The 115275-nt window shown below is 47.6% G+C and overlaps 11 protein-coding genes; 6 read left to right on the forward strand and 5 right to left on the reverse strand.

Moving 5' to 3' along the window:
- The first annotated feature begins 22045 nt into the window (after positions 1-22045).
- GSTUM_00003993001 (uncharacterized protein) lies at positions 22046-24341 on the forward strand. XM_002835157.2 has 4 exons: positions 22046-23250; positions 23333-23394; positions 23456-23532; positions 23592-24341. Exons 1-4 carry the CDS (start codon positions 23025-23027, stop codon positions 24316-24318), a joined length of 1092 nt encoding a protein of 363 aa, XP_002835203.1. The 5' UTR covers positions 22046-23024; the 3' UTR covers positions 24319-24341.
- Positions 24342-24607: 266 nt separating this feature from the next.
- Positions 24608-25927, reverse strand: GSTUM_00003995001 (uncharacterized protein; the record flags this gene model as incomplete). XM_002835158.2 has 1 exon in its annotated part: positions 24608-25927. The coding sequence occupies one exon, from the start codon at positions 25925-25927 to the stop codon at positions 25715-25717; it is 213 nt and encodes a 70-aa protein (XP_002835204.1). The 3' UTR covers positions 24608-25714.
- A 13466-nt stretch (positions 25928-39393) lies between these two features.
- Positions 39394-42670, reverse strand: GSTUM_00003996001 (uncharacterized protein). XM_002835159.2 has 7 exons: positions 42519-42670; positions 42369-42398; positions 41842-42284; positions 41137-41748; positions 40720-41061; positions 39982-40663; positions 39394-39928 (listed from the first exon to the last, which is right to left on the reverse strand). Exons 3-7 carry the CDS (start codon positions 42203-42205, stop codon positions 39793-39795), a joined length of 2136 nt encoding a protein of 711 aa, XP_002835205.1. The 5' UTR covers positions 42206-42284; positions 42369-42398; positions 42519-42670; the 3' UTR covers positions 39394-39792.
- A 6748-nt stretch (positions 42671-49418) lies between these two features.
- On the reverse strand, positions 49419-50423 carry GSTUM_00003997001 (uncharacterized protein). XM_002835160.2 has 2 exons: positions 49806-50423; positions 49419-49727 (listed from the first exon to the last, which is right to left on the reverse strand). Exons 1-2 carry the CDS (start codon positions 50156-50158, stop codon positions 49511-49513), a joined length of 570 nt encoding a protein of 189 aa, XP_002835206.1. The 5' UTR covers positions 50159-50423; the 3' UTR covers positions 49419-49510.
- Positions 50424-51651: 1228 nt separating this feature from the next.
- GSTUM_00003998001 (uncharacterized protein) lies at positions 51652-56235 on the reverse strand (the record flags this gene model as incomplete). Its single annotated transcript, XM_002835161.1, has 1 exon — positions 51652-56235. The coding sequence occupies one exon, from the start codon at positions 56233-56235 to the stop codon at positions 51652-51654; it is 4584 nt and encodes a 1527-aa protein (XP_002835207.1).
- Positions 56236-65278: 9043 nt separating this feature from the next.
- GSTUM_00003999001 (uncharacterized protein) lies at positions 65279-67647 on the forward strand. XM_002835162.2 has 8 exons: positions 65279-65386; positions 65496-65696; positions 65748-66027; positions 66110-66231; positions 66293-66390; positions 66457-66844; positions 66940-67189; positions 67259-67647. The coding sequence occupies exons 2-8, from the start codon at positions 65583-65585 to the stop codon at positions 67441-67443; spliced, it is 1437 nt and encodes a 478-aa protein (XP_002835208.1). The 5' UTR covers positions 65279-65386; positions 65496-65582; the 3' UTR covers positions 67444-67647.
- A 5153-nt stretch (positions 67648-72800) lies between these two features.
- GSTUM_00004000001 (uncharacterized protein) lies at positions 72801-73794 on the forward strand (the record flags this gene model as incomplete). Its single annotated transcript, XM_002835163.1, has 4 exons — positions 72801-73083; positions 73381-73491; positions 73551-73669; positions 73738-73794. 4 exons carry the CDS (start codon positions 72801-72803, stop codon positions 73792-73794), a joined length of 570 nt encoding a protein of 189 aa, XP_002835209.1.
- Positions 73795-76378: 2584 nt separating this feature from the next.
- GSTUM_00004001001 (uncharacterized protein) lies at positions 76379-79125 on the forward strand (the record flags this gene model as incomplete). The annotated part of the gene is made up of 9 exons (XM_002835164.1): positions 76379-76634; positions 76808-76980; positions 77141-77253; positions 77335-77622; positions 77814-77941; positions 78017-78208; positions 78433-78578; positions 78754-78870; positions 79075-79125. The coding sequence occupies 9 exons, from the start codon at positions 76379-76381 to the stop codon at positions 79123-79125; spliced, it is 1464 nt and encodes a 487-aa protein (XP_002835210.1).
- Positions 79126-87435: 8310 nt separating this feature from the next.
- Positions 87436-88601, forward strand: GSTUM_00004002001 (uncharacterized protein; the record flags this gene model as incomplete). XM_002835165.2 has 1 exon in its annotated part: positions 87436-88601. One exon carries the CDS (start codon positions 87436-87438, stop codon positions 88261-88263), a length of 828 nt encoding a protein of 275 aa, XP_002835211.1. The 3' UTR covers positions 88264-88601.
- Positions 88602-96376: 7775 nt separating this feature from the next.
- GSTUM_00004003001 (uncharacterized protein) lies at positions 96377-99676 on the reverse strand (the record flags this gene model as incomplete). XM_002835166.2 has 2 exons in its annotated part: positions 96377-98356; positions 98409-99676. 2 exons carry the CDS (start codon positions 99674-99676, stop codon positions 97882-97884), a joined length of 1743 nt encoding a protein of 580 aa, XP_002835212.1. The 3' UTR covers positions 96377-97881.
- A 10886-nt stretch (positions 99677-110562) lies between these two features.
- GSTUM_00004005001 (uncharacterized protein) lies at positions 110563-112129 on the forward strand. XM_002835167.2 has 4 exons: positions 110563-110764; positions 110923-111144; positions 111251-111616; positions 111702-112129. The coding sequence occupies exons 2-4, from the start codon at positions 110924-110926 to the stop codon at positions 111991-111993; spliced, it is 879 nt and encodes a 292-aa protein (XP_002835213.1). The 5' UTR covers positions 110563-110764; position 110923; the 3' UTR covers positions 111994-112129.
- The last annotated feature ends 3146 nt before the right edge of the window (positions 112130-115275 follow it).

Consider the following 115275-nt stretch of genomic DNA (forward strand, 5'->3'; position numbering starts at 1 on the left):
CCAAGCGTAATGGGTCCTATAACCCATACAGTGACAGTACCTATGGACATTGACAGCCATAGGGAAACGGCAACTTTTCAAGTAGCAGATCTCAAGAACCATGAGATAGTTCTAGGGATGCTATTGTTACAAAAACATAACTTGATGATCGATTGGAAAGAGAATATGATGACCTTCACCAGTGAACTGTGTGTGACATGATATCTCAACAGTCCTCCAGTGGTCTACTCGATACCAATACGAGAAGTGAAAGAAGAAACTTTGCATGCAAAGTTCGTCGAAATGCGAAAAGATAAGAGAGTCCGGATATAAAAGCTAGACCAAGGAGCAAAAGTGCCTACCAAGGGTTCCAAAGGAGCAGCAGGATACAACCTGTATGTCAATAAAGAAACCAAGATATCTGCCAATGGGCAGGCAATGATAGTAACAGGAATAGCCATCGGACCACCAGAAGGCACCTATAGGTGGATAGTAACCCGCAGTGGTCTAGCAGTTAAACATCGACTCATGATCATGGCGGGGGTGATCGACACCGACTATACAGGTGAAATCAAGGTAGTCTTGGCCAACCTGGCTCAAGAGGACTATGAAGTCCAGAAAGGCGATTGAATCGCACCGTTGATCATCAAAAAAATCAACAAAGAGGATTTTTATAATGTAGATCAACTGGAAGAAACCACAAGGGGAGACAAGGGATTTAGAAGCACAGACCAAAACCAGGCTGATACAACAAAAGGAATTGAGATCAAGGAGATCACAGTACAAGTCTTTGGACGGTACTATTGAAGAGGAGATACAACAGGAATTCTGAAATGGACATACGAAGATGAAAAAGCGATCCTAGTGAAAATCAACATCAGCACGGAACTAGCAATCCAAGACAAGAAATACTAAAGCAAAAAAGGATGGAAGGAATTGATTCCAAAAGAATATCATCAATTCACGAATCTATTCCAAGAAGAGGAAGCTACGGGACTACCACTCTGAAGACAAGGAATCGACTATGAGATTCAGCTGGACAAAGACGAGAAAACGGGAAAACCAAAAGAGATTCTCTACAAGAAGTTATACCCACTAGGAGAAGCGGAGCTCGAAGAACTTAGAAAGTATATTGAGCAAAACCTAAAGCAAGGATGGATCAGAGACTCCTTCGCATCTGGACGATCTCTAATACTATTTGTCAAAAAGAAAGATGGAAAGATGAGACTCTGTGTAGACTACAGAGCCCTCAATTCGGTTATCAAGAAAGATCGATATCCACTACCTTTAATTGGAGAAGCACTGGATAGACTTTGATCAGCAAAATACTTCTCCAAGCTGGACATCAAGAATGCATATCACAATATACGCATCAAAGCAGGAGACGAATGGAAGACAATATTCACCTCAAGATACGGAATATTCGAATACTTGTTACTTGGTTATGCCCTTCGGGCTAACTAATACACCGGCTTCATTCCAAAGATAGATCAAAAAGGTACTCAACAAGTACCTCGACATATGTGGCATCCTATACTTGGACGATGTACTCATCTACGCAGAAAACATGCAACAATATCAGAAGAATATCAGCAATATCATGACTGCAATACAAGGATCAGGAATGAAGATCAAACTAATGAAATGGGAATTCCATAAAGAAGAAACCGAATACCTCAGATTTATTATCAATCGGAGCAGGGTCAAGGTCGACTCAGTTAAAACAACAGAAATATGGGATTGGGCCAAACCAAACAACAAAACGGATGTTTAATGCTTTATGGGATTCTGTAACTTTTATTGAAGATTCATAGAAGGGTTTAGCAGGCTTGCAAAACCAATCTATAACCTAACCAAGAAAGACAAGAAAGGGGAATGGAGAGAAACAGAACAAAAAGCATATGATGCCATCTGGACACATCTGACATCAGCACCAATACTGATACACTTTGACCTAAACCGAAGGACAATGATTGAAATGGATGTCTCGAAGTATGTATGTTCAGGCATACTATTGCAACAATGCGAAGATGGAAAATGGAGGCTAGTATCTTACAGATCCAAGACAATAACCCCCGCAGAATGCAACTATGACGTTGCAAACAAAGAACTATTGGCAATAGTTTAAGTATTAAAGGAATGGAGGAGATACATTCTGAACAACGACCATCCAGTCTGAGTTCTAACTGACTACAAGAATCTGGTCCTGTTCATGACTACGAAAAAATTAAATGACCACCAGATAAGGTGGATGGAACACCTCAGCAAATACAACTTCAAAATTGAATACCGACTAGGCAAAGAGAGGGGAAAGCCAAATGCTCTCACAAGGATTTTGAGCGACAAACCACTAACAAAAGAAGACAAAAGGATCAAACAAAAAACACGAATACTATTACCAAAGACCTACTTTAAGGCAATGGAGGTTATCCAACTCACATCAACGGAAGAAAAGGAAATGGAGAAGGTAAACGAAGGAGACAAAACGGTTCAGGTAATAAGAGAAGCATTGAAGGAAGGAAAAAAGGAGATGAAAGGAATTGCTCTAAGTTTATGCCAATGGGAGGATAGAAATATGGGGTACTATGGAAAAGAATGGATTCCTGAAGAAGGAAAGATAAGAACAGACATCATATAACAACATCACGATATCTGAACGGAAGGATACTGAGGAACAGCGAAAACCACAGAATTCATCACGAGGTCATTCTATTGGCCAGGACTGCGTGAAGATGTCAAAAGATATGTCAAGAATTGCGACATATGCTAAAGGACAAAAATGGCTAAACACGTACCATATGGATTACTGAAATCGAACAAAGTTCCCACATGACTATGGGAAACAATCACTATGGATTTCATCACGGACCTACCATTATCAGAAAATTGCAATAGCATCCTGGTTGTAGTGGATCGTCTGACCAAAATAAGTCATTTCATTCCGGTCAGAAAAAATATAGACACGAGGGATTTTATAAAAAGATTCTTCCGAGAAGTCTTCTGACTTCATAGTCTCCCAAAGAATATCATTACCGACTGAGGAACATTGTTCACATCAGGACTGTGGAAAAAAGTAACTGGAGAAATGAGAATACAAAACAGGCTGAGTACAACATTTCACCCACAAATAAATGGACAAATGGAATGGGTAAACACAATACTCAAACAATATTTAAGGGCCTACCTTAATTACCAACAAGATGATTGTTACAAACTGCTATCAATAGCAGAATTCGCATACAACAATAGTAAACAAGAAACAATTGGCACGACATCCTTCTTTGTGAATTACGGACAACATCCACAAGGTTAGGCCACATATTATATGATTAATGTATAATACTGGATAAAACAGACATGGGAAAACTACATGAGACATTATAATACAAAATGAGTCAAGCACAACAATGGCAAAAAGAACAATACAATAAACACCGAAGACCAGATTCAAACATACAACCAGGAGATATGGTATGCCTAATACCACGCAATATCTATACCACGCGACCATCAAAGAAATTGGACTACAAGAAAATTGGGCCATTCAAGATACTGGAAAGAGTGGGCAACCGAGCTTATAAACTCGACCTTTCTTCTTCAATGCGAATACACAATACATTCCACATCTCACTACTCGAATTACATAACGACAATAAGTTTCCCTTTCAAACAATTATTCCTGCTTCTCCAATTGAACTCAACGGAGAACCACAATACGAACTCAATGAGATAGTCGATTCTAGCTTCTTCTACAGAAATCTACAATACCGAGCCAAGTGGACCAGTTACTTACCAGAACACGATAAAACTTAGTACTCTGCACACAACTTTGAACACACACAAGATACCATCTCAACCTTCCACCAGCAATACCTAGGCAAGCCCGGCTCAGGTAATGATCACATTCAACCAAGACAAAGGCGAGGGAAAGGCTCCTGCACCATTGCAACTATACGAGGGCTAGGGCGATAGCCCCCACCAAACTCTACCAACCAGCTCCAAATACTCATTCATGGGACTGACCGATGAAAAACTCAGAGAAAGGGAAAAACAAGTACAGCATAACGCCATGTCATGGACAGTATGCTGCGATGATGGATGTCCCACACACTATGGGGACAAGGAAGGCTCGGAGTAGTTCTCGACAGAATACAAAAAGCATGGTCCTCACCCAGACTATGCCCTAAAGCACTGGAAATAGTGCTTCAACAACACGTGCAAGATGCACAGGATGAAGAAAATCACTGCAGGATACAACTCTCAGAAGGATGGAACAAAGAAAGAGTTAGACGGAAAGGACACTACGATATAGCAGAGGACTAGGCCCTCAAAGATGAGGCCCAGGGAGGGGGGAGCCCAAAATTCATCTATGGAAATGGAACCAGATACCAGAAGCCTGCACAGGTATATCAGAGGACTCCGAGAACAACTTGGCCAGGCCGAGGCCACAATCACGGCAAACGAAAAATCGATCACAGAGTTAAGACAACTAAACGACAGTTAATGGCGCACAATCGAGATAGTGAACCTTACCTTGGAAATAGTGAGGATAAGATGACAGGAAGTGGATGACAAGTTCAATAGGCTTCAGAGGTCCATGCTTTCGGTAGGACGGGAACTATTGAAACTTGGGAATAAAGTCTAATAGGACTCAGGCTTAGGGGGAGAGGAGCTAATGTCATGAACGTGGCTTGGCATGGAAAAGGTTTTCACATGACTCATGATTATGAGTCATAGGTATGTTATTATTTCATGCATATGACTCATTTGGGTTATATGACTTATTATGTATTGATTGGTTATGTTTAGCACATGATTTGATTATGAGTCATGAGACATGCGCTTGGCGAGTATGCCTTATGAGTGTGCCTTGTGGGTATGCCTTACGCATATGATTTATGTTTTGCACATGACCTCATTATGAGGTCATGGGTTTCATGCATATGACTCAGTCGAGTCATATAACTTGTTTATTGCATTATGATTGGTTTATGAGTTTTCACACATGACCTTGCTATGAGGTCATGGGTTTTGAGCATGTGACTACTTTGGTCACATGACTAGTTTGTTATGATTTGGTTTTGCACATATGACCACTTTGGGTCACATGACTATGGGTGGGAAGAATACTATATAAGGAGGCTGATACGGCCGAGGAGGATAGGTTCTTCACACTTTGTTCTAAGTACTTTTCCTTGTCCTTGGTTTCGCTTTGCTCCGAGCATTTCTTTCGCACCCACGATGGGTCCTGATGCCTTGGATTCTGGAGGAGATATCTGAGTTTGCTTAGTAGTTCCTGGGGTCTTTGGTGTTGAGGTCTGTTAGCGTTGCGTGGCGGATTACTTGTTTGCCTCTCGTTTTGTTGCTTGCTAGTTATCTCAGGATGCTGGCACTTCAAGTACTTCATCACAGTCGCTTACGAGCCCTTTTCGGTAAAATGTCTTCAGCTTCCTGTCTATCATCTACTCGCACGTTTCGCATTTGATTGGTGAGGATGGAACATTGTGTTTGGGGGGATCACCTGTGTCATTCTTTGGACCAGGTCATGTTCTTGTTGGGTTTTAATGGAGTCCTTAGTTCTCATGATACAAAACGCCTACGGGTTCGCTTGATGACCGTCCTGTGTCTTTAACTCATCGTACCAGCCGCATTATTCCTCAGGTGGCATGGTGGTACCCACCCTTCCCCTCCCCGTCACGTTTTTTCATTTCTATGATTGGAATCTTACAATGTTATTTATCACCTTTCCCTTGGAGTTTTCATCCTTGCAGCATTTACGGTGGTTCAGTCAGATGTCTTCTCCTCACTTCAGTGGGGATGGCTTTAACCCTGAAAACACTTACCCCCTGGTGTGGTTATTATTGCTACCTGGGGTGGTGTGGAATGATTGGCTGCCAGGCACTCACGTTGTCTGTGCGTTTGGGTAGTTCGGTTGCAGATTGTGGTTGGTGGCTTCACCCATTGCAAGTGGGGCCTACCTTATGTTGGTCTACTCCAGTTCGTACACCCTCCCCCTTCATGTCGCGTTAGTTAGGAATGCCTCTTGCCCATTGTTCGCTCTGTGCTTGTCGTCAGACCTGTGGGACTGGCTTTAGCTGGCTCTGCTTACTCTTTTCCGGCTCAGTTGGACTTCAGTTCGGTTGGGTTGGATGGTATAGCTGTTGCTGGTGCCTTTGGGTATTAGTGCTTCCTCCTTTGTAGCTCCCGGCTGTGGCTGGTGGGTCCCCCTCAGCTGCAAGAGGCTGGGGGTTGGGTCTCTGCTAGTATGGCCAAGACCAGTGGTTGCCTGGTGGGACTAGGTATCAGCTATCCTGTGGCTATTGGATGGTTGATCTGTCTGAGGAGCTGGAGGGCTAGACGGGCTCTGTGACGTCTGGTGTATGTGGCTTAGAGGGGGACTGATTGAGGAGAGAGAGGCACCTACGAGCACTGGTCAGGCCTGCGTCAGGTTGGACGAGGTCTAATTAAGTGTTTCCAGTCCAGCTTGGGCTGTTGGGTGAAGCTGCTGAGTGCTGTAAAGCTCCCCAATGGACCGGCTGGTTGATGGCCACCTGTGCAGATAGTGGATTGCGACCACCTGGTTGGACTTGTTTGGGTCTTGTCTGTTGGGTTTTGTGGAGTTTGTTTGGTTTCTTTGGTTTGGCTATGGGTTTGGTGGGAAGAGGCATGGTACCATGGATGGAAGATAGGCCCCATTGACCTTTTTTGGTCTGTTACTACCTCTATGTATTTCTTTTGTATGTTGTTTTAGTTGGGGGACAGGAAGTGGATACAGGTCCTCCTCACCGGTATGCTCTTCGGAGGCAACCGGCAAAGTGGGTTCATAGGGTCGACAGTCTGGCATGCTGGTGCAAGAGGTTGATATGTGGGTTGTCTTCTCCCTGCTATTGTGTCACCTGTAGGATTAGTTTGTGTTTTGTTGGTTTTCTAGTATGGTGGTGTTAGGAATACCAGAACCCGATACCTAGGAACCACCCTAAGTAGAGTAATCCCACTCAGAATCGGAATCTCTGGTCTCCAACACCCCCCTCCAGCTCCCTTACGGGGCCCGCACGTCATCATATATATCAATCTCAGTTGCGTCCTGTGACTATATTACCACAAAATTGAAGGTGTTAGAATAACACCATATACGTCATCGCTAGTCTGTCCAACCGGATCCCGTTTGCAGGATATATGAGAGGGGACATTCGACTAGGCCTGGGAAGTGGAATAGAGTAATTCCGTCAACTACTCAGAGAGTTACTTGGCTTCAAAGACATGACACCTTTGGAATGGGCCGTAAGTAACGGGACGATTTCGCACAAAGAGATGGTATCAAATGGTAAAGGATCTCTACTAGAGACCAATACAATTACATATACCAGAAGAGTCTAGAACTCCAAAAGACACTACCAAAGAAGCCAACAAACTTCACGGAATGTTGCAACTGGGTTTCAGAACATGTCGTAGCCATGGGGTGATTCTCAATACTACAATGGTTACTGAAACCTACTACCCAGAGAGCAACCATGGGTTGCCGACCGAGGGATTAATTACCAGTCTAGTGGAGTGGCTTCCTGCGAGTTAATAGGAAGTCATCCAAAGAAAATCTATTGGTTGGGTATAGAGTTACAAAGGATCGGAGTCAAATAACCTACAATGGTTGTAATCACGACCACCTTTGCAGATATAGCCATGGATAAGACTGATCATTTTATCAATGGCGAAGACAATTGGAGCCAACTCAGTTCGACTTAAGAACTAGGCCATAAGTCTAAAGACTGCTAATCGGGATATTACTATTGGGGACAGTACATTTCCTAAGAAGAAATATTGTAATTACCGAAGAGGGTGTGATGGTTTTCAGAGTCCACAGATGTTTGCACCTTGGAAGAAAACTCGACGTCACGAATTACGATTGAAGAAAGTACATAGTTGTATGATAAATAGATGTAGTCCGCGAACACTCAGACACGGAATATAAATATCAAAGTGTCTCCTAAGCTTTAGACATCATTAAGCAACGGAGAAGAGACCTTAACAATATAATATTGTTTTTACGATTCTACCCTACTTTACCTACTTTACTTCACTCCTAGTAGTCATAAATGAAACGAGCCAAGTCCGAGCCTTCCTAGACAATCTCTGTCTATAAAAACGAATCTCGATTGGCCTAGACAATCTTGAAGTCTATCAAGTTGTCTCCGCCTAATAGGTGGAGATTTTGCGGGATGGTTTTCAGACTGGGTGGTAGTGATTTTATGTTTGATGGATGAGGAACCTAGTCAGGTTGGTCTTTGGCTCAGCTTCGGCTACACTTAGTACTAGTTGGCTTCATACCAGAGGGGCTACAGACTTGTACCGGGGTGGGTGCTGGGTTGTTTGATGGTCTTGTAACTAGTTCTCGTGCGGGCATGACTCTGAGATGGCAGGTGTGAGGCTATAGACTTAGTTAGCCTAGCATTAGTAGTATACCAGTTAGCGGTTTCCCTGTGCCGGCGGGGACTCATCAAATGCCGGTATTAGCGGTACGAGTTTAAATCAAATTAGATTGAATTCTAAGTACTTTTCCTACTTATTACTTTAACAAATATAAAACACCTTTACAATCTTTACTGTTAAGTCGAGAAAAGCTCTTCATGAAAGAAGAGTTAGAGAAAGCTTATGATAGGCATTCCTGATAGAAGACAAAGGTCTTATACTATCAGTAATACAGGCAGAGGCATAGTGCTATTATAAGATAAAGGAAAGAAGAAGAAGAAGAAGAGAAGTATCATTCCCCGTCGCCAAGAACTAACTATTTGAGGAGGGATTATTACAATAAGTCATATGATACTAAGTGGTCACACGCATGAAACCCATGACCTCATAATGAGGTTATGTGCGAAACATAAATCATATGTACAAGACATACCTGCAAGGCATACTTAGAAGATATACTCGCCAGGCGTATATCTCATGACTCGTAATCGAGTCATGTGTGAAATATAATAAATAATAACATAACAGGTCATATGACCTAAATAAATTATTTGCGCGAAGCAATAACATACCTATAACTCATAATCATGAGTCATTTGAAAACCTTTTCCATGCCAAGCCATATTCGTGATAATATTCTGCATCTGAGTGTTTGCGGACTATATTTCTTGTATCTAAATTATGTATCTCTTTAACTATAACTTGCAATGTCGGGCATTCTCCTGAAGTATGAATACTAGGAGACTCTGAAAACTATTACACTCTCTTCAGTAATTACTATTTTGCCAATTGGGAACTTTGATGCTCCCAATAGTAATTATTCAATCTTCAAAGTTATTAGACTTATGGCCTAGTTCTCAAGTTGAACTGAGCTAACTCCAATTGTCTCCTCTATTAATAAAATGATAAGTTTCATCTCCTGTCTGCAGGAGTAGTCATTGGTGCAATCCTCCTAGGTCACTGATTTTAATTCTCCTTAACTTCTAATCAAATTGACAGATATCTTCTGGATAACTTCCTACTAATTCGCAGGAAGTCATTCTACTGGATTGGTAGATAATCCCTCAGTCAGCAACTTTTGGTTGTTTTAGGTAACAGGGTTCTCATAATTGTTTGGTATTAGGGTTAATTCCCGCAGCCACGATGCCTTTCTAGACCTAGTTGTAACATTCTGCTAAGTCTATTAGCTTATTTGGTAGTGTCCCTCAGAGTTCTAGACACTTCTAATTATCATAGGATGGATGAGAATGTGTTGGCTCTTCATAGAGATCCTCTAACATTCAATATCACATTTTTGTATAAAACCGTCCCGTTACATATGGCACATGCCAAAGATATTCAATTCTTGAAGCCTAGTAACTCTCTGAATAGTTGACGGATTTACTGTTCTACTTCCCAGATTTAGCTGAAGGTTCCCTCTCATATATCCTGGGAACGGGATTCAGTCAGATGGACAGTAGTGATATATATAGTATTATTCTAACACCTTCAATTCTGTGGCATTATAGTCACAGGATGCAACTAAAATAGATATGTATAATGATGTGCAGGCCCCATAGGAGGCCAGCAGGGGGTGTTGGAGACCAGAAATTCCAATTCTGAGTGGGGTTACCCTACTTAGGGTGGTTCCTAGATATTGGATCCAGGTACTCCTAACATCTATAAAGACTTGGAAGAGATCAGAAATATGCTAGAAAATCAAGAGGTCACCCAGAGGCCAATGCTCTAGTATGTAGATTTAACATTTCAATTGTTTCCAGATGGTCTAGACATGTTAACATCTCTCATAATTACCACAGAGTGGTATATCTCACCAATGGTCTTTATGGTCACTAGTAGTAATCTGTATAATTTCTCATATGTTTTTGGATTACTGCAGATGTGATATTAACTATAAAGTCCACAATTCGCCTTGGTATTGCTACTATGAACCCAGCGATTAATCTCTGCTATTATGTGCAAATCCTCATCACTTTTGTCCTTCAGCTTGTTTCTTCAGATTTTACTAATAAATCTGTTTCTGACACAGTTATAATAGATGAGCATGGTGGCCTGCTGTTGTATCTCCCCACTCAGCTCATTATTTGTTGCTTGAATGGATACAACTCCAATTCCAGAAGCACTGCAGCTCGGTTGCAGATGTGTGGACCATAATCATTTAATATGAAAGTGTTCCCTTCTTTCTCCGTAATCACGAATTCCTCCTCCTCGATAGCTGTTTGCAATTTGGACCTCTCATCTGCCTCCATCCCATCCTCATCTCTAATTCCACTCCAGTTAATACATAGGCTTGGCATTTCAGACCACCTTTAATTGCTTCGGAAATGATCTCCTGGTCTTGTGCCATTCTCGTCTCCAATCTCGTGATCAAATATACCTGTATTCTGATCATATCGAGTCCTCTTGCCTCACCTTCAGTGCACAGCTCGCCAGCCTCCCTAGACCTCCACTCCTCCCAAGAGTTTGCCACAGCTCACAGCAAAACAAGACTTGGATACAGTACTCGGGTGCCGGTAGTCCCATACTTTGGGCTATTCGGTCGGACCTAGGGAGGCCAAATTGATATGATAATGTGGTATGCGGTGCAAAAGGGGGGGGTTAGTGCGGCATAATTGATTCAAGCCTTTTTTCCCTCCTCTCAGCTAATAATGTCTTTGTTGTTAGCGGTAGATGGGTGAGTGGGTGAGTTTGGTTGGTTAGGGTTTAGGGATTTTGAGAGGGTTAGGTATGTGTGAAAGAAAGAAACTTTAGTGGGTATCATGCGTACGGTGGTAAAGTATCATACCGGTATGAAGTTTGCGGGCGTATTTGTCCTTTGGACAGTACAGTCGAACCTGGCTGCTCCTTATGAAAGAAATGCTGTGAATTTGGGTTTTTTTTTTTTACCGCAGGACGTTGCCTGTTGTGGGATATGCTCATGGTTCATATACTATATACAGAACAACATCGTAAAGTTATACGAACTGCCTGATCATCCCAGTGCGACCGCGTCCCGGATCACTCGTCACACCGTACCGTACGGGTTCTTTGGTTTTTGGTCGTACGGGTGCGACTGTTGCACCTGTAGGGTGTGTGTGGTGGTCCGGTGGGGGGTGAATGGATTTGTGTTTGTAAGCTCTGGGACATTCTCTTCCTTCGAGGGGGAGTGGAAGCGTCATGGTGTTGTGGCGATGTATCATATCTATTGTCGTGGAACATGGTGGGTGTAGAGATATCATATCTACGGGGGTTCCTTCAAAAGGTGCGTTTGTCTTGCAAGTGACTTCCCGGAAAAATGGTCTTTGACCTATCTCTGCGCATTACCGGCGCTCACCCTTGAACCACCTTCTCCCCCCCCCATACCTCCCCATCAGGAACAAAAATGGACTCGAACCGGCTCGGCTTGAGATGTGCGCCAGGTGGTTGAAGGCGCCAGGTCTCGGAAAGACCTGAACGGGGGATAAATTATCGGGCACATAGAATGGGAAAAACCTCTCCTATAGCTGGTCGATGGATCTAAGGTTTTTTGCGATTGGTGGATTGCCCTTTATTTGTTGGATTCCATATAGGAGATACCATGCTCTAGGAATCCGGACAGGGTGACAGGTTGTTGCTTTCATATCCTATACCTGCAAGCCAGGATATTAGTGTTCCATGCCCGCTGCCATTAGGAACCGGGCGTCTGGTTCAGTTTGCTTTGTTCTATGTCATTAGGTAGAGGGCGTTGGGTTGGTTTGTTTTCACCATAGCGACTCCTTGTTCAAGGCGATTGTTTGTGTGCAGGACCATGATGGATTGTTTGTGTGCCACCCTAGGGTTTCTGCTGAGCTCCTGTCATTCCTGGAACAACTCCATTCATTCCATTGGTTCATTGTGGTTTATGGAGGTCCGTTTGATTTCTAGGGATGTTCACGGAGATATAATGTCATGGTCTGTCTAGCTACCTTAGTGGGGAAAGGGTTTCCCTGAATATCGGGAGAAAAATCTAATAGCCGTGGCTTATGTGTGACGACCTGGGATAGGGGATTCACGATTATGATAGGAGAGGCACAACAGGGAAACTTACCCAAGTAGCCAGGCTAGGCTCTGCCGGATTGCCCAAGCCCGCCAGGTCCTGGGGAGACCACGGTATGGGCTCGCGGATATCGGGAAGGACTGCATACGGAGATGCACTGTACAATTCCCAAGGACGTGCAACCGGCCCCCTTCCACGAGCGAGAATACTTCGTCGGCGCGCTTTCACCGTTCAGACATGGTGGACTAGGAGATCTTGGAGGTACAGCCTGGGTTCTCCGGATCGACTTACATATCAACACCTGGACGTTCCGGTCGAAAAATGGTCCACACAGTTTACTCCCTAACATCCCTAACATCTCCGGTAGACTAGGCATCTAGCCTTATAACGGGTCTTGCACTCCGCCTGCTCTTGGGTGGGCTGTTTGAATTTTCTGTCCGCCTACGAAGGCTGAGATAGATCATGCTATCAGCAATTTGGTGGGAACACAAAAGTTGTAAAGGTAATGCGAGCGATGGGGAATGATGGAAGTTGGAACAAAGGAGAAAAACGCGGCGCGAAATTTATCATTTCCTCCTTGGCACACTGGCTAAACTATATTATGACAGGATTTAAAGCAGCAGGGTTTTCAAGTCTTCTGGAATTTTTTATTGAATATCGTTGAAGGGATTTGGGTATCGCTTTTGATTGGATCTGGTATGGAAATTTCCCCTTAACGATTCTCCCCCATCGTTTATAATTACATTTCATCACCAACGTGCTCGGTTTCGGCTGAAAAATTATAAGGGGGGCAGCCCGATCAACCTCCATTCCCATAAAAAAACAATGCCAGCATACGGACGGTAACCTCCACAATGTTTTCGCCCTTCTTCTATCTATGGAGGGAACCAGCGGCGTCAGAACAAACCCTCCGTCATGCATTGGGGAAAAAGAATGAAGCAGAGAGTGATTGTGGTGAACGCACCTCCGGGTTTTTCCCCTTTACATACAATTGCATTGGTAAGGAACCCCCAAATAATCTGCGATCTGCTTGAGCCTTTCCTCAATCGAGGCGGAGCCCAGAAGGGTGGGGAGTTTTAAATGTGTCGCGGCAATTTTGCACCGAAAAGCTAAGCATTGTGAGCCCTTGCCGTGCCATCTCTAGCAATGGACCTACAATTCATTTGCAAAAGCTCCCCTTTGGTCGATGGCAAGGGAGGATTTTGCACCAATATTCCGGGGGGATACCTAAGAGGGTCCCATCTGCCAATGAAACTATTATGCAATCTGACCGAGCTTATTGAATTGAATTGGTCGAGTCTGTCTCTGTGATTTAACTTGGACTATCCTAATCGAATCAAGGGATTTGAAGGTGAAATAATAAAAACGAACGGTTGGCGTACTCTTTGCGAATTTTCTGCATCTCCTCCTGAAGTTGGCGCTGCTCTTTCTGTATCTGCTGGAGGAGTTCTTTTTGTTCCTGAATTGATTGGCTTTGCTTAATTCTCATCCAAAAAAAAAACGCCGTGGGTTAGGTCCGAATACATTTGGAATAATATCCGCCTCATTTGCTAGCTCCTGAAAAGCGTTCGCTAGAGCTTGAAGGTTCTGAGCCATATTTTTGGCCTTTGGCTGTGGCTTGTGGTCTTTTGGCATCTCGGGATCTGATGGTCTTTGGAGACTCTCGCTTGACCGCTCGTCAGCAGTGTCCTCATCGGTTCCATGGCGTGTGCGGTTGCTGAACATGATGTCCCTCCCCTTCACTTACCTGTAGCTATTGACTGGATTTGGTCTGCACTGTGTCTCCCTTTGGGTCGCGATGTTGAGTATTCTACCCCGTATCCTCAACTTGATAGAGGGAGCGGGGGTGTTTATATTCAAGTGGGAGGGTTTTTTAATTCAACAGAGCTGTCTCGGAGTCCTAAAGGCCAGCATGGTTGAGTGTCCGATCTTCCCCAAGCATTCAAATCTAGCCATTTTACACACCACCGCTACCGTGCAGAGGGAATCTGAATTATGGAGAACGGGAAGGGATTCGCGGTAAAGGTATTTTTTGTGAAGGTTAAATTAATCGAGAAACTGGCCGTCTTCGGAAGCTACCCTAATTCTCGCCTGATGTGCCCCCCGGAACGGATAGCGGGTATACGTGCAAGCGGGAACACCAAGGCATTCTGGTACTTGGGAGTCGCATCGCTTCGGGCCTTGCCGCCTTCAGGCTCCCGGCACTCTGACGACATGTGAAAAAAAATCCGGAGAAAATAAGAATATCCATATCTATAGCCTAGAAGCTGGTTCAAATGCTTCCTTGACCCAAAGTTAATGGCCATAGCCCTGCGGTAATTTGAGAGCTCCATGTTGTTGAGTGCATTGCCCATCATGCCCTCCGCGCTGTTCCCGGAATAACGGCGGGCGATATCGGTATGCCTGAATATTGTTCCGGCCCTGGAGATATAGGGGCGATAACTGACTATCAGAAGTCCAAGCCCACCAGCAAGCCAGATTGCTATGACGTCGTCACCCCTTATCTACTTAACTCCTTATCCCTATGGAGCTTGCAAAATGGGTGCGGTTTATGATAATAGATAAACTTGCCAACCCGAATATTTTTCACTGGAGCATGAGGGCACCTCAAGGATCGCTGCGTTGCACGATTGCCAGTTGCGATGGTGAGCTGCTGATTGCCCGACCCCTGCGCAACTACGGGAACGTACGACTCGGTGCCAAGGGTGAGAGTGGTAAGATAGCGTTTGATATGGCAGCGCAATGGAAGGGCGAAGAGGAGGCCAAGCTTACTCTGGGAGAGAGATCTCACCGGGGGTGTTGGGAATCATAGCAGTTGGTTCCGTTTTCGTAGGAGGAGTTTGGAGAATGGGCGTGAGGGGGGATATGGCGAGTGATGAGCTATGATGTCTGTTTCGGACTGAGGGGGGAGGAGCTCCGGATGGGGTGTCCGGCACCTGCCTGAAGCTCTTTGCCTAAATTTTTAGTGGACTTTTTGTCCTCGCTTTTTTTCTTTCTGCCTTTAGCTTGGGGGTGGGCTGTATGGGTAGAAGAGTTTCTGGACTGTTTTCTGAAGCGTATGACATCGTGGGGGAGTTAGGGGTAGGTTTGGCTTGTTGGATGATATCGTACGTGAACGCGGGATCGACGGATAATCGGGGCCAGCATGATTTGGTCTGGGGAAAGGCCAAACGGATAATAGTTGAACATCCAGCCCTAAAAAAAATGCCATCGGTTTGAAAATCTAGCCATAAAACAACAAGAATAAACTCCAGGCCGGGCAGGGGAAAAGGTCGAATGGAGCAAGCCGAAATGGAACTTAAAAAGAGTGCCCGAATCGAACCGCCAGGCTGCCATCTCCCACATCATCTATCCATGCCGTCGACCCACTCCTATTACACCCAACACGCCTTCGAGCAAATTCCCCCTACGATACCTCGCCAACCTTCCCGAAAACACCTCATGACTCACACAACCAATAACCGAAACCGCAACACCGGGACCTCCTCCAACTCCAGTTGTATGATAGCAATATCCCGCCAAGTATCATAGATAAAAAAAGAAAAAGAAAAAAAAACCCCTCTTCCAAAAAAAAGGGGGGGGATACGAGGAGATCGAGAGCTAGCACATCATTACCGGTGAGAAAATTACCCAAGAAATGTTACCTGGGGCTATCTATTATACCCTCCCGATAATGCGAGTATTCGTTCTGAGGCGGAGGAATTAATCCCCGAGATGTGCCCCGAAGGGGAAAAAAGAGAAGTGCTATTGTTATTTCTGAAAAAAGTGTTGACGGGATGAGCGGAGTATTTTGGGAAAAGGTCCCGCCCATTTCCTTGACGGGTGCAGTATCATAGTTACTTGCTGACACCGTGAGTGAGAGGGAAACGAGAATACAAGTCTTTAGGTGAAGGCCTAGCCGGTAAAGCCGTTTCCAAACCAACGTGCGCAGTATATATCCATAGAATCGACGGAAATTCTAGGTCTTTGCTATACCAGCCTAAGACATGGCTCAATACCCGCCTTTGTCCTGGACTGATGGGGGGTTTTTTTTTCCTTCCTTTTTCAACTATTGCAGGGATTTTCAAGGATCATACATATCATACCATTCTCCAACTGTTTTTTTTTGCCCTGCCCGTTTCTTGTTTCTTGTTGAGTAATTGGTGTGCGGCGGATTATTGTCCACGGTAATATGGGCTCAGCGAAGGCCATTTTGGAAATATGATATCTCGTAGTGCGGGTCTTGATGGGCTTTCGTGTTTACTCTCAACGATATCTTGTCTACTCGGGGCCTACCATTGATGACCTGTCTTGGTCAGGAGAGCTCAGTTCGAAAATCCCACAGAGTGTTCCCACCCCCCTTGACCGGAGGGGTATCATACTCAAGGTATGGGGGATTATTTTTAGGTATGATGTGATATCCCGGAGTGGGGGAGTTGATTCGGCCATGGTATCATATCGTACAGCCAATGCCTCCTCAGGTATACATAATTCTATGGAAACGACGGAAACTCTCAACCAAGTATATAACTAAAGTCCTGATTATTATTATTATTATTTTTCTTTAAAAAAACGGAGAAGTTATCATAGTTCAATTCGGCGATCATAAGAGATCACTCGTAATAAAGTTTACCCCCCTTTCTTTCTTTCCATCATACTGCAACTCACGCTCCTAAGGATGAAGGAGCTGGCGTTTCAACCCATCTCATTTCCTAAACCTTTGTACTTTGTCGGTCTCATGCCTATCCGCATGATGAAAACCCCCGCTATACGAGGGTCCGCGAGGTGTGAACTCGAACACTGGCGCTGATACCCCGTACCATAACCGCGAATAAAGCTTCTCGAAATAGCTCCCGGGGGCATCCTACTCGTATCCTGTCTAACCGGACAACACACACAGACACATCTGGGAACTCAAACGTGGAGACTTATTCTAACCAATATCACCACCACCACCACCACCACCACCCTCCAACAATAATAAACCTTCCACAGGTATACACCCCCCCAATCACCCCCCCCTTATAGCAATTTACACACACACACACACACCTTCCAGGTATCATATATAACCACAAACGTTACACAAACCCCCCGCACCGACGGAGGATTATCATGGGGTGGCAATACTTTTAGCCAATCTTCTTTCCTACCCCCTTTTTTAAAATTAATATCTCTGAAGCAAACGCACTTACCGGTATTAGCTGCGGATGGTTAGAAGTGGGGGGGGGGTGAAAGCCTGCGTGTGGCTCGCTGGTTCGGAGACTATTGGAGTGGAACGTTGCGAGTGAGAGGTTGCAGATCGTGGGGGGGGGTGGGGACTGGTAGGGTTAGGATACCAGAGTATCGTATCGTATCGTACACGATTGAGGATGAGGATATTATGGAGGGAGGGAGGGTGGCGGTTGGGTCTGATAGAATGTGAATGCATAATCCCGGGCATTTTTAAGCGGGCTATGATACCTTACGATACCCATCATCAACACCCTTCAGTGGAACAACCCCCCCCCCGGTTCGAGCAGAAAAGGCCTCACCCCTGCTAGACTTCACAATACAACCGCCAACTCGTGACGATCCCATGATCCCGAAAAATATGATAGAAACTATCAGGATAGCCACTTCGACTCTCGACGTATCGTATCGGGTTCTGACTACGTGTTATCCAACCCATACCTGCGGTTGTAATTCGCACTCCAGCATGAGTGCCCAATCCTGGAAGAGAAGCCGTTCCGGGATAATTAAAGCCTTCCATCATACCCACCATACATCTAGTTCTAAATTCTATGAACCAACCACTTTGTCCTTCCTGCGAGAGCTGAAAGTTGCGCATGCTTAGCTTAATCTTGCCTCGTCATACTAACTAACTAACTAATGGCCCCACGCCAGCTGTCGGAATGGCCAATATATGCCGAGCTTCGTCCCCCCCCCCTTCCTGGATGATCGTATATAACGCGTGGTCGAACATGACTTATTTATTACCGATCGCAGAAGAAAGAAAGAGAAAAAAGGGGGTGAGGAAGGGGAACACCCGGTGTAAAAGCTTTTTGCCATTTGCCGAAAGGGGTAGTTTTACTAACACGACTAACCACCCGGGTCAAACAACAATTCCTCGCCGGAAACGCTTTCTCTGAGAAATCACGTGCCGAATTTAAGCGAGTGATATCCCGTGCAACGCTCCTGAAAAGGATAAAAGAGACTTTCTTGCATGACGTTATAACAGTTTATTATCATTATCTCGGGAGCCGAATAAAGCCCGATTAACATTAGTCTAAAAATCTACCGCAATTAAAAAAGAAAAACCAAGTCTAGTGAAGAAAAAGAAAAAAAGAAGAAAAAATTAGATATATACAATCCCCTCTCGTAACCATCCTTTCTTCCGACAGCCTGCTTGTCGTCCCTTCGCCCTTTCGCTATATCCCTCAGGATCGCATGGACCAAACACTCCGCAGGAGTGTGATTGTGGTGGAGAATGGTGGAGGTGTAAAGATTCCCAGAAGCTCATGGTAAGGCGTTTTCAGCCTTGGCGGAGGTATTCCGAATCGTCAACCTTGCTGGATTCGTCCGCTATGGGGTATGTCTCATTGTGTGTGAGGCGCGATCTGGCATTGGTTTGCTGTTGTAGGAGGTGTCTGTTATGCGTGTTGGTATGGAGGCGGCCAGGAGAGAGAGAGGTTGGGGGGGGGAAGGGTGTTATGTATGTACACGGCGCTATTTGGAGGAGGCGAGTTTTTGGTGTGAGCAACTGAAACAGCCAGGGATTCGTCAGTTCAGTATATGAGGTGGTGAAATCCCAGGGCAAGGAGTATATACTTGAGCAGGGAGTGTAAAATATTGCTCTAATTATAATTACGATATTATCCGTCCGTCCAGCGGGGGTTTTCCTTCTCCGGTATGTATATACTCGGTGTGTGTGTATGTGGAGATGTCGAAAATCTAGTTGCCGTGATGGAAGAGGAGAGTTGAGAGTTGGGAGTTGAGATTAAGACTTTTTGAGGGGAGATTGTCGTTTCGAATATAAACAATACCGGGGCAAAAAAAAAAAAAAAAAAAAAAAAGACCTTTTGAAACGGGTATAGCTAATATACCCATTTCTCGGTCCTTTAATAACCAGTAGCGAGGTGACGGACATATTACGCCCCGAGCATAAGCCTACCGTAACTCGAATCAGATTAGACCATAACTTTTGCGTTTTTTGTCGTGTGGGGTAGCGGCAGGGTCCAATGGGGAAGGAAGGATCCCACACATACCGTCTAAACCCACGCTGTGGATCGAAGCCATCATCATTTCTTGTTATTCTTGCTGCTAGTCCCCTCCCCACCTCCACCTCCACCACCACCACCACCACCACCACCACCACTACTACTATTGCTACCACCTTCCGCATAATCATCATCTAAGGTTAAATCGCACACGGAGAATTAGTATTAGTTATGTATGGTAACCAGATGCAAGCTTTTTTTTTTTCATTCGGGACGGTCAAACCATTTATCCACTCAACCCAGCTCTCCTTCATCTCCGCTGCTCTATCACCCGCATCCTGCACTGATGCAGACTCTGATATGCATGCAATGTTCTGCGACATCCAACTCTTCATCACTTCGAGACTAGAGTCGTCCGTGCTATTATTTGGGGTGGTCATAACGTCGGTGATGGTGATAATGTAATCCTTGAATCCTCTCTTTTTGTCGAACAATGAATGTATATGTGTATATATATATTATAGTGCACTTCGAAACACCACACGCATATATATATATTATCAGAAAAAACGAAATATGGTAAAATATAATGATAACGGACACGGGAACGAAAGAGAAAAAATGGACTCCAAAATGGAAGATAACTCGAAACCGTTTTAACCACTTTTCAAATCCCTTACAATGACTCTAACTCCCCCCCCCCCGGAAAGACGAGACAAACGAACTGACCTCTAGACTCAATGCCGCGGTACAGGACAGCTGTCATAACACACAGCTTACGTATAGCAATTAAACTCGGAAGCTAAAGAGAACAAGGCGGAGGGCCTCCGTCGGAGAAATACATGTCCCGGGGCTGGTAGACGCTATTTTTCTTTTCCGCGTTCCGTCCTCAACTATTCTCGGCCAGTGCAACACTGTTTTTTATTTTTTCTTCTTTTCTTTTCTTCTTTCCCTTTCTGCCTTTCCTTTCTTTTCCCTCTCAGCAAGGCTTCTTTGGGATGGCAATAAATAGTGCACAAGTATATCTATAATAGTGGTTGGGTTGGGTAAGGCTTGAAAAAGGAGGGCTTGGGCCGCGTTCTGGGACCCAAGTGGGAATAGTGTTTGATGGATCAGATTAGATTTAAGGATTTAAGCTCTTTTGACGGGGGAGAGAGTGACGGACGTGTGACGTGTTGGCGCATTATCACGGTGGGGGTTGGTTGAACCAGTTGGGATGGGAAGGGAAGGTACCGGTAGGAGAAGGATGAGGAGGATGAGGGGTTTCGCCGTGAAAGGGTGGATCGGGGACTCACGGGATGTTCTAGAAGCCTACCGATATGATAATCGTTGCTACCATGATTGATAAAAAAGTAACGCAAAAGTGATGGAAAGTGTAGAAGGGGGGGCTGCTCCATTTCTGCGTGACAAGGGCAAACAAGGTGGTAATCACGCTCGAACGAGGCTTTCCGGTTGGCGAGAGAGAGAGAATGGAAGAATAAGACTTTACGGGAATTCTCCTGACAAACGATGGCAAATAATACGAGGTGGACAAGAGATCCTCTTCGTCATCGGCTGCGCGTCTGGATATCGGCGACGCCGATGGAAATCGTACGAGTCTTGGCAGGGCGTTCCCCTCGCTTCCTTTTTTCCCATCGCCGGCCGGTATCGTGGTCCTGCTCAAAGCTCAATCGCGATTGATATCTTACAAGCATAGACGGAGATTCATCAGTCCTACGCTACGCTTCTCCCCTCAACCCAGCGATGCGGCAAAATAAGCTTCTTCCCTAGGGCTGATTCTCCCTTAGGCGAATTCGCCACTGTTCTAGAGTAGCGGTACCGCAGGTGTACAGTACTCTAGTCAATTATTACAGGACCTGCACGCACCGCTAATGTATCGTGGTGAGCGGTTAGTCGGTTAGTTCAGTCAGTCAGTCAGTGCGATAATATTTTTAGTTGGCCCTATGACCAACAAACACTACTAAGCAGCCCTCGGGGGAATCATATTCTGTCAACGGAGGATACTTTGTCCGGATAAGGATTGAGTTGCCCTCCCCTCATTGGTCACCTCTTTTATTTCCCCTTCTTGTCGCCTCACTCCCCACTTCTGAATGCGCTGCGAAGTTTGAATCTTGTGGTGGTGGCTTTCAGGTCGGGTGGAGGTATGAGTGGTGGGTTGGATGGGAATAGCCACCGCAGGCTCACCCAACCCTTCGAGCGCTGCCGTGGAGAGGACGAGGAAGAGGCTTGGCGACATCAAGGGGAACAGAGCTGGGCGAAGTGAGGAAGAGTGGATAAAAATATTCCTCAAAGGGCTGTGTGTATGCCATGCATATGATGAGACGAGACTGGGCTGGCTGATCAGTTGGTAGACTACTCGGGTTGGGGATGATTCTTTCGCTTGCTGGTGATGGTGGTGGTGATGGGTGGTTGTGGTTGTGGGAAGGACTCGGAGCGTTGAACAATGGGGGTGAGATCAAGAGGCTCAGGTCGGGGGAATAATGTTCCCGATGGCTTCGAGTCATGACGACCACCCCGACTACCAATCCACCAATAGCAAAAGCGCGCGCCAGTACGGACGTACAGCATGCACCAATCCACCGCCTACTGGTAGGATACTCGAGCAGAGTAGAGTACTGTACTGTACTCTACCGATCAACCTGCCGCAATGCAAAAAGTTCAATGAAACTTGCTACCGTACTGCTGCTGCTTCTGTATGCAGAACCTTCAACACCGGCTTTTTGTGCAACAAGGCGGGGGGGAAGGTACTGTATGGCCGCGTAATGTAACAATACCCCCTCCCATCTCGCTAAACGTCCAATTCAAAGCCCCTCCCCAAACCTTTAAGCTCGCGGCTATACTCGAGTAAGGTACTGGTACCAGTACTGTACCGCTATCATACCAGTAACAGCCCTGACGGGCCTTCAATGAGAACCCTTCAATAAGAACCTAAAGTCCCCGACATGTACATCTCAATGTCTCCGCCTACTAAAATTCCCCCGAATCGGACCGCCGTGCATGTTACAGCGTGCATTGGGCTCTAACATAGTGAATGAATGCTCCGCCACATATTTCCGAGTTGGATTCGAATTAAGCACTCTACTAGGATGATAGGTGTTGCGTCCTGCCGAATCCAGTGTGAATCGAATAGTGCAAAAGGACCCACCTTCCATGCAGGACCTAACGATATAAGTACCCATATGGCGCCCGAATGATAGGATAAACTATACAAGCACAACACAGCTGAGTGCAAAAGCAGGCATACCGGCAGTCTGAAAACGAATTCGAGGATTATATAGCCTGCCATCCCCAAGCCAGCGGAAAGAGAGAAGGAAAAAAGTCAATCATCCAAGCGCAGCATTATCACCAGCACTTTTACAAAAAAAAAAAACCCCCTTCGAGTCAAATTTCGTCCAACGACACTTTCGACAATGTCCGAAAAATTGATTGAGGGTCACAACATGACCTACTGGAACAGTATCGATTGCGATCTCGATATATGCCCTCTCAAGGCCTCGTTTTGGGATTACCGGCCCTCTCTTGCCCTCAACTATCTCCTGATTGCACTCTTTGGTCTGTCTATGCTTGCGCACATTGGGCAAGGAATCAAGTACAAGACATGGGGTTTCCTAGCGTCGATGTTCCTTGGGTGCTTTAGTAAGTTTTCACTCCCGTCATATTTCCCAACCCCTCTCGACGGCCCCCTCGTTTCAAGGGTTGAGGCTAACAGTGCGGATAGCTGAAATCATTGGATATGCTGGGCGGATATGGGCTTACCATGAACCCTTCTCAATGGATCCTGTAAGTTCACAAGCAACATACTCATGTCGTGTGATAGCTTGAGCATCACTAACAGTCCTAGTTCCTTATGCAAATCTGCAGCTTGACCCTTGCTCCGGCCTTCCTGTGCGCAGGAATCTATCTCTGCCTCTCCAGAATGTTAGTCCGCCTGAGCCCTCTAAACTCTAGTGGATAAGCAAGCTAACCCATAACCCCAGTGTGATGGTCTTCGGTGCCGAAACCTCCCGCATACCTCCAAAAGCTTACACATACATCTTCGTGACCTGCGATTTCGTCTCCCTCTGCCTGCAGGGAGCGGGCGGTGGTATCGCCTCCACCCTCTCGCAGGACGACAAAGACCCGGCACCCGGGAACAATGTCATGCTGGCGGGTCTGGGTTTCCAAGTCTTCACGCTGGTCCTCTTCATGTTGCTTTGCGCAGAGTACGCCTACCGCGTCAAGAACACGACGCAAAGCTTCGACGTCACACACGCGAAGCTCCGCTCCTCCAAGAAGTTCCGTGGCTTCCTGGCTGCGCTCTCGTTGGCGACCATTCTCATCTTCATCAGGAGTATTTATAGGGTCATTGAGAGGGCGCAGGGGTGGGACGGCGAGCTCACCAAGAACGAGACATTGTTCTTTGTGCTCGAGGGGGTTATGGTTGTCATCGCCGTGCTCGTGTTGAACGTTTTCCACCCCGGGTGGTGCTTCAGGGAGGCAATATTGGACCAGTTGGGATTCGGGAAAAAATCGGTTTTCCGGAATTTAGGGGGGGAAGCGATGAGGTGGAAGTGTCATTTTTGTTGTGCCCCTAGCTGGTTAATCACCCCCCCCCCCCCGGCGGGCTTTTTGGTTTATGTTTTTGCTTCCCGTTTATTTTGTTTATTTCGTTTTGTCCTTGTTTCAAGAGTTGGCACGGATATATATATGGACTACCACTTATAAAATTTATCTTTCTTTTCATCTCATTTCTGTCTAGATTTGTTTTCCCAAAAGAAGAAGAATTAATTGAGCTCCGGATAAGGATTTTTTGGTATAAGATAGCATAGATGTATTCATCGGAATTTTTCTAATAAACATTCACCTTCCCGTGCACGGTGCAAGCATGAATTCCAACGCAGTAAGTAAGCTTATATAACCCGAGAGGTATCATAACTGTACAATCGAACACGATAGAGAGACTCGAGAAGAAGAAGAAGAAGAAGAAGAAAGAACACACCCAGCCGTGCGAGGCTCCCTTCCAGGCGCACCGTACAGTACAACTCGCTTGCTTGCTGGCTTTTTTTCATATCATACGCACCTTTGCAGGTGCAAAAAAAAAAAAAAAATTTCCTCCTCTTCCCACACAAGGTTCAAGTTACGGCAGGCGAATATACCTATCGATATCCCGAGGTTGAATCTCACATACTGTAGCGGTGCTTCGCGCACAAAACCTGGCCATGCCACAAAATCTCACAAATCCCACCCCAAAAAAAGTGTTCCATTCTACAAGCACACACTAGAGATCACTCACTCACACCGGATCTTGTGAGTGTAAATGCGCAAAATAATATTTAATAACGATTTAAAGTGGTAGCTGTAACGAAGGACTTTTTTTTGTCGATTCATCACAATTGATGGGGGTAGAGATTCAGGAAGGTGTACGAGTACAGTACAGTACCCGCCGTGTTACCCTACCTGATCCAAACTCACCAGTAAGCAGTAAGAGAAGAAGGAACTCTGAGGCTGATAAAAAGATATATAGTACCGTACCGTACTCGAGTACAGTACAGTACAGGTATCACGACCAAACCCGGTCTTGGGCAAAGCTCCTTTACCACACCCTAATACCTTACTTGTATTCTCCAAGGATGGATTAATCATTTACTCATGACGAGAGATTAAAAAAAGAAAAGAATGCCAACCACGCAATCGGCGCCCCCTCCGTTGCATTACAAGTAGGGTATCCTTCTCGGTGCCCGGCGCCCGTTAACTTTTTCCCGGCCCGGGAATTAGCGAGACTATCATATCCTCAAACTCGTGTACAGTACGAGTACTGTACCACCAATGAAAAAGAAAGAGAAAAAAAGTTCTGCATAAAAATAAACTTTTGGGTATGGTATGCGCCTTGCGGGGAGAGGGGGAATCACGCTACTTGTAGGAACTCTTTCTTCAGAATTTTCCGCCTTCGGATTAAATTAAAGGAAGGGGGAAGAAGAAGAAAAAAGAAAAAAAAGATCTCCAGTTTGAGACGAGTGAAAAGTAGAGAAGATGTTAGCCAGGAGAGGCAACTCCGACGTTCTCACGGTAGACTATCGTATTTGCTCCAGGGAACCGTTGGATCTTGGGGACAGGTGTCGAATTAGGGCTCGAATGTGGCACAGTGCCGGTGCACTGTACCACAGCACGGTAAGGGCTCCACAATGGTGCGTTGGGCGCGGCGCTTGGTGGTTTGCGCGTACAAGTCGACTCGTACGAGTAGAGTTACTCGCTCGTACCTACCGTGCGTAAGGTGTTTGTTGCTGCGCCCGTGTTTGGGGGGGGGATGGCAAGGTATTATATGTGCGGGTATCATAATATCATAATTATTGGTTCGGTGTGATGTGGTGGGGTTTTTGGGTTGTGGGTTGGCGGTTAGTCATCTATCCTCCGCTGGGAGATACAGGTATAGTACAAAGTACTGTACTTGACGGTGGGAGAATTTGTATTTCCGAAAGCGCGTAAATTACCGGTACAGTAGCACGCTTGGAGTTTTTGCAGGTGGGGATATGGGCTTAGTCACGGCATAAGCGTAGTATCATAGGTATCCCGGAATAATAGCTGTAGTCTATCTTCGATTACCGGTGGGTCGATGGATGGATGGATGGATGGATGTGCGATGTGCGTTGACTCAAAAGGATTCTTTATTGAGACGAATTACCCTGCTCAAGTTCCATCCTATTCGGGTAAACCAAGTGTTCCCCCTACTAATATGGTAGTAGGTGAGACCCTCCCTTTCTGGATGACTGTTTGGCCATAGACAAAGTATTCGGACACCACCGCATCAAGAGCAACCCCTCTTGGCTGCTGAACGTCCAAACACTTTACGAACCGGAAGGGCCACTATACTACCCTACTTTAGCTAAGCGAGATTCGGATGAAAATTCTCCGTGACAGGGATGCAGGGGTTTGGCACTGGCGCAGCAGCCCCACCACCAAATTTGGGGGTCAATTCATGTGACGGTGATATCGACACGGTATGCCTGTACAGTACTCGAGTACTCGAGTACTGTTACTTGGACCAGTATCATACCGGTAAGCAGGAATCATTTATGAATCAATCCTACTCAATTACATGTCTCACACCCACCACGAACGCCTTTTCCTCGCCCGCCCGCTACCATATGGGAGACTGTACCCTCTGCCGCATTCGCACGGAGTACCGGTACGGTACTCGTACACTTACCACCCGGAAGCTTTCGTCCTGCATACCGCAGTTGAGGAGGTGACCCAGTCGTTGTGCCCACAGCACCACAGCCTCCCGCTACCGCCGCTGTACAGTACCCTACAGTGCCCATGATACGACTCGAGAATGATATTCTATGATCGGGCTCAACTCTTGAAAAGGTGTGCTCATTGCGTGGTGGATTGCGTCATCGACACACCAGCCAGACTGCCGGTAAAAAGCGTAGATGGGATCACGAAGTGTGATTCGGTCGACTGCGCATTCTGGTTGCAGAGGTGTGGTGGTGGCAGGAGAGAAAGGGGCTTAAACTTGTCGAACAAAAAAAAAAGAAACAAAATCGAGAATACCGGTACCCCCCTCATCACCATTAATCACGCAAAAAAAAAAAAACCCACGTCACGCAAAAACTCCAACGGAAACACTCGGAGCCGCACAACATTTTTCCCACGCGAGCATAATATCCTACCCGGAAGAGCCCATAGCCACTATCGTACCGGTACCGTACCTTACTTTTTTTTTTTTTTTTTTTTTTTTTTCCTTCTTTACACACCCATCCCGCTCACAACCGTCAACTCGCAAGCGGTACCGTAGGTTAAAGTAATTTCCCTATTAGGATGGATAAATGAAGTAATAATACACACACACACTCACAACTACGGTGCGAAAACACCACCTAAACGGAAAACCCAAAAGTCCGGATTTCCAAACTTCGGGTGAGCCGGACGGTCGGGAGGCCGATGAGTCAAAGGGTGGTCTCGTGCTCCGCTCGGGTAAAACCCTTTTTCGCGGAGGGTGGATGGGGCAATGAGGGTTGGTGGGGGCTTGCTCGCTTGTTAATAGCGGGGCGCCGGGTAAGACCGATCGGGTCGGGACGGAATCATCAGCGATCACTCGTTTATTCCCAAATTGGGCAAGTCGTACAAGTTACCGGTAACCGGTACCTTCCCCTTCCGGTGAGGGTTTTGCATGGGGATTGTGGAATTAGGATTATTATTATTTTTTTTTGGCTTTGGAAGGGGGGGGGGCTTGAGGTTGAGTCAGGGCGGTGTCTCGGGAGTTGGGATTTATAGAATTTGGTGGCTTTTTGCGTTCCTGAAATTCCAAGGGGTTGGCGGTCATGTGATGGGGTTCGAGTTCGAGTTCGAGTTCGGACCCCGCCGGTTCCTGGGGGTTTTCCCCGTCTGAGGAGAGGAACCGTTTCCCTGGCTTTTAGCACGTTTCATCACCTATTGTCACTCGGGGACACTGGGAATTAGGTGAAAGGTTGGTTCAAACTTGGTTGGGCATGGTATCGTAGCTTTTTTTTTTCTCGATGGTGTGGGATGTTGAAACACGGTATGATAGTGGTTTCTCCAGCTTTTTGGCACGGGGCGCGGCCGGGTCCGGGCTTCGTAACCAGATCTCAATCTTGACGCAAGGCGTTAGAAGTGTGTGCCAAGTCCCGCTGCATCATGCAGTGTCTCCATTCGCAAGTTGCGAGAGAAGAAAAGGGTTTGTGGATAAGGAAATGGGTTCGAAGGTCCTATGTTCAATTCCCGTCCGTGTTGGTTTTCTTTTTTTTTTTTTCTTCCTTCATCCTAGATCATTTTACAGTGACTAATGTTTCTCTGACAAAGGAAAAGCTTTGAACAATGGACTTGGGGAATTACGAAAGCGTTTGTATGATATAACTTTGTCCAGCCATAACTTGAGACCTAATCAGCTCTCGAAATTTAACATACATTATGTAGAAAAATTTTTAATGGAAAAACCATAGCATTCGGTTAGTAATACATTCATAACCAAAAATCAATGATATTCAACCCCAACTGAAATCATGTTTTTTTTTTTTCAAACCATTCTTCAAACTCAGGTTGATAAACACTGCATGATTTAGAATCACTATTTCGTGCTAGATCACTATTGGGAGCCATAACCACCTCCGCCAAACATCCCCCCCCCTCGCCTTGGTAAAAAAGAATTGAATTGGTTGGAGAATCGAGCTCCTGGTCATCAAACACAATTCTCCTTACTTATTTAACTTATAAGCCGTCTGCTCTTACCAATAGATGCATTCTATTATGCAACGGCCTCGGTATGATATCATGCACATTTTAAACCCTCTGAATATTACGACCATCCAAAGGATCGGGGAAAACCCCCCGATATGAGTTTATCATAGATGTTAAGGATCTGGCTAGTAGATGTATGATGGGATGATTAGCAGGGCACTGACGGAGACCCCGGTCTGGCGCAAAGATCTAATCTACTCCAGGGTAGCCATGCCTGGATGCCCGGGGGGGGGGGTTCATGAGTACTCGAGCGTCACATCGTCTCACTCGATGATGAGCAGGGTTTCACGGTAGGTTTTCGTAGCCCTACGATACTATGCGATGCAAACGGTAAACTTACCAGGCCAGTAGTGGCCGCGTACCGAGAATGCCCGGGTGAGACTTCCTAGGGTCAAAAACAGAGGGATCGAGAGGGAAGATGAGTGGGCTGTGGGATCGGGGAAAAAAAAAAAAAAAAAAAAAGTTAGAAGAGGTATGATATCTGGGTCAACGACGGTCTACTCACGCCTTAGACCGCGATCCCGGCCTTGGGTTTCGGAGAATACATACATAATCAATCATTCGGCAGCATAGAGCTTTTCGTGCACAGTGCCGTTTTCCCATATTGTACTGTGCAGCACCTTATACTTGTGATTTCTGGCACGGCATCGCTGGTGACGATGCCATATGTACCGCATTATCCGAGCGCTAATGGCGGAGAACAGAGAGTACCTTCTAGGCCGCCCTATTTAATTCGTTCCCTCGATATACCTATTCCTTCGATTCTCCCCCACTGTGCACGCTCCGAACAAAGTCCTCAATCGCAAGAAGGACAATACAATAGAGTACCAGCGCTTCTCCAGAACTCCTGTGGGGTATTGCATCCCAGTTACCGGGCAAGGGTTTACAAGCCAGTCAATTGGTCTATCCTCACCTGACACCGATATCCTTCTTGCATGATATAGCTTTTTTTTTTTTTTACACATGTGATCTGCTGAGCGTGGGTTGTTTCGGCTTCACGGTCTTGGCACATTTAACCCCCGGTTTTAAAAACTTGGGCAAGTGAGAATTGGGTTTTGGTCCTTGGATGTATAAATCTCCAGAAGCCTTTTAGTGCCTGCTTGGTTCCAATGCTAATGCTACCATTCTGGACCATTCCATTTTGAAACGGTTGTTTCCAGGTGAGATGTTTGAATTAACAGTCAACCTTTCATCGCCAATTGAAAGATCTTCACCTTAGAGCCCCGTACAGAAATTTTTCTATGATAATATGCTTGGGATACAAATCCTCCTCCTCGAATCCGCACCTCCAATACTCCACCTACGACCGCCCAATGATAACGGGGCTCTAGGGATTTCATACATATATTATCTGATATAGTATTTTAAAAAGAATTATTCTATTGGACAATAATGCTTAACTTACATGGCAACTGTTATGATAGATTGGCTGTCAGGAAAAGGAAGGGTTGACGCCATTCATCTTTTCCAAACCCCCATTTCATTCCCCCATTTTGAAACGTAAGGTGGAACGGTTATTTGTATGGCATCATAACCCACCTTACCTCTACCACTACCTACGCAATCATGTCAAATCCCGACTCACCCAGGAGAAACCTGCATAACATGTTACCATCCTTCACTTCTGGAAGGCTGAAACATGTATGGTACGTATCATTCCATCTCGCCAGCCGGACGAGCATCAGGCGAGACGCAAGTCACGATTCCGCCCGGGAGTGCGAATCCACTTTGTCAAAGATGGCGTGCTGGACGGGTGGGAAAGAGCCGCCCGGTTGTGGTAACTGTCGGAGATGTATGATAGTGGCGTGCGTTCTCCATCGAAGCTTTCTATCTAGCTATAACGGCTCTTTAAATGTCGTAAGAGGTGACTTCTACAAGTATGATAATCCTATACGTACGTTCGTGCCCTAGTTCTCACCAGCGCACACATTCTCCCCCATACAGGCGCTCCCTCAACGCTTCCGGCGCTATCATGCGGTGATGCGGTGCTCTGGTATTGGTATTATCATGCCATGAGTGCTATTAGGTAGAACCCTATCTATCTCGTCCATGGTCTCTTTCGACCAACTTGTCAATAACCGTCTTGCTCACCCATCCCATTGGACATGTATATCGTACCTTGGAATCCCAGAAGTAGGGATCAGAAGCCAGGTTGAGGAGCAATCCATTATCCAAGAGATCATATATACTCCCTACCAACTAGATCTTGAATGGCTATAGCATATTTTTAGGTGCAACTTATTTCTGGAATCCTATGGCATTGAGCTGGGCCCGGGCTTGCCCGATGGCGGTGGTCGAAGCTTAGTTCCATGTCGGAGGTGCAGGGGTCTCGCTGCTTGGTCATTCTATTCCTTATGTATCATAATGGCGTCGTAGATCCGGTTCCTTTACGGGAAATATATCTCCTGGTATTTGCATAGAGCGTCACTATTGTATTCTTAAAATGCTCACTGGTTGGGGGGTAATGTTTCAGCGGAATTGCTTGTCGCTTTTATTCTAGGGCATAGTGGAAATGTGCCCAAGTTGGAGCTGTTGGATCTAGCTATCCCTGGATAGGTCCTGGGAATACGTGGGGGGGGGTCTCTCTACACCCCCGGGGCGCGTTAAGCTATATAAACTCGTCTTGGGGTTATCGAGCAATTATTACCACTTCAGTTATTACTGCCCCTTAAGAACACATCGCTCTCCCAGACACACCACGCTCTTATCTTTAGCGCTACTTCTGAGGAATGTATAAACCAGTGACTCGATAGCTTCCATAACATACAATGAGACCCCCCGATCCCCCGTCGACAATAGCACTCAACAAGTGGGATCAAGCTAACCACCAGTCTCCGGATTTTTAGCTAATTTCGCCATGCCCTTTGGTTTCTTCGGTCGTCTCCTACCGTCTAATGCATTAGACATGTCACCTCTCGGCACACGATCCCGCTAGCCAGCCACATACCTAGGTTTCTCTACAGGGACAGGCACCTCATCCAGCGCCTCATCAGGGTTCTCGGGGTCGGGGTCGGGCCCCGGTTCGGACTCGAGATACACAATGACTCCGTTCTTCTTCACGATGCGCTCCCTCCGCATGTCTGATGGGTGGTACGGATTTGCGATCGCGACGGAGCCAGAGCGGAGTTTGTTGCTCATGCCCTCCAAGTCGAGTCCTGAGTCTAGTGGGAGCGCAACAGACGCTACCGCCCAGATTAGCAGTGTGTAGAGAAGTGCGGGCTGTCTGGGGACCATTTTTTGCGCCTGTAAGAAAGGATAGCTGGTTGTGGTAGTGGTGGGGGGTGAATGAGGGATGTTTATTTGTATCCTTTGCTTTGCGGTCACGGGCTCGGTGGGTGCTGGATGGGTAATGGTAGTGTATTTGGGTTGTATATGGCTTAAGGGCGGGGTTAATTGTTGAACCGGACCATCGATATAAGAGTGACAGGAGTTTCTGAAAGCGGCACCAAGAGTCACTGGCCATCGGTTGTATTTAGATTAGTTGATAAGGTGCGGAGCACTACAGGGCAGCGAGCACCATCGCCTCCCTCGGAGATATCGTACGTGGCCCGAACGAAAAAAGCTGATTCGCTTGCACCTCTTGCTACCCGATAGCACTCGGCACCTGTCGACCAGCCTATATGATCCCGTCTAGATAATCGGCGGGTCATACTCAAAAGGATCTCAGTTCAGATATTGACTCAAAACAGCTCAGACCATATATAGACCATATAGACCTACAATTCTTAGGGGCCAAGGACCCAGGTTCGCTCTGAACAATTTCCAAACTGTTTTAGCCTAGAATTAGCGATTTCTAATTACCATCTAGATTAGCAAATCCGTAAAATTTGATGGACCAGGAGTTCTATATCTTTCCACAAGGCGCCGCTTGCTGTTACTAACCGGTACACCAGCTTAAGAGAGTTGCATTTCCTCAAATGCTCTATCACAACCAATACGGAGTTCGAAATCGATTCTCGCTGGTGCTGCTACCAGCCATCATGTTCTCTGCCTCAGCACTCGCCGTCCCCATAGATCCGGAGGCTCAGGAGCTTTATGGCTATCCGCACCATCCCCAATTTGAGCCGGGCTCCCGGGTCAACCATGGCCAACCATGCAGCTTCGAAGACTCTTCACCACGTGAGAGAGAGGAGCGCATAACGCTCCCGGTGCCTTTCCTCGAGCCAGAGTCTCGCCAGGGTCCTTTGGCACAGGAAATTCGTAGGAATCTCATCGATGAATTCACCCTTACATACCCGCAACTTGAGGGCTCGGTCTGCAACAATTACTGGACACCGACTCCCCCGGACCCCGAATTGTCCGGCAGTGGTGCCGCATATGACCAATCCTCCTATCATAACCGAGGAGGGAGGGGTCATGTGTTCGTGGACCCTTCTGGAAAAAGGGCCAGAAGTGGTTGTGTGAATATCCATCTCCCGGGGGAAGAGATTGGTGAATTGGCTTTACCAGAGGTAATGATCTGCTGCTTCTCTGATCTATCGGGATATGGCTGAGATGATTCTAGGGTACGAAAGTAAGGAAACGTTCCTTGGGAACCCCACCAGGGGCTGGATACGGTGGAGCCGGGCCGTTCGGGGGGATAGGACATGGAGGGCAGATACACGTGGCTCAACCAGATTTCATGGGCCCTCCCCTTGGTCCGATAGTGGCCCCCTATCTTGATGGCTACGATATTCCTAGAGGATTCCCTGGACACAAACAGCCCTATCACGAACCCCTTTCCCAGGGTTACACTGAGCAGCCCCCCCGGCCGATCATCAAGCATCTTTGGTCAGAATCCCGGGAGCCTCCTGCTCTTAACCAGATGATCGCCGGATTCGGGCCGGAGGCGAACGGGGTAACAGTAACACACACTGTCACCGTAACAATCACAAAACACCCAAGAAACCCGCCAGCTAAGACAGTCCATGTTCCGGTCACCATCACCGTTGATGTGACGAAAACAATCACAGTGAGTTCAGTGCTTCCTGTGGGGATAGTCACTACCACCGAGGTCGCCATCCCAACCGACCTTCCGGAGAAGCTCTCTGAGCTGGATGGGCGTCTTGCGAAACTAGGATATGAGTTGAAGCGGCTTGAGCGGGGGGGTTGATCGATAGGTATCTAGTTTTTGTTTTTAACCTTCTCAGTTAACTGCTATGTGTATTCCATTCATAACCAGGGGTCCTCAAACGCTGGATAAAACTCGGTTCAGGATGGGTTCTTTTTCCTTCAATCGAACAGCCAATGGCGTGGACCACCCGCCAACAAGCTTTGAGTACTTTAGAGTGTCATAATATACTATCATACCCCCAAAAGTATTTCGGACATATCAAAGATCGGAACCATAAGCTACAAGTCGTTTGTAGATGGGAAACCTACTCTAGCGGGGTTTTGCCCGGATTGCCAATGCCATCCAAGGCTTAGGGACCCTTAGCTATAATGCACTTTTCCTCGACCCGAGAGAGATATTTGCACAGTACCGTGCTCGAGTACCTTCCAGTGGGAATCTTGTATTCTCCGACAACGTCAAGTATCCATAGTTAGTGAGAAAAGAGTGCAAACATCCAACGGCTCGCCTTCTGTGAGATACGCCATAATGTCGCGCCCACTCCCCAACCGATATCGTGCAACCAGCGGCAGTCAGGGGCCGCGCCAGAATAGAAGCCACCTCAGAATAGAGTGAATTGCCTATTGTCTCCGGGTCCGCAAGATTATGCAAGAAACGCCTCCATCGGCCTCATTTTCCCAACACCCATCTCCCTATGTTGAACTTACCCAACCATTCATCTACCATAATTGGCGGACTGAGGAGTGAGGTCAGCCGGGGCAACGGATTGGCCGAACGAGCGGAAATCCGGAAATCCCAATTGACGTCTAATAAGCTGCTAGGGGGGTATTTTTTGGAAAGGTAGTAGATCTTCTTTATAGCGCAGTATTTTAGATTAGTCCTTCTCTGACTCGAGTCCGGATGTTTGATTACCATTTTTTTCCTCCCTCTCAATGAGGATTTGAACAAGATTCGCATTACGAGGTCTGGCCCAGTTCCCGGTCTAATACGTTCCCGAATTTCTACTGCGATAAAACCGAAACACCGGAACATATCGGTAGTGGGTTGAAACGGTTGAAGATGTCATCTCACAAGAGTTGGAGTTCTGACAAAACTTGGGCGAATGAAGTCATGGTCGGGTGCCTGAAGCTGGAGCCGATGGGAATAAGCCAGTGAATCAATCCATTGGCTCGGCCAGCTGCCAAGCTATAAATAGGAATGAGAGACTATCTCACAACTGCTTTCTATCGTAGAGCCTAGCTGCTGTATTATTAGCAGTGTGCAACTAGCGTGCAACTAGTATCAGAGACTATTAAGATTGCGTAAATGAGTGGCAAGAAAGTTCAACATCATCAAATTCACTCAAAGATGCCTTTCCGAGTCAACTAGAGCAGCTATTATTAGCCTTCATGTACGATGTACTTGCGCGCAGACTAAGTTATAGTACAACAGGCGTTGGATTTTGCTGTATCTTTCGTTTTCTGTGCACGGTAACCCGACTTGCGCCCAAGTATACGCCGGCATCATCTCCGAGCAGCCATCAATCTTCCTACAGGTTAAGGAAGAAACAGCCAAGGCAAGTCTTCAAGAGGATGTCTAGGTTTCGGTATGTCGGGTTCCAAGTTCATGGCATAAAACCGGCGACTTCGTGTATCTACTCAACAAATTCCCTATGTAGTTAAATCTCCTGCTAGTCGTGCACTACTTATGCACTATACTCGAGCACTGCTTCTGAGGGGAAAAAAACTGATAAATTTACTTACTACTACGAATGGGGGGGGAGACACATCGTGGTTGAGAAATACGAGTACAATACCTGTGCTCCAGTGCTATCGAAACCGTCGAGGTATAGTGCTGTAAGAGCTGGAACTAATTGAAACTCGCACTAGGACGCTGGAGCCGCCTCTCCTAGTAAGATCTGCTATATATATATATTTTTTTCTTTTTTATTGGTCCCAGACTGGGACCGAGGGTAAGTTTTTGTCAGGGGGGTTCCGGACATCTCAATGTGAGGTTCGATTGTTCCAATTCTTACGGTATCATACTGTACGGCACTCTGTCCTTATCCTCCCGACACAAACCATAGTGCCGTACAAGGGGCTACTCTGCCCACGATCTCACTGACTGTCCCGTGCCCCCGAGCAGCTGGACCCGCATCCTCGGCCCGTAGTATCCAACGGAAGCACGACGAAAATTGGGGGTGGAACAAGGATCGGTACGATAGCAGGTATTTTTTGGTATGATACCCTACTTTGATGAATCGTTTTTGGCCCACCAGGTACCCTCGTTCGCCATCCGCCGGCTTTCTTCATGCCCCACTGAAGACTGTACTATCTATCTATGATATTATAAGTACTGTACACCTATCAGACAAGTGGGACCCGGCCATATAGCATATCTGATGAGTGCACCCCTCAACCACCGGTGGGTAGCGATGCAACCATGGCATGCTGGGTGCAGCTGCGCCAAGTGGGGGAGGACGCAGAAGAGGAAAGAGGGGAAAGGTGAATGTCTTTGACTTGGTCGGAGGCACAAAAGCGTATTTCGGGCCGTGGTCCCGATGGTCCGGGGGCATGCCAATAATATCTATTCCAAAAACTAGGTGAACAGGTAGAATGAAAGAGCTGGGTAGGAATCTCAGTGCTTGGTTTTATTTGCCGTCTCGAATGACAGCAACCTTGGGAGCATTCCACAATCTGCGGAAGCATTCCTGTGGTAGTAGCCGTACCCTGAACTCTATAGGATTATGAAGTATTTGGTAAGAGTGGCAAGATGTGGCAAGCTCAGGTTAGTTCGGGTTACAATCAGAATGTGGATTCCGAGTGACTGATAAATAAAGTATCATAGTGGTATAGTACAAGTAGTATGCTATGGGGATATTTTGGTTGGGCAATTAATATACAAGACTGCGGAAGATAGAAGTTAATTGTCAGTGTTTACCACATCGCACTGGGCACCGGGGTACCTAAAACTTTTTTACAGCTACTGTCACAAATCAGAGGAGGAGGAATCTTAAGAAGGAAAACTTGTTCTTGATTCCTGTCTTCCTTCTGCTACCCAGCCAATCGCGACCTCACCCTTGTGGTGCATGGTCCAGAGTCTGATTTTATGCCACCCCGTACCATAGCAGGCCTGGTTTGCCGTATAGCCATATTGAGGAAAGCTAAGGCTCTTCAGTCTCCCAGTCCCCACAGGGCAGGATTCGTTAATTCTCCTGCCCTGCGGGGTGGATTGTTCAACAATAACTCTGTTTGTGAGCAGGAATTGAACACCTGGGCTCCTGCTAAGTGTGCTGGAGTTAACCGGTTCTTGACGCATTAACCACTGCACAAAGTAGGTATTTCACACAGTGTGATAGTAACTAATACCGTACTTTTTCTGTCTGAGCTTAAGGATAATAGTTTAAGTTATACTTATCGCTATATAATTGCTTTACATTCTCATGAGAGCGGAAATTATGGATGTTGATCACTGGTTGGTGGCAAAAAGGTTCGGTTGTGTTTAAAGGAACGGTCATAGCAGGAACCTTGATGATGGAAGAGGGCAGGTTTGGCCGGGGGGAGGACGGGAGTTGGACAGCATCGTATATCCACAAGTGTATGGTATATCGTAGAAGTATGATACCACGACACTCTTGACATGTGATAACTTGTTCAGGGCATAATGCCGACCTTATGGTGGGGCTTCGCGAGTACTTTCCGGGGGGGCAGGTGCAGGTCGACATGCAGCAAGAGTTACTTAAATTATCCTATCCAATAAGCAAGATCTCATGTGGTGTTTAAAAAAAAAATGCTGGGGGCTGCTTAGTAGAATGAGGGTTTCCTTTTATCTAGTATCATCGTCTCACAGTATCTCAACTCAAAAAGTCCCTGCACATGACTCCCACAGAACACCCTACACCGCACATCCCGGAGCCGATCTCACTCGACAGCCAATCTCTCGCGTCTCCACGACACACTCCCGGTAGCTTGCGAGTGAGATCCAGCACCTATCCCAGACAACCGGCCAACAGGAACCGCAGAGTCCCCAAGTGCCAGTACGGTACTTGTACCGGCATTCTGTACCGGCATTCCCGTACCCCCACCTCCAGATGTTTATTCAGCGGGAACTAGATCTAGATCTCCGAATTACGCGACACCCCACCCCACTCGAAAGTGCATAAAAGTGAGGTGCGACCGAAGGTGGGGAAAAGTTAACCGGGTTGGGATGCGGTAAGTGTACTCGAGTATCGATAGTGTCCGACCTCACCATAATGTTGTAAGGATCTAGGCTTCGAGGATGTCTCGAAATAATATACGTGTTTTCGGCAAGCTCTGTTTGCGGCTGTTTTCTGTCGATGGATGATACAAGGCTGCGTTGCACAGTACTGTATCTGGTCCTGGAACTGGCGATATTTGTCTCAAATTGAGCATATTTGATGATTTCCCCTAGAAATTTGGAACGAATACCCCAAATTTCACGGGGAAGTATCGTAAATCGATTTTCCAAAAACGCGCCAAAAAGAACCGAAACCAAGTAACCCCCATTGACGTCCAACACTAGGGAGGGGGTAATATATTAGGGTGTGATAGTGGATATTCTTGACATTATAGCAGTCTGTATGCTATAACCGTCCTTCTCCAAACCCGACTCAAACCCGACTCAAACGTCCATTCAAACGTCTTATCCCCTTCCGAAATTTCTGTAGCAAGGGCCCGGCAAAACTTACTTACGGTATGACTAGCCACTATATAGCCCATTAACCCGTATGTATCCACGAAACCCAAAGGAAACGTTCGGGTTGTATGATATCATACTTGTATTGGAAGGGCCAATCAAGGGGGCCCAGGGTAGGGATGGTTTGCCCGCACGTTCTGAATCGCGGGTGGAGTTTTGTGATAAGGAGACAAGATATGATACTATCGTATCATATGTGGTGGAGAATAGGGGAAACCCTCGGCTAAGAGTTACCCTAAAAACTAAATTATCATACCCAGAAAATAACCTGCCAAGCTTATGATACAGGAAAAGTAGAGGGGGCATTTAGAATATGATACTAAGGCTTGAATCTAATACGATACTACAAAGGTGTTAGGGGTTATAACATAGGGTATGGGTAACCACTTACTGTTGTATCATAATATTGATATGATATGTTATGAGTGAGTCTGAGTGGCCATTGCTCCGGGTATGATACTTGTGTGCGATGGCATCTCTCCTCTGCGAATCAACAAGTTTTCCACCTTACTTCTTCCATGTCTATAAAAGTAGGCAAGGCAGTTTTTACTTGCCAACTACCGTTTACCGTCTTAAACTGCTTCTCTGTTTTCAGCCCTGCAAGAACAGTGGCCGTATGGTACCACACATATGGGTGTCCACTGGGAATATTATATCAGTAAAGGCCAATACCTTTTCGAGTGAGTATGTGTGATGCACCACGATAATTATGCCCAAACTCCAACTTGATAACTTGAAAATTTTGTATGATAAAACATAATTCCGGATAATATTTAAATCCTCTCATTAGACTACATGCATCCCAAGCAGACAGAAGATATATAGGTAGAAACCGACACGGAAAATGGGGAGCACACCCCATACATTTTAGAAGAAAGAGCAAGAGATGAGATTTATCCCTCTTTACCAAGATCGAAACCAAAATTAGACCACTGAGCGAGTCCCAAAGAAATAATTCCCCCTCATGAAAGTTAAAAGTAAAGGGCGACGAGAAAAAACACCGCTGCTCGAAAAAAGGTTCCCAGAATGAAAGAGTCAAAAACGCCGGACAATAATCAAGAATAGTACTTGATGAAAAATAAGCATTTTCGGCATGGTAAGTTTCCAAGCCATCTGTGCAGACCCCCACCTACCCACTCCAAAAGCAACCAAACCAAAGTAGGTGGAATATTGTGAGAGTGAGGAAGGAGAAAAGTGGATTACTTGCAATCCGGAATCACCAACCCATCCTTCAAATTCCGGTTCACGTCCATAAGCCCCCACTTGTCCTCCCATTCTTTGCCGAGTTCCGGTTCGTTGTATCGTATTTTCCAGGGCTCGTCAAAGGCAGAGAACCTATCCCTTCATATTAGTCCCATTCACGTAAAAGAAGTTGAAAAAGAGCATACCAAAAGTATTCCGTCCCCCGACTATTTTCCGTACACAAAAAGTCCTTCATAAACCTATTCATTTCGGAAATACCCGCAACGCTTCCAGAGTCGTTACCACCGCCGCTGGGCCACCCAACTTCACTGATCATGACGCGGGGTTTTGTGGCGAGGTTTGCCGTCAGGATTACGTCGTTCTGCTGGAAGAAGTTATACGTCCAGTTCGCAGCTTTCTCTACAACTACACCGGCAAAGAACGGGTGTACGTTCGCCATGAGTACGTCGACACTAGATACCATAGTTGACTTCCAGTTCGATCCAAGGTCTGAAGTCCCCACTGGGAGTTTTATATTCAACGATGTGAGGTTGTGCCGTACGTCGTCTATGATTCCAAAGAGCTCGGTCTCGGTGAGCTCTTTTCGAAAGAGGACTTCGTTGCCTACGGCAATACCTTCGAAACGGTCCGAGTGATAAGTGTCCAAAAGTTTGTAGAGGTGGCCAAGTTGGCGCGTGTTGGTTGTCGTGTTCTTGTCTAGCCAGACACCGAGCCAGATCTTCATGTCGACCTTTAGCATGTCTATTGCGTGGAGGACCATTTCTGTCTGGTTGCAGTCGGTGCCGTAGAGGCGCAGCTTATCGGTCAACTGGGACATGATGGCGATATCGCGGGTGATGTTGTTCTGGGTTGGGGGGTTTCCGATGCCTAAAGCATGTCAGCATAATCGGATGATCTCCAAGTAGACCACAGTGGAGAAGTACAGTCAGGGTAGACCGCGTTGAGAGGAGTGTAGTCCATCCCATGGAAAACCTTCTTAAACCTGGTGTTTGACATGAGAGTTTTGATTTCCGGCGAGTCCCTGTTCAAATCGCCATTCTGCTTGATATCCTCTTCTCCGGAAAGTCCAGACCCTCCACCCCCACTCGCTTCCCGCGTAGATGGCGAGGAGGAGCCCCCAGAGTTCTTCTTAGACAAGACTACTCCCGCAGATATGCCTCCTGCCGCGCCGAGGATGAAGACGATTAGTATGAGGCCAATGATCCACCGGAGCTTTTTCTTCGACTTCGTCTGTGATCGTAGCCATTCGGATTGCGCAACTTTCTCTGCATTATTACCACCCGCCATTAGTATTAATAGGGTTTTAGTGTTTTGAGAAAGAGTCAAGATCTCGGCCCTACCATTATTAAGATTTCCTGACCCCCCATCGCTTCCTCCCAATAGGCCGCCCCTCTCAATGACCCCGCTTCCCCCGCCCCCAGCCCCGGCCGCGCCAGCAGCACCAGGGGAGACATGGCTGGGAGCCGGTCGGCCAACCCTAGAACTTAAAGCGGCCAACACACCTCCACCTGCAGCACCCGTTGCTGCTGCGGCTCCACGTCGATGCGCCTCCTCCTCGTCGTCGCTTAATACATAGGTATCGGCGTTGCCGTCGACCTGTACCTGCGTTGAGCTTAATACCGGATCCCACGTGGTCGAATAGCGGTTGTACGGATTATCTGTATAGTGACCACCGACAGGGGTAGACAACACCCTATCACTGGACCTATTCTCCAGAGCGCCGAGTCCATGCGCTGGAGGCGCGGGAGCTGATGTTCCGCCTATCAGCGGTGCCTGAGAAAAAGGTGAAGAGGCTGATGGCGGATATAGTGGTGGTGATGTAGATCCAGGCGTCACCAAACCTCGCTGCGATGAATTCAAATTGTCATACTGATCTCCTTCTCTGGTAAAGTAGCCTGATCGGCGGTTACCTTGCGCGTATCCTAGTTCCGGGCCCAGGTACCCCTCGTCTTCTTGGTGCTCGCCAGTGGGTGTTAATCGGGGGTCATTCTCAGAGGGGTTGGGATAGAGTAACGCAGCATTGCTGGTTTCAATGTTATTCTCACCTCCATTGTTTGCGGGTCCCCCCCCTTCGGCAGCAGTCACTGGCGACGGATTCCGAGAGGCAGATTGCTGGCCGCGATTCGACCACGCTCCGGAGTACTCATTCTCGCCTTCCACGCCATGCCTATACCCTTCGTCCGGAGCTCTATCGGTGGAATCTGCAGGGTGTCCTTCCCAACGCTCAGCGGGAACTCCGCTGTGCGGGCTACTCCTATCATCCAATCTCTCTAGATTGTCGCCAGTGAATGGCTGCGAATTTTGAGCCATTGATGTTTGCTGGGGAGAGTCGCTAGGAGAATTGAGGGGATGGTAGGCCGGATTGTCGTCGTGTGCCTGGAAGGAAAAGTTTCGTTGAAGGTTCGACATTTTGTGGACCGCGTAACCCCCCCTTTTCGTTTATAGCCTAAGGATCGCGGGTATTTCCTTCCCTTTTCCCTAGTAGCACCTGATGTACCGGCAGGGGGTTATTCCACTTTGAGCTTTTCGTGATTCGGAAAGGGGGGCCTTTTTGGTTCCCCCTTGCGCTTACCTCCAAAGGGGCGGGTCGGACGTGTTGGAGCTGAGGCGATTTTTTTTTCGTTAGTGTCATGAGTGAGGTGACATGAGTGAGGCTAGCAAAATTATGGTAATTTGGGGCAGGGAATCAGTTTGTGCTCAGAGCACACGAGCAATGACTTACAATCTACGGGATCTCTCAGAAATACGAGACAACAGACCAGGAGAAATTAAGCGGGGGAGAGTGTTTATGCGGAGTGGAGATGCTTGTACGATTAATATTATGGGGAGAGTGACAAATTGGGTATAGAATAGTATAGAGATGCACAAAAATGTGTGTAGGGAGAATGAGGATGAAGGAGGATGGTAAAGAGAATTGGGAGAAATAGAGATGGGGATGGAGGGGGAGAGGGAGAGGGAGGGAGCAGAGAGGTTGAGAGAGCTCGCCTCTCAGAGATGCTCGAGTTTGTATAGTATCCTGGTTGTTTATGCGGGAGGGCATCCAGCTCGAATTTTGGAGGATAGACGGTTGCTCAGGACAACCGGGCCGCCCAAAGAGATGCTGGAGCACGAACTTCTGCCCGTACTCGTCGTACTGGAACTACAAGTACTCGAGTACGAGTATAGTGCTAGGATACACTACGGCCCGGTAATTCCCTTTTCTTTTCTTTTCTGAAGGAGGGAATCCTCGAACCGAGAAACCCCCAACCACGCGTCAGAAGCCGAGAAAAATAACAAATTAATATTGTAAATGAGGGAAACAGATCGATTGATCCAACCCCGTCTGTCTATTCCTTTGTCCCTTCGTCCCCAGCCCCGCAAGAAGACTAAAAAATAATTTGCACCGGTATGACAATATCATAAAAGCCCTCCCATTCACAGGGGTAGAGACTTACCGTACTCGTTGCAACCATACAGCAGGGACTATCACTCACTACCTTCTGAAAAGCTTCATTTCTGCCCCCACACACTTCTCAAAAACTCTTCGATCCCATCCCAGCCCCCGTCCAATGCACTCGGAACTCACTATTTATCCCTCCCCTCCCCTCCCCACCCACCCCAAACCTCGGGAAATCCGGGGAGGCAGCATCAATCATGACACCCTAAAAGCGTAACACTCCTCCTCGAAAGGAGGATGAGGAAAGAGGGTCAAGAAAAAGAAAAAATCTATGATACAAGTACCATACGGTGCTCGAGTACTCGTACTAGTACTCGTACAGTACTTGTAACGAATTCACCCATCACGTGAGGAATATTTTTAGAAAAAACCCCAAGGTCGAATTTTTTTCCTTGCACTCGAGTCGAGTACCGTACTGTCACTGGTACGGTACCGTATGGTAATCCATCTCATGCGGCTGAAGACAACTCAGTACAGTACAGACAGCACACCGTGCTCGAGGAGGTATGGGCTCTCTGTGAAGAAGGCCGAAAGATAAAACAAGAATAAAAAGTGGCTGCAGATCGCGATCTGTCACGAATCAACCAATCCATCAATCAATTGGTTCAATCCATTCCCAACCCTATGTTTTTACAAGTGGGCTCGGGAGCTCGGAGCAAAAATCCATCCACCAGCCCTCTCGACAGGCCGCTGGCTCTCGGGGTCTGGAAGCCATCTTTATGAGCCAAGTTTTATCCACCTAAAAAGTGGCGTTCTGCCTTTTATGAATTCGACAAACAACTATATTCGTTTGGGACTGGCGGGATCAAAACTTTCGGAAAACACAATATCCCCACCAAAGCCCCACGACTCGAACGCTGGCGCGGTGAAGAGGAGCACAGCGCGGTACGGTCATTGTGGAGGTGTATTCTGGAGGTGTGCACCGAATTATATTCGAATAAAAGCATAACCTTTTTTTAACTTGTATGAGACCGTAAGGGTTTAGACCACCCGGCGACATCCGGGGGTGGTGGTGGTGATGGTCAGAGTATTGGCCTATTCAGGCTCGGTTTATGGAAGCTCTTGCCTATTTTCCTGGAGCGTACCGGTTTTTTTTTTCCTTTTCCTTCGTCCTGCATCGCAACTACGGCACAAGTACCGGTACTCGAATGGAGAGCTTCGTACTGCGAGTCTTGCACCTTGTGCTACGCTCTATGATGTGATATTATTTTTTGACTTGCTCGGTTCTGGGTGAATTACTGGAGTAAAGATGCGAGAATCCTTTCGTGGATTGATCTGGATGCGGGGCCTTTGCTCCATCTGGCTGGGGACAACTTCCTTCCTTCCCAAGTAGTCTACCGGCGCGAGTGCCCGGTTGATAAAGACCTGATAGCAGGGATGCCCCAACATCAAAATATCTAACCCCACCTACTAGAGCGAGTCACAACCTCTCACTCGCCATCTTGCTCAATCGCTAAACTTCGCTCCTACCAATAGCCTCACGGAGTGATGCGCAGACTTGCCCAAAGTACCTGTGGTGAAGTGCTGTTTAGAAGCCTTCTTAATGATACCCTGCAGAGTGGCTGAGTGGTTGCTTTTCCCATTTTACCCTCCTTCTTTCGTTTCGCTGGTACGGCTGAACGAGTGAGCATGCGTGAGGACCGTGTTCTGGGGTGTTTTTATTCGGGGGCCGGGCAGGAGGGGTTTCTTGTGGTTGAGGTGGTGGCTGGAGGCGGTGCACTGTGTACCGGCGGTGGACATTTTCTGCACTTGTTCGAAAGACGGTATTTGCGTACTCGGAGTGTGTGATGTACGGCAACGCTAGGATCACTTGTGTTGTAAGACTGTTATCTGTCGGATGCGATAGGCAGTGAAGGGTTGTCGTGCTTGATCGTGTGATGGGGCTTTAGAGGTGGTCTTAGAAGTTTGGATGGTGGGTGTATGGGAGACTGTTAGCAAGAAAATAGGGCTGCACACGTTTTTCGTGTCTTCAGACCGGATTATGCTTTTTAGGGCCCGGCTCTAGCCTGAGTGCAGTTTAGATTAGTAGGCCATGTTTAAATCGGGCGCAAACATATAAACGCTTTATAACCATAAACGATGGTCAGATAGCGTTCTCTTCACCATGACACTTACTCACCCCAAGAATATCTTGCCGGTACCGCCACCGAAAAACTCGGAATCTCTCTTAGGGAGAGAATTCCCTCAATCTTAGAATAGAGCAAACATCACATCACGGTGTTTTGCGCCACCCAGAGGTCTGCTTGTGCGATGGGCATGTAAAATTACCATGGGCGCAACTATCCCAAACCGAACCACAGCATCAGGACTTTCTACCACACCGCATATACCAATTGCCAAAAAGACTAGATTATTTTTGGCTCCATCTCGTGGAATTTCGATTGTAGGGCTGGTAGCGGAACACTCCGGTTAGGAATATTTGGGCGCGATTTCTGTGCGGTTGTGACAATTCCCGCCGAGTTTTCGAGTTTTCCTGGGCTTCTAGAGAGTGGAGACTTCTTACTATTGGTAGATCCACTAGAAGGGATTAGGAGGAAACAATGCTAAGCCCCCCTCATGATCATCCCCCCGCTTTTCCAACTCCACTCTCGAGATTCGCAAGACTTCTGTTTTATGAGCTCACTGCCGGGGAATCTCACTTCCAAGCATTCAATGTTAGAGAAGACTGGTGTTCTGTGTTCCTGTGGTCGGTTTGGTACTATACCTGAATTGACCTGTTTTAGTTCTTTAGTATCACTGTGATTTGTGGGTACCAAACGGGATATCGGTGATCAGGAGAACGTGCTAGTTGGACTATGGAGAGGTTGGAGATTGGGAGATTGAATAACGAGATACTGGGTGGATGGAGGTCGGGGCGGGGCAGGCAATTTTTTCCAAGGGTCCTTGAGACAGTGGGTGAAATGTTAGAGAAAGAAGATGGACAAAGGGCAGATTTTTTTTTAACAATTGTAATTAAAATGTATTCAGCAGAACTAATTATTCCATAGTACCCTCACAGCTACCCCGAAGGAACATTTTTCGGATCCCCGAGTATCACGAGTCCAACTCTCTAACCAATATCATAATAATAATAATTATCTTGTTACCGCAACGGTGTCGAGAAAGATGATCCCCCACCTAACGTTACAAGTGCCAGGGGGGGGGAGATGTTTTCGTACGGGACAGGGATTATTTGGCGGGTTAACCTAAATTAACTGTGCGAAAACATTATCCCTGGCACTTGTATGATACTTCTTCCTGCCCCTTCGCTCCGCGCCCCGACTTTGACCAAGTTTGCCTGGGGTCGCCCCGACTCGGATCGTAACCTACCCGGGCTCGAGCCTCTAGCCAAACCCCCCGAGCGACAACCATAATAGGTAGATATGGCGCAAGGAAGAAAACCTCGATAAAGGGCTCTCTTTGATGGGAGGCGCCTCTTCCAGCTCCCGGGCCATTTCTCGTGTGAGGAGCATGGAGAGGGAATATGATATCAGTTTATATAGTAGACGAAACCCCACGGCCACTCAGACGGTCGACATAACCTTGAACTAAAACGCTTCCCATGGTAAACCCGATGAACTGTCACAACTATAGCCATCAGTGGCCGGCTTCCTCACAACAAACCAGCAAATTATCAATGCCTGTCCGAGCTGCTCAAGGTCGTCTTTATAAAACAAGCCTATACACCGAGTTGATCAAGTGCTAAAATATCTCTCTTCTACCTGGATCTCCCCCTCTGGGAGTTGTGTCCGAATTTCAAGCTGGCCGTCATGGGTACGGTACTAGCATCATATCGCAATGCGACTTACCAATGACCAGGAGGCGAGTGATCTCTTGTGATAACATATTACTGTACGAGATCCTGTGATAGCTAGGGTTTAGGCAGGTTCTAGCAGGGGCCTGGACTTCATTTCAACTATTGAACGGGCATTATATCTTCTATTCCTAGTAGCCGCTCGAGCCCAGCGTTTTTTTTTTTTTTTTTTTTTTTTGAGGGGGGGAGGGAAGTACAGTCGTGTCTGAAAAGTCTACGTACCCCTCAAGGCAACGGCACTACCACTACAAATAATGATATTGACCACAACAAAAAATAGATATGAGTACAATTTTAAAATAGATAATAGTAGAAATAGAAAAAAACAGTTTCCCAATGCTACCATTTTGTATGGCTTCCATCTGCATCTAATACAGCCTGAAGTCTCTCAGGCATCCTCTAAATCCATCCATCAAATGTCCCCTGGGGAATGAGGTCCCACTCTTCCTTTGCTGCCTGAAATAATTCAGCAGCACTATGGGGCCTTCTCTCAATCTTGGAGAATCGCTTTCTGAGTGCTCTTTTGAGAATTGCCCAGGCATTCTCAATAGGATTGAGATCTGGTGAGTTGGGAGGCCAAGCCAATCTTTGATATCCACAGTCCTCTTGCAATTTTTTGTTTTCTGCTCCATTATACCATGATACATTATCAGCAGCCATATAGATAGTTTGAGGAGCTCTGTCTATGGCTTCTATGAAGGGGATGAGGTAGGGTTGGTGAATCTCAGTTGCATATTGGTGGGAATTGAGACCAAGTCTGTCTCTTTTGCTGGTCCTTTCCTCCTCAGTCCTCTTCCTCACAAGAATGAGCTCAGTCCTCCCTCCATGCATCATTGCAGCATATACACCTATGTTGGTGTGCCCTGACTTAAAGCTTGGCTTTAAGTTCTTTTCTTCCAACTTTTCACCTGGTCTAAGTCTGACCTTTCTTCTCACTGGATTTGGATCATATTCAATTGTGGCTTCATCCACAAAAACCACCCATTTCCAAGCTCTTGTCCAGTTCCTCCTCACTCTAGCAAACTCCTTTCTCTTCTCCTTCTGTCCTTTCCTCCAAAAAGGCTTTTTCCTAGGTATCCCAAGCTTAAATCCAGCTTCTTTGGATATCTTGCTAACAGTATCTTTTCTAAGTCCAATATTGGCTTTTTGAGTAATGTCTCTTAGGGCTAAATAAGGCTCAGCATCAATAATATCAAGAATTAATTCCCTTTTAGCATCAGTAATCTTGGTTGGTCTACCAGATCTGGGGGCATTATGGGTGTTTTCATCTCTAGATTTCGCATTTTTGACTACTATTGAAACAGTTAACTTGGAGAGGTTCATAAGCTTTGAAAATTTACCATACCCCATATCAGTATGTTTATAGAGGGCATAGATTTCCCTTTTCTGGTCTTCTCTGAGGGTTTGGGAGTGTGGTGGTGCCATGGTAGGGGGTGATGTTGAGGTAATCATTGGTTGCGGTGTTGCCAAGCAGGGGTACAGTACGTAGACTTTTCAGACACGACTGTACAGCGAGGTTTCATGGCGGGCAATGGGGAAGGAGGGGGGTTAGTGGTATCTTAGATGTCCACCCTCACGGACCAGTTCAGTCATGTTTTGTGCCAGAGTCTGTATGGCCTCCAGGATTCGCCGTCGCTTGTTTCCAAATCAGGGGCGGAACAACTCTTTTTTATATAATATTATTAAAACACACCACGAGTATTATATGGTGCCCTCTCTAAGTGCGCTTCACCATAGTAATAACGGTATTATATTATTAACATGACATTATTATAATATTTTTTTTTTATATTATGATACTCTCTTGCTTGCTATCCCACCGATGACGGATCTCACCCCTAGCGTGCGGTCCAGAGTCGGTTTCTGTCGTATCATACTATCATATCCCCCCGTTAGAATTGGTTTGCCCCATAGCCTTATTGAGGAGGGCTAAGGTTTCAATCTCCCACTCACTATGGGGTATCATAGGATTTGTTTTTCTATGATAGTCCCACTTGATGAACCGCTCAATGGTAACTCGCGGATGGAATCGAACCCCCGGGATCCTACTAATAGCACGGGGGATAATTAGTTCTTGAGATATTGGTCACTGCGCTGCGTAGATTAGGTATTCATGTAATCCCATCACGAGAATAGGTATGATACTTATCCTGAGCGTTTTTGGGTCTTTTCATTTAAGGCTAAGATTAAGGTTTAGGATATTATATTTTATTACATTATTAAAAACGCATTGTAGGGGCGTGCTCCCTCGAGGGAAGAGAAACCATGTCATACAATACACAGGTAAGGGCATAGCGGAGGAGTGCTACACTACTCATGGCTTATGAGAATCTCGCTCGGGGCATTTCACCCGATTTCGGAGTTGGACGTCACGAGTTATGATACCAACCATGTACAAACAAACCTCTGATATAATATTATGATAGCAGATAATTCCCCACGAGTGAAGGTGAGCCACCCCTGAGCAAAAACCCAGGAGCAGCAATTATGTATTAACAGACCCAATGTTCTCAATAACGGCTTCAACCGCATTCTCACCATCCACTTTATCACTTTCAACCTCCCGGCAATCTTCCGCCCCCTTCCTCCAGTAAACCGCCGAGTGATTAAATGCCCCCCCGCTGCCGATATCCCACTTCAAAACTTCCCCTTCAACACCCTCCAAAAAAGCCCTCACCCACTCCACTTCCCCACCGATCCTCCTATCCACCCTTGCCATTAGCACCGCCCCCCTTGGGAAAAGCCCCCGAAAAACCGACGGAGGAGGATCGGTCACTCACATATCTAAAAAGTGCCCCAGATCATTACACACCGCCACCCCCGGTCTTCCCTCAAGAACCCCCTCAAGAACCCCATACTCCAAATGGACCGCCACAACCACCGTCCCCTCCTGTACCACCTCTTCCCCCGACCCAACTTCAACCACACTTCCAACACCCTCTAGAAAAGCCCTGTCCCACTCTGTAAACAGTGGATCCTGAAAGTATACCTCCCCCTTCCTAATCTTCAGCAGTTCCGCTACCTCTCGCACGAGTGCAAACTGGTAATACGTTGATGAAGCGGTAAGCCCCGAAAAACTGCCCAGGCCAAAAACAACCAGTCTATTCAACTCCCGTGCCCGCGGAAAAAGCATGTTGCGAATTTGCGCCCATAGCGTGGACTTGAGGAGTGTTTGTGTGTACGGGCTCAGATGGGAGGTTATTTGCTCCGGGGTGATGGGGGAAGCTTGTTGTTGAAATGCGTAGGAGAGGGAGGTTCGTTTTTGGTGCTCTGAAGGGGTTTTGGGGGGTTTGTGTCTGGCGGGGATGTTGGTCCAACCGTCGTCGCTTGTGGTTTGTCGGGAGCGGCGGGGCACTGGGGGGATTAGCCGGGGGCTGTGGGTGAGGAGAGGGACTTACTCGGACTGTTGGGGGTAGGATGTCGGGGTGAGTTTTTGCAGTCAGTGAGGATTGTGGTGAGTGCTTAAAGTCGGGTAACCAAGGTTCTCACTGAATGTCACTCGGGTCATGGTTGGGCTAGAAGTCGGATGTATGACTTCAATGTGATGGAAAGCATGGGTATATGTATCACGACACCCGCCATACCGTGCTACTACCTGGGACATTGGGATTTTGGAAATGATAAGAGTCATGTTGGTGTATATAAGTTAGACATTGCTGGTTACTATAAGTAGGTCAATTTCAGGTTTATCCATCATCTCGAGGACGCAAGAAATTCTTTCTTTCCTCAAAGAATACCGTTTCATATACTCTTGATATTACCTTATCTTCAACCTCCGATCTACTGTCCGTGACTTCCGACACTGGAAGCGCAATTTAGCCTCCCATAGAATCTGGAAACAATTAAATCGTGTGTTACGAGTATATTTCATTAATTGGCTTATTCGTGTATGGTGCCGTTCTTGGCACAGACGCGCGTGCGCCACGGTATACTTTCATCTGGAAGTATATATGCGAATTGTGACACATAAGACGCTCATTATTAATAAACATAACCTAATGCTGCTTTCCATTATCTTTACAGAGATAGTTAATACAGGAATAAAGGAGAGAAGAGGGAAATAAAGATATAAATAATGGACGGAAAAGAAGACAACTTATGATACCGCAGTTATCCGTGCTATGCGTTAGATCAATCCACGCCATGCTACCCAAACATTAAATAGCTTCAAACAGTTCCCTTACTCCAAAGATATCCTGCACCCGGAGCCACAACCTTCTCCGTCGCCCCTGCTTCGGAAATCTGCCCCTCAGTTACACCTGTGTTCCGCCCCTTCCTCTCTTCTGCTGGTCGGAGTTTGCGCCTGAGTGAGGGGATTCTCAAATGGCTTGCAAATGGGGAATCCTCCGCTAGTTTCTGCTCGGGTGCTTGACTGTCTGCAGGTTGTTAGTGCTAAGATCCGGAAACGGAGATAGTTGTAGAACTCACGAATCATGTAGTTGTCTCTTCGGAATTGACCAACAAATACATTTGAAGGGACGTTCTCCTCACCACCATGCTCGCTGTGTGCACCCATAGCCGAATAGAAAGAGTCATCTGATAATTCAGAAACCGAGCCCCCAGTGCAATACTCGGACGCGTCAGAGTTCGATCGTATTGTCTAGAGTAACTCCGTTAGATATGGAACTATCTAGCGCCCGAGGATGTTTTTACCTTCGAATCACACAAGATCTCCGGCTGCCACAAATTATGAGAGCTATCAAAGGTCTCGAGTGGCCTTTCCCTCTGTGTGGGCAAAGGAATCCTCTCGGTCCTAATGTCACCAATTAAATCCACAAAGGGCGCTGAAGTCTCATCATTTGACCACAGCCCCGCCTTCCTAGACGATGAGCTATTGGAGAACGGTCGCCAGAGCCCGCTAGTGGAGGAAATGCTGGGATTGTTGGAATGAGACCTGATCCTAGGCTCGTATACGTCAACTGCCGAGGCGGTTGGCGAAATTTCGCTCATGTCAGAAAGTGTAGATGCACGACTTAAAGTCCCCGTAGGCGGAGTGTTAGTGATCATCCATGAAGTGTCATCATCGTCGGCAGAGCCCCCCGTTGGTTTCCAGAGACCGCTTTGAGAGGTATCTAGATGAATTGGGTCCATGGTTAACTTCCTCTGGATGAATGAAGATCGATTGCCAGAAATATCCCCGCTTGCACCACGTGCTGTTAGAATAGATCTCCGTTGCCATAAGGTGTACTTCGCAGCGAGCTCCGCTAGCGAGGGGGTTGTTCCTTCTGCGTTCCAAACACCCACCCTACAGACTACGGGCTTCTGTTTCCAGAGCGTGATAACTTCTTTTTCAGTGAGTGAAGGCTGCCACAAATCTCCAATTGCGGGCTCCAACGGTTTTGTAGAGGTAGGTTTTGGCACAAATGGAGCGCGCTCAGGAACAGCGGTTGTAGTGCGTGCTGCACCTTCCCTCGACCAAAGCGGAGTGTTTACAGTCTTCCGGAAGGTCCCAACTGTCTTGATCTCACGCTTCCAAAGTCCCTTTGATTTCTTGGGAGACTTCTTCTGCCACATGTTACCAGAGACCATAGGTAGGGGCTCTTCGATGACTCTCTTTGGAACAGCACTTCGTACAGGCGCGGCAGAGGTTGTGCGGGAAGCTGAAGCTGCAGTCCATAGGACGGTACGAATGGCGGTAGGCTTGGTCGCGATAACTGCAGGCTTAACCCAAAGGCCCTTAGGAGCGGCCTTGGCCTTCGGCTCCCATAAAGTACCCGAGGCCTTCGGGGGGTCAGCTTGAACAAGGAGAGACTTTTTCGGAACAAGGGCAAGGCGTTCAGGAACAGCAGCTGTTCGTCTTGAAGCCTTTTCTCGAGACCATAGGGGAACCGAGGGTCGGATAGCGGATGGTATAGTTTTGATAGGTTTTTTCCACAACCCTCTCGGCCCTTCAGGCGTCTTCTTTTGCCAGAGATTTCCGGATACCTTAGATAGAGGGCTATCCGAAGGGATAAAGGAGACCTTCGTTCGCTCAGGGGTAGCTTCTGTGGTTCTTAATGCCGTCTCTCGCGTCCACAAGAGAACGCCCACAGGCTGCTTCTCCACCCTCATTGACCTCCTGCGTGTCCAAAGTTGTGGAAACGGTTTGACTGCAATCTTCGGTTTCCATAGGCCTCCAACCATCTTAGGAAGAGCAGCTTTATCCGGTAATCGTACCGCAGTATTTGTTCTTATCGGCACAGCGTTAGTTGTCCTACGGGCCCCTTCCTTCTTCCATAGAGGCGAACCCTTCGCCTTCTTCTCAAATGACATTTGTGCCAAAGTTTTAGTCTTCGCATTCGCATCCCATAGCCCGGTAGGTTTCGGTGCGGGCTTCCACAGCTCTGGCTTTGCTCTAAGTACAGCTTCCTTTTTCCACATAGGCTCGGTGAATACTGGGAGAACGATTGAAGAAGTATCCTTCTTTGATCGTGCTGAATCGGCAGGTAAATGAGCGAAGATGGGGGCCGTGATACCCTCTTTATTCCAGAGCATGGGGGCACGTCTAGAGGCAGCCTCCATTTTTGGCAGTTCCTCGGTTGTTCCCCATAATCCCGTAGTATCTCGCGAAACCTCAGGGAGATCGATTCGCTTCGTCCAAAGGCCCTCTTTAACAGCGGGCAAAGTTTTGGTGAAGATATCTCTCTTGCTTCGAAGCGAGACGAGGGATAGATCAGAAAAGATGGGTGCAACAATACTATTTTCCTTGCTCCACAATGGTGTTCTCTCAACCTTTGGATTAGCGATCTGGGAAAGGGGGGAAGTAGTTCCTTCAGCGGTCCAAAGCCTCTCGTCTGTTTTCTTCAATGGCCTCCATAATTGCGGTTGAATTTCAACGGGAGAAGATGTCCAGAGTGGTCCTGCCATGGAAACTGTAACGTCAGGCCTTGTTGGGGGTGCGCGTCGAGATTCGGTGGCTAAAGTGGAGAAGATTGACTCTGGAGCGTTATGTTTAGACCAAAGGGGATCGTTTTTTCGGGTGAGGATAGCGAGAGAGGGAGTTTTGTTATTGAAAGACCAAAGTCCCTTTAAGGTCACGGATGACGGTGTCCATAATCTAGGCGGACATGGGTTTGATTTTGAAGGGGGAGTCCACAAAGAGCCTGTTACTGGTGGCAGGGCCAAGAAAAGCGGGGAATCATGTCGCTTATTGCTTTTCGATAGTGTGACAGGGGGCATTGGCGAATGTGCCGGCTGAGTTGGCCCGTCGCGCGGTTGCCAGAGAAAGTTATGCTTATGTTCTTGGATCGGACTTACAGGTGATTCTTCCTCTTGGGCCAATGTGGCAGGAGATGGGACCCCCGATATTTCCTGATCGACACCCCACTTAAAACCCCATAATCCCCGGATAGAATCACTTTTTTCGTGGTTTGCAACGCTCGAAATAGGCGATATCCAGAGAGTGCCGTGGACTGACTCCAACGGGCATGTTGATGGTTGTCTTTTTGAGCGAAAGGAAACCAGCGGATGGTTATCGAAGATTGGTTTCACATAATTACCGTGCTGAGTCCATAAGGAGCCAGCATCCCGCAAGAGCGCGATCTCGGTGAGGGTTGCTGTGCTCCCTTTGCCGTTCCATAAGCCATTCTCTCTTGAAAATGGCGCCCAAAGTAGTGGGTGTGACTTGTCGGCTAATTCCTTTTTCCATAGAAAACCTCTGGCTGGTGCAAGGATGTGGTATCTTGATCGGTGGGGTTTTCGCATGCTGTTAGAATTGTTCATGTTAGTCCTAGGAATTCGGTTTGCAGACTGCAAGGTCTTGGGTTGATATCTCCAAAGACCGCTAGAGGTTTGTGAAGTTACAATAGTCGGGACCTGGGTCCACAAAGCGCGTTCTGCAGATGCAAAATCAACCGGCTCTCCTTGAACAAACTCCGGTAGTCTACGTGTACTCGAAGCAGGCGAACCTATTACCGGTATATATTCGGCACATTCGGCAGGGGGGGCCACGATTTCTTGTTGTCTCAAAAGCCATCCAGATGATTGCGCAGGCTTTCCCTCCTGTGGAGTCCACATACTACCTGTAACATCGGCGATAGTGTCAACTACGGTCCTCTTATGCACAACCCTCTCGCTATCATTGTTATCATTTGTCGTGACCAACTTGATATTGGTCCTTCGGACAATCTCGAATTGAGCAGAGGGAGAAGTCCAGAGATTTCCGATGCGTGCGGGCCTCTCGGTCTCGCCCTCAGGCCACAGCCCCTTCCGCCCAATTGGCATGGACCACAAGCCAGATACTGTTGACCCCTCAGCAGTCATTTTCCAAAGCCCGGTGGATTCAAAAGATAGGAAAGCAGATCCTAATGGGCGAGGTGAGGGGTGGGGCAGAATTACTGAGTTTCCGATGGCAGGTAGTGGGGATGCAGATGGCCAAAGATTACCTAGAGACGACTTCTGAACCCGCTCTCCTTGAGGCCAGAGGCCGCTAATTTTCTCGGGCGCGGTCCAAAGTCCTCGTCCGTGGGAGGCTTTGGTGGGCGGGGCCCAAAGGCCGGCTGAGCTTATGGCTGATAGGGCTAATGGCAAGGATCTCGTTGGGCGGGAGAGCTTGGTTTGATCTTTAGAGACTAGTGTGTTTGAAGAAGGCCAAAGACGGGTGAATTCCTCAGTGCCTGAATTCTCACCTGATAGCAAACCCAAGGACGGCTTCCAGAGTCCAGCAGTGGACTCAGGAGAAGGAGAAGTATTCGCGGCCTCAGTATCGAGAACACCAAACTCATCAGGAATCACAGCTTTTGGAGGGGGGTGAACTTTGTGAGCGGGGGACCAGAGGTTTACCGACACATTGGCGGTCTTATCGGGTTCAACGTGAACTTCCAGATTCGGGCTTTCCCAGAGCTGCGTGGAAGTGAGGTCCGAGAAGATCGGGGCCCTCCGCTGAATGTGAACCGCCGAAATGTTATCTTTGAATTCGTTTTCCCGTAGGGCAACTTTTGGTGATGGGATAGTCCACATCCCATTGGTTTTAGAAGTTGGGACAGCTGATTCTCTCCGCGCCTCAATGTCATTCTTCGACCAGAGTGTCTTGATCCCCTGCGATGGCTGATCCACCCTAGTTGGGAGCTCTGGAAGCGCTCTATTCTGATATTTTAAGGTGATCTCTTGAAGGATATCTGCAATCGGTTTCCCTTGCTCTTTTGGAGTGCTTTGAGCCTGGATCTTTATTTGTTCTGCGGGTTTTGCGATTGGAACTTCGACAATTTCCTTGACCGAAACCGTCTCTTGCATTCCCCACAGCTTTTTAAGTTTTCCGAAGAAACCGGTAGGCTCGACTATTGTGACATCAGCGACTGAGAGTTCCCACCGATAAATAAGAACTGACCTGTAACTACCTCCTCGACAAATGTTACCCTTTTTGACTTTCTATTTGACTTTGGGGCTACAATTGAGAGTCTTGGTGCGATTATGCTCTTCGGCCTGAATCCTTTGCGATTGGTCCACAATCCGCCTTCATTATATGTCGGGTGTGAGCATGGTTTGCACCAGAGCCTGGTGGTGTAAATCCTCAGAGGGGCAAGGGATATACTTTGACGCGGTCTCGTGGCGATGGCGGCAGGGGAGCCGATTGGTGGTTTCGATGCCAATGGATGGTAGCTCCAGAGTTTGCCGGCCTGTAGGATTTGTGGGGGAACCGGCTGCGGGCTCCACAGGAACGGTACAGTTTGGCCGGGATTTGGCGAGAATTCCTTAATAGATGGGGATAGGCAGATCTCAATTGAGACCTCTGATCGCGGAGACAACGGCTCAGAACTCCGCATTTTCCAAAGCCCAGTGCTACTAATGGTTAGAGGTTCCAAGGGTGCTCGTTGCCAAGGCCTGACATTTATAGCGGCCGGGCCAGTTAGCGGTTCTGTGGAGGTGGATCGATGATTTTTGGTCCAAAGCGAAATCTCCTCAGCTTCCTGCGCTTTCTCTCGGGATGTAGATCGGGGGTCCCACAGCAAGGACACCGCAGGCCCCTCGACCGGCGACGTTACCTTCATAAAAGGTGAGAAATAGGTAACCGATATCTCGGACTGCATGCTAGGGGAGTACACAGTAGCCGGTAGTGTCTCAAGATAATCCTCCACTTCGTATTCCTCGGGCTCCTCATTTCCATACGCCCGTGGCTCCGAGACCGTCTCGATCGAAATGGTAACCGTTTCTTCCCCTTCATGCTGCGTAAGGAAGTTGACGTCATCGTTATTATAAAAGGATTTTCGGCGTGATTCATCATTAGTCAAGATGGGTGACTTAATCCCCAAACCATCATACACGATTATATCTCCTTCTTCATCTCCCCCGCCCTCATAACTACCATCCTCGGAGTTACTTACAGAGTCATACCCGTACTCTTCGGATTCGGAAACCACCGAAACGGGTGTGTCCTGACTTTTCAGGATGGCGGAAGGCTTGACGGGAGCATTTGTTGTGGTTACGTCGTTACTTTCCCACGGCGCATGCTGTAGATACTCAATCTGAGCCTCTGCCAATTGCCTCTGCCATGCCCCGGCCGTCATACTGGAGGATAGGGTTGATGTTGTACGAGATGTAGCCCTGGAGGCATTCCGCGAGATAGTAGCATTGGAACCCTGCGCAGTGCTTAGGCGTCTATCTATGCCGCTACTCAGTTTCTCAAACAAAGAGCGACGTTGAGCTAGATTTGTGGAAAATCTCGAGGATGGCCGGGAGTCTTGGACGGATGCGGATGAGTTCCTCTGCAGAAGAACCTCCTGCATCCCGTGCCACTGGTTTTCCTGCTGTCCCATTTCCTGCTCAAGCTTCGCAATAAGTGAATTATGACCGTCAGAAACAAGGCTGGCCTGAGTATTTCTATTGCTTTTTGCTTCCGCTGGTATTTTCGCAAGGAGATCATCCAGAACGGCCACGTTTCGGCTGACGTTCTCTGCGAGCATAGTGAGTCGAGCTTGGATCCTATCCTGCTGTAAATTAGGCAGCTGTCGGGACATACGCCGCTGGCGCATCAGGAACCCTAGAGGGGATGGGGGTGGCTTCCTCTTGCTGCCATACTTCCTTCTGCTCTCTGAAAATGTAGGAATGTGATCACCTATGTTGAAATGACGGGGAAATGCCGACATATTGGGGATGGCATCCGCAATAGCATCCATCTTAGCATTAAGTTTACGTTCGGTCATTTCGATCTTACCAAACTCGGCCCCATCGTCCATACCCGAGATAACGACTTCGTCTCTATCTTCTTGCGAGTCGCTTTCGGTCAGGTACTCGTCGTCCTCTTCACCGTCTTCAGTCGAGTATCCCTCGCCTCCAGCGCCGATCATTTCACCAGCCTCACTTTGTGTCGTCTCAGTATCGCTGCCCCCGCCTCCCTCATAATCATCCTCCTCATCTCCAACTTCAGAATCCGAATCGATTTCCACATCCGTAAAATCCCCATCGCCGCGAGTGATCTTTGGTGAAACGGTGAAAGAAAGCACACTCTTGCGCAACACCGTACTAGAAGCGAAACTCAAAACGCCACTTCTTCCGAGACTTGAACTGTCCTCATTGCGTGTAAATGCAGGTAAAGAATCTTTATCGGAATTTTTGGGGTAAGAAACTCGATGGCCTCCCTCGACATTAACCAAAACAGGGACATCTGTTGACATGCGAACAGTCGCCACGCTTGCTATCCATGCTTTGGCAGTCTCGTAGGCTGCATCTGAGACTGTAGCGGAGTCAATTCCGTCCTTGGGAAAGGGGGAAATGATACTTGTGCGGCTTTCGGATCTTTCGGGAACATTGGGTGCAACCGATATTCTCTCCTCTTGTGACCGTGGTTTTGGTTCTGTGAGCAGCGGAGACGTTACCCTGCGCACCACTTCTAGCGATACTAGTCCGAAGGGCTCGATGGTAATTGGGGGGGGCGCAGGTTTCCTTCCTGATGGGGCTCTTGAAGGAGGGATAGGGAAAATCAACTCTGTGGGCTTCTTCTCCACCTTTTTCCCTGTAGGTACCTCGGCGGGGGCTGTGGCCGGTATTGGTATTTCTTCGCTCTGAACCGGCAGTGGAGGTAAAGGTTCGGTAGGCGGTGGTCGGGGCGGTAAAGACTTGCTTGTATTAACCGACTTCTTGAGTTTCATCTCTAAGGCAATTTCGGAGTCTCTTGCCGGAGGAAAGATCCCCCTCCCAGAGTCCTTCCTAATATGTCTTGGTCTATCCATAACTGAGGCAGAAACATTTGGGACCGGGGGTATTTCATCTACTTCTTGAGTCGTGGGGAGCTGTGGTCGCTTAGTAGACGATGGGCTTCTTCGAATGGTGGTCCCATTCGAAGCGCCTGAGTATCTGGAGGTGGTCAGGCCAATGTCCCTCTTGTCCCCCCGGGTATCCGGTCCTCCAACAAGTGAATTAACTAGAGCCGGGTGATCATAAACAATTTCGTTTATAAACAGAACCTTTGCGTCGCCGTCTGTACTTTCGCCCGCCTCCTTTGATCCTACTTCTCTTGGTGGCGCTCGAAGAGGATAAGGCGAATTTGAAAATGCGGTATAACGAGTTGTGTCGTCATCATCTGTAGCAAACGTATTCGTACTGTATCTCATTGCTCCCCAATTGGCATCCACTGCTGCCGCTAAGACTGATTCCCTTAGGCTAGAAGGAGTCTCCGCTTGGGCTTCAGGCTCGGTCTCGGTTTCCTTATTTCGTCGGGGCCCCCGTTTCCCAACTACAGCACTCACCCTAGGGGCAGGCCCTGATGGAAGTCCAGGGGTGTCGCCCGGGAACACCGGCTTTCTCTTAATACTTGTAGTCCTTTCAACACTCTTGCCTGATTTCGGTGTGACCGGAATACTCTTCGATATTGTGGGTGTTGTTGCACTATTCCCAGCCGTAGCCACCGCCTCCTGTAGCTTCTTTTGATCCCTTTCGAACTGAGCATCGATCCTATGTCTTTCTGCTTCCTTTGCCGCACGTAATGATACCGTCTTTACTTTTGGAAAGGGGTTGGTTGTGGAAGGCATCGCCCTTGGGCTTGAAATCCCGCCGCTTGGCTCTGCAAACCCCCCATCCCTGAGTATTGGCCCTGATATACCGGTTCTTCCGCCCGCATGAGTTGGAAAGAGTGTTTCTACCAGACTCTTTCTCTTCGAATTTTCCTGGAGGGCAACAGATGTTGCACCAGTCAGCCCTCCCGAATATGCCTTTAAGGTGCTCTGTCTGTTTCCCGGGTCTGCTGTATTATCCAAAGACCACTGCAAAGTAGTACCGGGGTGGACAATAGGGGCACCAATGATACCTCCAAACACATTGCTATCCCGAGCCGCATGTCCATTATCTCGAGCGTAGAAGCCTGCCGTATACTTATTCGACTCGATATCTCCGGCTCGAGGAGGACTCTGCTTGAATGCTGGTGATGACGAAGACCTTGCTCGTTGAGGGCTCCCTTCCCCCGGTCCCAAACGCTGCATACGAGAGCTGTAGGAGCCGTCTGAACTCTTTAGAGGGACAGAAAACACTATGGAAGGGAAAAGAGCAAGGACACCTGAAGAGATTCAACTACGTTAGCCGACCTTCTTACAGCGCACAGTATTTTTGTTAGGGAGAAGGGTCCTTACCAAGAGTAAGTCCTAAAGTTAGGATATATGGGATCATTCTCACAAAGATACTCTCTCCTACCTTTAATAGGTACGGAAAGCTTCCCTAATCCTATCGTTAGCCTCTCTCGGGGCACGAGAGCCCAAAATAATACAATCACTTACCACCGACCATCCCAATGCAGTTAGTGCAATCAAAAACATTCCGTAGCCCTGGCTCTTCCCCTCGCTCCTCCCGCCCCTCCCCTGATCTGCAAACAGCCTCCAAAGCCGCACGATCCTCAATAGTAGCAGTATCCACAGGACTATGTCGGAACCAACAGCGATATAACCCACAAACAATTGGGTAGGCTCTGGGAAACACACCGGGATATAACTGTCCTGCGTAAAAGCAACAACCACACCACCAAGAAAAACCCTCAAAACCAGCACCACTGTCCAGACAAACTTCTCCGTCTTGAATGCCGACTCATCAATCACCTTCCAAATACCCAAGCCTAATATTGCAACCCGGGCGCACTGGTCAAAAAACAGCGTAAATCGTATCGTTACCATGCAGGGTAAGTCTGTGATAAGCAACAACGAGGCGAACTGAAATATTGAGAACAGTGAAACGCAGAGCTGGAAGGCTAGAAGGGCCAGCCTTCGACGGTGGAGAAATAATGTCTTTACATGACCGTTGATTACTGAGAAAAATGCTGCTTGCGAGGCGTGAAGCAGCATTCCACTACCGGAAAAAAATCGCTCGTGGTCAGTATCAATTTCGATCAGATAGATAGAGGTGCTTTACAGTCCGAACGCTGATGAGAGTACCCCGGCGGCCTCCATGATTGCGTATTATGATCACTGTTGAACTCTTGTATCTTTCTGCTCATCCCCTGACTCTAAAGTCACTTCTCTCTAAGAAGTACCCTTCTTCCCTCGAATTCGCCAGTTCGAAAGGTTGATAAATTACTATGCCCAAAAAATTTGGATAGCCCCCCCAGAAAATTAGAACTTCGTTCTAGCCGAGTCCACCGAACGGATATTGGATATATTCAAACCAATGCTCGAGAAAAGAGGGCAACGTCGACGAGGTCCTATAAAACTAAGAAAAGGAACAAGCGTCGGGTGAATGAATAAAAAAAAAAAAGGCGGCCAAAGCAAACACCGCTCCAAATCGGTACCTTCGACCACCCAAGAAGCTCAGATGAAGGTATTAAACAAGGCGCACGCAAAGGAAAAAGTGAAAAAAAAATCTTACTATTTCAAGTACCGGTAGTCCAAGGTCCCACTACTTCAAAAGCATTGAGCGCTTAAATGCAAGACTCATATCTTCAAAAGCATCAAGAAAGTAAGTAAATGTTCAGTGAAGGTATGATATCAGGATAATTACAAATGCTTGTTTGCGGATTTGTGGGTTCGATCCCCTGAAATTAGCCGACAGATATATCGAGTGATATTTCGATGATGCGTGGCGTGAGTCGTAAGTATGTTACGAGGCCCCGCCTCTAAAAGATGTCGGAAGGCAAGAAAATAAAATGAACACCGAAAATAAAACAAAGGACAGGAAAGAATAATAATGAACGGTATGCTACAAAGAAGAGTGGAAAGAGGGGCGTGAATGCAGCGGAGATCTCGGCCGCGCAAATGGTTCGAAGAGAAAGGTCGCGATAGACTCGGCCGGGAGTGGGGTGAGGCTAAGTCACTATCGAATGGCGAAAAGTAGCAAAAGGAGAGGAAAGGGAAAAGAGAAGAGATGTGAGAGGAGGATCCAAAGAAACATATGGGTGGGTGCTCCCTCTCCATCTGATACCGTACTCGAGCACCGATAACTCGCTTGGGGTCCAGAAACGGGGCTGTTGGTCAGGAACACGGGTGCCAGGACTTGCAACAGAGGGGTAGAGAAGGCTGGAGAGCGGAAGGGTCATCCAAGTGTGGAACCCGAGTGGTGGTATCTTCAACCTATCATGGAAAGGGGGGATACCGTGTATTCGTACCGGTAATTTATCTACAGTAGGTACGGTATGATACTCAAGCACTGTACAAACACTATACGGTAGGCTTTGACCAGTAGAAAGGACCCGAGACCGAAAGCTCGACGCAGGAACAGGGCGGTTTGGAGGAAAAACCAATGAAAGCCCAAGAAAGGCAGGAGAGTGTGGGATGAAGGGGGTCGCCGTCGCCTACAATGGGAGCCTATATTGGTACACGAGTAGAGTTTGCTGGGCACATACAAGTGCAGTGCCTTATTTACACCACAAAGTTTATTATAGTGGGGTAGTCTATATTACACGGGCTCTCTTGTCACCTGTCACCTTTTTGCCAGAGTCGCGGTGTAAGACAATAGGAACAGGGCTCCACTCAGCGCACGAAACGAGCAGAACGGACCAAATAACACCTTGTCGTGCCAAAAGCAAGCTCTGCTTGCACCCTACTTGGGCACTTCCTACCGTACCCGTACGAGTACAAGCATGTCCTCAAGCGTATGTTTAGGAGTATCGTAGTACCAACACCGCTACCGACATCCGAGAAAGTACTTGAGTAGAGTTGACCTCTTCATAGTTCCACGGTACTGTACCGTACTCATCTACAGGTTCTATATACTAGTACAGAATCACAGACTCAATCCAGAGATCATGATGCTGTTCTGCTCTCGCACAGCGCCTCGGTAGTGCAGGCGCCGTTAAGATTTCAACAATTGTTTCGACCTTTCCCTTCCTTCCTATCATGCATGGAGCATGTGACGACTTGAGGCTATCCACGTTTCAGCCCAGTGTCACAACCCAGTTTCAGCAAACTTATGTAGAAACATAGGATATGACCCTATTATGTCTGCAACTGGCTTTATCACGAGTGAAATGGCACAATGGATAGTCTACTCGAGTACCTACGCCTCTACCGGCATACGACGTTCTCGAAGGAGAAACCGAGCGGGTGCCGATTTTGGTATGATGGTATCATGATTGCCCGAAGTCAAAAGGAGGTGGGGGACCCGAGCTTCCCAAACCCACCAAACCGACGGCGACGGGCCTTAAGCGATCACGGCCACCCACCAGCATAGAGTTCTGTATTCAGCCCGGCAGCTTGCATCACGAGTACGATACGATATGATACCGGTGCGGATACGTTGTGCGAGTTGGGCTTCCGCCCGCAAATTTGCAAACCCACCGGTACGGCACTGTGCTCGAGCAAGCTGGGCCAGGCGCCGCCATCGTTCCGAGCCGCAGACCACAATATCCTTATCCCGATCCACCTGACCCAAGACTGTTTCAAGCCAGCCGATCGGTCCCGCTCTACGAGGGAAGGGACACGCACAATTTGTCTTCCTCGCTCCCTTCCCCCACCGCTACCGGTATTTTTCCATAGGAAACCGTGACTGTTGCGAAATTCAGGCCAAAGTGTAACAATAATCAACTTTAGCCTGGGCGAGCATTTGATATAGCAGTATTCACCCCGGCAGCAAGCCCGCATGAGTGCTGCGCGGTACACAGTCCGTTGAATCTCGTCCTCAGGTTATGAGACAGTCTATGTCGGCAGAATGGATGAAAACCTGTCCACAGAACTTGCGTGATCAAGATTCAATGTGGAGTTCTCGCGTGTATAAGGTATATCAATAGAAGAGCTGCGCGATTTGCAGGGAACAGAGAACCATAGGAAAGCAAAGGAAAGAGAATTCGGTCACATGGCCGTCTACTGTCGGAATTCCTTTGACGCAACATCCGGCTGCTATCACGACAACACAGCCACGTAGCAGTGAAAATCAACACATTTTTCTCTTTATTCCCCGACTCTCCCTATATCCTCAGAGGCGTAGCAACGCGACGTATTATATTAGACAGCCCGCAGTTGTAGTCAGATCGGAAAGGATAGGAAATACAAGTGATCCATTTGGTGGCTGCAGAGGAAAGCACGATGATGAAAATAAAGACACTGGTGGTGGCAGTGGAGCTTGAGCGGATGCATCCGTGAAATCTGGAGCCCTATTAACCTACCCCCGGAAAAGACGGTTGCAGTGCAAGTATCATGCCTGTACTGTACTCGAGCACTCGAACGCAGTAGCCGAACTCACTTTAATAGCCAAGGGAATCTCCTGTCCCGGAACTCAAGTGAATGGATTGAAGGTATTCGGCTTATAGCAGCTGCCCTATGAGCTGTGAGGAGGGTCAAGGATGGAGGAGGGGAACCCGTGACAGGCTGGAAAAAGCCACTGCACGAGTACTATAATACTTGTACATATAATATATGGTGCACGATGATACACATGGTGGTCGCGGGTATGTTGTCGGATGATCCCGCCGGCCATCTTGCTTGGCGAATGATCGCACCTTGGTGGCTTAATATCAGATACGCGTGGTGATACTCATGGTACGCGAGTCTCCAGGGCGATAGTGAGCAGTGACCACTGTGGGGGAGAGGGAGAAACCCAAAGAGAATTTCCCCGCATGGAAAGATCCCGAGGGGAGTTGGCATGCCGCCCAGGCAATTATGTCTACAATCCTCTCCAGTCTCCAAGTTTCATTATAGTCAGGAAAAAAGCTGTACCCATCGAGCGTGCGTGCAGTTGGGGGAGGGGAAGAGAGGTTGAAGCCTGCCATGGAAACCGAAAACTGTGTGCACTCAAGCTTGAGGACTGCAGCGCACAAGGGCTGATTGTTGTACAGGTACGGTAGGCCAGGTTATTACCGGTAGTCGAAGGTGTGTGCGGGTGCGCCCCAGTACCTTGAGTCGGCCTCCAGTCCTATCTCGATACCGGTACTGCATTTCCAAAGTGAACATAACCCCGAGGTGAACACACCTTGCACCGTACCTCGCCGCTACCTTGGTACATACATGCTAAAGGACTCCACCCGCTCACATAGATAAGAGTCTCCTTCCCCTGCCTCCTGCTTTCTGTCCGCTCCTTCTCTACTTTTCTATTCCTCACTCCCACCATAATCTGCCGTCCTCTCCTTTCTGATTTTATCTACATCATAGAATAGAATGGGGTCGTCGTCATCTAAGCCTGCCCGTCCCACATGGCCTGCTGTGGAGAAGCCTCGGAGACCGGCTCTCGAATCAAAGATGAGCGACCTCACTTTGTGCGATACAGACTCTAGCGAGGAACCGGAGCCTTCTCTTTCCTTGAGGCTCGAAGCCGCTATCAAGTGGGAAGCCAAACTCTTGTCCGAACCAAAGGTGTGAACCATATGTTTTAATTATGGAAGCTTAGCTAATTTTTGGTGGAAGAATCGTCTTGCTCTTGCTGCTCTTAGCACACACGCTTCTACAGCCATCCTTCAAAAGCCGTCGGCGCTCCTCCACGATACCCATGTGTTCAGTGACCAGATTGAACTCGAAGGAACCCCCGTTACCAACCAGCGCTCCTCAGGGAGATGCTGGCTGTTTGCCAGCACCAACGTCTTTCGAGTTCCGATAATTAAGAAATACAAACTGACTGGATTTGAGCTGTCCCAAAATTACCTCTTTTTCTGGGATAAACTTGAGAAAGCCAACTTTTTCTTGGAGCGTATGTACCGGTTCCCATCTGGCAGAGGCCCTGGCCTCAGGGCTTCGCGGTGACGCACGTGACTGACTTGGAGTTACAACAGAAATTATTAATACCCAAGAAGCAGATCTCGATGGAAGGCTGATTCAGTACCTACTGCAATCTCCTGTTGGTGATGGCGGCCAATGGGATATGGCTGTAAATTTAGTTGAAAAATATGGATTGGTATTGCCGCTGCCCAATCCCGGTTGATGTATTTTGTGACAACCTACCAACTTATTTACAGATTCCGCAAGCTTTCTATCCCGATTCGTTCAATTCCAAGTCGTCCGGCCGCATCAACTGGCTCATTACAGCCAAACTTCGCGAGGCGGCTCTCACCCTGTAAGCTAGAGACCTTGCTATTCCCTGATAATCTCTTGTGATAAAGCTAATATCTACTTCGTTTAGCCGGTCCCTCGGCGCCTCATGTAAGAGTGGGGAGCTTGAAATATACAAGGCTAAGGTTCTCCAAGAGATATACGGCGTCCTCGTCCTGTCCTTAGGTGTTCCCCCCAAACCCGATGATACCTTCACCTGGAATTTTCATGATAAGGACGGCAAATTCCGTTCCATCACCACTACTCCCCTTGAATTTTACAAAGAGAACACAGGCACCATAAGCTACGGTGCCGGTGTAATTGATGGGGTTTTGGGCGGTGGAGATAGGGGTGGCGTTGCCGAGAGATTCTCCTTAGTCAATGATCCTAGGAACGAATACAACAGACTCTTGACAGTCGAGAGACTCGGTAATGTTGTTGGCGGGAGAGGGGTTAAATATGTTAATGTGTCTACAGATGTGAAACCCCTTGGGATGCCTTGCTATGGAGCAGTGCCTATTCCACCACAGGAAGCTGTTCCCACACAAAAATTGAGACTGACGAAGAACACTAGGTTATGAAATCTGCAGCTATCGCCATGATTAAAGCACAGCGTCCTGTATTTTTCGGATGTGACGTTGGAAAGTTCGCGGAGGGCGGCAGAGGAATTATGGATACCGGCTTGTTTGATTACGAACTAGGGTATAATATTACTTTGTATATGAACAAGGCTGAGCGACTTCGCACTGGAGAGAGTTCCATGACCCACGCTATGGTTCTCAGTGGAGTCAACATTGTCGATGGCAAGCCAACAAAGTGGAGAGGTATAACTGCATCCCCTAGAACTCTTTGGGGAACAATCCGACGGAAACTAATTTTCTAAATCTCAATAGTGGAGAACTCGTGGGGGGCTGAGTCCGGAGAAAAGGGTTACTGGCTCATGAGTGATGCTTGGTTTGATGAGTACTGCTACCAAGTTGTTACCGACCCCGCTTTCGTAAGCAATGAGGTTCTCAATGTCCTCAAGCAGGATCCCATATCACTCCCTATTTGGGATCCAATGGGAAGCCTTGCTTAGCGGCATTGTGTACTAGCTTGACTTCGGGAGTTTCAGATGTATTTCAAGGTTATTCGCAGAGTGGTCGTTTTCTTATGGCAGGGAGTTTCTTATATACATTGGGTAAACCGTGTTCTTCTCGATTCCTCCTCGCATTTCCAGCTGCATTCCGATGTTGAATGATACATGCATGGTATTAAAGAATAGACGATATTGCATCTAAAACCAACACCAACTATTTTTTCCCCCTTCAGTGTTTTATTTTTGCTCCTTCTGCAGAAGGCCGATCGAACGATATCTAGTGACGCACACCTCCTTGTTAAACACGTGGTTCATTCATCCCATACTACGTGACGTCCCAGTTGCTTGCGATGCAAGGGAACCTTACATCTTATTTGTCGGTCCTGGATATCGAAAAAAAAAAACCACAGCTTGTTATCATCAATGAACCTTTAACCCTTTTGTATACATTCCGCCCCGCAAACAACGTCACGATGCTCTCCCGCCGTTACACGGTTTCTTCATCCTCCCCGAGCCCGCCCAGCAAAACCAAAAGTCGGGTTCGACGAGCAAAAAGCACATCTTATCCCACAGCTACTAGGTCCGAGCTGCTTGCTCCCCAAGAAAGGAGTCAGCAGGCGGTGGCTGCAGCCCAAAGAGCTTATGGCGATGATATCCAACGCCGCAATTCCAAACGTGAACACACCGTTTTTCGCAGCTCTGGTATTAGGTTCTTGTCTCCTATCGATAACCGGAACAGAACCAGTAACGCAGCTGGATTCTACTCTGTTAACAGGCATGAAGCGGAAAAATCCCACTCGACCATGACGAAAAATGCTTCGTATGCTTCATATGACACAGCTGCTGGTGCTCCCCACCCAACCTACGCCAGCCGAGAGAACACTGCCAGTATGAGACTGGGGACCTTGAGACAATTAGGTGACGGAAATGAAGTATTCCAACAACTTACATTCTCTAGCCCTGACGCTTGCCGTGCTTTGAATCTATCTGACTTAGGAGCGGACTACCACTCTTCTCCGGGATCCCCTGTACCATCTACGCCATCTTCTTACCGTCGTCTCCGAAAGACAAAATCTGTTTTCAGTGTTAGCCAGGTGTATCCTCGGCCGACACCAGATCAGTCACCCGCTGTATTCCCCCCCGAACTCTCGTCAAAGGAAGCAATGATGAGGAATCAGAGAAAATCCACATCTTTTCTTCGTGGGGGTACAGAATTCATGCCTGACTCTATGCGTCGTCAATTGGAGGAAGCGGGGGGGGATGAGCCGTCTCAACGGCAGCAGCAGCAGCCGTACGTCAAGGAGCAGAAGCCATTCTACCTATCGGCATCCTGTAGGAGGAGCCAAAAACCGATTGCGTTTCCTGAAACAGTGCGTGCTAAGAAGGTGTCCAAAGAGCAACCAACAGAATCACTCTCTGTTAGAAAGGCTATGGGTGAAACGGCGAAGAAAGTGTTTGGGTCCATGAAGCGCGTTTTTGGAGTTCGTGAGAAGCTTGAGAATACATTTCCTGAGCAGCATGTTCCTGCCTCTCGATCTCATTTCTGTGATTTCGTTTCACCATCTGAGCTTCATGACGATATCAAAGACATTCCCGAACCTGGGGTTATTCGGATGCGCTCTAACACCGTCTCTCGGGCTCCTACACTCCGTACTGTGCCCTCATTTGAGATGCCCCATTCCATCGCTGGTTCCATCCGAGACGTCACTCCTAACCCACCCCAGTCACCTGTTTCCACCATAAGAGGCGTTTCTGTGCCAACAGATGGGAGTTCCACGTGGAATTCAACCCTCGATAGGCGATCTGCATCGAAGAGGCTTTCTATCATTGACGAAAACGCCCCACATAGAATCCGAGAGAACCTGTATGAGCCATCAGTAGTAGGGGAGTCGACCCAACCTAGGTATGAAGTGAGGAGAGTGTACTCGGCCCTGATGAAGCGCCTGGATGAAGGTGCAGCCGATGAACCGCAAGATTGCCAGAAGGATCCTTGCGGGCCGGGATACGGATCTCCAGAATCTGGGTTTCATATGGCTCCAGGCTTAGGTTTAAAGCCAGAGGAAGAAAACCTGTTCACAAAACCTGGCAAATCCGGGCAAGGGAGATCGACAGCAACATCGACAATCAGGAAGTCGGCTGCCCAGAAATGGGGTCACCTAGTAGAAACTAGTCGAGATAAGAACCCCGATCCATTCTACATCCCGTCTGTTCCACAAATCCCCATATTGTATAGTCCAATAGTACACAAGACGCAGAATATAGATTCAATCACTGCTGGGTGGCGGGAAGCTATGGAAGGTGCCGACGAGGAGCAAATGAGACTGATAGCAGCCCTACGGGCGTTGTCTCCCGTCCCCAGCATATCCCGCGAGAGCGAGGGGAAAGGTACACAGAATGGTCGGAGCTCAGCTACGGTTTCAAGCATTACACCTCCGGGGACCCATACACCGCTGAGAAGACTTCGCCAAACGAATTCTATAAACTTTCTGCCCTCTCCCACAAAGGTTCCATCTGGAGAAACTGCGCTAAGTCGCTGTAGACGCCCAAGAAGTATGGGTATGCTCCAGACAGAAAGTACTCCCACCACGCCCCCACCCCCTCTTCGACCTCCCCCATCACCACCTAATATCAGCTCTACATCAGAGCGGTCAGCCCATGATAGAGATGATAATAGTGTTGTTGTCGGGGAGAAACCCAAGATAAGAGGAAAGCTCAGGATGAAAGATTATTGCCTCAACACAACCAGTGCTGAAAGTGGCAGTAAGATGAGGGTTTACTCCGGAAACCAGGGGCTCGGATTGGAGAGTAATAGGAGTGCCCTGGCTGAGAGAACAAGCCGAGATATCGAAAACGCTGTTAATTCTCAGTTTGGGCCCGTTATCAATCGCCGTGCCTCCAAAACGTCGGTGAGAGTGGGGAGCTTGGAGTCTTCTGCTGCATTTATTTAGGGTTGGCTCGAGGGGTAGAGGGGATTGACAAGAAGTATGATGGAATTACTAGAGATAAAGTATTTCCACCATTCAGTGCTATTGTCCCGATAGGAAATGCACTGAAATTATTATTTATCTTGGGGGGGGGTTAAAAACAAAAACCGCCGCATGTCTATCTTTTGGTTTTCTTGATAGGCATCAGAAAGAGTCGAGAATACGTTGGTAGAAAGATAGAATATCCTCTTGTTGTTCACTGACTCGCTCTCCTTCCCTTTGTTCATCAAATTTTGTATGATAGGTACTGTACCATTAGCTGCCGTGTTAAATACCTAATGATCAGGCGTTTGCATGGAACTAAGCACTGCTTGTCACTCGGGTGTTAGAATTGCGTAGTTTAAGTATATATTTCGTTAAAAAATTGGTTACGCAAAGTTTACTCTAACTTATATCCCAAGATCTCTTGAGGGGGCATCGAGATCATCGGAGGGCAAAGGCACAACGCCAACGCAGGATAGCAGTCTGATGCTAGCTCCCTTGATGCCGCCTCTCCGCAGTGTGCTTCATGCTAGGCAGGATACGTAGCGGACCAGTGGAGGGCCTAGTACCTCCTGCCCCGGATTTGATGTACTTCCTTCCAGTCGCAGAGTAACCACCCTTGCTCTAAATTACCAAACCATCTATTTTTTCCATCAAGGATATGCTAATGTAGATACCAAAGCAAGGAGTCAAGCTAGATACCAACTAATCCACCGCCTGAGTTCTAACCCCCGAGGAAAAACCACCGCTATCGCATCATACCCGCGCGAGCAGTTTGGGCCACTGTATCATCATCCACAAACATACCCAAGTCGAGCTTGAGAGTACTGGGAGGGGGGGGGCTTGTAGATTCTGTTCGGTACAAAAGGCTGGGGGTAGATTGGAATGACATGGTGGGTGGGTTGTGGTAGGGTGGTGAGAGGGGAGTTCCTCTCTTCGGATGGGAGGGGTTGTTTCTCAAGATTAGTGTTTGATAGAGAGATCCCACCAACGATAAGTTATGATATGCTAAAGAGGATGTCGATATATGAGATCTATGAGAGATGTTTTTTTTTTTTTGGGGGGGGGGCAAGGGATGTCTTTATCTCCCCCTGGGATTTAAGAAAGTCACTTCTGTAACGCACGCGCCCGTACATTTTGATCTCTTATTTATTATACCTTTATCTATGGAAAGGAGGTCACTGAAAGTCGAGTGATTTTTAGTGATTGCTGCCTTTAGCAGCTCTTAAGCAAGTACTTCGCCGTAAGCCCTGCGATGGACCAAAGATTCGGGGTTGCTAAGGCGAACAGTAACTTAACTACTGGTATCGGTAGCAAATGGCAACCCAATATTCCCTGCCCACTTAAACAAACATTTAGCGTAGCACACCAGTATAGTAGTCTAGTCTGCTCTAAATCCCGAGGCTTGTAGCTGATTATGTAAATCCCCCGAAAAAGCTCGATCAAACCATCACTTGACTAACAATACCCCTCCACTTCATAATCTGCCCCACCATCCACCCACTCACTCCAAGCCGCTGTGATCTTCCAGTCTGCGGGAAATCCCGCAGTATCACCGGTAAGTCAGTGTACTCGAGTACGAGTAAACAAGGCGCCCCCCTTTTTTCCCTCCTTCCACCGCATCTTCCTCTTTCTCCTGGAATAACATCCCATACCGGTAATAACTTTGTGTCTCCTCCCGCTTGTTGGTTTTCTCCTTTCCATTTCGTGTCTGTATAGTCCAAGCCACTATCACCATCTCCAGTTTTATCTTTATTTCTCTAATTTTCTACCCCGAACATCTTCAAGCCGTCACCAAAAACTCAGAGTACCTTGAGCGCTCTCTGCGCATTGCTTCTGGTACCTCGGCTTTTTCTCCCCGTCATCCTCATTTACCCTTATTCCCTTCATCTCGACTTTAGTTGAGTGTCCCACTACCCCACCACCATAAAGTCCATATTCTCCCTTAAACCATCTACTCGAAAATCATGGTAGCTAATATCTGTGACCCTGCAGGTCTAGGGCCGTGCAGAGTATATCCCAGGAATAGCTTATCCGCTTTTGATAATGCTCCCGACAACATCAGCTCCCGCTGCCGGCAAAAAGAGAATTTATGTCGTAGAACGTAAATATGCCCTTACCCGGTTTCTAACTTTGCCAATCCCTCTCCCCATTCTCCCCATCTCCTTCTCACACCAATTCTACTACTACTCCTTTGAATAATACCCAAGTCACACAAAACAAAAAAGAACCCAAAAGGGGAGAGCAGAGTTAAAACAAAGCCCCCATCGGGCTCGTGATAGCCCAAAAAAGGAAGAGGGAGAATGTGAATCTTGTAGTTCTGTTTTGTTTTTTTTCTCCTCCAAAACTAATGCGAGAGAACACACTATCCTATCAGATATGGAACCCGAAATGGGCGCTTGGTCTACGCTAGAATACATCGCAATCTCAGCCGAATCCGCAGCCTCCGGGAGCGATTTCTACCTAACATCTGTGCCACCTTCGCTTGTGGAAGACCTCCCAGAATCGTTAAGCCAGTATATCGGTGCTCCGTTAAAGGTGACTTCTCGTGAGGTTACGCAACTGTCAGAGGTTCGTGCGGATAGGGTCTGCCTGCTTGATCCCCGGGCGGAAAAGGAGCTAAGTCCTGCTGATGCGGAGGTCTTTGATGCTTTCATTTTTGGGGGGATTTTGGGTGTGTTGCCTGTTCTTTCTCCCTGAATTCTATTCTTCTTAGTATTGCTCCCTTTGGAAGCCTTGCTTTGGGTGATTTTTTGCCGAGCCTATTGTGTTACCGTTCCTGCTACTGTTTTTTGTATCCCCTGTTGGGATTACGCCATGATGCTGCGCGGAGATGGCATGGGTTTGAGTATGATGTGCTGATAGTATCTTACTGGGACAGGTGATGATCCACCAAGAGGTATCCTCCTTGATCAAGAGATATTATCACGACTTCCCATTTGGTTCAATTACTAACACGATATGGGCTTAGACCGCACGGCAGAGTTAAGGAAATATGGATACCAAGGTCGCCAACTAGGAAAGCTTCAAATGACTACCGACACCGCAGTCAGAGTTACAAGAATGGTCATTGAGGAACAACGTGATTACCTTCATAAGGCTTCATCCAGGAGACTACCAGAGGCTAACAAAAAACTACAGGGCCCCTGGTTAGTATCCCGTATATGGACTATCCAGAATTGAAACTCAACAAGCACGAGTCCACCCAGATGCCCTTTAGATATGTGAAGGGCGAAGACGGAGAACCCTATATGCCTGAGGTATCTCTACCATTCTAGCTGAAGTCCGAGATACCAATTAGGATATTGAGTGCTAATTTATGATCCAGGGCATGCTAGAGCTTATCAAGAAGGACGCTGATAAGGGCTTTGATGATTTCTTTTAGATAATAATAATTATTATGATAGATAGATATTCCATAGATAAAAATCCCCACTTATCAGAGCACGTGACCAAGCCCAATTAGCCTCCTCCAGACCCGAGAGCAGCAAGTAAAGGAGTGACCAAACCGCGACATGGTAATGTCAAAACTGGCCCCAGAAGTTTCCTCGGAGAGTTCGTTCATAAAATGACAGAAAAACATTGGCGAAAATGAAAATTGTTACCCCCCTATACCTCTATGAGCTACTTCCAAGACAATACCAAGACAACATCAAGACAGTACTGTACTCACTTTCGCAGGACATTTACTGTAAATCCCAGCCCGTAGTAAATATCTCTCCACGCTATGATACTATGAATGAAAGGAGAAAAGCACCCGCACCATGAGCACTTCCCGCTTCAGACAGCCTTCGCACAATTTCACCAGTCTCACATCCTGCCGTCATTGTACTAGTACGGTACTTGTACCACACATTCTCAGCCCGCCGGTCGAAAAAAAAAGGAGGCGTCATGGGCAATTGCATAGTGTAGCATACAAGCAGAAACTTGACTATCGCATATCGTGCCAAAACTTGGGCAGCGGGTATGACATGTACGAGTACAAATCACATACCGGTACGACAGACAGACAGTCAAAACCCTTCACCAGCTCAAACTGCACCTGACTACTGTAAACCGATTGTGTTAAGAGTGGCGGTGTATCGTCCAACCCCTTGACCCAGCCCCATCTGCCCGCCATCCCGCTTCTTCCAGATCAAAATTCAACAGCGATAAAAGAAAGTAAGGGAGGAAGGAATAATGTTGCTCTTTCAAACTCCAAAAGCCACAATCAGAAGCTTCGCTCACGATTCCTTTGGCCAATTCCTCTCCCACACGATATCACGTGAGGTATTCCACAGACCAGCTTTGAAAAAATGCGGCAATAGCTCTACAGGTCCCGTACTCCAGTACTGATACGGTATCATCGAATACCGGCAGTGTAGATAATCCCGCTAATCGATCACCATCAGCCATCCTCCAAAAAAACAAAAACGAGTATCATATCATACCCAAGTAGATGCACCGTGCCTCGCTCTACGCAACTGCAGAAGCGAAATTAAACCTCCGCGATCCACTCCCTCCCCCCCTCTCATCCGTCCGTCCGTCTCACGCCTCTAAGCTACTCGTAGAGGAGGAGGGCAGGGTGACCGAAAATTCAGCTACAGTCCCTTCAAGTAGGTAATGGAATGGCTAAAGCAGCTTATGGTGCGCTTTCATTTGTTTGTTTTTTCTCACCAGGGAGGGGGGGCAGAAGTGGGATGCGAGGAACAGGAACTGGAGGAGGAAAAAGTAATTACCGCCTGATAACGTTCCCGCAGATGTGTTTTGTATCCTTTGCCTTTGTCCCCCCCATGCTGCGTGCAGGTAGGGAAGCAGTCCTCTAATTTGGTTAGTTAATTAGGTACTGTACTCGTACTTGCACTCCGGGCCCACTCACTCAGCTGCCCGCATACCGTGAGGCTTGCCTACTCATCAAGTATTACAAGATACTCAGGCATGTCAGCAGATGGTGGGGGGGGCACCTGGAAGTAGTTATGTGAGGCAATATATTGGGATCAGGTTTAAGAGCGGTCTACGGTAGTGGTGGCGGGGGCGGGTGGAAACCAGAGTGACCTAGTCATGCACGAGAGATCATGGTGCGGCAGTCTTTCCTCTTACCTTTTTTTTTCACACTGGGATGCCTGGCTCTCCCTCGTGGCCGATTGGGGGTTCTCGGATCTGGGCGACGGAGTCACGGGATTCCAAAGACCATGTCGACGGCCCCGGGCCGTGGGAGAGAGTCTTACGATGAAGATAGGAATGGAAAGGTTTTCGATGCCTGGCAGGGACAAAGTGGTTTTTTTTTTTTGCTTGAACCTTGTCGGTTCTCTTGTACCTTTGAAGGCGCTCTTGGGAGACTTTTGGGACGAGGGTGACTCCCGCGGGGTAACTTGTACTAGGTTTTCCATTCGGGTTCTAATCAAATGAAGAATATGATGCTCCCGGCTTTGGGATCGAGTAATAGAGTTGTGAGCTCACGACAGATACACAGAAGAGCATAAGTATCTGGTACGAAGTATGATACCCGAAAATTTGAGTCCCCATTTGGTATGGATGCTCAAACGCGCAAAGATTATTTCTCTTTCAAGCCTTTGAGCTGTCTTCAAGCAGCTCATGCCTCTTACCTATACAGACTCTAAGTTCCATCGTTGCACAGGATAGTAAGGGAAAGGGAGGTTATTTTGGCAGTTTGAACCAATCAGCACACTCGTTACTACCCAGCGAAATCATTCGCTGGGTAGTTAGTCAGTTTGTGGATCAATTGCGAGTGCCGGAACATGATCCAACAGAGAACATCACCCCGCACCATGAAATTAAAATTTAAAACAAATCTAACCGTATAACACAATGCTCAGCCCTATAACGTGCCCGTTAAAACTCGTGAACATCGCAAACATTTTGAGGGGTTCCCATATATATTGAATACCGACTTTTTGTGATCCAGAAGCTGTCGCGAGAACGCGTCTTCCCCAGCGACAAGAAAAAAACTCCCGATTTCACGTCTATTAATGAGGCTGCGCACGAACGCATCAACCATCTTGTCCCCGAGACTGTCAACGAGTCACCTCCTCCACCAACACCACCACCTTCCCCTCAACCCCAACAGTTATCGCCGACATCTCGGAAATCGTCACCATCGCGTCTTCACCTCTTTCTTTTCCTCTACTTACATTTCGAGCATGCCTGTAGGTAGCCCCAAACGAAGGCGCTCCGCGGATGGTTCTGCGCCTCCTGCTAAACGGAAGGTCCAATCTACTACTACTCGTAAAGTACCCCACCAGATATCATATATCTCGGCACATTTTTTGGCATATTAACGAGAATATTTGGGAGGGGGTTTTATTTTATTTTATTTTATATTTTTTTATATTTTTTTTGGGGGGGAATGGGATTGGGAACATATAGTCTAATACTTCTCTATCGTGCTTTTTTTACAGAAGCGACTGTGGTAAACTTCTTCAAGCCTGCCTCCAAGAAGGAGCCCGAACATACTATTTGGAAGGTTGTCGATGACACACTGCTCGTTGGGACATATTTTAATCGGGCCTCGCCGAATAAGACCAAACCGGCTGCGTCTGATGTAAAAAGACGGGTTGCTGGGTTCGATCTGGTAAGGGAAGAGTTTTTTTTTTCTTGCGTTTCTCCAACATTCCTGGAGTGGGGGGGGGAGCGCGTTCGGATGTCAAAGGGCGTTGGATGTACGGTGCCGGCACTGTTGGGTTTAGCTAACGGCCGATGCCACGATGGGCGGGATCAACCTTTCTCTTTAGGATTCTACACTGATCACGACAGAATCGGGGAATGTGTTTGCTAAGACCGCCACAGACTGGAAATGGTGGAGTCCATGCGTTCCAGATACTTTGAGGAAACTTCATGATGATGGGTACGACTACTACGCCCCCGTCTACGTTGGCCAAACTCGCCGGGTGGCGGTGGGGTTGCTGACCTGTGTGTTTGTGCGCAGATACATTATCGTTATATTTACAAACCAGGGTTTCCTCAAGCAGCCAAAAAAAGATAGCAGTAATCTCACAAAGTTTAAACTCAAACTTGCCGCCGTGCTAGACTCACTCGACATTCCGGTCACGGTCTATGCTGCGACTGCAAATGATAGATATCGCAAGCCTAGGGTGGGCATGTGGGAAGAGATGGTCGACGATTACGATTTGGACGCACACGGCGTAGACCTAGATGCGTCGTACCTGGTCGGAGATGCTGCGGGGAGAGATGGTGATCACTCTGACAGTGACAGGTTTGTCTGAACGCCAACTCCCCCAAACTTAATTTCCCTTAGGGTGTCGATTTTCATTTATTTCTACTCCTTCTTTGGGTTATTTATTATTCGTCCCAGTGATATGCCGTGAGGGTCATGCTTTAAATCGCCAGGTGGATGCGGGCAGCAACTCGATCCAACGGGAACTGACCGATTAAAATGTTTTACAGACACTGGGCTGCCAATGTCGGCATAGGGTTTCGCACACCCGAGGAGTTCTTCTTGGGCAAGATGCCAAAGTCTATGGCTCACCGGTTCGACCCTTTGAAGTATATCAAGAGCGAACCTCAAGCCTTGGGTAGGTTTCTAAATATGGAATTGACTATCGCTTCCTCAAGTGGAATTGTATTAGTTAACAGTTGCTGTCGTAAAGTATTCACCAAGTCTAGTAAGCAAGAGATAGTCCTCTTTGTCGGGCCCCCCGGCGCGGGAAAGTCCACGTTCTACAGACGGAACCTCGAGCCCTTGGGCTTTGAACGAGTTAACCAGGATACCCTAAAGACGAAGGATAGGTGCCTTAAGGTTTCTGATTCTCTGCTAGAAGGTGGCAAGAGTGTTACAGTCGGTGAGTTCCTGTCTGGTTTTTACGTTCTTGCTTACTTTTTTTCATTTCTTGTTGCACTGATTTTTTTCTTTTGTTACTCCCACATCGACAAGTTGATATGCACACAAGTTTGCTACCGATATTTCGTATTTTACTACCATCGCATACATGCGGCATTTTGCCAATTTGGACCAGATAAAAGCCAGGGTTGAAATTGATAAAACTGACGGCATCCCGACTTGCAGATAATACAAATCCCGACGTTACTACGCGAGCAGCATGGATATCGCTGGCGAAAAAACACAAAGTTCCGATACGATGTGTTCACTTTATTGCGCCAACGGACCTTTGCCAACACAATGACGCTGTGCGCGCCCTTGGAGGAGAATTGGTACCTTACTTTATTTTCCCATCTCCTATCTTTCCCTCCCCCCCGGGTTGCCGCTATTGTCAACCCGGAATTACTAATACCCCTGCTTCGGATTCCCTTTTTTTTCTCTCATTGGCGTGAAAAACTTTTCACTAAGAATGAAACGGGATGAACATCGTAATTCGGTCATTTATAGGTCAACCCCGAGAAACGCAAAATCCTTCCAAAGATAGCATTCACGAACTTTGCCTCAAGGTTCATAAAGCCCCGCATTGATGAGGGATTTCAAGACATGACGGAAATTGAGTTCCAGGTTCGTGGGCCCAAAACATTTTACCCCTTTTCCTTTTCATAATCGATTACCTTTCCCCATCGAGCCCGAGGAGCCCCCACTCGCGGGTTCTTGTTATAGAACCGAAGCTAGTAAGGCTTGAAGTGGGGAATCAATGGATCCAGGAATGGGCAGGCTGGGTTACATTAGCACAACGTTATTACCGAGGGCTGACGATAATCGCAGTGGGAGGGTGGGGATCCCGAATTGCAGATCTGGAGAAAGTACTGGATTTGAGGAGGGCAGAAATCACCGAGGTGGAACTATTGTTTTGCTCGTCCGCTCACTTGCTTACCTGGCCTCCATCCAGCGATCAGGGCGGGCCTAAGTTATTCTAGTTTACAGTTTCTTCCCCCTTTCTTTCGTGCGTAAATGAGATACCGGTGGGGGAGTGGGATCGCTTTATCATTACGCTACAGTAGTTTGATGGAAAAATGTTTTTACTACACCTCTTCTTTTTTTTTTTCTTAACGAGATACCTACGAATTCGCTTACTTGCTGCAATATACTCGAGTACAAATTAGCTTGGCTGCAGTATCCTAACCACAGTAGTTGAAGGGCCAAATCTTTCTAATTCCCACTAGTAATTCGCTCAGATATGGGGGCGTGAGCTCTGTAGGACAAATATTCCAAGAACAGAACAGCATACCTATCGCCCGGACCAACTCCGTGATGAAATAGTGTACTATACCGTACTCGCACGTCCATCTACCGCATCGCCGCACCATTATCAACCGAGTACGGGTAGAGTCTATAGAGTCCAATTGAGCAACGTACTATACGTGTATACTCTACCGCAATAGCATACCGTATCTCTAGTAGCAAGGGGGCAGGCAGGTAGATCAAGGCTAGATCGAGAGGGAGAGAGAGTAAGAGAGAGATGAATAGATGAATGGAATGGACAGCCCATCGAATCGACGAAGAACCGGAAAAAAAGGCAAGTACGGGAGTAGGGACAAGAGCAGGGGGGGCATTCATTAAAACTTCTGTGTTGTTGTAAGTAGTAGTAAACAGTAGTAGTAGTAGTAGTACAGTAAGTAGTACCGTACCCGGACCCATCTAGCAGTACCGATACGGGAATTGCGGTGCCACTTTTGGTGTGGCTGTTTTTTTTCAAGTACCGATTAGCTCCAGTTTGATAGATGGATAGATGGATAGTTAGTTAGTTCTAGTTAGATAAATAGATGGCGGTTTACCCGACGCAGGTAGATAGGAACAATCAGAAAAGCAGGTACCGTACGTGCGCCGCCCCATTCGATCCACAGACTTCGACTTGGACTTACCTAAATCTGCTCCGATCCTCGCACTGTACGATGATAAATACCAGTTACTCTACAGAACATACAGTAAATCCGTTTTTCGAGCACGGCAAACTATATAACTCTACCCACGAGTATGATATATAATACTTTTACCTATCGTACTTACCGTGCCATGGGAAAAGTGCTTCACACATAGCACAGGCATAAATAATTAATTAATTAATTACAGATGATGGCGCAAAGCAGATTGGGGTTTCTTTCTTTTTCAGTTTCTAGGAACACGTATTTAGATAGGCGTTCGTTCCGGTGGAAGGGTCGTACTATATACAGTACGAGTAGTGGTGACTGTACTGTACTCGAGTACTGTACAGAGCGCGCGGGCAAGTGTCGGAGGTAGGTTCTTTCATACTCACTTGTACGAGGCAAGGATTTTTATCTGGGAGATGGAGGAGGGGGGGCGCTTGTACGAGTAGTACTCGTACTTTACTAGTATTCGTACCCCCCCCCCCTTCGAGGTACATAAGCCTATAATAATAAAACGAGCTAGGAATCATGGCAGGTATCATAGATCGTACCGTACCTTATCAATCCAACCCCAACCACCACAACCATACACAAACATTTATCCCCCTAGCAAAAGACACCCCTGTGGAAAAAACAAAACAGAAGAGAAGATATTTTACTCGTGTGACACAACGAAGCACCACGAGAAATTCCCCGGGATTACGTACTCGAGTGCATTGACTTTTCGGTCGGTCGGTCGGTCAGAGGATTGCTGGCCTTCGGTACTTCTCTAGCTGGCGGTCTGGCTGGCTGGCTGGCTGGCTGGATAGTGGTGATTGCGGTTCGCTCGGGGTTTGGATCTACGATATAAATGAGGGTGAAGAGGGGTGGGGGGTGGGAAGGGGGTTAGTACGAGAACGTGGGAGATTGATGATGGACAGATGGACAGGTTGGACATTAAGGTACCGGAAGGTGGGAGGGGAGGGATATGTTAGGTACCGACAGATAGGCATTTGGATGTGGCAGTGTTGTTCAGCTTTTTATTTTTATTTTTTAGCCTAGTGGGATTATGCCATGTCTTAAGGTGCCGGAGGTTGATGGATGGCATTGTTTTGTTTAGTAAAGAAAAAAAGATTTTGCTTCTGAGGATACGAGTGAGAATTGAAGTTGGGGGGGGGTTAGATATTTTGGACTTCACTGTAAGTACGATACTGACAAGTATTATACCGCAATGGCTTTAGCTCCAAGGTACTGAAACCGTCATAATAGAGCTATTCTGAAGGTGAAAAATTTAGGTTCAGCACGGTCCAGGGGGGGCTTTCCCGATTCGAGCAATATCCATGATATGTACGAGTACTCAAAGACAGGTCCGTGTTTTAAGAAACTCCGGTCCTAAAGGAAGAAGAAAGGAAAACCCGTCCTTCTCAACTCTCCTCTCTATATCCCCAAACGGAGCGGTATCTCTACTTCGGCGAGTTTAGAGTTCGCCTTCTCAGAAAACGGATTGGGAGTCCAAGAGGAGAAGCTCCAATACAATAGGTGAAATGCGGATAGACACCCCGTTCAAGGCCGGCTCGGTTGATATCACGTGCGGGTCACTCCTCTTCTTCTCCTTCTCCTTCTCTAATATGAACGGGTTCTCTTGCTGACGCACAATGGCAGATCCCGTATGATATACACAAGCACAGCAGGAAGTCTCGAAGCTGCCGGCACTGCACTGCACTGCACTGTACTGTACCACCCCACACACATCAAACCTCCATTACCGTGCTCGAGTACTGTACTGTACAACTCATTTCATCGCACGGTACTATTCGTGCCATAACTCCAGCTCAAACAAGCCCTACTACACCCAGCACGCCCAGCCCTGAACGAAAACGACCTTCCCATGGTTTCACCCGCAGGATTGAAATGAAAAAAAAAAAAAAAAAAAAAATGCGCCCGCTCGACCGCCAAACGAAACAATCATCATTCCGTATGATATGGATTGTATACTATCGTTTTTTTCCCCCAATTGCTTTTCCATAGCACCCCACCTATGACACCCACCCAACCAAGCTCCCCCATCAAACATCACCCGGAACCCAAACACCACCCCTATCCCAAGTACGATACTTCGTATCGGTTAAGTATGATATTGTAAGCACTTGGTTCAAATCGACTTAAAAATATCTATAATACTCGCACAGCGGAAACCCCCCTCCCCCCCGTATGCTGTATGTATCATAATACGGCAAATGCCTAACCTAAACCCCTCCAGGTATTTTGAGAACCCTCTTACCCGGTTCAAACATTGTTTATTTATTTATTTATCCCTTCCTGCTTTCCTTGTTTTACCGGCGGATGGTACCGATTGGGAGTGCGGTAAGGCTTTTTTTTTTTCTTTTTTTTTTTTTCCTTCCTCTTCTTCTCTAATTGCTGCTGCTCCTTCTGGGGCCATTTTGGAAGGGTTTTCGAGGACTTCACGCCGGCGATGGGTTGTGTGAGGAAGTTGCGGTTGCGTGGCATGGCATGGAATGGCACGAGCAGGGCAAATAAGGAAGGGAGCGAGAGGTAGGCGGACGGTCTGGTCCTGTTTGGTACTACTACTACTATAGATTTGTGCATTGTTTGGCAAATTTGGGTTTTCTGTTCGCTCGTTCTTCATGGACCGCTGGATGGATAGAGGTGAGAGGGTGAGAAGCGTCCGAGACATGTCTTGTCTCGCCTTATCTGCTGGATGGCTGGCTGGAGCCGTTGCGGTCCCGACGTGGCGTAATTTATGCCGGCCGGTGAGTTTTTTTTTTTTTTTTCTTTCCGGGCTGTGGCTTTTTTTTTCTTCCTACTTTCTCTCCCCCTCGCCCTCGGTGGTATGGTGAGCGGTTGTGGTTGTGGTTTATAGATTGTCACTCGGATTGGGGATGTCTTTTTTTTTTTTAAAAAAAAAAAAAGAAAACAACAAGGCGTGGAAATGTCTCCAATTGCGACAGGTAAACGGGTAACGGGGTTGATTATGTCTTACAATGATTCCGGCCCTTTTTGTCCCCTTGTGGCTCCTACTCTGGCTCTTAGAGACTCCACTCCTGGAGACTCTACTCTGTTTCCATCTTCTGCCACTGCGTATCCCCCCCTCCTCTCGCTAACCAGCCCACCTTCGCTTGTAAGGAAGCACAGTAGGGATTATCGTTGTCCCTGTTTCCCAAGGGTGGAAACAAAACCCAGCAAGTGTCAATTACCGTAGAGCACAATTATTGTCTCCGGCTTGGCCGAACTAATACGGCACGGTACACAATCAACTTGTGCCGTATGCGGAAATGGACTCTTTGCTTTCTCCCCCATTCCCTTTCCCTCTTAGTGATCCTTACCATTCCTCTTCTTCCCCCTATGGATGGGCGGCAAGGAACCGTTCCCTTCGCGGAGCACCGGTTTTGGTTTTAGCCCTGGTGTCCCTCCCTCCTTCCGCGTTCACGAGTTTGGATTCACCCGAGGACTGGGAACGCGGATGATCATCCGCGAGAACGACTTGCTTTTCTTGCCCAACTTGGGATTGACTTGGCTTGACTTGGCTTGGCTTGGGCTTTCGATACTAGCCGTCGGGTGAGGGAAATAGCGCCATGCAATTGTTCTTCTCTTCTTTTTTGTTACGGCACCGTTGTTTGCGTCCGTTATGATATCTGCTCGTTTCTTGGGTGCTCGGAGGTCGCCGTCGTCGTCGTCGTCGTCGTCGTCGTCGAGATATTTGGGAGCTTTATATTCTCGAGAGTTTATGATGGAGCTTTGGCGTTGCTTAGTTCTGAGGTTGGGGGATCTTTAAGCTTGAGAACCGCTTTGGGGGGGTTTGCCGTATTTGGGGAGTGGATTCAATGGTTCTCACTTATACAGGTGTAGCTAATGCATGCCACATTCTCTGCCACCTGGGGTATATGTAAGTTTCCCCCTCTCGGTGAACGGTATGTGAACGGTATAGTCATCAGGTTTGGTCGCATTTCTTCTTTTCTTGCTGTCATTATCACAGGGTGTTCACGGCCATAGCCTCCAAATTCCTCTTCACGAGCACTGTGTGTGACTGTTTCAACTGGCGGGGATGCACTTCGTTTGGTTTACAAAGTTGACGGCAAGGGGCATTCTTTTACGTGCGTCGCCGCACTTCTACCCATCCCGCACTTTGTGCCCATTTGAATTCCCTTCTGAGGGCTGTTAGAGACTTGATTCAGCGAGCACAGCGTTTTCCCACTTTTCTTTTGGGGGGTGGGGGGGGTGTTAAGTCAAGTCAACAAGAGGAAGGAGTGAGGATTGGGCGAGTGAGCGAGGGAGGGACGGGCAAGGGAGGCGTGTGGGAAAGAAAAAAAAAACAGAAAAAAAGAATGCTGAAGAATCAAGTGCCGTGCGGCAAAAGCAGCAGGGCCACAGATCCACTAGGAAAAAAAAGGTGTATCGTACTGGTATGGCAGCCGTGTGAGCGGGGGTGGGAATTGGGCCCCATTACTGATTGGACCAGTGGGGACTGGGTTTGACGGTGGTGGGATAAATGGGAAAAGTCCAATCGAGTTTGGTGGTGGAAATGCCCCATGTCCCAACGTCGCGTCCCCCGAATCAAATCCCCCCTAACCACTCTTTCCCTCTCTTCCCTCCAAGAAAGAAGCTTCGAAGGCCAAACGTAGTCTGTACTTGTACGAGTACTAGTGCTGGTGGGCTTTCTCCCAACTGGTTCTGTGTGTCTCTCTTTTAGCGTGTCTCCTCGGGTTGTGTCAAGTGCTTCATCCGCTCTTCCTTGTGTCCCTCGACCATTTTGTCCTCAACCTTTGATACACAACAGCGGAAGAGGGAGAGAGGAAACAGTGGAAATTGGAGGAAAAGGAAGAGAGGGAAAAGTAAAGAAAAAAGAAAAGAAGAGAGGAGGAAAGTGTGCAGCCTCATTGCCTATAGTAGATTACCGCACGCTATAGTTCAGGCAGCTACCGGCACTGTGTGATAGCAGTACCGTATGTACTGTACAGTACAGTACAGTTACGTTACTGTGCTCATATCATACACAACTTTATACTGCCTCACCAAATCAAATACCCTCGCCCACATCTAATCACATCCACCCACCCTTACATTTTCATGTCCTCGTTTTTTCATATGTGCTTCAACTTATCCTTCCATCACCATCATTATCATCACCATCACGGCGGGCACATCTGTATGTAGAGAGAGTATCATAGTCGACTTCCCCCACCCACCATCATCTCCCACGAACCCATGTATCCTGACACATCCCATCACCTCTGTTCACTGCTTCTGCCTCTGCTCCGTTCGCAATTGCTTTAACCTGGAGCTGCCCGCTGAATCCTGCTTGCTCGCTGCTCGCTGCTCGTTTCTGCTCCGTCGACGTCTTCCTTACACAGCATACCCTTGACAATATTTTCTGGACCTGTGGTACTCTCTTTCCCTATACCAACACTCTGGGCCAATAAGTGCTTCCCAGCCCGGCCAGTTATTTCATCCTCGAGGCTTGTCCTCCTCCACCGTCCGTCAAACCCTCCACACTTTTGTAACCTCAACAAGACGGACCGCCTCCTCGTGCCTCTACAACCACAAACCGCAATCACGACCACAGCTGCCCACCGTCACCACCATTACTACCACCAACCATCTTCCCACTGCGTACACTAATCCTCATATTATCATATCGTGCCCTACCTTCTTTTTTTTTTTAACCTGCCTTCGATATACATGCGTTTTTGTCTCGCAATAATTCCAGTCATCTTCGCGCCTTTACAAACCCCGCTTCGCACAACTTTGGATTCGCCATCTTTTTCTCATCAACGTCAATCGTGAATCATCCTCTCAAGGCACTGTGTTGGTTGGAAAAAAAATTATATCCTCCTCTTGAGGCTTCTTCAATTACCCTGTAAACAAACAGTCATTATCACAACCCTTTAACCAACAACTCACCAGATCATTATATCTGGCGAACAACTTCCTCGCCCTTCCCAGATTTCGTCTATCTTATACACGGGCCTTTGTTCAATCTCTTGTTTCCTTATTTCCCCAATCCGCTGTGAACTCTTTGTTTGGGTTTACTGCCACGCGACCGAAAAGAGCCGAAAACGGTAACCTTGTTCTACTCGAATCGTGCCACGCAAGTCTTGCAGGAAGAGAAGAAAAGCAATCCAACAGGCAAACTTGTCAGGACAATCAAATCAATTGGCGCCTCCTCACTGTCCCGCCCACACTCTGCCCCCCCCCTTCAACCTCCCACACACCCCCTTCCCCTTCCCATCCTCCTCCCTTGTTATCAAGTTCACATCCACCCGTCTTTTGGAACTGCTCCCGCAATATTCATCATCCTGAGTCGTTTCAATATTCCCCATCTGAAGGAAGCGAGCTGCCATTGCGGTCCGCTTCTCCGCAAACACCGTCATGGCTTCATACTATTCTACGACTCATAACCCTCGAAGGCTGTCCGAGAGACGTGGGATACCCGAACTTCAGCCTCTGGAACCCGCTGGATCATCTAAAGCTTTGATCTTTTCTAGGGTTAGTTTAGACAACGAATTGTACAGACCTGTTTCCCAGGGCTCTTCTGTCATCAGTACACCCTACTCCTCTTATGAAGCTGGCAACAACACAGCGATGACAACCCCAATCACGCCGACTGACATTTCACCTTTCAAGCCTCAAGTGCTAGATATCATGTCGCCGATAACCGCCCCGCCGTCAATTCGAGAGGAGGACGAGGAAGATGATGAGTTGTGTGATTGCAATTGTGGTGGCACTGTCAATGGTACCGTAAATGGTTTGGGTGGTCTAGGGTTTGAGACACTGGTGGATGGAGCTAGTGGACGGACAATGGCAAGAAACTTGTCGGAGAGACTGCACGTTACGACAGGAGGCAATCCGTCTTTTGACCACGATTATCTTATCCATCAATTCCAGAATAGCCACATCAACGGGGAACAGTACTCAATGCCCCCAACTCCCCCTTCTCAATGTAAGATTTTGCCTTTGCGGGTTTGTATGTGCTTTACGAGGACTAATGGCCATTGCAGCTGGAGAACAGGACTTTGATTTCTCGACTATCGACTCCCCCATCCTACGTCCTCGTCGATCTGGTGAACTGGTTATCGACCCGGAATGTTTTTCTTCGGGTCCTCCTTCCCTACCCCAATCGCCATCTAGTGAAGGTGGTTCAGGTCGGAGTCGTGCGGCGACTATCCTCAACATGATTGTTCCTAAAATACGGACGAGTTTGAAGCGGAGGATGTCGAGCCCAAACAATACACCTCAAGTTCCATCAATCCCCTCGGCTTCTTCTATGCCTACTTCCTCAGCTTACTATTCTCCGGGAACACCGCCGGAGGATCATTTGGAGCACTTTTTCCGGGAGCTGAGGCGCCCCAGCGAGAAGTCACTGGCCGGAGATGATGGTATGAGCATCTACTCTGCTGCAGAAGCGGAAGCGCCATTACCGCCTCTGCTGCACCCAGCAGCAACATTTGCAGGAGAAACAGATATCGTGTCCCCGCTTCAGTCGCCGAGGGTTCTAAACACTCCTAGCTTCGGGGGGACGGATGTCTTTCCGGAAATGTGCAACTCACCAGTCCCATCCGAACTAATTTGCTCTCCCTTGCATCCTCCGACGATCTCTCCTTTAACCTCACCTTCCCTAGCGTCAACGTCGCAAACATCGCTCAGTATGCCAGCCCCATCAATGACGCATAGGAAGGTTCCTAGCATTGACCCGGCCACACCACTTGCGCCGAAGAAACTAGCATCTCCGATCACTTTTGTCACTGCAAATTCCCTTGCGGATATGATTGAGGAGATGAATAGGGACTTGGAAGCCTATGACGCTACGCGCGCTCGCATGATTGAGAGTGGGTGGTCGAGTGCGCAGGAGATCCGAAACGTCGAGCTTCAAAAAGAGGACAAAGAGAGGAACTGGAAGCACCGCATTGCGGAGTCGAAGAAAATTCTTGAGGCTGCGAGGAGATCGGAGGTCAAGCATTCGGCGATGTCGAGCGTATCTAGCATCGATAGTCTGGGTGGTAGCTACCCGATATCACCGATCATACCAGTTACAATTCTTCCGGGCGGTGACGGCCATAGCATGAAGGGTTCGGAGCGCGCTCTATCCAAATGATTTGTGGTTTTGCCATTGTTTTATAAGTTACGTTTCTTCTATTGTTATCTCTTGCTTTCAATGGTGCATGACGACGGTGACGATGATGAATTACGCTCCTTCCATCTAATTACGAACTGTTTCTTCATCTCGTTTTCTTCCTAGGGGGTTTTCGGGCGTACGTGTAAATGAAAGATTTTTTGCTTCTTTTTACCTTATTTTTTTTACTCCTACATTGTATAAACCTTTATCCTTCTTACCTGTTACATTTTTTACACTTTTAAAAAGACGGTTGGCGATATCGATTGGGGGGCTATTTCCTTTTGATTTTTAGATGGATTTCTTTTCTCAAAATGGGGTGTCATGTTTTTAATTCACATCATATTATTATCATAGTAGAGCCAAGTGGCTGTGCGAGGGCTGTCTGGTTGTCTGGCCCAGCCTGGGGGATTCTTTCTTTCACATTCTTTTTCCCTCCTATCATACCTCTCTTCCACACTATTTCTCATTATTTCCCTTGGTTTCTGATGGAATGATCAGACGGTGTTTTCGGCATTTCCTCTATCTCTCGTCTAGCACGGTGCGGTACATGTGATGAGAAGTATTTCCTTTATTTCCTTCTTTTTCAGGAGCGCTGTGCAAATTCCCATGCACCCTATCTGCGTGGTGGGAAACAATCTGAAAAATGGAAAAAAGGGCGATTGAGGTGGAAGAAAAGGAGCGGAGCGAAAGAATGAAAGAAACAGGGAATAAAACACCCCCAAAATGTATAGTTTATGTCGGACCCACATGCTCGGGCCTGTCAAATAAAGTGATAGAATAAATACCCAAATATGTCCCCAAAGGGAGAGAAGGGAAACAAAAAGAAAGAGGGGAAATATGCCTACTTGAACAGAAGCGTCTCCGTTTGAAGTGCGTTTTGCACTCTTGAGCGCGCAGGAGTGTACTCCTGCCTACCTACCGCACTTTTCCTTGTACTGCCGTGACGTGGTCTGCTCCGCTCTGTCCGGTCTGCGCACTTGTCAGTGTATTACTCGTGCTCTCACGTTGGGCAATGGAAATCAGGTGAAGGGGAGCACAGTGGGAGTACAGTATCTGGAACGCTGCACTCCATGTGCAACATCACATCAGGACGTTGAGTCGACGAGTGACCGCGCGTGATTGTCGTGGACAGTCCCACGTACCGTAGTTAGGGGCGGGAACGGGGGGAGGGTTTGCTATCATTGGAAGTGTTGGATATTGGTAATCGTGGTGTTATCACCTATACTCCCCCCATCCCGTGGGCGGGCCTTTTCAAAGTGCGCAATGGAGAGGGGGGAGGTAGTGGTGAGCACGATTTGTGTTGGAGTTTTGATCGGGGAGGTGGTTGGGGTGCGTGTGCGTGTGTGCAAGTGTGGGGTGGGTATGGTGAATCCACTCGACCCGACTGCCTCGACTCGGCTCGTGGGTACGGTGATATCGTATCGTATAAACTTCGCTGGGCATTTGCGGTGCGGCCTGATTTCCTTCCCGCCTACGACCAGCATTGGACCCTTTACTCGCTCGCTCCCTCCCCTCACCGTTATCTCTTCCGTCCCATGTTTCCCGAGGTGCACCACCACATGGACATGCGGATCCCGATGACTGGTCGACGCGATAATGTATATAAATATTCGATGCCCCCCTGCGAGACGAATCCTCTCCCCTGGAAACTGCCGGGGGGTTCCAGGATTGCGGCGTATCCGTCCATCCCATCCGTGGATTGGTTGGTCGTCATGAAGCCTCACTCGATCACACACCCCCGACCGCGCTTCCGATGGGCTATCGTATATAGAGCTCTGGCTGTCGGCTTGGGAAGCACGAGTGGATTGGCTTCGGCTGGCCTAAACGACCGTCGCTGGAGAGAGTGGGTGGTTCGGGACGTAGCGGGGTTTGGGTTCGAGTCATGGGGTTGGGGCTTGTGTGTCCACTAGTTTGTCGGGCTGGTTGCGATTGTGGGGATTTGTGGGGGATGCTTGTGTGTGTTTGGTGCCTCACTCCACGGTACATTTCTGATGGGCCTATTGGGGGGGGGGAGATGTGGGACATTTTGGGGCTAATCGGGATTACGTCCGATCTGGCCTGTTATTAGTATCGTAGTAGTACAGTATATCTGGGGAAAACTGGAGAAGCTGAGGTTCTTGAACCCGGCTGTTTCGGGATGTGGGTCGGGAGTGGGTTTTTTTTCTCTTTCAATATGTCGGGATTTGTAGATGTATATCCCGGAGGGAGATGCCCCTGACGCTCGGGACGATGGGGTGCAAAATGTAAATTGGCGGATAAGATTTTTACAGCTCGAGCTCTATCCATCAGCATGTCTATTTGGAGCGTTCGGTCATCAGACATTTCCATCCTGCATGCTGCAGGTATATATCTAGGGATAAGCTGTCTTATCTGATGGGCGGGTATGGTATCTCTCCCGCACGACATCTTATCGCGCAAGACTTCATGGGTGGGGTTCATGTGAGGGGCTGGCCTGCAAGTGTTCATAAAGTATCACTCGAGTATGATTAGGATAGCTATTATCTACCGGCACACATCCACAGCAGGGAGCTGCGTGATGATGATATCTCATCGTGATTATGAGCTGGCGGTAGCCTATCGGTAGCTATGCAGACCATAAGTCTATCAGACGACAGCATTGGTGGTTCGAAGGGGGGGGAACTGTGAAAAAAAGCACCATCCTAATATCACGGTTCAAACCCGTGAACGCGGTCTTATTGATAGTCCGAATCATCATCACCAGATATATGCCTTCCGGCAGGTGAAAGAGAGAAATTTTTTTTTTTTTTTCTCCTTTCACGGTACCACTTATCTATCCTTCGCAATCGGTTAGTTAGGCTTAATTTAGCTTGCATATATCTGCAACGGCTATTCATTGGGAAAAATGCGCCACGAGGCGAGTCATGATGGATGTTCTGGCGCTATTGTCATACGGACGAATAGGATGCGTCGGAGAGAGAATGTAACGCTTTCCGGTGTTTCCGGCCTCCAAAATGGGGAAGTGTGAAGCCGGTCTTTCCCGCCATTGATGTGCGCCGGGAGGTTGAACCTGGGGTGATTTTTTTTTTTTTTTTCCTTCTGAAGCTGCGCTACTGTGAAGTTTGGTGTAATTATGTGTCTCTGGGTTCCGCTTCAGCTATAGCGGGGTGGTGGTGGGGGGGGGGGAGGGGGAGCTCCATGATATCTTGTGATCAAGCATCGGTGTAGGTGGTTCCGCCTGGAATGTTTTCTTGGGGATCTGGATGTTTTCGTGCAAGTTATATATGCTTGGATAGTGGTTTTACGGTAGTTGTCGCATTGTATCACCGATGTGGTGTGAAATCTCGGGATCGAATTGGACTAATGTGGTGGTTGGTGGGATGTTGAGTTGGTTAGAGTGCTTCTTTATTACCGTTGGTTAACGTACTCGAGTAAGGCTCATTGCTTGGCTAAACCGGCTATTCCACTTACATCGTAGTGGTAGTGGGAGTGCTGTCGGCAGTGTTGTGTTGTGCTGTGCTGTATCATGGGTAACTGGTTTTTTTGCTTCTGAAATGGAATGGAACTGCTGTTTTCGGAGGGGGGCATTGGCGCATTCTGTAGCAATAGCGAGCTGGACACCCGAACAGTACCGGCACAACAACGAACGTTGCAATCTTGACTAAACCTCAACTTTTTTGAGCCCATGTCACTCGGATCTGCATGTTTTCTCTCTCTATGCTGTGGAATACGTTGGTCCGTGGATAATTTCGTACCGTTGACGGGAAGTTTGTCTGGAACCTGCCAGGAGTAGACTACGGTAGAAGAATCCAGGTTTCATCTAATGCTCTTTTCCTCAGCACACACCGTCACTGCACCTTCATCGCTCCGATTGGCCCCCCCCTTCTCAATTCCGGGGACACTGCGCTTGCCTGCCCCGGGATCTTCGGGGTATCGCACCTACGATACAATGTGAGGTTCCGTCTTAGAGGCTAACTTAATTTGTTCCGATTTGGCTATCGAGTTATAACTGAGGGGATGGCGCTGTAGGGTTTTCCCACTAATAGGACTTGAGAGCTCATGCAAGTCTTGGTTTGACACCTTGCTGGACTGCGCAAGCCTTGGAGCCCACTACGGCCCCGATATGGCGTATCGGCGGAGATTGCCGTTACGCCAGAAGCTCAGGAAGGGTCAATGCTACCCTACCCCGCTCTGCTAAACTTCTATGATAGACAAGAATGTGTTTGGTATGGTAGACTGCACTACGGTCCAATCAAGTTTGGACACTTCGATTGAGCCCTAGCCTAGACACTGTATTCTAGATCACCATTGCGCAGATAGGGTCACAGAGCTAATTGGCGCTAGTAGGTCGGATTATTGCACCTCAATCGCACCGTTTCGGAGAACCTGCTACCACGAATACGAGTACCGGTGCCTTATCAGAATCTCACGAAAAGAAAGATGGTGGGTCAAGGATTTCCAAGGCTCCCCGGAGATCGCTGGACAAATTTCCCGCATAATTTGACGAATAGACACCTTGGAATGATACCGTGAGAGCACAATCCCTCAAGAATCCATCACGAGAACCTGTTTTCGCTGCCAAACCGCTAACCAGGCTGGCACAATTGTGCAGTATTTAGGGCTGCGCTAGCCTAAGCTTAAACGCGACTCAACCCCCCCCCCACTCACCCGATACGGCAGCCACTGCGCCGAAGGGCATCTCGGGTCGCAGTCGACCGCATGAGCTCGCAGAACGCGGATCATTCGGAGCCGTCGAAACTGCCACCTCATCCAAAGTGCAAATCTCAATGTTATCGACGCCACCCACCACCACACCCGCTAATCCACACCGATACCGAGAGCCGTACAAGCACTCACGCACTCACACCTGTCCTCTCGCACTCGTATTCGACCATTCTTCCCTCCCTCCTGCGGCCAAAGGGAAGTTCCGCATCACCCACACACGCTATTCCGCATCCCGCAAGCGGGGAAACCGGAAGATTTTTTTTCAACCTTACCCAGCCCTACAGAGACCCATCGGAAAATGCCGCGATAAACAATTACCGTGCGGCATCAAACCAGGCCATTCTGGTTGAAGTCTGCCCCATACCGGTAACTTAGTGAAATCCATCCATCGAAACCTGGGAGTTCAAGCGTTCCAACTGGAATAGCTGGCTCCCGGGTGCAGATGCAAGCAGGGGTGGCAGGCATCTGACTTTCTTTTTTTCTTGGACATCCTGGAGACCATTAGCTCGGAAAAACCATAAACATTTGCAATGACACTCGAGTGATCTATCGTGAAGCAGTATTTTAATCAATTTGTCTGGGATGGGAGGCATCACTTCACACATCTCGGAAATCCCGGAAGCGTCAGCAGCCCTAAATCTGGTGGTGTCAGAACTCCTAGGAGGCGGAAGAGGGTGTCGCTAGTTTGTTTGGCACTCTCTTCCTAATCACCCTATTCATTTTTCCTCCTTGCCCTTTTCTCATTCTTCGTCCTCCCAGCACGCCGTAAGCTAGGACAAGGCGGCAAGGCCAGGGAGGTATCAGAGGGTTACAACCACATGAGCGATAACAACACCAACGCCACATGCTTCCTGCACGCCTTACTCGAGTACTGTGTCGTTACCTTATCTCCCGCTCTTTGAGCCCATGACTAGTTGTTTTACTCGGGCTTTGAGTATTTGTTCCTTGGATCAATGCACCAACTAGTCCCGTGGGGTAAGGGGACGTACACTAGTGTTTCGAGAAATTGAGGAGGTGGAGGAGTGGGGAGAAAGAGGGGGAGAAAGGAAATTGGATATGTATGATATGAGAGGTACTCTGAGTAGCCCTACGTGAGGGTCGAACCTAAAAACTTGAGATGGATGGACCCTGAAGGATCTCTGAGAGCCCCGCGCCCCGTTGATTGGGCTGACCGCGCAGCAATGAAGAGGTATCCTCTCGAATGCCAGTTTCATGCGTCTGAACGCCGGCCTACTAGGTTCTGGAGTCTAGTCTGAATCCTAGAAGAATGGGCTCTCGCTATGAGTTAGGCAACAGCAGCTGCGGATGGGGGCTATAGAAAAGATTTCAGCAGAGGATCGGGAAACGATATCGGCCCCTACATCTTTTCCTACTGTGGTACCAGTGGTTCCGTGAATATCGCAACAGCACAAACCCCTCACTCCCGACCTCCCCGTGAATAAACACGGTATCATACCTACGCGCACCTACAGACAGACCAAAACCAGAACCCTTCCTCGTTTCGTATGTGTATACGTACATACGCAGCACAAATAAGCTCCTGGTGGAACCCCGTGAGCAGACCTGCAGTACGAGTACCGTACAGTGCCGTGTCTTACCGTACTGCAAATCCCAGTAAGCTACTGTATTTCCGCAAGAGCCCGAGTAGTGCGTATAGTGATCCTCCCCCCCCTCCCCCCCTCCCTCCCTCCATGCAAGGGGGCAAAAAACTGTCATGGTAGGGCAGCAAGCGAGAGGGAAAACAAGCAACATCGTTACCATCCTGTTCCTGGTAAAAATATATATACATTTACGATGTATAAAAAATAGACACAGATTCGCACCAAAAAGGTATTCCCCTGAAGCCCCACGCGGGGGTCGAACCCGCAACCTTGAGATTAAGAGTCTCACGCTCTACCGATTGAGCTAGCGAGGCGATGATAATATTCGAAAGTAAACTCTCATGAAAGCATTCAATCGAACCTCCACGGCCAAAGTATGATATGGTTCCGCGACCATGACAGCATCTAGCCCGATCCGGAATTCCCCCAGTATGATATGATAGATAACATCCACTCTCGATACCCCCTCCTCCAAGGCCCTCCATAAACCGTCACCCACGCCGAAATCCAAGCCAACATAGACGCCAGTATCACACACACCAGCGCATACCAAACGAACCCCCCTTGGCAAAAACCACCAACAGACCCAACAGGCAGTAGAAGTGCCAGCGAAGGGTTGAGAAAAGCCTCGAAATACTGCCTTGCAAGAAAAACCAATTTGCAGAGGGGGTTGAGGGGATCATTTCACTGAAAGGTGTACTAGTAGTACACGCTTTTTTTTCCTATATAGCCAAGTTTCTGCTCGCCGGTACCCGCACGATGCCATGCCTGCAGTGAGTGGGCTCGCAAGTACTCGTTCCAGATCGACGCTATCAATGCGGCGAAGACTGGAATGCCCCCCCCCCCCATTCGTCCGGAAGTACTAGATAGTGGGAGAGCGCTGTGAAAAAGTTATTCATTCGGTTATGTAATGTGATTGGAAAGGAGCGGGTGATTCGCATTCTGATCTGTCCGAGATGTAAGGTAGCTTATCGTGACGGCGAATCGAACTCGGGGGGGGGGGGGGGTTCTTCCCCAAAACCCTTTTTTGCGAAGAAGCATTCCACGGTGAAACCGACGGGCTTGGTATGGTGCGCTTTACGCCGTAGCGGTACAACTGTCATACCCCGAATCGGGTACGAATATCATGGTAACTTATGGACTACTATACTCAGACATTCACACAGCAGTCCCTCACCAAAAAAGAAAAGAAAGAAGAAAAAAAGAGGAGTAAATTCCCAACGTGGGGTCGAGAGAGCTAGCTGCATTTGAGATAATCCCTAATCGATTTTTTGAAAGAAAAGATAAAAAGAGTCTCAAGCTTTACCGATTGATTGAGCTATGATAGCCTGGCCTTCAAGGACATCCTTCTTCCCCCGCCACCACCCTTTGATCCCCTATTTCCCAATCAACCGGTTCATCGAGAGCCCTATACACTACAATATACACACACATATCATACCGGTACGATACCATATCATTACTCACTCAGCCCTGCGCATCTCGTGCCCACCTCAACCACCGTTCCAATAACCTACACTATCGAGTGCTACTCCGTGTATCAAATAACCTGTTCTGGAAATCATTTCTTTCTTTCTTTCTTTCCTTCCTTCCTTCCATTTTTATGTTTTGTCATATACCCCCCCACGTCTACCTTTGGTGTGGATCGGGTTTTTTCTTCTTCTTTGAACGACGTCTGATCATTCATCCTATAGTATCTTATCCCCGTCCAATAGAGCGGGGACCGAAAACCAAAAACAGAGAGAAAGATGAAAGAGAAGTCACCGCCAAACTCGGACTCAAAAAGTCAACAGTTGAGGACATTTTAAGAAAAGCAAGGGAAGTACTGTAAATATCATAGCTAATGAAGAAAAGATATATATACACGCCGAAATCCCCGCTCCCGCCCCCTTACAGCTTCTCCAGAATGTGGTGATGATAGTATATAGTACGATATGATGGAGACGGCAACCCAGGCCAAAGTATGTATGTAAAGGGGAGGGGGAAAAAATGGAATGTACAAAATGTAATGAAGATGACCCCCCCTCACTTCCTTCACTTTCCTCCCCTCCTTCCCCCTATTACCATTTTTTCTTCCCCTTCAACTTTTCCTCCATGAAACCTTTGCATGCATAACGCTCAACCAAGTGACTCCCTAGATCAAACGACAACACAAATTCCTCCTCCAGCCAACACAACCCCCCCCCCTCTATGAAAAACAGTGCCTATGTGAACGCCTGTAAGCAAATGAGGAAACAATAATAAGGATTAGTAAGAAAAGGAAGAAAAGGGTAGATTGATGGGATGAGTGATATGGGAGAATGGGAAGAAATGCTTGGGTGGGAAGTATGATATCTCTCTCTTTTCCTTTCCTCGCCAGAGCGGGCGGGCGAAGCAGAATTCCAATCTCCAGGGATTAGTTATCAAAACTCATCGAGGTAGGAGGAAGGGAGAGAGGAGAGGATGGAAGGAAAACAGGGTGATGGATGGATATTCGGCCGCATTGCGATTTAGTACACAATCAAAAGGGAATGGGGAAGAAGAAAAATACCGGTAAATGCTTCGGAACAGAATATTCCGCCAAACCGTTAACTCCGGAAGATTAAAACCCTAAAATGAAGGGTAAAGGAAGAATTCAACAAAAATGTTTATAGGAGAGGAGATAGGTATAAAGCAAGAAGTGAGGAAAAGGGAGCTCCCCTCCCATTGTCTGTCGCGACACTAGAGTTCAAAGCATGAAAAGAGACGATGATTTGGGGGAAAAAATTGAAAAAAGGCTCATAAAACAAACATAAAAACGCCCAAAGAGATAACCCCCCCTCCTGGCTTGATAAATCGAGATGCTGTTCATTCGTAGAAGTGTCGTAAATGTCGTTCAAAAACTGCGTTATTCCTCCTCGTTCCCATCCCAAGCCAATTTGCCACTAAGCCCGTAAAGGAAAGCAAGGCAACAATCGAAAATCGGGAATCATAAAGATAAATAAAATAAATAAACTTTTCCCAACCAGGATCAACCGCGTCTATCGCTTGCTCCGAAAGTCCGCCATAGCCGCACAGGTCATATTGATGATGTCAGCGCGCGTCAAGGTGCAGTTTCGCACGCAGTCAGCATGGCTGGGAAATCCTTCAAGACACCAACCATTCTCCGGGTCCCACCGCATTTCCCGTTCTGACATGTGCGGTCATGAAGGACGAATCAAAGTGTTTTGTTTTTTTTTTGTAAAAAAAAAAACCAGACCTGAAATCCCGGAAGAGCGAGGAAATGAGACAAGAAAAGAAACAGTTCTTAAGGAAAACAAAAAATGGCAGAAAAGCTTTACCCATGATTTCTTTTTTATTCCGAGCCCTCTTCTGAAATGGCCATCGTGGTGCCAGACCCCATACTGCCATGATGACTGCCAGCGGTTGGTGGCATCTCATCTTTCATACAAGCGTTCTCCAAGACGTTTGTCCATTTTCCGCTGGTCCCACTGTGACTGTGTTTCAGATGCTGCCTAAAGTGGTCCGCCCTATAAAACTTTTTGGACTGATTGCATTCTCCAAACTTGTGCTCCCCGGTCAAATGTTCAATTCGCTGATCCCATTGCGGTGGCATCGGAAATTCTTTCCCACAATAACCGCATATTTCACAAGTGGACGGGTGTTGAGGGGAAGCGTGGAACGCTGCCGGGTAATTGCTTGAGAGTGCCGCACACGACCACGAGTGTTTCCGTAGATGCAGTGAATTCTGGTGCCTTTCTGCTTCGTTTTTATTCTTGAACCGATTATTGCAATATTGACAGCCGTACTGCTTCTCCATTTCATGCAATCTACACATCTGTCAGAACACATCAAAATCTAAGGTTCAGAAATAGGACGCACTGCAATTCCATCTGAGTGTCAAATTTTTTCGGCTTTTTAGGGCAGCATTCACACATGTATACACCCACTTTCGGGGCTGAATGGTGCTTTGAAGCAATACCCTCTCTCTCTCTGCCGTTAAGTGCCGAGGACGCCTCTGGAACTTGTCTGTGCCTACTACTACTGCTAGGCCCTTTTGCGCTCGTTGAGGGCGGCGGTTGCCGAAATGGTGGGTCACCGACAATATCCATCTCTAATTGTGGGGAAAATGAGGAAGCTGGTGAGACACCCCCAGCCGTAGTAAAGCTACTTGCAGCAGAAAATTGACCAAGGGATGCAGGCCATGTTGTCGCAGATGATATAGAAGTAGACGCATATGATCCTGATGCTGATCTGGGAATTGGTGAATTATTAAAATGCTGATATTTTGGCGAGTTCCTTAATCCTTGGTGTATTGGTGATGTTCTCCGACTGTGGTCATAAATATCGCCGCTCCCATAACCTTCCAAATGTAGACCTTTTCTAGTAGGCTCCGAGCTTCCGATTTGCCTATCCTCATTTGGGGGCGATGAAGCTCGCCTTTTCGAACCAGCTCTTTGATGGTGATGGTTAATAGGATAAGAATTTGACTTTGGCGGTGTCCTTGCTCCAAGTGTAAGCCGCTTCATTTGGGAAACATGAGAAGGCGCGTCATCCATTTGCGAATCAGTGTCTTCCTGATATAAATCGCAACCACTTGATGGAGTATCGTCATAGCCAGACGCAAGTATAGAAGCACTCCTCGATCGACGCATCCGTGAATCTGCATTTGGATAGCTCTCATTATCTGTCATAAATGACGATACACTTGCGTTGTCGCCAGAGTTGCGAGTATCTGAAAACTGTGGAAACACGGGAGGTTGCTGCTCCGGCGCCGCCCCCAACCCCGAGTTATCGCCGACCGAGGGTGTATGCAGCCACCTCTGAGGTGGAGTATTGAGTGAGCCAGGCCCCGAAATCGGTATCGTGTTCGAGGTTGAGCCACCCCGTGGCTGACTCTTTGGAATATCCCAGCGTGTTGTCCGCGGCAGTGGCAAATCGTCACCCAAGGAGCCGACAGTCACTGGCCGAGAATCGCGGGGGGGCGTAATCCGCTGCCTCGGTAATGGCGAAGGAGCCGATCTCGCACTATCGTTAAGTTTCCCAATAAGGCCCTTGTCAAATGCTCGAACAGATAGCTGCATGGCGACACGCATAGAATAGTCACCATGGAGCCTGCTATATTTAATACGCAGGGCGTCATTGCACATGTCAATAATTTTGTCCCAACTAGCCCAGGGCAATAGAAACGATAAATAACCAGTTGGCGGCAAAATGTCAGGGTTTATGTGGAAAGGGATATCAGATGTCAACCTTTATGACAGAGGTATGGGCCAAAGATGTTACAAAAAAAAAGTAGATTTCAGTAATGCGGGTCTACTCAACTCCTTGTTCAATTGACTTGGAGGCTTCTGCCTCCCACAGAAATCCGGCAAAGATTGACTGGACTCTCTTTTAATATTCAGCTCTTCAACGCTTCCAGGTGAAGCATTCCGTAGACCCCGAGGTCCTCTCCCAAAGCCTCGCGGAGACGAAACCGAGTGACTTGAGGATTGCCGGTCTCTTACATCACCAGACCAGCGGTTTGGCACAAGTTCGTCTCCATCATCACTCTCCCTCCAACTCGCCTGTCGTTCCTCGAAACGGCTTGGGGGGAGCAAAGAAAGTAATGGTGGAGGCTGGTCATGAAAAGAGCTGGCGCGGCTTGACGTCGGAGAAATGTTTCTAGGTGCAGGTATTGTGAGTGGCTTAGATCTATAACTTTCACCGCTGATATCCATGTTGTGGGCGAGGTGATCATGTACTCTGATGGACGGGAGGTTTGTTGTTGTTGCTGTTGTTGTTGTTGTTGTCATTCGGTGGAGTGTCATCACGAAAGACGACTGGTGAGCAAAGTAAACTAGATCCGAAACCAGGCGACGGGGCACTAGTTCTATATCTTATTGATGATTAGATTCATTGGACAAAGTTTTAGGGTCAGGGCCTGCATGAATCCACCCAATTGAGTACCTGGAAGAATATGCTATCTCGATAATATATATATATATATATGTTGGGGAAACTAGGATCTCTCGAAGGGTCTCGCAGGTCTAAGAAGTAAAGTGTTTAATCCTGAAGAACCTGTGGAAGTGAGCTCGTCTGAAGGCGATTTCCGCACGATCAGCTATCCGCAACAGCTTCAGCTGAAAAGCAGGGAAGCGGCGGGGTTAACTAACTAGGAAATAAAATACCCGAGCAAGTGCTAAACTTGCTATTTCATTTCAAGCCCTATTTGCCTTCGCCCTCTGTCGCGACTATACTCTAAGCACAGACCAGCCAGGTCAACTTTTTTTTTCTTTTCTGGTGGTGCCGTTCCCCTCAATGAGTGGTAGTGAGAGCACTGGTTTCGTCTGGTTTCTCGGTGGTTTCACACAAGCCTCAACTCTATCGCCCACCTAAGGATCTCGGAGATCCTTCCTGCTGAATCGAATTCACTCCCAACCAGGCCTCGCAACATACAGACACAAGGAAATTATCGACCGAGTAATTGATGGGGTAGCGAGCACTTTTTCCGAGGGGAAGGAAAGGGACGAGGCAACAGAGGGCAACCGAAAGGAGCGGACACTGTTGTTATTAAGAGAGCGTATGGGGGAGGAGGCGTACTATGAACTGCTGTGAATAGGCGCAGGTACTAACTCGAAAGGTAGCTAAGGCAGGGGGGTTAATAGCTGGAATAAGCTACGGGTGCCTCTTCCTTCCTTCCTTTTTTTTTCTCTTTTTCTTTTTTCTATTCTCCTTCTCCCTTTCCACTTTCTCTCAATCTCCCAAATTGTACCAAACCCCAAGCAGCACGCCCCAAGAACAGAGAGGAAACAATTCCAACGGTCGGTCGGCGAGGTGATGGTTGGAAGGGTAAATGGAAGCCGCCTAGAAGAACGAGCCAAGCAGAGACAGAGACGTGGGGGAGGGAGGGGTGGGACAAAACGACCTTATGTACAAGTATGAAGCATATGTGTAGCGCGTGCGGCCACTAGGTATTATAACGATACTGCTGCTGATGGTGATGATGATAGATGTGTGTGTATATAAGGAGCAGGGGGAGGGGGTGCAAGGCAACGGGGGGGGGTGGAGGGGGGGGAGAGGGGGTGTGAAAGTGAAGGTCCGGGAGCAAAACAAGAAGGAAGCGTAAAGTTACAAGCAGATAGGCAGAATATCCAGATGCAGGTTCAGCCTCGCAAGGAAACGATACGAATGTCCGTCCCCTCCATTGGGACCCTCTAGCCTCGCCAGAAATGGAGGGAGCCGTTTGGTCGTTTGCCCTCCTCCTCCACTCTACGATTTTGATACCTGTTGGCCACAGGAGGCACCGCAAGTGCCTCCTCTCTCTCTCTACTCCTGCGCCTGTTCTTGACAGGCACACAAAACCTCAAACCCACTTGCTCCCGAGAAACTCTGGTTCGTTTCACGTATTATTTTAATTGCACTATCACCTGCACAACGAAATAGACACCCGCTAAGTACTCGTAGCAATCTTTACTATCACCTTATTGGCAGGGCCAAGTACACGCTTGGCGGCTCGCAGCGAAGTATCAGTTGCTGTATCGGTATGTACTGTACTGTACGAGTACTCGTACTGCACAGTACCTACACCTAGCAACCATGATACGAGTAGTAGGGCGCTGCACGATTAGACCCGGGCTGGCGCCGTCGCATACTGTAACCTCTCAAGTCCGAGACGATACTCGTACAACAAGGTCATTTGACAAGGAACCTTCACCGTAGGCCATGGTGGGATGGCAGGATAAAAGAAAACGAAGGAAAAGAAAATGATATTATAAAATTCATGAGAGACTGGGAGAATGAGGGATTGAGGAGAAAAAAAAGACAAGAAAAACACTCAGTTCGGTGAGGTAAGAGCCATCCAAGTCGGGATTGGTCCTGTCTTGGGTTCCCCATAACCCTGCCCCGATCCACCGGCTTGGACTGCAAGCGGAGCCCACTGGACAGGAAGGTTGGTGTCTGGGTGAGCCACACTTTCAGATCGCTATCTCCGTGATGTCTCCATTGGGAGGGAGATGGTTGCTCGTGCAAAAGCAAAAGAAAAAAGAAGAGAGCAAAACCCCATGCTATTGCAATTGTCTTGATCCAACGGTTAATTTGGCTTCAACTGCACCACTGGAGGCCGGTCATGCACTTTTAAAAACAAACAAGAAACACCTCTCATGCACTCGAAAAATTTGTAACGCCAGGGAAGCCACCCCTTGAAAAGATTATTCTCGAGAATACCGTATTTCACTCTCTTGATTTCATTGTCGCACCGTCTGACAGGGCATACATACCTTCGACTTCTCAATCTGGCTTGGAGCCACGACCTTGATGCATGGTGCGTCTACATGTAAATGGACTTGCTTGCCTCTGCCTGGCATTCTGCGCCTATGCCACATTGATGCTCATATCTCCATTACAGTCAGCTGTCACGCAGAGCCCAAAGAATTGTTTTACTTACCAGATAATATGAGACCGCTCGAGTAAATGGGCCAGGGCGTGGGGAAAGGGGGAAAAAGGGAGGAAAAAGGAAGGAAAGAAAGTAAAGAATGAAGTACAAATACAGGTCAGAAGCGAGCGATGGATACGAGTGTGAGGAGCTCGACTTGATCCGAGGGAGAGACTGCTCAGGCGAACACCTTGAATGGGTGAATACAAGTTATGATCACGCTTTAGTAACAAATCTGACTGTGCAGTGCCGTATAATAATTGTATGAGTGCTGTACTTGTGCATACAGGAATACCTACTAATACCTTCCTTCCTACCTACCCGCCCTGTCTGTCTCTCTGTCTACCTACGCGGAACGGGTATCTCGCTTTCATTTCAGAAAGCGACCGCCATCACCCCCCCGAGGGGCATCTCTGCTATACTTATCATCCAGTCGTTCAAACATAGATACAGGTATGATAGTTAAGTACAATGATCACGCGCGCGTCCACCGTTTTATCTATATGTAGGCCAGCAACCCCTCCCCCGATTTCCTTGCAAACAAGTGTTCTCAGGCGTCTCTATTTTGCGAGTCAGTCGATCGTATGGGAGCGCAGATTGATTCGCTTTCTTTCTTTCCTTTTTCCTTCCTTTTTTTCCCTTTTTTTCTTTTTTTCACCACCTCCACTTTTACCACCACCACCGCAGCACCGTACTTTACGATACTTACCGTAGTTATGATGCGAATCGATATTTTACTTGACAGGGATACTGACTAGGGGATAAGAGGCGACACAAGGTGTGTCACTGAAGATGTGAAGACTGTAAGCGGAGCGGGTGAAGCAGGCCAGTCACAGTACCGTAGGCAGAGTTGTGCTGGACTGGATGCCTCACATTTACGCGCCAAAGGGGAGAGGCAGTTGTCCGCGGTTTCCCTTGTTAAGGTGAAAAGTTTCCCGTTCTCTTCAAATATCAGGCATCATCATCATCCTCATCATCATCATCACCAGCAGCAGCAGCATCATCCCCAAGAAGCAGTGATGAGGAGAAGGAATAAAAATGGGATGACAGAAAAGCATGACAGCACTCAAGTAAGACGGACGAGAAAGAGGGAGGAGGTTTAGGGCTCTTCGGAGTCCCCATTTCGTCAGCGGCTCACGGTGCACACGCCTTCTTCTCCCTTTTTATGATATTTCGGAAGTATATCTCATTCTTTTTTGTCCGAAGTCTTTGCACACTTCCGGTATTTTTTTTTGTTTTTTCTCTCGTTCCCCCGGATATGCCTGCTTTGGTTAGCTAGGGACAGGAAGTTGTGAATGGCTGGCCTCTGGTAAGGCAGGTTTGGGTTTCGGTCAGTGGCTTGTAAGGCTGAGAATGATAGGGCGGGATCCGAACCTCCCGCACCTTTGTGGGGGGACTGGGCTGAAGTGAAACCGTTATGGGAAAGCTTTTAGGCTTTTCTCTCTCTGTTGTGCCAGACCGCACGCCTGACAGGCTTCAAGGGAGAAAAAAGTGTGAGGACGAAGTGACCTGGGGTAACTCAAGCGCGTGCCGCCAAGCCTGCGGGAAGGCGAAAGTGGCAAGCAGCCTTGCTGTAGGGCAGGTCAGTCCCGGATGTCCATCTTTTCTTCTTTTCTTTTTTTCTTCCCTTCATTCCCCTGTAGGATGTATGCCGTGGCTGCAAAGCAATCGAATGAGTGCGTTACCGGTAAATCAGGACAGGTGTCCCATTACGAGCAAGGAGCGAACGAGGGGGGGGAGAAGGAATAAAAGAAAGGAAAAGGAAGTGGAGAGAGAAGGGAAAGAAAAGAAAAGAAAAACATCGCATTTTTATTAATTTGCAGCCTGAACTTTTTACTGGAGTGCTGCCTATCATCCCGAGTTTGCACTCTGGTACGTGGTAATCCGTCGGCAATGTGACCGGTTATTTGCAAAGTGCGGATATCCTGCTTATCCCATCTGCAGGACCGAATTCTTCCAATATAAAAAAGGGAAAAAAAATGTGTCACCCTGTTTTCCAAGTCTGAACCAACGGCTGCAGTGCCTTTCCAGACCTCTACCAGACGAGCGCTGTTTTAAAACATATTTTACGTCGCATTTGATAGGACATCAGTACGGCCTACTTTATGCTAAACTCTGTTACATTTCTCTGTGTGTGCGATTGTCGTTATTGTTGATATGCTGCTCTCGCCATTGAAGTTCGGAGGTATCTCTCGATTCGCTTAGTGTACTGTACTGTACCGTGCTCATACTCACTCCACACCAAATCACTCGACATATCCGTGGGCGATACTTACAGCAGAGTTCCTCAAAACAGTTATGTAGAAGGTCGGCAACAGGCGAAGGGGGGGGGGCATTACCGCATTGACTGCGGATAGCCGACAGGCACTGATGCGGTCTCTCATCCCAGGAATGTAGACAAAAAAAAAAAAAACAGGCCGCAACGACCTCCTCACAAGCCGAACCCATTCCATTCCTTCCGTGAATCGATTTTCCGATTCTGTCCATAGAAACATACTACCCTTTCCCCCTTGAGCCTGCACCTTGAGGGGAACGAGAACGACGGGAGCTGCGCATATGTTGATTATGTCGGAATCAGAGGTATAACCCGGGCTATGAAGGCTTGGGGGTCTCTCTCTCTCGCCTTTGTTAGGGTTTCCAGGCAAAAACGAAGGCCACACGCCTCACAACACGCTACCGCCTACCGGTTCTAGCAAGTTTCCCTTGGCCGCGTGTTGCGGTATAATTGGCATCTTGAAGATGTGTACTGGTAGGTGTGTCCTCTGAAGAAACTGATATTTCCTTGAAGGAATCGAGAAGGATCAAAGTCCACACACCACTGCGCTATTCCTCTGCTTGGGGCGCGGGGGGGCAGAGTGGAAGTGGGCAATTTGAACTGTCACTGGCGATTTTTCTGATCACTTCTACACTGTTTCGGGAGCTGCATGGATTGAGAGCAATGTATTCGAAGGGGTGAAGCCCTGTTCGCTATGTGTCTTAGGATCAGTCAAAATATACCACTAAAGTTGCTCAAGAAAGATTATACCTGGTTTTATCGGCACGCCTGCTCCTGTTGTCTTACCATGATATACTCGAGTATGTCCCGTTGTAGGCCCTAGAATTGAGGGTAGTTTTTCTGTTTTACCATCTTATTGCAATTTGACTAAGGTTTTCGTGACTTGAGAAAGATGGAGATGCTGCCTTTTCTTTTTTGACGGGCGGCATTTTTTGACAATAAGATAATTTCCGGGGGCTAGGGTCAAGACCATACCGAAGCAAAAAAAAAAAAACAAGTGTCTGATATCATACTCACTATGGGGAAGCTAGAAGTGTTTTCTTCCGCGCTCGGAGCTAGATGATCGAGTGTGGAGGTTAGTGATGAGACGGACAGGGAACGGGTGGCCCAGGACATATCTACACATCCCCGCGCCATGCACATATGTCTTTGACCACCTGTACAGTACCATGTGTGTCTCATCACTAACCTCCATACCCGAGCACCTAGCAAGATACTTGAAATTGCGTCGAAAAGCAACTTTCTCTCCGAAGATAAGGAAAAGTGACGACAACCTCTATTTTCCAGGGTTTGAACACCAATGTCTCCCCGTGATAACATCTCGTCACCTGCGGAGTTGGTCTCAGGACCTTGAAAACCAGAAATGCCGCTTCCAAATTTCTTTTCTGTTGCGGCAACCTCAGAAATTACATAATTTTCCTTCTCAAGGCTTACCTTAAGTTGTGCCCCCACCGCGTGGAGGGGTTAGAGCTATCTATGGTAAATCACATAAGCCCTACTGTACGGCCACCTATCACCCCGACCTATTCACCAGAAACCTTTCCCGCTACAGCCCTCTCCAGGTATCATATCATACTCCTCCAGTGCAGACATCCCCAGGGGCCAATGCCGTTTGCTATGCGAACCTCTGGTATATAATTGCCGCTTCCGCAATTTGTTGAGGGCGTCAGCCCAGATGCGAAATGCACTGTAACTAAGCTTAGGAATCCGATTATAAATAAATGCGGGGTATTATCTCATGTACCGTATTTTCCCCCTTTGCCTCGGGGCACTGAATAAATTCAGGCTTGCAGTGGGTCAGACACGGGCGTTTCTGTGATGGAAATATTTGTAGAAGCAGTTTTTCCGGTCATGGCACTATTTTTGCTGGACGCATGCCGCCTTCAATATGGACTTCCACCCATCTTGCGATCTGGGCGATTCTACCACGCGAGTCCACCATGGGGCAATAGGTACGGACGTGGAGCGTTGCAGGGCGGGCCGGGGGCGGGGGGAATTGGGAAACGAAGTTGGACAATCAGTGTATTGGAAAAGTGAGGTGAGTTTTTCAGGAGCGCGTTGCAGTTGAAAGGGGCTCCCGGGAAAATGACCCCGTCCAGAAGCGAAGTTGGGTTAAAGGCTGGGAACAACATGCCCAATTAGGAGGAGGGGCATACATTTTTCAACTCCTGGGTTCCATAGTTACTGATTGCTGAGTACGTGTTCCCACTCCCCACCTGTGAGTTTGTTTTTGGGATGAGTATAATATAAAGCCTACAAACAAGCCGGAATGCTAAAGCAAACTCCGTCACAGAGCATCCCCGAGGGAGGTGAATCAACAGGATTCGGTGCAGCCAGAGACTTTGCCACTTCCTTGGCCTCTGACTCGAGAACACGCTGACCCTGTGGCAAAGTCACTGCAGATTGCGCAATTCTTGGCTGCAAGAGTTTCATCGTTTTACCTTTCTAAGGGACACAGGTTCTTTCCTATGCCATGCAAGGTTTTGCGCGTGGTGCGTTCAACTAGCTTCTCCAGGAAAAAGTAAAGGTTATAGTCACACCTCGTTAATTTTCAGGAGAACTATGAGAATTCTCGCGGGGTGTCTTTGATCTCAAAGGATAGGCCACGTTCTGGGGTACTTCCGGTGACTTTTTGCCTAGTGCCGTCAAGTTTCCTGCCCCTCCGTCTTGAGTACTCGTCTGATAGCTCAATATATTAGTGAAGTGCTTGATAAGGTCATCAACCACTTAGTTCTCAGTGGTAGTTAGACGGGTCTCTCGCTTTTGAGAATTGAATTGTGGGGTGTTGGTGCAACCTGAGGCCTTTCCTCTGATGGAAACACTGGGAATGGCATCGAGGATGGGGAAGGTGCGAGCAATTGTATCGTGGTGGCACCGTGTTTAGGTTTATGAGACGTAAGGTCTAACTAGCGAACAGCATGGTGTTGCTTATGCGTGATTATGAAATCCACCAAAGGGTCTAGCTGGTGTGGATCGTGTTGGTTAGCTAGGTCTCTAGGTTTACATCTCAAGGGCAAAAATGTATGTGATAGGCGTTTACCGGAAAAAATTATACATAAAGTACCGGTATCATACTAACGGGAAGCCTTTTGATACTGTGCGTCAATGGCCCTGACTCAAAGCAGTAAGAAAGTGAAAAGAACAATGGAGGGTGAAATTCGATGAAGGAGGTCTCGCGGAACTCGCGACGATGATCCGATAAGTTGAGCTGGGCGGTGTAGACTGATCCCGGGGTACGAGATGGCCAAAAGCCGGCGCCAGGCGATGACAGAGGGAGCAGAGAAAGGAATGATACCTGTGTGGCACTGGCGTCAGGAGCTGAAGTGTTAATTGGCATGTGAAGTGCCGTGATGGATGGAGGAAAAGAAGCAGACAGGGTAGGGCGGGGGGGGCGGGCTGCGCAAATAGGAACCGGTGCCAAGCCGTACAGCACCGTATCTGGTAAATGGAGATAAGTGCCCTGCTTCATGAATGTCTCATGAGTTGTGATATATGACTATTATCATAATAATATTATTATCATTGTTTTTTCTTTAAAATTAACTTACATTATCAATATGGACATACTCTGTGTGGTGTTTCTAAAAAAAGAAATTACAACAATATATTTTTATTAGTGCATGCTGAATAGAGTCTAAATTTAGATTACCTTATATTCTGATAATTTTGGTATGATATGATTTGGTAATTTGTAATATGAGAAAAGTGTGCAACTCAGCTTGAAAGGGATAAAATATAAAAAATACTAGTAGGAAAGACCTTTATCATAAAAAGACAAGATCAAGGATTGGAATTGAATACAAGATTACTAAAACTTGAACAAGTTTTCCTAACTGAGAACTCTTTCTCTTACCGAATTGAAATATTTCAGGATATAATAAGCTTAACCTTAGTTTGAAACACTTTATATGGGTAAGAACTTGGAAGAAGTTTAGAGTATTATACTATGTTTGACCCTAGAAACCTGCCGAGGAAATCCCAATATCACAAGTAAATTTGAAGTAGTATGAAGAAAATCTACAAATGAGACAGCTCAAAGGATTCAACATGTGCTTGATGGAGCAGAAAGTGATTATTGCTTCTAACCCGGGGCCTGTGCCGTTGTAACAAGATACCGTAGAAACCTAAAGAATTGAATCTCGAGAGGTCGTTGAAGTTGCCTCTACTAGTAAGGTCTGTTGTATTGCCCTTTTTATTTGTCTCGACTGAAGGCTGAAAGGGTCTTTTCGCCGTGTCTCCCCCCTCAATCTCGAGAGGGACCCCTAGCATGAACCTCGATTGTCCCAATTTTTTACAGATTTTTGAAGGCAAAATGAGATATGCGCCAGAAGTGACATTTCGGAGATTGCGGTCGTGCTCCGCGACCAATGACTCCCTCCATTTACCCCCAAAAATCCTGTATTGAAAAAAAGGAGTTTAAACCTGGGTTTCTGAATTCTGGAATTATCATAGGTGAAGCCTTTATTGTGTTATTGACTGAATTCCTATTGTACTGTGCTGTGCGGCACAATTTCGTTTGCCTGAATTCTTGGAGTATGGAAGTCGCCTAAACGGCCGACCCCGAGACGAACATTCCACCACCCTGGGTAACAATGGCTTCAGGATATCCGGCATTCCAAGTGATATCATATTTCCAGTGATATTTCGACCAATTGGAACAGATTCGCCTCACGTACAGTACCAGTGCAGCACATTCCACTCAACAGAACACACCCCCCACTAGACGATGGCATGGTTTCCCTGTGCGTCAGCTATCCGCCGGTTACAGTTTAATTTAATTTTGCTCTATTCCTAGGCCTATTGCATTACTGTGCGCTCACTAAATTACCTCTGATAAACACTGCGTGGTAGTTGAGAACCGGAAAACATACCGTGAGCTAGAGGTAAAACCACAAGTGACGGTTTCCTCACCCAGGACTAAAGACTCTACTCGATTATTTGTTTAAAGGGATCGAAAAACAAGAGCCCAAAACACCCCCAGAGAGACATCCAGGATAGCGCTTTTAGACACCAGCCCCCATCGCAAAATAATAATTGAAAATATCACACCAAGGATGACGGGCGGTCAGTCTGCCGGTGCGGTAACGCAAGTTACCGGCCCCTAGCCCTAAGGAATCGACGATCTCTGTGATTTTGGCGCAAGTCAGCATCGACCGGGTTCTCTTGCCCCGCATTTCCCATGTTAAACACACACCCTCACACTCGCCTGTGATCGTCTTGCTCATAGGTTCATCCGCCTATGGTACTGTACCGAACTATTAAACCCGCTCGCCCACTTGTTCACATCGTCAGCTCTTCTTGTGCTTGGTTCCAGAATTTCACTTAGGAAGAGCGTCCCAACTTACTTGCCTTAAGGCCATCCGAGTCTTGTCATCCCGGTATCTTCAGCCTTATTTCACAGCCCACCTGACCAGCTGTCCTCGCTTGTTCTCTCCCCCCAACTACCTGCCGATTCATCGCTTTTTCCCTCTTAAACAAATAACCCCCATTATACAAGTACATGGTACTGCAGATGGACAAAGTGGGGGGCGAAAATCTTTATATTAGCGGGTGTGTACCCTGTTAACCTCCCCCTTCCCCATCTGCTACATTTTTACCGGTCTCCGTAATGATGGTTGGCTGTTTGTTGTGGTTGCCATGTGGCCTGTTGGCTGGTGATGAGCCTGTGTATCAACTTTTTACTTACTTCCCCCCCTCCGAGCCTACAGAATGTACGCCTTGCGTGGGCGTGAAGCTCTCAAGAAAGCGGGGATTACCCATGTTGTTTCCGTCTTGCGGTTGCCGTTGGATAAAGAATTATTCGTTCAATACCAGCACAAGATCATCGAAGTGGACGATACCGAAGCTGAAAACATGCTGGAGCACTTCGCAGATAGTTACAAATTCATCTCCGATGCATTGAAAGGCGGGGGCGCTGTCCTCATTCACTGGTTTGTAACCCATTCCTCACCCTGACCCCGGTTGCTTTTCGTCTCTGGGCGGCCGATCTCCCTTATCCTGTCATTTATGGGCCTCGCTGACACAGTTGCCCAACAGTGCAATGGGCAAGTCACGGTCAGCGACAGTACTCACGGCTTACTTAATGGCATCACGCTGCCTTGCGCCACATCTTGCTCTTGGTATCGTAAGGCGAGTTCGGCCTTTCGTCGAGCCTAATTCGGGCTTTATGCAACAACTGGAACTCTACTATCAGATGGAATTTGCTGAAAATGTTGAGGATCACCCCATCTACCAACGTTGGATCTATCTGCGGGATGTAGAGATGAGCAATGCAGCCGGCCGTGCTCCGGAGAGAATCCACTTCCGGGATGCTGAGGCCGATACCGGGAGAATAACCAGAGTTAAGGAAGGTGAAACCCCCGAAGAGAAAGGTGAGGTGCAGCTAAGGTGCAAGAAGTGTCGGTATGTGTATCATTCCTTCGTCCTCCTCCCTATATAATTTTTTGTCGTGGCACGCCCATCCTTACTTACAAGTGTTTCCATATAGGACCGTTCTAGCATACTCTGCCTCCTTCACACCTCATATGCCTAAACCTGCGCAGCCACCTTACAGTGAGACACCCCTGCAGCCTTGCGCACACCATTTCGTTGAGCCTCTTCTTTGGATGAAAACGGAGCTTTCGAAGGGCGAAGTTTCCGGAAAGTTGGAGTGCCCAAAATGCAACTCAAAGGTGGGGACATACGCATGGCAAGGCTTGAAGTGTTCTTGCGGGGACTGGGTCGTCCCCGGCATCAGTATAGCTAGAGGGAAGGTCGACGAGATCAGCTTAAAGCTATGAATGGGCCATTTAGGGGAAAAATTATTTTGAACTTTAACATCCCCAATGTTTTCCGATTTTTCCTTTTGTCGAAGATGACAACACATTAGGGTATATAAGCGTTACCCCTTTGCTACGGATATATGGCAGTTCTTGACACCTAGTGAGATGGCTGGGCCAATATCTCGGCGTGATCAAACTGTCTGTTGGGCCCTATTTGTCGGGGGCTCGGTACCATTGCATAGGGCGATGTTGTGCGGAATTAATTTCCTACCCAAGTTGGGAAATGTATATCGACGGAAATCGACCAATGGTCTACTCCCGCGGCCGAGTCGAAGTTGGACACCTACATTAAGTAATGATCACCAGGCCAATAGGAAAACGATATGGGACAACACAACTAAGAAATAAATACAATACAGAAAGAAGGATTGTCTCATTATCCTATACCAATACTACCAAGCCTCTAGCCATTGAAATTATTGTTTCCATCTTGAAGTATCACCTTCTGAAGCTTCTCATGGAATGATTGACACTCTCGGTCAATTACTGCCTATGGAAGTGCTTTCCAGGTCTCCAAAAGTGCATGTTTTGCATCCTCCACAGCTGCCCGGCTGTTAAGAATACTGGGATCCGATACCTAGGAGTCACCGTAGGTAGGGTAACCTCACCCAGAAACGGAATCTCTGGTCTCCAACACCCCCCTCCGGCCCCCTTACAGGGCCTGCATGTCATTATACATATTAATCTCAGTTGCGTCCTGTGACTATAATGCCACAGAATTGAAAGTGTCAGAATACCGCTGTATATGTCGCCACCGTCTGTCTGACCGGGATCCTGTTCGCAGGATATATGAGAGGGGACTTTCGGCTAGGTCTGAGAAGTAGAACGGAGTAAATATATCAACTACTCAGAAAGTTACTAGGCTTCAAAGATGTGATACTTTTGGTATGAGCTATAGGTAACAGGACATTTTCGCCCAAAGAGATAGTATTGAATGGTAAAGGATCTCAGCAAGAGACTAATACATTCACATCCACTCTACAATATCTGAAAGAGCCTAGAACTCCGAGAGATACAACCATAGAAGCCATTGGACTTCATAGAGTATTGTAACTAGGTTTTGGAATATGTTGTATTTATGAGGATAACTTCCTATACTACAACAGTGATTGAAACTCTGTTACTCAGAGCAACCAAAAGTTGCTGGCCAAGAGAATATTTGTCAATCCAGTAGAATAGCTTTCTGCGAATTAGGAGGAAGTCCTCTGGAAGATATCGATCGATTGTATAAGGAGTTATGGAGGTTTAAAGTCAAAGGACCTGAAAATAGTTTGTGTCATGAACGTGGCTTGGCACAGAAAAGGTTTTCACATGACACATGGTTATGAGTCACAGGTATGTTATTGTTTTGCGCATATGACCCATTCGGGTTATATGATTTGTTATGTGTGGGATTTGTGAGGCTTTCGCACATGGCTCAAATATGAGTCATGGGAAGTGCGCCTGATGAGTATGCCTTGTGAGTATACCTTGTGGGTAAGCTTTGCATATATGATTTATGTTTTGCACATGACCTCGTTATGAGGTCATGGGTTTCGCGCATATGACTCAGTTGAGTCATATGACTTGTTTATTACGTTATGATTGGTTTATGAGTTTTTGCACATAACCTCGCTATGAGGTCATGGGTTTTGAACATGTGATCACTTTGGTCACATGACTAGTTTGTTATGATTTGGTTTCGCACATGTGACCACTTTAGGTCACATGACTATAGGCGAGAAGAATACTATATAAGGAGGCCGATGCGGCTGAGGAAGATAGGTTCTTCACGTTTTGTTCTAAGTACTTTTCCTACTTATTACTTTAACGAATACAAAACAACTTTACAATCTTTATCTTCATTGCAACATTATTGTCACGCCAAGGAGGGCTCTTCATTAAGATGAGTTAGAGAAAGCTTACGATAGGCGTTTCCGATAGAAGATAAAGATCTTGTACTATTGGTAACGTAGGCAGAGGGCTAGTGCTATCGTAGGACGAAGAAAGGAGAAGACAGAGAAGAGAAGTATCATTCCCCGTCGCCAATAATTAACCATCAGAGGAGGGATCATTATATTACAAAGCGTCACCTAGTGCGACGCCAAACGATACAAGACGGCATCCTTCAATCCAGACAGGGAAGGAGATATTGACATCGACGATCAAAACCTTAACCTAGGAGGATTCAGCGACGCTCTAGATCATGTCTCAGCAGAACCCTCCAGAGCAGCAAGCCCAGTAACCCCAGAGAAAGGATCACCAGTTGATAGCTCTCCTGCAGGAACTCCACGACCCGAGAAAATGTCGGGATCAGCAGTACTAGGGCCACCGGCCCCAGCCGCTCCAGCACCAGGAACTAGCATACCTGGAATGACTGAAAATCAGTTTCAGGCATTTCTCGCAGCAACATGAAGTACAGGACAAGGAAACGTCCAACGACCGAAAGCAAAGGAACCCGACACATACAAAGGAGCCGAAGATAAACTATGAATATTCTTAGCACAGTGTGAAGGATATTTTGCAGTCAAGGGATATGGAGATCACCATGATGAAATCAAGATTCCATATGTGGAATCTCTACTCAGAGAACTCGTGGGACAATGGATCATGCCTTTCCAAGATGGAAGAAAGCAGAGGGAGTGGGTCACACACGAAGAGTTCAAGGCGACACTCTTTGAACAATTCAGAGATCCTAATGCCAAAGAAACAGCAAGACGAAAGCTGGAAAAACTCCAACAAGGAAAACAAACATTCTCGGCATACTGTAACGAATGCTGACTATTGGAATATGAGGCCGAGTTTGATGATGCTACTCTCTACATCATCCTTCTGAGAAACTGCAGCGAGAGACTCCGAGAGGCATGGGGAATCTCCGACCTACGCTATATAATAGTAGAACGATTTGCAAGATGGGCGATTGATAAGGAAAGCAAATTAAACATGGTTTGAAGCAACTCGGAAAATACTATAGCACACAGGGTGGTCCAGTCATACAGAAATGGAGACGGAACCTTCAAACCGTAAGCAGCTCGAGGAGAAAGTCGAGCATTACCAGCAGGCGAGCCAATAGAGTTAGACAAATTAAGAGCAAGACCTGCTCTGAACCTGTCTAAGGAAGAAAACGCCAGAAGAATGAATGAGAAACTCTACCTAAGATGTGGAAAAGCAGGACCTAGAATACGAGAATGCAGAAGCTGACCTGATAGCAGATACCAAGGAACCAGAGCTGCTGGAAATAATCATTTCCAAAATCAAAAA

This window comes from Tuber melanosporum (assembly GCF_000151645.1).
Source record: "Tuber melanosporum whole genome shotgun sequence assembly, scaffold_1, strain Mel28".
Taxonomy (NCBI): Eukaryota; Fungi; Ascomycota; class Pezizomycetes; order Pezizales; family Tuberaceae; genus Tuber; species Tuber melanosporum.

Coding starts and splice junctions, on each gene's coding strand:
- GSTUM_00003996001 (XM_002835159.2), bottom strand. CDS start 42,205: ATGTCGAACCTTCAACGAAACTTTTCCTTCCAGGCACACGACGACAAT. Junction 41,749..41,841: donor GGGACCCGCAAACAATGGAG/GTGAGAATAACA, acceptor GCGAGCACCAAG/AAGACGAGGGGTACCTGGGC. Junction 40,664..40,719: donor CAACGCGGTCTACCCTGACT/GTACTTCTCCAC, acceptor GACATGCTTTAG/GCATCGGAAACCCCCCAACC.
- GSTUM_00003999001 (XM_002835162.2), top strand. CDS start 65,583: ATGAGCGACCTCACTTTGTGCGATACAGACTCTAGCGAGGAACCGGAG. Junction 66,028..66,109: donor AGCCAACTTTTTCTTGGAGC/GTATGTACCGGT, acceptor GAGTTACAACAG/AAATTATTAATACCCAAGAA. Junction 66,845..66,939: donor ATGTTAATGTGTCTACAGAT/GTGAAACCCCTT, acceptor GAAGAACACTAG/GTTATGAAATCTGCAGCTAT.
- GSTUM_00003997001 (XM_002835160.2), bottom strand. CDS start 50,158: ATGCTTTTTCCGCGGGCACGGGAGTTGAATAGACTGGTTGTTTTTGGC. Junction 49,728..49,805: donor CTGGGGCACTTTTTAGATAT/GTGAGTGACCGA, acceptor AAGGGTGGATAG/GAGGATCGGTGGGGAAGTGG.
- GSTUM_00004005001 (XM_002835167.2), top strand. CDS start 110,924: ATGTACGCCTTGCGTGGGCGTGAAGCTCTCAAGAAAGCGGGGATTACC. Junction 111,145..111,250: donor GGCGCTGTCCTCATTCACTG/GTTTGTAACCCA, acceptor GTTGCCCAACAG/TGCAATGGGCAAGTCACGGT. Junction 111,617..111,701: donor CTAAGGTGCAAGAAGTGTCG/GTATGTGTATCA, acceptor GTTTCCATATAG/GACCGTTCTAGCATACTCTG.
- GSTUM_00003993001 (XM_002835157.2), top strand. CDS start 23,025: ATGTCCGAAAAATTGATTGAGGGTCACAACATGACCTACTGGAACAGT. Junction 23,251..23,332: donor GATGTTCCTTGGGTGCTTTA/GTAAGTTTTCAC, acceptor CAGTGCGGATAG/CTGAAATCATTGGATATGCT. Junction 23,395..23,455: donor AACCCTTCTCAATGGATCCT/GTAAGTTCACAA, acceptor TAACAGTCCTAG/TTCCTTATGCAAATCTGCAG.